The sequence below is a fragment of the Vidua chalybeata genome, chromosome 2 (genome assembly GCF_026979565.1).
Source record: "Vidua chalybeata isolate OUT-0048 chromosome 2, bVidCha1 merged haplotype, whole genome shotgun sequence".
In the NCBI taxonomy this organism is placed as follows: Eukaryota; Metazoa; Chordata; class Aves; order Passeriformes; family Viduidae; genus Vidua; species Vidua chalybeata.
In genome coordinates this window covers 71177546-71301169 of record NC_071531.1, presented here as the reverse complement: position 1 = coordinate 71301169, position 123624 = coordinate 71177546, and the positions used below count along the sequence as shown (strand labels likewise).

The 123624-nt window shown below is 42.6% G+C and overlaps 6 protein-coding genes across 10 annotated transcripts in view; 5 read left to right on the top strand and 1 right to left on the bottom strand.

Moving 5' to 3' along the window:
- TRIM45 (tripartite motif containing 45) overlaps positions 1–700 on the top strand; it is a 7999-nt gene extending 7299 nt beyond the window's left edge. Inside the window, exon 6 of the mRNA XM_053935898.1 lies at positions 373–700. Within this exon, the coding sequence (XP_053791873.1) occupies positions 373–524 (152 nt within the window). The 3' untranslated portion in view covers positions 525–700. The remainder of the gene's footprint in view (positions 1–372) is intronic.
- Positions 701–10254: 9554 nt separating this feature from the next.
- Positions 10255–16244, top strand: VTCN1 (V-set domain containing T cell activation inhibitor 1). 3 transcript variants are annotated; one of them, XM_053935900.1, is made up of 5 exons: positions 10255–10378; positions 11316–11663; positions 13251–13529; positions 14211–14372; positions 16171–16244. In XM_053935900.1, exons 1-4 carry the CDS (start codon positions 10255–10257, stop codon positions 14330–14332), a joined length of 873 nt encoding a protein of 290 aa, XP_053791875.1. In that variant the 3' UTR covers positions 14333–14372; positions 16171–16244. The 3 variants fall into 3 exon arrangements, with proteins under 3 accessions (XP_053791875.1, XP_053791876.1, XP_053791874.1); XM_053935901.1 differs by lacking the exon at positions 16171–16244 and adding an exon at positions 15251–15768; XM_053935899.1 differs by lacking the exon at positions 16171–16244 and having other exon boundaries at positions 14211–15768.
- Positions 16245–16565: 321 nt separating this feature from the next.
- On the bottom strand, positions 16566–32021 carry CTC1 (CST telomere replication complex component 1). 3 transcript variants are annotated; one of them, XM_053936027.1, is made up of 24 exons: positions 31987–32021; positions 31767–31906; positions 30107–30356; positions 29039–29235; positions 27255–27399; positions 26579–26881; positions 26302–26430; positions 25748–25974; positions 24089–24260; positions 23803–24003; positions 23443–23569; positions 23128–23242; positions 22328–22793; positions 21895–21984; positions 21454–21597; positions 21099–21169; positions 20183–20283; positions 19685–19850; positions 19373–19459; positions 19129–19288; positions 18613–18677; positions 18209–18371; positions 17941–18067; positions 16566–17032 (listed from the first exon to the last, which is right to left on the bottom strand). In XM_053936027.1, the coding sequence occupies exons 1-24, from the start codon at positions 32005–32007 to the stop codon at positions 16872–16874; spliced, it is 3828 nt and encodes a 1275-aa protein (XP_053792002.1). In that variant the 5' UTR covers positions 32008–32021; the 3' UTR covers positions 16566–16871. The 3 variants fall into 3 exon arrangements, with proteins under 3 accessions (XP_053792002.1, XP_053792003.1, XP_053792004.1); XM_053936028.1 differs by having other exon boundaries at positions 19685–19796; XM_053936029.1 differs by lacking the exons at positions 31767–31906; positions 31987–32021 and adding an exon at positions 31561–31738.
- Positions 32022–34631: 2610 nt separating this feature from the next.
- TNFRSF1A (TNF receptor superfamily member 1A) lies at positions 34632–51212 on the top strand. Its single transcript, XM_053935264.1, has 10 exons — positions 34632–34730; positions 43976–44177; positions 44500–44628; positions 44929–45075; positions 46946–47027; positions 47356–47423; positions 47637–47759; positions 48094–48131; positions 48905–49064; positions 49636–51212. Exons 1-10 carry the CDS (start codon positions 34692–34694, stop codon positions 49935–49937), a joined length of 1290 nt encoding a protein of 429 aa, XP_053791239.1. The 5' UTR covers positions 34632–34691; the 3' UTR covers positions 49938–51212.
- Positions 51213–52997: 1785 nt separating this feature from the next.
- On the top strand, positions 52998–63169 carry METTL16 (methyltransferase 16, N6-methyladenosine). Its single transcript, XM_053933587.1, has 9 exons — positions 52998–53193; positions 53280–53479; positions 55754–55894; positions 56912–57027; positions 57782–57924; positions 59255–59324; positions 60163–60252; positions 61158–61331; positions 61422–63169. The coding sequence occupies exons 1-9, from the start codon at positions 53066–53068 to the stop codon at positions 62037–62039; spliced, it is 1680 nt and encodes a 559-aa protein (XP_053789562.1). The 5' UTR covers positions 52998–53065; the 3' UTR covers positions 62040–63169.
- A 371-nt stretch (positions 63170–63540) lies between these two features.
- POLQ (DNA polymerase theta) lies at positions 63541–116938 on the top strand. The gene is made up of 30 exons (XM_053933591.1): positions 63541–63822; positions 67467–67649; positions 68382–68512; positions 69919–70075; positions 73987–74095; positions 76732–76951; positions 78851–78995; positions 79093–79239; positions 80283–80495; positions 84989–85131; positions 86393–86597; positions 87141–87283; positions 89635–89828; positions 90147–90271; positions 91755–91998; positions 92807–95847; positions 96808–96951; positions 97551–97747; positions 99191–99431; positions 100506–100699; positions 102458–102595; positions 103912–104086; positions 104530–104665; positions 107112–107230; positions 107818–108002; positions 108349–108460; positions 110021–110145; positions 111614–111767; positions 113517–113632; positions 116465–116938. The coding sequence occupies exons 1-30, from the start codon at positions 63627–63629 to the stop codon at positions 116576–116578; spliced, it is 7746 nt and encodes a 2581-aa protein (XP_053789566.1). The 5' UTR covers positions 63541–63626; the 3' UTR covers positions 116579–116938.
- The last annotated feature ends 6686 nt before the right edge of the window (positions 116939–123624 follow it).

The following is a 123624-nucleotide window of genomic DNA, read 5'->3' as shown; positions in this document are numbered from 1 at the left end:
ACTTGTTTAATCCAAACATCTTCCCTGTCCCTCACCTGCAGGTGTCATCATGTGTTTTTTGTGTTTTTAGGATAGAGCTGACCTCTTCTTTTTTCTGTGCTTGATCTGTATCTTTGGCCACAGACACAAGCAACTGGCATGGGGTTCTGGATGCCTATGTATTGATTTATTCAACAGGCAAGGGGACGGAAATCATCAGCTTTCACCAGCTATTGAGATGAGTTGTTCTTTATGGAGCCCTGGCAATTTTAGCTTTGAATATGCTGTGTTCTCATCAGCACATTTTAGAGAAGTCCTGGGGCCAAAGCCTGTAGCACACTGGGATTTTCTGGCTCACTTTGGGTTGAGCTGCTAGTGCCTCTTCTCTTGCAGGTGGGTACCAAGGCTGTGGCCACGGACACAAAGGTCACCCTGGCTGCCACCACTGGTCATGCTGTGGACAAGTGAAGGAGAGCTCAGAGTGTTTGTGTGGGCCACCCAGCGACACCTCACAGAGGAGTTTGCTCAGGACAGTGGCACTCTGAGCAACCAGGTGAGCTCCTGGGAGTCCAGGGTGCTGCTGGCTGCTCCAGGAGCATAAATGATCCATGAGGATCCATATGATCAATCCTTGCTCAGCCTTGCTGCCAGCAAACAGCTTGATGGGTGTGAGTTGAGAGATGGGGGATGAGGGAAAATAAAAACTGTGCCTTATGTTCCATCCAGGGGTGTGTATGCAAAATTATTTTGTGCTCACACAAGAGCAAATTCTGGGAATTGTACTGCTGCCTACACTTCTGAGGACTTGAGGCCTATGGGGACATGCTCTAAGGGGAAACTAAGTCTGAGCAGTTACCTCACGGGAGGGTCAAGAGATGTCCTATTCTGCAGGGTCAACAGCCTCTGCTGTCCTTCTTGATGAGGTTAAAACTGCTCATTGAGGCCCATTTCAAAGGGTTTGTGATCATGCCTTGGAAAGGCTTGGCAACCTGAATATGGCTTCTGGCTCCCTATTGAATATGCATCTGGATTCCAGGCTTGGATGTGTGCATATAGCACAGTCATGCTTTTGGGAACTGCTCTTTGTTTGTAACTCCTACACTTCCTCGAGGTAAACTGTAGTCTCATTGTACTCTGCCTGCAAAGTAGGGGCAATGAGAGATAGTAATGTATCTGCAGGAAGGCCCAGAAAACCTCCTGGCACTGATAGGAGCAGGAATCGGAGTATCATTCACCTGGTCTTTTTGTTCTCCATGGAGATGATGTGGGACACAGTGCTGCTGGGGATGATAGGGGAGCCAGGGCAGTGCCCAGCTCACCAAGGGAACATCTGGGGGCATTTTGAGCATCAGTAGGAGTCACAGACACAAGTTTGCAATTGTCTGTCCAGAACTGGAGCACAGGAGATGGAACACAGCAAAACTCCTGGATTTGGTTTGTGCAATCTTGGCAAGGCATTTACCAACCCATAGTTGGGGAAATGGCATCTGTGATGAGGAAGAAGAGGCACTTCCCTGGAAGGGCAATTGCCACCCATCTTGCCTGCTTGCCTGGGTGAAGCAGACACCCCAAATACCTTCCTTTACAAAACACATTTCTGTCATTGAGGCTGGGAACACCACTGCCTTGAGGGTAACCTTGCCAGTAGGTGTGTGTGGCTAGGGGCTCCTAATTCTGCCTGAGGAGCTGGGCAGTAAGGTCCCACTGTTGGTCACTCAGGGAGAGGAATGCTGCTCCACTGTCAACAGCAAGGACTGGGTCTTGCTTTCTGCATTATGGCAGCTGGCTTGGAAACAGTAGAAACCTGCACTGTCTGTGTGCTTGCTCAGCCTTAGAAGTCTCTCATTTGTTGTTTGTTCCTCTTAAAAAGCTAGTTTTGGAACTTCTTCCCAGCAAAGGAGATAGGTAACCATATGCAAATGCTGTTTATAGCTTTCCATGAATCATCCAGAATGCTTCTCTGTCAAGCAATCAGGGAAGGCTAGGCAGTTTAAATCTCCAAGTTAGGCAATTTAAATCTCCAAGTTGCTGAGTCTGAAATTTCAAAATAAAAGTTTAGTTTGAGTTAGCCATTAATGGAACAAATAGTAACTCATTCTCATCCTTGCTATGTACAGAGTCAATGCTCAGTGTAGAATGTGATGTAAACCAAAATGCCTATTTTTTTGTGTCTTTCTAATTCTTTTCCCCCCACCCCTTAGGTGTGTTGTTTTTTCTCAGAGCCTCCATGCTGTCTTGCAGAGGGAACACATAAGGACAGTACTACCTTCTAGGCACATAATTTCTGACTAAAAACATCTTAGTCCTCTCAGGCAGAGGAATGTATTTTCTCTTTGTGTTAGGTAACTCTTACACACCCTGTCACTGATGTTTTCCAAGAAGCTGTTTGTCAGAGTTACACCAATGAAATTTAAACTTTTCATGGAACTGCAGCACTCCATTTGACACGGGCAGAGGAGTTTTTGGACAGCTTGGGTCAGGCCCTGGTATTGATTTTTTTCTTTTTGTTAGACTTGAAGGCCCACTTGGTCCCAGGTATTAGGAAGTATTAGCCAACTACCACTGTGTGCTTGGTGTTGGTTGTGCATGAGGATATATTGAAGAACCATCTTGATAAAAGACATTTAATGACCTTTGTCACTTTGAGGGGGGGAGGCTAAGTCAGAGTGTTCTTCCATTATTTGACAGCAGCCTTTGCCCTCAGTCTTTATAATTCACAGTACTTTGCAAATGAATACATCCTTCTGATCTGCTGGAGTCTGACATTGGACCCCAACATTCATTCCCAAGATAGGCTTCCAGTGCTGTATTGGTAAACCATCTGGGTCAGGGGGTGCATTAGGGAATGTAGTTAGTCTGCTGGGCTATGTGATGTTATATCTGTCCAGCTGGTCCTTGAGATAATAAAGGTATTTTCAAGACAGACATAAATGCAGTGCTGACAGGACAGTATCTACTGCACTGGTAGATACTGATATTTTTCTTTTCCCAGGACAAAAGTTCTTGATAAAATTGCCTGTCTCCAAAATTCATGAAAAAAATGAACATGAGGCAGGGCTTTCAGAGTCAAGAGAAGAGAATTTACTCCCTTAATGGGGAAAATAGTGTAGCTGGAAGAAAAACCATGAAGAACAAGAGACTGTGGTAAACCTGGAAGGATGCCTGGAGCCTGAAAGCCTCCATCTAGGGTGCTTCCAGAGTCAGGGCCAGGTTAAGGTAGCTCTCCTTTGAGAGGCAAAGCACACTGGTGACACGGCTGCGCTTGTGCCTCTCTTTCACAAGTGTCTATTTTGTCCCAGAAGCATGGAGCAGAGCAGATTCTGGCTCAGATGGGCTTCTTCTTTTTCCCACAGCAGAAGGTGGTTCACAGGGGTGCACCACCTAATGGGAATGCCATATCAGGACAGATCCACATGTAGTATGGAGGACTTTGTGTGTTTGCAGCCCAGGGTGGCTCAGCATGTTCCTCTTTTGAGAGGTGAGAGCTTGTTCTGAGTGCTGCTGCTTTCAGCTTCCCTTCACAGGCAGGTGAGGCTGAGGACAGATATTGCCAATAAGGCAGTGTCAAGTTCTCCTCCTTCCAGATTGCTTGCATTCTCATTTGTGGTGCTTCTCAAGCACCTCTTGACATCATTGTTACAAATATGGGATCATAAGGGTGGAAAGATGTCCTACATTTTGGGTCAAAACCCAAGAAAAGCTTTCATCCCTTTCAGCTTACTGGCTGCCTACACCTCTGTGGAATGCTCTGTCAAACTTGGCTGCTGGACAACTTGCCACAACTCCATCTTCTCCTTCACTGGTAGTTCCTGCAGCATTCCAGTGACACTGAAATAAGGTGCGAACGTCCCATAAGCGAGGGAACTCTTCTGTAGGGTACTACCAGCTGCTGGACCCAGAAAAGCTGGTAGCACTTCGTGCTTGCTGTTGCCTTCTCCTCAGTGAAGGCAGCTGATGTGTCCCAGATGTGCACCAGCTCTCACAGACCATGTGGGACCAGATTCTGCTGTCACATTTCGTTGGATTTGCTAATAAATTCAAGATTGGTAAGAGCTGGGCAGATCATGTAGTCACAGACCCTTGGTTTCTTTGGGAAGTATCCTGACCACGTCATGGGGTTTTTTTTGCAGTATGAGGATACAGACAGGAGTAGGCTCCAGCATGAGCTGCTCAGAAACGAATGTGGTGTTGCCCTGGGGAATAGGACTTGCTCTGGTCCTGCTGGGGCTGCCTGTGCCAGAGAAGCAGACGTGTTTTCCCAACGTGGAAGTAACCTGATGACTATGCAATGGGTTGTGCTGTGGCTGACCTGGAGTTAACTGGAGCAGAAAGGGGACACCTTCTCTGCCCACTGCACACGCAGCTGTAAATCAGGTGTCACCACAGCCATTAATCAAGTGTCACTGAGGGCAACAGGATATTTCTTAATGTGCATTTCCCACCGGGCCACTGTGGCCTAGAACTATTCTTAGCTTCTCGTACTGCACTGCTAAATTATGAGAGGCTTAATAATCAGCAGAATTCTGACAAATAATGATGATTTTTTTTTTCTCATTATCACCACTGATATTATTGGTCTTGATTTTAATTGGTATTAATTGGTCTTGATTTTAACCTCTGGTTATTGCAGAGAAAGTAGTTTGGTTTTTTTAGGTGCTGGACTGTTCCCAGTTCCTCTGGGCATCCTCAGCTCTGCATAGGAAAGCTGTTCACTCCCACTAATCATCCAAACTTGCTGGAGATAGCTACAGACTGTCAAAAATCCCGTTTTTCCCATCCTCCCCAGAACACAGTACAGATGTAGACGTCAGGATACGCAGGTTCCCTTTCAGGAAACTGAACATGGTGGTGCAAGCTGCCTTCCCTTTTCTACTCTTTCGCAACCTCTCTGCCCTTCTCAACCTGTTATGCCCAAGAGCTGCTCCTGCCCCCAGCCTCATCTGAGACCAAGCCCAGAGGGAAAGGCCTGCAAGGCCTTGCAGGTGCCAGTTTCTTTCCTTTGCATGCTCCAAAGTGCACCACCCTGGCAGACCTAAGAGCAGCAGGAGCTTGCCTTGGGGGAGGGTGAGAGGTGGTTTGGCCTGAAGGAGTTCAGTGGGATTAAACAGCAGTCAGAATAGGGGCTGCTGCCAAACTCGTCTGGCTCTGAGAGCACTGCTGAGCTCGTAGGAGCCTCTTAGCACAGCACAGAGAGGCAGGGGAGACTCACAGTGCAAATGGAGCCAGGAGGAGGACCTGCAGGTGGGACCTCTCTGCCCAGTGCCAAGAAAGTGGTTGGAGGTTTTTGTAGGGAACCTGAGCTAGTCCAGGTTTTGACACAACCCCTCAGTGATGGGTAAGCTGCAGATCTCCTGGGACACTTGTGCACTCTAACCCCAGGATTAGCTGGCTACCAACCACAAGCTGTAATGTTTTTTGTCTTAAATAAGACATGTTTCATAAATGGATGTGTAGGAGGTCTCTCCTATTGCCCCAGTGTCTAGCCAGGCCTCCCTGCTTATGACTGCCCTGGGGGAAGGGAGGTGGGGGGAGTTGAGATGCTCAGAGTTTCCTCATTCCTGAGAGTTCGTGCTTGGGCTCACCACTCCTTAGCTGCATTCACTTATTTAAGCAGGACAGCTTGGGAGGATATATCTTGCAACAGACAGGGACTGTGCTGAACAGTGTCGGACCTTCAGGCACCTGGTGTTTGACTTGTCTCCTTAGATGCTGTGAGCATGGCATCCCAAGGCCAGGTCATTTTCTGGAGGTATGGTACTATCTGCACTTGCCTTGGCAGAGGGGAGGGAGGGAATTACATTTGGGAATTGCATTGGGATGTATCACCCTGCTGCCAGGAGCTCTCAAGAGAGCAGTTCTTTGCAGCTTGACTGTCCTGCACTCATTCAAGCTACTTAAATACCAGTAAAGCTTGTTTTATACAATTTGTGAGGCTATGTATGTATCAGACACCCATGTGCAGTCATCAGCTGTAGTCAAGATGGAGATACATATCCTACAACTCTGCATTTGCTAGAAGTTGCTATCCTAGGGTTGAATGTTGTGGTAGATTGGGGTAGCAATGTTTGAGGAAGGGTGTATTCCTGCTGTTGTATTTTGGGGGTTCAATGGCTTGAGGAAGGCACCCCTCTTCTGCTGGGGCTCAGACAGTTGCTTGTGTTTCCATCACATCAGCTTGCTGTGGGGAGAAAGAAACTGTCCTCCAGAAGTTTCTGTGCAGGAGTAAGAGCTGGGAGGACATTCTCAAAGTGTTTTCTGCCTCTCATTTCAATTACCCCATTTCCTTTGGAGCTATTGACCGAGTGCTGGTGAACTACAGTTGGAAAAAGAAGTCATGAAAATATCTACCTCAAATCCTTATCTTCTGATTAGTTGAAAATTACCCCCACCAGATGGATAAAAGGACAAATTTTTTGTCCTTTAGTGAATGTGGACTGAGCTTTCATCTAAACCTTACTGCTTGAACAGAGACAGCAACAAGCTGTGTCTTTCCATCCCAGGTGTGGACTTTCCAGACTGGATGGAGACAGAGGTTCCAGTGGTGTGTAAGACAGTCCTGCTGGCATTTATTCTGTGAAAATATTTCAGCTGTTACCAGTATCTATCCCACTTGAGTGGAGGAGCAGTGGGGAGAAGTGGGCTCTTCTGTGTGAACAAAAGAGACCTCACACATGAGCCCTGCCACGCGGAGCATCAAGGAAGAGCTAAATAGCAATGCTATCTGTGCCTTTTCACTGACAGAAGTGAGGTTGCCTGTAGACACAATGTCAGAGTGTAAATATTCCCTGGGCACTGTGTTCCTCATGTGTCTGGAATGCACACAGTAACCAGCTTTGTTATTCTCAAGAGGCAGCTCAGCCAGCCTTTGTCAGGGAAATGAAATAACTGATGGGTGTGAAAAAATGCTCATCTATCCCTTGCTTCTCTGAAAACTTTCCCTCTGCTCTGCCAGTGTCTCTGCCTGCCCTGCCAAGCAGCAGCAGTTTACTGGGAGAACAGGCTTCCTTCAGGGACATTTGCTCTTGAGGTTAATCCTGAAATGCAGGAACAGACCAGAGAGAGGGGTGAATTTTCCAGGAAGTTTCAGAGAAGCAGTGGGAGGTTTCTGCTGATTTCAGGAAAAAAACAAAACCAACCAAGAAAACAAAACTGAAACAAAAAATTCCCAACAAAAACAACAACAAAACCCCCTGAAGTGCTGAAGAAAGTTGGGTTCTGCAATCACCAGCTGCATATGGGAATAGAAACCCTTTTGTTTTGGGTTATCACTGCAATTTCTTTTCCACAGTAAACTTTGCCATAAACAGGAAGGCAAGGGACCTTCAATATCCTAATCTTCCAGTTCTTTTGACCCTCTAGGCCCATTCCTGAGGGAAGGCTTAGTCCAAGTGGAGCTAGAGATCTGGAGAATTAGGACTGTTGCCTATCACAGCCAGGCTGTGAGCCTCTCCCTGTCCCTGGGCTGTTATCAGCACCATTCAGGCAGGGAATGAATGGATGAATTTAATGCCAGATTTGATTCCAAGTTTGGCTGATGAGGAACAAAACTGTGGAAAATAGGGTAGGAGGCACAGAGCAGCATCCCACAGGCTGCCAAATCAGCACTGGGAGCTGAGGGTGGTGTCAGGGCTCTGACTGGTGCAGCCTCAGGCACCCACATCAGTCTGTTTCTATGTCTTTAAAACACTGGAGGTACCAGGGGTGCTGATGCACAGAAAATTGCTTTTTGCTTGAAGTGCTTGAACTGGACTGCTGCAAGACACAGCTCCCACCAGCATGTGGCTAGGATGCCAGGTTCCTCTCATTCACTCCGTACACCAGACCTACTTGTTACACACGGTGGGCACACAGCAAATGTTTGTAAGGGTCTTGTGATTCCTGGACCTTACAGTTTCTGCAGAGGAAACTTCAGAGGGACTAATTTCTCCTTGTCCCTCACAAGGGATGTTGAAGTGGGCAGAGGCATCTGTATAACCAAAATTGCCTTTCCCCCTGTGACAGATGAGCAGTTTTTTCAATCGGCCCTGCTGGTGCTCTGGAGCAGTGTGGGTAGCCGCTGTCCGGGTGCAAAGCCAGCAATGCTTTGCAGCCATGGGGGCAGGTGGTACCTGCACAGAACAAAAGCATTGGTGTGGCCTGTTTGTGCTTATTTGTGTTTGTCTGTGAGTAAGCTGAGGATGGTTTTGGACAGACAAGTGTGAGGGCAGAGGTGGTGTTCAGGCCAGAGGGTCCTTTCAAGGACCAGAGGCAAGTGTGGTGGCACTTGAAACATTCAGGGACTGCACAGGAGGACATCCTGGCTGCTTGTCCCACTGCCATACCTCCTAGCATTTACTGTAACTCTCTGTCAGCATCCCTTGACTCTCAGCAATTTCTTCCCTGCCTGTCCTTGGGAAGAGGGATTGTAAGATATGGGGATAAAGATGAGTCACAACTGTTATGTCTCAGCACAGTGTGGCTGCTGCTTGCTTTGTGCTTCCCAGGTGTGAGAGCTAAGGCTTGTCATAACAACGTTGGCTGAGTTTATAGCAGCTATCTCGCTCTGGGATCAACTCCCAGAGTGGAAATTGGTAGAGCTCCTCAAGAGGATGGATGTTATTTACTGTACATGAAAGACTTGGCATCATCCCCAGAACAGGAAAGCACAGGCTGTCCCACGGTGAGCCTGGCTGGGACCTTGAGTGACTCAGGATTGAGCCCTGTGGGACATGGCAAGGCTTTGCTGAAAGCTGTCATCCGCAGGAGCCATCAAAGTCCCCATCCCGCAGGCCCCGGGAGAGGCAGTGCCTGGGTCCCCAGCTGCCTGGTACCTATGGCTGGATGAAATCCATGGCTTTTCTCCCGTTAGGGCCAGCTGTGAATCCACCATGAGGGATTAGGTGGGGAACTGTTCATTCCAGCCGTGACTGAAAGCTGGTGACAACGGGGAAGAAGCCAAATGTGACATCTCCCAGCTCTGAGGGCATCTAGGCAGAGCTTGGTATGGATGTGAATGTGTAAATGGATTTATGTGGACCCATATCTGAGGGCACGACATATTTTGGTGAAATAGAGTTCTGATCCCTTCTGAGCATGTGCAAACAGGGCTTCCTCAGACAACTTTCCACTGGCTTTAAGGATGAGGATGCAAGGGAGACAGTGGGAGGTCCAAGAAGTCTGCAATATCTCCCTTTTTCACTATTCTCTCTTTCAGCCCACCTTCCCTTTCTCTCTTCCCTGCTGTTCCTTGTGGGAGAGGCTTGTTCACATGGTACGATTCTCTGGAGTTCCGTATCAGCCGTGTGATCCTGGCATCTGTGGAAATTGAGCAGGTCAAAGATGCGGGCACACATCAGTGGTGGGAGAAGTCCATGGTTGTAGGGACACTGATGGACTGTCCTGCAGGAGACTGCCCATCAACTTTGTGTTGGCAAAGTGTGCTGCAAACCAGTAAATGCTGCTGAAGCAGAGCAGCTGGTTTTTGTGGGCAGAAGGGCCATGACCTCTCACAGCCTGCAGCTCTCTGGGCTTCTCCTCTGTGAGGAGTCTCTGTAAGACTGCTAGGCACGAGCCCCGGGATGTACCTGTGGGTTGTACCTGTGTGGGAGCTGCTTCAGGGCTTGCTCTGGCTGGGAGCTGAGTTTGCTGCCACAACCCCTGAGTCCACAGGAATATGTGCCTGTGACCACATGACAGCTCCACTGGCTGTGCTGGGAGCCCATAGCCAGCCGTGCTTCTGGGTCTGTCCAAGCTGGCCTGTGCCGGAGAGGTTGGGCTTGGCAAGGCTGGAGCTGTGCTGGTCCATGACATGCTGCCTTTCTTCCCCTCTGGCACGACTGCTTCACCTGTGTGGCTTGGCAAGTGGTCCTCTCCTCTTCAGTCTCTCATTCAACAGCTCATTACCCATCCCCACATGGAGCATCCCAAATCCAACCAGCTGAAAAAAATGGCCCTGTTTCCAGACCCCTCCTGCACATTCCCTGCCTTGTACCTGGTGTCTCCTGGGCTCAGGGGCTTTGCTCACTCCTTGGTCACTTACAAGCACCAGCAGGGACTGCCTGACATGCACCAAGGAATGCAGAGAGAAGCATCCTGTACTGGGCCCAGCTGCCTGCTCTCAAAAGCAAAGCCTGGGTCTCCTGCCACATGGTCCCCCACTGTTGATGACAAGGGCTGCTCACCTGAATGTTCATCACTGCTGTGGTCATGTGCTTCATCCATGCCTCATTCTGGGTCTGTGGCTCACCTGCTTCCACCTCCTTCCTGCAGACAGCTCTGCAGATGGAGGGTACAGGCATGGGCTGTGAAGGAGGTGGGCTCTGCACTAATGCTGTCCTTTCCTTTTTCCCCAATAGCATGACTACAGTCATTGTCATCCTGGCTGCAGTGATTGCCCTGATCATTGGTTTTGGTGTCTCAGGTATGTGGCTGCTCAGATTTCTTGCAGTTACTGGTGGGATGATGAACTTCTGCCCTACCTCTACCTCTGTGTATCCATCCCATGCACAGGCTGAGGTGTGATCATGTGTGGAAGTGCCACCCACCACCCTTTAACAAAGGCTAGGTAGGTGTAGTGCAGCCTGTGCTGCTGGAAGTGAAATTTCCTTGGGCTTGGAGCCCCAAACCTACACATAAAGTCTTGCACATACTCTGCTCCTTCTTCTGGATAAGACGAGATGATAGGATGGTGTTTATTGTGAAATTAGAGAGCATCTGCCGGGATGGGGCACCCTTCCCAGGTCCCTCAGAGAAAACAAAAATGTGTTGCTTTGGTGTTGGCCAACATGCAGCTTCCTTGAAATGTGCTGAGTGAGGACGGGTAGGGAAGGGCTGCATGGGGAAGAGGGCCTGGCTCTGGGAATTCTCAGGCTTGCAGCTTAGGATTTCAGATGCTCACTTTTCTTAAATGAAATAAAACTATTTGGATTTCAGTAAGGGGGAAAGAGCTGCTATTTCTCTTCCAGCATTATGCCTTCCAATTACATTTATCTTGCATAAAGGGAGGTCCTGACTAAGAAAAGACGTAAAAATCATGCTTTTCTGGCAGCTGCAAAGAGAAAAATCCCTGATGCATATAAGTAAGCAAGAAAATACCATGTGAACTCTTCTCAAACAAGTAAGAAGAGCTACTTTTTGAAGCACTCTTTTGCTACAGAAATAGTCCTGTGCTGTATCATGGCATACAATCCACTGGAGCTGACCTCTACTAGCAGCACTGCTAGCTGCCACTGGAGGCTTTGCTATGTACCAGTGACTGTTCAGCCTCAGGCTTGGTCCATGACAACCATAGGGCAGTCTGGCCTTTCTCCAGGCTTGCTGCCTCACCTTTCTCCAGCCTCCTTGCTCTCTCCTTGCAGGAAAGCACTCCATCAGTGTGACGGCGCTGACGTCTCCAGGGAACATTGGCCAGCGCAGTGTCCTGGGCTGCTCTTTCGAGCCCGACATCCAGATGGACAGCATAGCAATCCAGTGGGCCAAGAAGGGGGTAGCTGGGCTGGTTCACGAGTTTAAGGGTGGGAAGGACCACCTGCAAGAGCAAGATCCATCATTTCAGGGCCGCACGGCCGTGTTTGTGGACCAAGTGATTGGCGGGAATGCTTCCCTGGAGCTGAGGGATGTGCAGCTCTCTGATGCTGGCACCTACCAGTGCTCTGTCACCACAGCCAGAGGAAGTGGAGCAGCAGTGCTGCAGTACAGGACAGGAGGTGAGAGCTACAAGGAGCAAAATCCTGCTGCAAAACACATGCTAGTGTGGCTTGGTTGAACCTACCTGTGCTTATGATGCTGCTACACCCCTGAGTAGGGTGTATTTCTGGCTTTTACAGGGATATTTATGGCCTTAACCCCTCTTTTGATATCCTTCTTCCAGAAAAGGTTATAATCTTGATAACATGGTAGCTTTTTCTCTCTAGAATTAGGATATATCTCCAGCCAGAAGTGCTGCATAATAAAAATGGTTGTGTATTTAATATATTTTTCACAGTTTTTCTGAAGTATTCGGTTTTTTAAAATTACTACCAAAGCAACAAACCTCTGATATCATAGTTACCTGAAACATTACATATTTACAAGAGTTGGTCCTCCAGGAGAGATCTGGAAACCACCAGGTCTTCAGCCTCTTCCAGTGAGATGAATTTAGCTGTAATAACAAGTCTCCTCCCAAGCGGTTACCTCATGTTGAGACTGATGGATGAACCCCTTGAGGGTCTCCTCCAGACTGCAGTCTTTGCACCCTCCCTCTCATCTCTGTGGCCAGAATTGCTGCCCTACAGGTCAAATTGGGTGAGGAAAAGCCCTCAGACCTCTCCAAGTGAAAGAGGGTTTTGGTTCAAGCCTGAGGGTTGCAAATGTTCCACAGGGACTTTGTCCCCTATCCCTCCTTGAAACCTTGTGGCTCTGCCTACTTTTGTGTTGCTTGATCGGATGTTTAGAGTAATCCACACAGAGAAGGCATTAGAAAGACCATGTGAAATGCTGTAATGTGTTTTATTTCCAACACAGATGTAATACCTGTTCTGTGTGGAAAGACAGACATATTCCTTTTACCTGATATACTTTAACCCATCCTTGCATCAGTTCGCTTCTAGGTCCTACCAACCAAAGCCAAAGCTGATGAATACTAAAGGTAGCTGTCCTGTGCTTTGGCTGTGCAAGCCCTCCTTATTCCAGGTCTGCAGGAGATTGCTCAGGAGAGAAAATGGCCTCAAGTTGCGCTAGGGGAAGTTTAGATTTAATATTAAGAAAAAATTTGCTCATGGAAAGGGTTATCAAGCCCTGGAACAGGCTGCCCAGGGAAGTAATGGAGTCACCTACTATCCCTAGAGATTTAAAATACTTGCATTTATGGTTATGGTGTAGTGGTGGACTTAATGCTAGGTTAACAGTTGGACTTGATCTTAGAGGTCTCTTCCAACCTTAATTATTCTGCAACTCTGTGAAGCTGTAGGTGTTGGTCAGGCCTCCTTCTCAGTGAGTGGAGAGGGTGAATCATCTTTCCCCCATTATTAAGAATAGCTAAAAGACACTAAATCTGTGTCACAACCTCAGCAGATCCTGTCAAGCTAGACTGCCATGTCCTAGGAGTCCTTAGATCCTTTGTAGTCATCCTCCCACGGCCCAATCTGTACAGAGCTCTGTCTGAGCCTGGTTTTGGCTTGGCTCCAGGCAGTGCTGTGCTGCTAAGCAGCAAGCAGCCTAGAAGTACCTGGGATTGGTAGATACAGTTGGGTATTTCATGTCCAGTTCCTATCACTTGCCTTGTTTTGACTTTCTCCCTGTTTTCCCTCCCAAAGCCTTCAGCATCCCCGTGGTGCAGGTGGAGAACAGCAGCCATGGGGACATGCTGCAGTGCGAAGCCCCACGCTGGTTCCCTCGCCCTGCCATGCGCTGGACGGCCTACGGTGACACTGGGGAGCACCTGCCCCACACTGCCAACACCAGCTACAAGCTGAACCCCGAAAACATCACTGTGAAGGTGGTTTCCCTCCTGCACAACATCACTGCCAATGCCACCTACACCTGTGTGATTGAAAACAGTATTGCCAAGGCTATGGTCAACATCAAAGTGACAGGTAGGGTTCAGCAGCACCGCAAGACCACAGGCACGGGGGAGAGGAGAGTTTCAGCAGTGTTCCTGGTGCACAGGGGGTTCCTGCAGCAGCTGTGTCAGGCAAGGAAGGGACTGAAAGCATGGCTAATCCAACCACTTCTCTGTGTCTGGGATGAATGAAAGGGTCTGTGTTTGCTCCTGCTATCTCATGTACGTCTCATGGTATTGATTATCACCTTGGCTTGGGGACAGAGCTGCCAGTGGACCAGAAAGAGAGGACACACTTCAAAGGCGTGTATTGCTTGGAATGTTAACCAAAACCAGACCAACCAACCAAGCCCCACATCTTTTGACACCTTCTTTAGCCAGTTCATCTTAGATCCCATTTGTGTACCAAAGCAATAGGCCTCTTTAGCAGTTATTGATGACAATACTTCTGACTCCAGCCCAATCCTTTTATTTAAAAGGCTATTTTACTCACAGAAAATCAAGCTTTACAAAGGTTCTGAATATCTTCTCCTGTTCTACATGAGAAGGTCCATAATTCTTCTACAGCCAGGACTTCATTGCAATTGGTCTCTAGTACAAGAGGCACGGTCTATCTTCATCCATATTCAGAAAAATGGGAAGGAATAAATACACTTTTTTTGCCTTCCCTGCTGCGTTCCTGTTCTGGTAGCCTCTCACAATTCTTCTGCTACAGATTTCAGCACTACAAAGGTGACCAACTTGCAGCTGGTGAACGTGAATGCAGAGTCAGTGTCATCCTCCTTTCCAGCCTGTCACTGGATGCTTCTGCTTCCCTTGTACCTGCTGTCAATATAAAGCCTCTATAAAGCATTTGGAAACTCTGCTGGACCTGCAGGTAAGCTTGGAAAGAGAAACTCATATACATACAATATATGGAGGTCCTCTTAGGGAGTTTGGCTACAGCAGCAGACCTATCTCAAGCCTGCCAAAATGGGTGTGTGTGTGTCTTTCCCCTCTGCTCATTCTTTCCCCATCCCTTCCTTTAGGTGGGACACATGGCTTGTTCTCTCACAGGCTTCTCCCATCACTTTCTGCAACCACAGGCATCCTTCTCTTGCACCATCAACTGTCAGCTCTTACTTGTCCCCTCATCTTCTTTCCTGTGCACCCTCTGGACCTGGGCCGCAGTTCATGGCTGCAAGGCAGCACAGGCTTTTTCCTCTCCCTCCCTGCTCACAAGACCTGCTACAGTACAAGCCTTGCTAACTCCCACTTCACTCACACAACTCCACAGTACAGTGTGGTGTCTCCAGTAAATACTGTAGACACTTTGAATATGGCTAGAAGGAGCTGCCAGCCTGACCAGTTCCCTGCAGACCTGGAATAAGGAGGGCTTACACAGCCAAAGCACAGGACAGCTGCCTTTAGTATTTGTTGGTTTTGGCTTTGGGTGGTAGGACCTGGAGGTGAACTGGTGAAAGGGCGAGCTAAAGTATATCAACTAAAAGGAACATGTCTGTCTTCCCACACAGAACAGGTATTACAGCTACATCGATGGCAGGACTCACTTCAGGCTTTCCTCCCTATGGGGCTGAGGGCTTTAGGAGTTCCTGCTGGTTCCAGAGTATACTGTAGTACAAACATGAAATTAGCTGATTTTTCCTGTGTTATTATTTCTTACCCACACCAACAACAGGATACTTTGTTTAGCTTCACAAAGAGAACAAGGAATGTGATAAGGAGAATTGCATAAAGAAAAAGTTCTGATTGTAGGACAAGATATGTTCCCTTGTCTGAGCTAACACAGTGACCAGAACTCTGATCATGGGCAGGAGTTCAGACACAAACAGGAAAAGGGTTTCCCGCAATACAGCTGAGAAGAGCTCCTTCAGAGTACTAAAAGCAAGCAAATCTTAACTCCTCCCAAACAGATTTGTTTCACCCATCTCGTCTTGTGATTCTCTGACTGTACTAATAAAACTGTAAATAAGAGAGGCAGTTAATCTCCTTCATCTTGTTAGAATGCTAAAATGAAACTCACCTGCTGAAAAAGATATGAGTGGTAGAACAGTGATGGGTTGGAAAACTGCCAGCAGGCTTGGAATATCCTGGCAAAGACAAACCACATCTAAAGTCCTGTATGAGGAGTGATGATTGCAGTTGTAATGCAAAATAAGAGAGGAACAGATAAGCAGACAGCAGACAGAAAACTAACATACAGCATGAGGAGGAAAAGGAGAGTAGTAAGATACTACTGGAAGCTTCAAATTCAGAAGCAAAGTTATTAAACCCAGATATAACAATAGAGCTGAAGTTTGCTTTTTTGTTTTTTTAAATAAGCGTTATCAGGTACTTCCTATCTGTTTCTGTCTGCTACTGTGTTATTCATATTACAGGACTACTTTCAGTTGCACTTTTTAACCAGATTTTATCTTTGTCTTATCACTTATGGTCAACATTTTCCTCAGGCTGAGATAGTTTATTTTGGGGTTTTTTTTGTTTGTTTGTTTGTTTTTCGTTTTTTGTTTGGGTTTTTTTTTTTTTTTTTTTGGGTTTTTTTGTTGGTTTTTTTTTTGTTTGTTTTCTTTCTGGAAGGTGGAGAGAAGCTTTTTGCAAAGACTTCTGCTTTAAGCTATTTTGGCAACCTTTTAGGATAGAGTCTCACAACATTATTGAATGGTGACATCTTTCAGGTCTTGTGCACTCACACTTTGGTCTCAGAAGTGGACAGGAGGCCTTGAGAGGGAAGATACTTCACTCATGCTCAATAAACCCACTGCCTGTATCACAGCTCAGTGCCTGCCTCTTCTTAACAGCCCCACCTAATGTTCAGGCTGCTGCTGATAAATTGCAGAACAATGCCCTAATAATCTTGTCATTTAGCACCGTGATTTAGTCTCCAAACAGCAGCTTACTCACTTCCCTTCTTTTCTTGAAGGAGATGCTTTGAAGGTGTAATTTTAATAATTTCAATTAGGTTAAGAAGACTATACCCTGTGGGAACTGTATAATTTTGATAATAGTCACCATATAGCAAGTAAACCTGAATACTAAAATAGATACTAAAACAGATTCAGTGTTCTTTAAGTAATATTTTCATAGCTTTATTTAGTAGATACTACCACAGAAAACGCACACACTGTGTGTTCTAGGCCCAAGGCAAGAGCTGTCACATAGGAAGCATTAAACATCTCTCTTCCAAAATGTAGCCCAGTGCCACTGGTTGACAATGGCCCAGGAATTCCACACTCACAGCAGCTGCTTGACTGCACACTTCACCCTGTGCTCACAGGCTTGTGCTCCCACTGAAAGGAGATTAAAAAAGCTCCTGATTGCAGTAGGTATTTCCATAATTCCTTTCCCACTGGGAGAGGTATTAAGCAGTGGCTCCCACTCAGCAGGAACTGGATGTCCTGCTCATCCTCTGGCTGTTCAGGTAGCATAAGGCATCTTGTCCCACTTCCTCCACCTTCAGGCACAGCAGGCTCAGACGAGGCCCCACTCGTGACACGAACTCCACTTCACCACAGCGAAAATTCCGCAGCTGCAGGGGAGCTGCAGGGGAAGGATACAAGGGGCAACAACTCAGTACGGGGCTCTGGCTCTGCTCTAGCCCACAGCTGCACAAGCTGCTGGGGGAGGGAAGGCCTTGCAGCAGCTGCTTGGCATCTGCTAAATCTCAAAGGACAGCATGATGAATGACTCCAGGATGTAGGCAGAGGAATGCATTTTGCCAGCATCCCTCCAACCTGTAAGAAACAGACATTCTATACTGTGAAATGCTGTGAACTATGTGCTCACAGAGCTGATGCACTGAGCTTTGTATCCTCTATCAGTATCAGCAACCTGCCTTTACAGACAGTGTACATGACAGCCAGAAAGTCTCCACTGCAGAGCATCCTCTGGTGAGCTTAGCAAATCAACCCCTGCAGCATCTGCACTCAAACTTAAGCTATAGGTATGTGTGCAGTGTGAAGAACTGGTGTCAAGAATGTCCCCTTAATACAGCAACTGCACAGTTGTAGCAGCATGAGCTCAGACCTCAGCACTCATGAATTCAAAACACTTCAGTGCTGATTTCCAGGTGAGGATTTCCAGACATGCTATTGACCCTACATGCTGTCCTATCTAATGTCAAAACCCACTTGATTTGAGAGGTCTGCCCAGTAACTCTGGCTGATCAAATTCCTGTCCCAGACAAAGACTGGGAATCTTTATGTTTCTGTGTGAAGTAGAAAAATTTATCCTATGCTGTTTTAGGAATTTCCATAATATTATTTCTCCACTTTTATAGCTAAGACACAGCTTAGTTCTACACTACAGAATACAAAATTCCAGGAAAATCCTTCAAAGATCTTGCTTTGATGGACAGTGAAGGCATCTCTCCTTCCCCAGCCTGGTGAGATGCCCTCCTCCCTTCCTTCCCACACTAAGTATTAGAAAAGCCAGCAGTATTTGCTTACCAGGCTGCAGGATCTTGGAGGGCTTCCTGTCTATGCTGAAATCCAACAGGATAGGGCGACATATGAGAGGACTTTTGCACAGACTCCTTAGGTAACAAGCAACAAGATCCTCAGGTTCTTCTAGACACTGAGGAAGGAAAGAGTGTGTTGCCAGGGAGTATTCAGTGGGAGGCAGGGAGGCTCTGGAACACCCAGAGCAAAGGGAAATCCTGTCCAGCCAAGACTTGAGCCCAGCAGGCTGCAATTGCTGCTGGAATAACCCACTCACCCCTGTTCCAGGAGCTTCCCCGTGCTGAATGAACACACTGCCCCTGCTCTGCACACAGTTCTGCACTGCTTCCCACTCGAGAAGGCTCAGGCCCAGCACTGCTGCCACATGTTCATTCCTGCACAGCACCACAGCTTCACCTGTTCCATCCTCCACCACCACCCTGTGCAGAGAGCAGGCAGGCTGGGATCAGGAGGGCAGGACAATACCTGCTCCCTCACAAGGGTCACACCCCAGACAACAGATCTCAGTAAAGAGTTTATGCACATCCCAGAAGATGTGATAACTCCATCTTTGCTGTTCTGTCCACATCCCATCCTTGATATTATTTTCCCCCTCCTGTTTGTGGTGTAATTTGTTCCCTCCTCCCCCCTCTTCACACACCCAATCCCTACAGCTCTTACCGTGCACTGGCTTGCCTCACTCCTGTTTGTGATGGACATGGAGGATTATGTCGGGTGCACCTCCCCTGAAGGAAGAACAAAGCTACAGCTATGTATGGGTATAAGTGAGAAGGGGAAGGGTCACTACTCATTTTAATCCTTCTCTAATTAAGTATGCAAAAGTGTAAGGAATTTCACTGCATTTCCAATGAGTGCCCTGGGAGAAAAATCACTTTGCTGCAAGGTGCTGATCCCCAATAGCAGTGAACGTGGGAAGAACAGAGCATTAACAGAGTAGGATTGTCCTCTTCAGTGTCCTCACTTCACCCCCAGTCCTAGCTGCCAGCCTGCCTGGCATCAAATACATACTTCTCATCACTTAGGTCCCTTTCTAATATGCAAGTCCTTCTCAGACACTGGAAGAGGGCTTGCAATTGAGATAGGAACCCTCATTTCTTATACATGGTAGCAAAGGATGTATGAAAGTAAAAAATCTGCAAGACCTTTCACAAATTATGTTTGTGGAAGCTTGAATACCTCTTTGAAGATGCAGCTGCAAAGTGAGCAAATCCATTGCAGGCACACAGTCAGTACACAGGACAAGTGGCATAAAATCCGGGCCTGGGCCAGATTTTGCAGCTGAGGTCTCAAGCTGGATAGAAACACTAGTGAGGGGGATGAGGCTTCTCCTGCAGGACTAGAAGAAATAGGAATTTGAGAAGCTTGGAACATAGAAGCCTTTCTTTGGACACTGTAACATGAGAACAGACCCAACACTTACCTAGAAGGAAAAGGTAGGTGAGAAACTGGCAGAGATACGATGCTCATAGAGCTGGAGGCAATGTATGTGCAATAAACATTATGGAATCTGCAATATGAAAGAGCAGATGTCAGAAAGAGCTCACAGAAACCAAACACTCAAGTTTTCTTGGGATGGCTGGGCTGATCTTCCTTTGTAACATGGTAGGAAAATAATTTATGGTAAGGGATTGGGAGACATGAAGGTTTGAACAAGGGATGAGGAAAGTCCACATGGGAGGTCAGATTAAGAGATGATTTCGAAGACAGTAAGAGAGGTCAGGGCTCTAAAGACCTTGAGATCTTGCGTTCCAAGTTCTGGAAGAGGATCTTGGCTCCAGGTAGCAAACCCCTGAGATGCTGCAGGTAGGTGGCAGTAATGTAAATGTCCATCACAACAGGGGAGCCTAGAGCAGCAGAGACGCTGAGCTTTACGCTGTGATCCGTGGACAGCAGAGTCCCTGAGGAGGCACAGAACCACACAGACCATGAGCTCACTGACACAGGCAGCATGGCCTGTCACTGAGCTGGGCCTGCTAGAGGGGCTCTTCCTCCCGTCACGATGAGACTGTCACTGTTCCACCTCTCAGGCTTACTGGATACTGCATTCCCATTCCCATCTCCACATACACAGTGTGCAGTTTCCAAGCCCTTTGACATGCAACAGGATGCAACATCCTGGCATACTTCCACTATTCCCGGACACAGCAGCACACTTAGCCAAGTATACTGGCTCTCTGAAACAGAAAGAAGAACCAATGTGTTGCTTCTCAACAGGCTGCCACAATCTTACCTATCTGCTTTGGATGGCCAGGTGGCTTCTCATTCTTGGGAGAGGCACACAAGGTCCTCTCCACAATCTCACCACAGAAAGAAACAAGGGAACCTGTGAAACTGAGAGCAGACCAGAATTTTTGTCCTGCCTGAAGACAAAGGGAGTGGAAGAAGGCCTGACTTCAAGATTGCCACAAAGTGGAGCACTGTTGGTTAAGCCCAGTTTCTGGGGAACCTGCCCTTGAGCCCCTGAGCTACTGGACTGAGGGCAGCTTGCTGCAGCCTACCCTCCCCTTCCCAGGGACAAGAGGTCCCTTTACTTTGCTTTCTGCTGCTTCAGGCTCAGCAGTGAAGATGAAGGGTAAGGCATTACAGCCTTCCTATCTGCTACACTCCTAATTGTTTTTCTGAATTAGAGGAAGCCAAGCAAAGAAAACACAGTTTTTCATAAAGCACTGGTGAAAACTCAAGTGTACATGCATATCACCCCAGATTAAGCATGCTTTGAACAGAAAAGCTTCTAACCGTTTAACCTTCTAACCTTTCTAACCTTATATTACTTAATATTTATTTGAGCAAGGTATGCTAAAAAAATCTAAACCAAAAAAAAAACCCAAAAATATACATTCAGTCTGATTTTCCCTGCTGTGCTTGTTTCCACTTCTGACAGGAATTTGGCAGACACTTTTGGGACTTAGTCCACACCAGCAGTAGCCGAACCATTTTCTAGACACCACTTTGCAGTTTTGTCACCTACAATCCCTTTAGCTTCAATAACCAGGATGGGAAAAGTCTGGATTACTTGCACACAGGTTTCCCAAACCATATTCCTAGGGTGGATATTTCATTGCAGTTTAATATAGCACTTCCCAATAAAAATTGCCACAGAGCCATTCCCTAAGACACAATCGCTTATATGGGTCAGACCAACATACCTGCTGCTAAGCACTTCTGGAATGGAGGCAATTCTCTGGTCCATGCCTGTCAGCACTGACAGGGCTGTCAGCTAGAAGTGAGGGAGACGCAGACTCAGATAAGTTGCAGTTTACAGGCATCCACAGCCAGAGCAGAAAAGACAAGCTCTGTGTGCTCAGATCTAAGTCAAGCAATTCATGCTTTCTCTCCAGATGAATTCTGGAGCAGGAAAATGTGAAGCCCAGCAGCAGCCTCTGATGGAATTTAGAGCAGAACAGTCTCACCAGAAGATACTCTGTATTGATAATTTCTAGCTAGTTCTGGAGAGACCTACAAGTAGGCTGTGAAAGCCCTGTGCAATATGGCACTGCATACCTGGTGCTCAGGCAGACAGGAGATCCAGGTCTCATGCTCTAAGTGCCAGCCATCTTGGACAAGCAGGCACAGGGGGCAGGATGGCCTGCTCAGGAATGTTGCTGGCACATGTGGAGAACAGAGCTTGTAGAACACTTCCAAGTCCTGAGGTAAGAGTGATAAGGCAAGACAGAAGACTATTAGAAGGAAGGAGATTAAAGTTCAATAGGGAAAAAGTGAAGAACAATGGTTTACAAAAGAAAATAAAAATCCACTGAATTCAGAGCTCTGAGAATTTTAATCAGATACAGAATGAAAGCATGCTTCCTTTTCTTGGAAAGACAGAAGGAAATTCCAAACCTTGAAAACAGCTTAACTCTGACTTAGCTCTGACTCCTCGACTCCCACATGCAGTTCAGCAAAAGTCTCCAAGAGAGAACAGCATGACAACTTCTCTCTTACCGAGCAGCAGGGCACAGTGATGCGATACAGCCCATCCACGTGCAGGAATGGAAACCATCGCAGAGACTTCCCCATAAAGAGCAGTAGTGCCTGGTGGGGGAAGAGACGAGAGAGAGAGAAAGAGAAGGTGATGAGAACTGTTAGGTATGGAATGAAAAATACAGTAAAAAGAGAGCAAGCCCAGCCCAGAGGATGTCTTGACTGAGAAGTAAGGTTAGCACCACCAAGAGTAAGAGAAGGCAGATGCATTTACAGGAAGGTGACAGAGAGGAGATGGAACTTGCTTGGAGTGCAAGAAGGAATTTGCTGGCACAAACACACAAAGGTACCCAACAGAAAAATCACTTTCCCATTGACACTAAATTACCACACAGGCTCACTTGAGAGGAGCCAGCTCCCAGACTTAACAAACCACACGCCAAAGCTGCCTCACTTCTTGCTGCGTCACACCCTCTTTTCCATCACAGCCAGTCTCTTCCAGCTCCGATAGATTCCCAATTTCTCTGTGGTGGCTCCAGAGCTGTGGTCTGCCCAGCCACAGCACTGTGGCTTGGAAACTGCACTGCAGCTCATGTTCTTCTTTATGTTCTTCTGCAGGCAGTTGGTAATTGCGTGACATGAGACCCTCTTTCTGGGTAACCAAAAACAGGTGAGATACACAGCTCGTTGTTCTGGTCCCCCTGCTCTGGCCCCCCTGACAGTTCTCATCTCTGCCAGCATCTGCCTTCGGATCCTCCAATTTCAGCATTTTTGCCTCTGGGGTTTCCAGCTCAGATGTTGTGCTGCCATCTTTCTTATTCCTCAAAGAGGAGCTGCTTCCACTCCTAAGGTATTTCTGGATTTGTCCTTCAGCAGCATGGAGAACCTGAACATCCTCCAAGTAGAACTGCACATAGACACTGAAATGACAAATGGTAACAGTGAAACTCCCTATTTCTGACTCGTGGCTGTCCTAAACACTTATCTGGGAAAAACACACCTGCTGAGTGCCCCACAGGTACTCAGCAGGAGCAGGGGGAAAGAGTGAAGTGGAGGGCTGCTCCCAGGCTGCAAGTCTGAGCAAAAGGGAGACGGTGGCTTTGTTGCTGAGAAAGAGCTCATTTTATGCAAATAGCAAAGAACAAGTGCTTTGGCACTGAAATGCTGTGTTGGTAAGAAGGCTTACCATAGTCCAAAATACTCATGGAACTGGAAAATGATGATTTTACCTGCACACTGAATAAAGGGACTCACCTAGTTTTTTTCTCTCTCACATGCTCCAGATTTTCCAGGTGTTCCCAGGAGGGAAAATCAGTCTTAAGGAATCTTTCCACTACGAGCTGGTAATTTTCCACCTGCAAGAGTGATCCTGAAAACACATCAGAGGAAAGAGCTGAGCTAAATAAAAAGAGAACATAAAATCAGTGAGGTCAATATCCTCATTTTAAAGTCACAAGGTCAGGCAGTGACAGTTCAGCATCTCCACACAAAGTCTCTTCTTCCTTGTTTTGGAGGTGGAAGGCAGAAGAGCAAAAGGTCAGCACTCAAATACAGTTTAGTGGGACATACCTATGAGAGCAGTCTGGGCAAAGGGGCTACCATCCTTATGGGAGATCACACAGCGAAGTGCGCTGCTCTTGTCCTGCAGCTGGAGGGAACTGCTCCTGGAGGAGACCCTCAGCACACCCAGGAGTATCTACAACAGAAAGGAAGCTGCAAAGAGCATCAAACAATTCCTATCCTTGAAAGTCATAAATCAAAGTGTGTGTAGCAGCAGCTCAAATTCAGTCTGTTTTCAACATGCCACAGTGAGAAAAGCAGTGTCATTCCTAACAGGAGGAAGAGGCGTGCCCTGGACAAGGTGCTGGAAGGCATGGTGAGAAACAGGAGCTCTAAAGGCACAGACATGAAAGAGAAGGAGGCACATACCAGTTGGGGCTGGAAAGTTTCTGCTGAGAGTGTGCAGTAGGACCAGGCCAGTCTGCGATTCAGCTCCTGGGTGCCCATATGCTGTGCCTCCAAGGGGGAAAGCAACTGTGATGGACTGAAGCCTTCCCAGCTCTTCTGTTCTGCCACACGGCAAACTGCAGACAGAGATGGGGCCTGGCATGGAGGGTTCAGAGTCAAATACTGTGAAAAAATGAGAGAAAGAACGAATCAGCTGAGTTTCTTCCCATCAGACAAACAGGAAACAGCTCAAAGAACATTTACTCACTTTCTGCAGGGGACACTGGTGTATTTTTGATAGAATTTCATTATAAATATCTCTTGCTTCTTCTCTGTCTGGCACCATAGCTTGCAGAAGGGGGACAAGGAACTTTTCAGCAGCTCCAGGGTTTTGGTGCGTAGAGCTAAGCAGTCGACGGCGCCCAAAGAAACAAGAAAATCTGAAAAAAAGTTATGACCATTAAGAGCACAAGCAGTCCTTGCATTTTATTGAGTCTTGCATCCAAGTCAGGTACTCCTTCTGCTTGTTTTGAGTGAATATGTTTTATAGGACAAGATCTAAAGAGATCACAAAACCCATTAAATTATTAAAAATAGAGCATTTAAGGCCAATGCAAATTATGTTGGGCAAACAAGGAATAGGAAAATATACAGAAATGGACAGACTGGCAAAATCTCAAAACTCCAATGGCCAGAGAAACAAATCACATAAAGATAATCTCCCTCTAAGCCACACAAATGGATCTTCATGCCTTTTGGCTGGGCATGATACGATTACTCATGTTGGGTACACTTGGATTTCTTTCACAGAATGCAAAAAACACAAGACAGAAACAACCACAGATTATTCTTATTCCAATATTTCCCTCATGTACAATTAAGTTCATAAATTTAGCTTACTGCTTTTGAGTGGCTGGAAGTGATCACACTGCCAACCAAAATATGACAGAAAATGAACTCAAATGAAAAGAAACAGCACTCACTGGAACAATTTTTAAGCTGTATCAGGACTGAGCAATCACATTTAAAAAAAGTGGAAAAGATAATAAAACCTGAAATTTATAGGCAGCATAATTCCCAAGGCAAAACTGAAGCTGTTTTATTGGTAGCATGTCAAAATTCCACAGTGTCAGTAAAGCACAGGAACATTGAGCATTCTATAAACTGCTACTTGACTGAGAGTAAAATGTATATACTTTAAAGTGCAAGGCAGCAGTCACAGTGATCAACCAAAACTGCTTCAGAACAAACACAAATATTTTCAGTAACAGAAGCCGGAAGTAAACCCAGAAACTGGCCCACAGCTGTCCTGCAAAGAGAGTGCAGCATCAGGGAGAGCAGAAAGCCATCTGGAAGACTTGGAGATAAGCATGGGTGGGAAAATCTGCCAAGACAGAGACTCTAAAACAAATTATCACACTCCTGGCAACACTTAGAATATCTCAAAGTGATATGCTGAGCAGCTGCTGCTTCTTCTGTGCACAGTCAGTGCACAGAATATCAGTGCACTGATATATCAGTTATGATCTAGTTGTAGCACCAGTTTCCAGCTTCAGCCTCAGTGCCCACCTTGATCTGCCAAACAAACCACACTGGCAAGTAGACACCCTGATGGTGCTTCTGTATTTTGGGACAAAGCATTCCAGGCAGGATTATGTGAGTGCAATGCTCCAAAGCACTGCAGCTTCCCAAGAGCTTTACCTAACCTGCACTTGAAAAATGCACTGGCTTTTCTCGTAAGAGCAACTGCAAGGTAACAAGCAACTGGACACGATGTGAAGTCTGGATAAATGGCTTACTTAGGCCAATAAACCAGAAGCAATTGCTGCTTGTAGTATCCAAGCACAGTAATTTTGTGAGCCTTTGGTCTAGAAGACTCCCAGGTAACCTACAATGCACATTCTGACTTCAGAAGAATTGTCCTCACCTCTCCTCAAACGTCTCCAGGAGGCTCACCAGCCAGAGGTACAGTGGCATTCCCAGATTGAAGCGGAAGAGCAGCTGTAAGCAGAGATTTCCTGAAGAGGCCAGGGGCTGGTAGGGGGTGCTGAGCCTTGAGAAACTCTTCAGCACAACCATGCTGTGCAGGCAAGCACTGAGTACAGTGAAAGGGAAAGACACCAGAGGCTTCTGCAGGAGGTGGACGTCGATGAGCTGGGATACACAGAGTGTAAGAGAAGACACAGCCAGTCTGCCACCACTTCCCAAAACTGTTACTTCACCTTAAATCCTTTCTCATTCTACTGGATTGCCTATAATCAGGCCTGAGGCACTGAACACAGTTTAGGGAGGAATCAGATAATAATCATATCAACTCTCATGACTGAGTCTAGGCAGTAAGATCTCCAGTTTTGTTCCAGATACTTGCTGAAGAATTCCCATGTTCCCGCAGCCTTCTGTTGACCCACACACTCACAAGCCATCCCCAGGACCTCAGTCTTTTCCACTGAATACTTCATGACCTTGCAAATCTTAACTTACCTCCACACAGGCTCCTGGTCGGAGTCCCCGTGCAGAGTTCAGCAGTGGCTGGTAAGCAAGGCACAAGCAGACTTGGTTATCCAGTAAAAAGAGACCAGCTTGGACATTGAGTATTTTGGTGACAAATCCCTAAATAGAAAGCAAACAGAAAGTAAGAGGACTGTAGAGAGTCACAAAATGTAAGAGACTCACAGGCCTGAGCAATAAGAAAATAAACTCATTATGAAAATAATGGTCCTTGCATGAGTGGGTGAAGGCTAAGCCTATGAATCCTTACCACATAGGAGATGATCTTGGACTCTTTGGTTGGTCTTGGCCTCTCCTCTTCAGCCCCCAGCTGCAAGGAGCAACTGAGCTGCTCAGCAGTCTCAAGGAAAGAATACTGAGTGGATTCTCCTTGTGAAGCACTGTTCAGTGGCTGCTCCCTCACCTGCTCTGCACAGCAGGGCAGAAGGCAGGAAGAAACACTAGTGACAAACATTTTTTGTCCAGATTTCTTCAGGCTGGACATACTCAGGCCAGTGATTGTGTACCTCTGACCCAGCTGGAAGACACGATGCCACAGCAGCTGGCTGGGTTTCTAGAGCAGAGAAACAAAAAGCAACATCAGCATCAACTCCAGTGAAAAAAATTCTTCCCGACCTAAATAATCCCACCCAAAAAACCCTTTTCCTCCCAGAGGATTGCCTCACACTCTTAGCAAAAGGACTGTCTCTGTAAGACATTCAGGGACACTGCAACTCTATGAGGGAGAAGGACTGTATTTCTGCAGGGCACAGAACTAGACTTCTTACATACCAAGACTATTGTACATTGGATGCAATTAAAAAGATATCACTAGTAAAAGGAAGAATAAATCAAACTGGGAAATCAATGGCAAGCTTCAAAGAATTAATCAGCTAGCACATACACAGATCCAGACTGAATTTGTGAGCAAAATTCCTAGGACTTACTTGCACCAGCACAGGGACACAAACAGCAGAGGCAAAGCACTTCAGAAACAGAAAGAAGAATGTCTTGTGGTGAATACAAAGTAGAGGCCCGAGTCTGGTCAATTCCCCTGCTACAGTAAGCTTTGATCTTTTCTCATATGGAATCCTAGAGGGCAATTGAAATCAGAGATGAAAGAAAGCTCAAAAGTATCCCAAAAGCAAAATAAACACATATGCACCATGTACTTTCTGGGAATAACAGATCCAACAAAGCAATATGGTCAATCTCTCAGAAGGTTTTCAAAACAATATTTGGTTACAAAATTTGTACTTTAACTTTTCTATACTAAATCCTTTTGACATTTTACTACTTGAAGACAGAAGGAACAGAATAACAAATTCACACACTCCATGACAACAGCCAGGTTATAAAAGGCTTTACCACAAACAAGAAACTAATTGTTGGTCTAAAGGAGAAGAAAAAAGTCACAAGTAATTCTTCTGCAGAAAACAGAACTCGGATTTGTATGTCTATGGAACATGACACTGTGGAAGCTGTAAGCCTATAAACAAGAGCCTGAAAGCAACAATGGACTCTAACAAACTTGACACAGAGTGAAAGAGCAGGAAAACTGAAAGCAGATGAGAGGCAAGAGAGATTATATGTCTTGAATCAATTCTGTTTGCTGTTTCAAACCGATGTTTCAAAAGATTAAAAAAAAGTAATTTCAAAAAAGTTATGCTTGAAATTTTCATTTCAACTCCAACTGGACCTGAATATAACCATCCCACTTACTCTGAACAAAACCAGTCTTCATTCCAAAACATCTAAACAATTATCTAACTTTATGACTTTAAAAAAACCCCAACCAGTAGTAGACATACAGTAGTACCAGCATCTCACTGTAACATTTTAACTGTAACATGGAAAATTGGTCACATATCAGTCAATAACAAAGGAGCTTTATGTTAAAAGCCTGAGAACATATACTGAAATATGGAAATAGTTTTCTTGTTTAGAAAGGTCCCTTGAGCTAAATCAAACACTTAAGCTTAAAATTACTTTCTTAGAAGCAGATAAACCAAATAAAACCAAAAGATAACTAAAAAGAAATGAAAGCAGCACGATTAGTGACATATTATTGTAATTAAATTACACCAAGAATTCTCTACTCAAGAAGATAAAACATGATCTTATCAACTAAGTTGAAATTATCAACTTAGTAAGATTTGCAATTCCATTGGCTCATTTTCACATTCTGTAAACTAAAGGACAGGTACTTCTATCAGTTGACATTTCACTAGCACTTTTATCTCAGTAATCAGATAAGAATTTGACTAGTGGCACATATTAACATTGTAGGATTACAGGATTACTTTCAAGTATACTTTTGGCACTGGAGGATCAAAAACAAAACCAAAAACAAACAAACAAACCCCAAAAAAACCCAAAACCAACCAAACAACAAAAAAAGTTGTGCTAATCAAAAGAATTAATTTTAGCCTCAAATGCAGTTGAATCAACACTGTTTTAATATTCTTTCTATAATTTGAAATTACATCTAGAAATACTTAAAATTCATCCAATTTTTTCAAATTACAGAATAAAAACTTAATAAACTCCTGGGAAACAGATGATTAAAGAAAAGTGGTTTTGTTGTACAACTTTTAATTCCATCACTCACTGCTAGGCTTCCACATGTGGCAGAAATAGAATTTGTCTCTTTCTAAGCCAAGTGCTCTTCTTGTTACTTGCCAAGCCAGAACAACACTGCTCTGAGAAGTTTGGCATGGTAGGTGTTTACCTGGAGGTAAGCAGTGGCTCAGCTGACACTGGGGAGGTGACTGGAATGCTGTGAAGTACTTCCTTGGGGGCATTTACTGGCACTGGATCCACCAGGATTTCCAAGTACCCTGCTGCACTCTGGTCTGTCTGTGGTATATATGACCAGCTTGGGAAGACAAACAGTGACTCCAGCCACTCCAGTTCAAAGTGCAAGAGCTAAATCAAAATATAATGAGATTGAAGCTTGAGATGAGTTTCAGTTTGTTTTCTCAGCACTACTTACAGTGTTCATTACTAATACACCCTTGCATGTGCATCATAAACTCTTCTCCTACTGCCAGGCTTCATCACTAAATGAGAGCAGTGTTTACTGCCCACTCTCTTACCTTGCATGGAGAACTTCTGTCCTTCCAGATGCAAATCTGCCACAGACTTGCTGAACTCTATGGCTAGAACTTCCTGTTTACAGTCACAACCTCACAGAAAGGTGATAATTAATCCACTGCAAGGCTTAGTTATTTTCAGACTATTTTCCTAAAATTTTTGCCTGCTTTCTTTTTCCCCTGTGTTTTCAGTTAGAAGTTCTTACCAATACAACTTTTTCCTAGACTTCATCTCATTGGAAAGCATAACTTCAGTGCTCTGTCATCACCACTCTAGGGGTTATTTGTTATCTTGACTCTACTTGCAATTACCTTCAGGAGGCTTTTAAGTCAACTGTCATGCAAGCTATTATCTCCTGAAAGCATGTCACCAATGCATCACTGAAGTACAACTCTCCAGAAAGTTATTTCTGCTCCACTAATTGGAATTCAGCCACCTTGTACTGCGGTGAACAGAACAGAACTGTACTGGTTGTCTCTTTTTTCCATGCCAGTACATTCAGCATTTCTTCTCCTAGCAAAGGCACATTTCACATGTTCTATCCTCTGCCCAGGATGTGAGCTTGCTATTTTCCTGCCTGTTACAGAGATGTGTTATTTCCTGCACTAGACTCTGGCAGAACAGCTGAAGCCCCTAGTGGTTTGTGACACTGCCCCAGCAGTGGGAATAAACACAGAACCCCTCAGTATGACCGAGGACATACCTCACATGGAATTATCCCAGTATTGTCCTTCACATATAGGCAACCATCTACCACCTCTTCTTTGTTTTCTTGCCTTCCATCTGCTAAGTAGCCAACCAGGATCAGGTAAGTCCTTGGCAAAGTGCGCTGCATGGGTAAAGAACCTTGTCGTCCTTGATGAGACCATTCCTTAAATTCATTAGTGCTCCAGCTCAGGTGGCTGCAGCACGGTATGTGCTGCTGATGCTGCAGGTCAGAGATGGAGATGAAACTGGAAAAAAGAAAGAAAGAAAGAAAGAAGCAAGAATATAGCAGGATGTACGAAGAACTCAGTTTGCAAAGTACCCTAATATCCACACTGAAAGAGCCAACACAAACTGTTCTCCAGCCTGTGATTTTGGTACTGGTTTCCAGTGAGCTTCACTGACAATTTTAGGTTGTGAAACTGGAGCTCTATTCACAACACCCACTTGCTCAGTAGAAGGACATAATCAAAATCAACGGGTGTGAATTTGAAGAGTTTCAGTCAGGGATCAAAAGTTCAAAACAAGAAACTAGTCCAGATGAGTGATGGGTCTCAATCAGCAATGAATAGTAATTAGATATAGAAAAATTAATCAGAAGACATAAATTTACACAGGTACTTATGCTGTGCATTTTGCAGGAAAATGAACAGGGGATTAGTTGAAAATTCCATTAGCTGAAACTGCTCCATCTTCAGAGACAGAGCACCACCAGGAGTAATACTGGTACCTATGATCCACAGAAGCACAGTGCTGCTCATGTTTTTGTCAAATGTGCTGAGTGCTTTTTGGGAGAAACCAGAACTACAGCAGGACACTGGCTCATGGTGATCACATACAGAAGCAGACTCCCTCCTCATGCTCTAGAGCTTGGTGGTTAACTGTGGATGTAGCACACTGCACACAAACAGACCACTGGCCTCACAGAAGATAAGCACCTTCAACTCTTCTTTGAGCCAAAGATTCTCCTGAATATGAACCAAAGTCTGGTTTAAATGTCATAAATATACAGGAAAAAATATAGCTTAAATGAGCTACATTTATTAACTATTAGTTAAAGGTCACAAATCCCTAATCAATTCCAGTTGACTTTTTCTCCCAAAACTGGTTGTACCAGAGATTTTAAATTCTTCCACAAGTTGGAACAAGAAACAGATCCAGGCAAGCCAAACTTTCCAGTATAGATATCTCTCAACGAGCTGCCTGTTTTTCATTATGATGAGCACCCAAAAGCCTTTTATCAACTAAAATATGGACCATGTTATCCTAGATTCCCCATTTTTAAGAGCGCACACTCGAACACTGAGCTCAGCTGGCAAAGAGGTTCGGAGACCAGGAACATCTTCCCGTGCGGGCCCGCAGGATCCAACCGGGGAGCTGCCGTGCAAACGCCGTTCGGTGCGGCAGCCCGCCTCGGCGAGATGCCCCGCTTTGGTTACACGTTCCACCTACCGCAGACAGGCGGAGACGGTGCTTAATCACACGGCAAGGGCGGCCGGGGCCGCGCCAAGGCCAAAGAAACGCGCGCGGTTACGCCCGTCCGACAGCATCCCTCCCACAGCCGGCATCCGGGGCGGGCATCGCGCAGGAACGAGCCGTGCCGAGCTCCCGGGAGGGCCGCGCGTGGGCACCGGAGCCCCCCCCCGCCCCGCTGTCACCTGTAGCCGAGCGGCAGCGTCCCGCCGCCCGCGCTCCGCAGGCACCGCAGCACCGCCTCCAGCGCTGCTGGCTCCTGCCCGTCCGGCCCCGGGAGCGCCCGGCGAACGAAGTCCCGAGCCGCCTGTAGCCAGCGCTGCTCCTGCGGGGGAAAAGGAGGGAAGCGGGGTCTCAGCGCTGGGCGGCGGGGAGGGCGCGGAGCCGCCCGGGTCCCTCACTCACCGCCGCGCCGGGCGCCGCCATGACAGCCCGCGCGGGCCGCACCGTTGCCTTGGCGACGGGAAGCGCGCGGGAGCCGCCGGGAGCGCCGCGCGCGCGTCGGGCTCCATCCCCTCCCCGCCCTCCGTCCAATCGCCGCCGCCGCCGCCCCCCGGCTGTTCCCGCCCCTTCCGTGCGGGCCGGCGAGGAACGGGACCGGCACCGTGTGTGGGATGGGCCGGGGCCGTGCCGGGCGCCCAGCGCCGCTCTGTCGCTCCCTTCTGCAAGTGGGCACGGGAGGGAGAATAAAACGAAAGTTTCACGGGTTGAGACAGGGACCGGGGGAGATCACAAATCGATTGCCGTCACCGGCAAAGCAGGCTCAACTTGGGGATAGTAATTGAATTTACTACGAACAAAATCAGAGCAGGATAATGAGAAGTAAAATAAATCTTAAAAACACCTGTCCCGACCCTCCTGCCCCACAGCGGCGCAGGAGAGAGCGAATGGAGATTACGGTCAGCTCGTCACACGTTGTTTCTGCCACTGCTCAGGGAGAGAGAGGGGTCCTTCCCCTGCTCCTCCGGCAGCTCCCTCTCACGGGCTTCGCCAATGTGAGCCTTTACCACGGGCAACAGAGCCGCTCCAACATGACCTGCTCTTCCACGGGGTGCACTCCTGCAGGAACAGGCTGCTCCAGCGAGAGTGCCCACAGGATCACAAGTCCTACCAGGAAACCTGCTCCAGTGTGGGCTCCTCACTCCAGGGGTCTGCTCCAGCACAGACTTCCCAGGGAGTCAAAGCCTTCTTTCAGGCATCCACCTGTTCCAGCATGGGGCCCCTTCATGGTTACAAGTGGATCTCTGCATCCCTATGGACCTCCATGGGTTGCAGGGGCATTCCCTGCTTCACCATGGTCTTCATCATGACTGCAGGGGAATCTCAGCTTTGGTGCCTGGAGTACCTTCACCTCCTCCATCTCCACTGACCTTGGTGTCTGCGAAGTTGTTCCTCTCACATGTTTTCACTCTGCTCTTCTCTGGCCACAACTACATCTGTGCAATAACTTTTTCTTCCTTCTTAAATAGGTTATCACAGAGGCATTGCCACTATTTCTCATGGGCTTGGCCTTGACCAGCAGTGCATCCATCTCGGAGCCAGCTGGCTGTGGCTCTGCCAGACATAGGAGATGTTTCTGGCAGCTTCTCCCAGAAGCCACCCAGTTGTCCCCCTGCTACCAAAACCTGGTTGCGCAAACCCAATGCAGGAGGGAGACCTGGACCTGGAGTTCTGGTGAAAGCTGGGAAAGTGGATGTGCATTGGTGTAAATGTCAAACGTGCAGTGGGCTGTGAGATGTCCCTCCCCGAACTTGGGAGGAGTCAAATGTGAAGATTCACAGGGATTTTTCTGACATTTATGTAGTTCTAGAGAAATGGGGCTGGTTGATTTTCTTTTTTTTTTTTTTTTTTTTTTTGAAGGCTGAAGCTCCAGGAAGATTGAAGGATTTGCCTCATCCGCTCACATGCCAGCAAGTGCTAAACCTGAAACAGCCCATTAAAAACATTATTTCCTCCTTCACAGAACGTATGCCAGAATTTTCCCTTTAGGGGCTAAGTTTGTGTTGTCCTCATTCGAGGCAAGGAAATGAATGGGAAAAAAATCTTTTCCACCTCTATCCCCGCAGATGGCTGCAGTCTGATAACAGGTTATTCTGCTATTTCCTTCCCTCCTGAGACTTGCAGCTGGGAAGTCACAACTGTTCCAAGCCCAAGTGTGGAAAAGTGCCCTCATTGTTTTCTCCTGTGCACGCGCCGTCGTTGGCTTCCACACAGCAGATAAGCAAGTCCATTGTAGGATCAGTCTGTGGAGGTGTTTGGGTTTCTCCGCAGTAATTCAGGCAGTCCATGGAGTGAATTGTACCCAGTTTGTACTGAAATAGGCAAATTCTTCCAAAACAATGTTTAGTAGCTTGATTAATGTCTTTTACTGGAGTATAGAGACAATTCCAGAAAGCAAGGGGAAGTCTAAATGGGCAACAAATGAAGGAGAGTTCTTTATCATTTAGCCACTTATTCCTAGTGTATTTTTGTTTTTCCAACATGCTAAGAGGATATATTAAATGAAGCAGGGCTTACACAGAATGTCATGTTGGTTTTGCTTATATTTGCACCATCTCTACAGCTGGGTCATTGGAGCATGCAAGAAAACGTGTGCTTTAAATTTAAAACTACAGGATGGTCATAAAGACTCTAAAAACACAGATCGTGGCTGAAAATGCCTTTCTTTAAAATTAAGGCAGTTAAGATGCAAAAAGTCTTTTTCTTACAAGTACATGGTTAATTTTCACGTGGAAAGTACAGCTGAAGCGTAAAATACTCCTGCGTCAAGAACTTTTCAGATTTGAGCAGACCTCCTCTGACTCCTTTCTCGTGTGTTTTCTAGCAGCTTTAGCCACTTGATGCACCATCCGTTGCTTTTCTTCAGCTTGTCCATCTGGGTTTTTAAGGAATACTGCCGACGCCGGTCCTCGCGCGGCGGAGGGCGGGCGGGGCTCGGCGCGGCTCCGGGCCGCCTCCCGCTCGCCGCTCTCTTTCCTGCTGCCGCTGCCAGGAAGTTGGAGACGGGGTAGTCACTCTCCGCGCTGCTCCGGCCGGCGCTGGGTAGGGCTGGGGCGGCTTCCTCTGGGCGTGAGGGACGCTGCCACGGGGATGTAGCGGGCCGCGGAGCCATGCGCGGCCCGGCGCTGCCCCGCAACTCGCTGGGGACGGTAAGTCACGGCGGGGACTTCGTCGCTCCCGACGGAGCGGGAACGTGCGCCGGCGGGATACCGCCTCGCCCGGCGACAACTCCGGTCCCGCGGATCCGCAGCTCGCTGCGGGTCCGCAGAGCGGTGTCCGCCGTCGAGCTTTCGGGCCCGGGCGCTCTTCGACTCTCCTGGCCGCCGTCGGGCTCCCCATCGCTGCCGGGCTGCGCACAGCCCGCTTTCTGCTCGCCCTCTCCGGGACGCTGGGGCTCCTCTCTCGGCAGCCCCACGCCGGGGCGGGCAGCGGTGGGGCAGGGCTCGGGGAGTCTGCGGGAGGGCGAGGCGGGCGGTCGTCGTCGCAAGGGAGGCTGGTGCCGGCGCCGGGGCGGCAGGAGCGGCGGTAGCGGGTCGGGCAGCCGAGCCGCGCCATCCGCCGGGTGCCCGCGGGGCAGCGGCACCGTGCTCGCCGCCTCCCTCCCTCCGCTCCCCGCCCTCCGCTGGGCACCGAGTTCTCTGGCGCCGTTCCCGGGATTTATCCCTGACTCAGTGAAAAGGCGTCTGGGCTTACAGGAACGGCGGTGGATTCCCTGAAGCCCGCGGCGCGGCCGTTAACGCGCGGGGCGGTCCGGGCAGCGCGGCTCGCCGGGGCACCGAGCCGCCCGGGCCGGGATCGGAGCCGCCCCGCTCCCTCCGCCGCTGTGCGGGGGCCGGGGATGAGCCGCCCCCGCTTTGCTGTGCAGCCGGGCGCACACAAATGCCACTCTGCGGGCGTTTGAACAAAGATCAGAGGGTTGTAACTACGCCCCAAACCACGGGATTTGTATAAAAGCAAGTTCAGTTTTGCCGGTAGATCTTCTTTAGCCTTCCCGGGCTTCGTAGGGCAAGACTTTTAAGCTGCCCGCTGTGATTTCGTGGGCGAAAAAGTTGTAAAAGATATCGGAGAGTTTTATGAATAACCTGATTGCCAGATGTGAATGGCAAGTCACGTATCCAGTATCAGCAGAATGTGTGCTAAAGGTGGGACAGTGGAGTGGTGTCACTCAGTATCATGACATGGCTATAAATTCTTCTGTAGAGGTTATGAGGTCAAACTGTTTATCCTTAAATACCTGAGCATCCTAGTAATGCACACTTGCACTTGGCTGCACTGGACTTGTAGAGCTGGCGTAGTTGTTAATTTGTGGCCAGAAAGTTGCAATGTGTGCAAAGTTACCTTCCAGAAGGGTTAGGATTTGGTCTTGGGGTTTTTTTTACCACTTGAAAGGTTTGAAACCCTGGTAGTAGACTTAAAGCTAGCAGTTATAGGACAACACACCTAAAACTGAGGAGAAAGAGTTCCTTGACTATAGCTGTGGATCACTTACCATCTTGGTACCTAGACAGGACATGTAAACTGTTGACTTATGGACAGATTTCAAAGCAGATAGCAAACCTGAAAAGTGTATTTCTGGGTTAAGAATAGAGGTGCACACATTTTGGTGTAAATCAGATACTATATGTGATATTATTCATTCAATTGGCAAAAAAAAAAAAAAAAAAAAAAAAAAAAAAAAAAAAAAAAAGACCTATTGGATTCCCCAAATTCATTATATTCAGTTAAATAAGATACTGGATGAAGTGTCCTTCAGTGGGATTTTTTTTGGAAGATGTTTTCCCCTTCCTATTTGCATGTCATTACAAGTTGTCAATAACACTCTACTCTCTATAGATAATGTTTATATTTTCAATAAAATCATGTTATTTTTTTCCCCCCAGAATTACAGGTCTCACTCTAACTCTGTTGCTTGCTCATCCATCTGTCATTTACGTTGCATATCATCCTGTTTGCCCTCATAGCCTTTCTTGGCCCCCTGATGCCTCCCTTCTACTCTTCTGATACTTGTATGTTTCCTGTGATTCTTCAAAATTTCCCGTAACCTGTTTCCATGCATTCACTCTTTCTGCCTGTCCTTAAACTCATTTTCAGGGGCTCTGTGTTTTCCCCATGCACTTCAAACTTTTACAGTGGACAAAATTGCATCTGTCTTCACTGAGGCCAGGGTGTTTTTTGTCTCATTAAAAGAAAAAAAATATTGTATATATAATGGAAGTTTCATTTATTAAAGAAAATTCTGTTTTATGAAGAAAAAAGACAAAATAGCCATAAGGGTACTTCTGGCACTGATTTCTTTTCAAAGTAAAGGGAGAAACTATAATTTTGAAGTTAAAAGCCACATTATATAAAAATTGAAAACCAGGCCACCAAGTGCATTGTAAGAAAGAGCTGTTGGGCCACCAGCCTGTTTCCAGTAGTGACCAGTCACAGGTGTCTGCCAAGGGTTTTGGAGCAGGGCAAGTGTACAGCAATGAAAAATAATACTTTCCTGGCTTCCAGTGGTCTGGGACTGTAGGAATTTCCAAGCTGAAATGGCGTCTTCATATTTTGGATCCGTGACTATGTTTTTTTTTTTTTTTTTCCTTCTGCTATGGGTGTGGTGATCAGTTTTGGAACCAGGACAGGTTTCTGGCAGAGTCAGCACTCTCTCATGGAGTCCCACACCTCAACTACATGTTGGCTTTAAAAGTACCTCCCTGTGTTTGTTTTGAACCACTCTGCTGCTTGTCTTATGTGATGTCTCTTAGTTCTTGTATTGGAGGAGACAGAGAACACTCATCCCAGTTCATCTTCTCTTTGGCATTCATGGCTTTGAGCCTGCTACAGTATCCTTGGCTCAGGTTTCTCTTTTATAGACTGGTATATTTTATCATTCCCTTTGTGGTAGTGAGTCTGTACCAATGATGATCCTTTTTACTTTTCTTTGTATTATATCTGAGTTAATTTATATAGTTAAGATTGGGGACCAGAACTAGATTCAATCCTTTATATACTGTCATAACAACACTCTTGGTTTTGCTCTCAAATCCTTTCCTAATAATTCATAGCATTTTATTGCATTTCTGATTGTTTTCTCCAATAAGATTAATTGAACTTTTACTGCTTATTAATCTAGTTTTAATATCTATTTTTAGGACTAACTACTTCTAGCCAAATGAAACGCTTATATTAGAGTCTGTGCTAAGTACATTTACGTGGCAATTTTTGTTCTCACAAATAACCAGTCCTGTCAGTCTGGATGCCTTTCCCTTTTCATTAAATAATCAATTGTCTGCATTAGCAGTATTTTTTGTGTTAAACTCACTGTTGTCATTTTGCTCTTTCTTACCCATTTTCTTTAGTCATCACAAAGAAGCTTTGTTTGTATTTGGGGCAGATGCCTTGTGTTCTCTTCCGTAATCCTTGGATAGCTGAGTGCTTCCTTTGCTAAAACATATCCTTTGCTAAAACATTATTTTGTGTTATGCTCTTAGGAACCTGACAGTGGAAAGCACATCTCAAAGCAATGTCACTACATTTTCCTATTAAACCAAACAGGAATATATCTGAGTAGGACTTGGCATTTGACAGTTACCTGACTTAAAAATTCACCTAGTGAGTCACTGACAAGGGGCACAAGCTGGGGCTGAGGGCTCATGCCCAGCTGAAAATCATTTCAGGATGGAAAAGTAAGGACCCCCTGAGCCTTCCCATGGCTCCTGCTCCATCAGTGCTCTGATGTGAGGCTGTACAGCAGCACAGTGGAACTCAGCTCTGAACACAGGCAGGCAAAGTGCTGGGATGTTGAGGGTGAGTGAACGTGGCATTCTGACCCATTGTCCACCACAGTGTCCTTGGAGGGAAAGCTTCTAAAGAAATTTTCTTATGGTTATTATCACCTGCTGACTTCTCCATTATTTTCTTAATCTTTACTAACATGAAATAAAGCCTTTTAGCTTATTATATACTTTATGATATTTTATGATATGAAGTCCACAATCTTTATAGATAATCACTATTTTCTTTCAGTTTCTAAGTTAAGATTTCTAAGGCCTTTCTTCATTTGATCAAAGCTATTACTAGTCTCCTGAATTTAGACAAGGCCTGAAATACAGCATTCTTTCATCTGACCTTCATAAAATGAAGGATTATTTATTATAGTAGTTCTTGTAGCCTTCTTTTGTCCTTTCCAGATTTTAGTGAGCAATGACAAAAGCTTCCTGTAAATGTTGCTTTAATGCACATTTCTCAATGTGTAAAGCAGAAGTTCTGGTTTCCCTTTCATCTTTGTATTGCAAACTAAAACAAATGTGAACCTCAAAGAGCTTTTGGAAATGGCTGAACCAGACAAAGAACGTAAGAGTAAGTCCTGTACTCTGATTTCTTTGGTAGCTTATTAGTCTGTGCAAGATACTGGTTTTCATCCAAGCCTCCAAGCTGACTAATTAAAATGGCTGACAGATGATTTATATGTAAAATACTTGTGCATGGGGCATGTATCATGCTGGATTCTTAAGCCAGGGTAACTTGCTGTTACAAAATACTTTGAAACACTTGAATGACTCATAATGCCTCTTATTTGCACGTAGTTGATAGTTAATTAGTTTAAAAATGGAATTTGCAAAATGGACGCCTTTTATGAGAGAAGCGGTTGATTAAGTTATTACAATGGAATTTTTGTGCAACTTGGTCCATGAGGATTAAGGATGACAAACTAAATATATTTATATGAATAAGATACTGATTTAATTGATGATGATAATGCTGAGAGTAAAAGACTTAATTCATAATTATTTACAACACAATATAGACAGTTATAACTACTAGTATGGTGTACTGTTTTCTCAAGAAATATTGAAGCAACAGTATTAAAGATAGCAAAATGGCCTGTGTTCATGCTGAGTAATTTGATATTTCCCAGCCTCCTGAGGTGATACTATGGAGCAGCCCTGACATGCTGCACTCCCTATGCAGTCCTTCTGTTTCAGGTACTGTGCTTTATGTCCCCTCATCCTGAGAACATGGCTCTCAAGCGTCCCTTATTTCTACCCTCTCATCTGTCTTTCTGGCATCTTGCTCTGTTCCTCACTTTCATCTTTGCCCTTCCTTTCTTCCTTTGCCTTACTCTGGTGGGACATCACCTCACTTGCAGTTCTCTGTGCATGGCCTGGTGAGGCAGAAGCAGGAACAAGGGTGTAAATTGTAGTGGTGGCAGTAATTCAAGAATATTTGAGTGTGAAAATTGTTGAAAGGCTCCTAACTCCTGTCTCAGCTGTCAAAACGTTGCATAAAAGAGCTTTTGGGATTGTGCTGTGTCTTTTTTCATTGTAGGTAAAGTGCTGGGCAGTAAGTGTTGGCATGAGGCATGGGAAGGAACTAGGGTTGCCTTACGTGTGAGGAGAATGTGCAGGGAACACAGCTGTCACCCAACGGGGTGGAATGTTTTAAGGAAGCAGCATTCTGCCATATTTTGTTTATTCCAGCAGCAGTTTCATAAGTAAACCCTCGAGTTTCTGCTGACTCTGTTTTCCTTGGGTAGTCCCTGCTGACTGAAATGACTGAGTAGGTGTGAATCAGTTGTGTGCATCGCACATGGTTTGAGTTATCACTTGGCTTAGGTAATGCACATTGTGAAGTTGCTTAGTGGGTACTGTTTTTTTTTATCTTGGCAAGTGGAGTGTGCTGTACATCTAACAATGGAAATTCAGCTTATTTCACTTGCAGAAGACCTCTAAAGTTTGCCTTGGCAAACACTTATCAATGACTTGAGGCTTCAGTGCTTGGTAAACGGAGCTAAATCTGGCTGGCGACTGATCACCAGCTGTGTTCCTCAGGGCTCAATTCCAGGGCCAGTTCTGTTCAATGTATTTATTCTAGATAAATTGGAGCATTGAGCAATGACTAGAATGAAATTGAGCAAGTCCAAATGCTGGATCCTGAATCTGGGGACAGAGTTACTTCCAGGCACAAATCTAAACTGCATGGAGTACCCTGGGGGTGCAGGTGGGCAGGTGTGCCCCGGCAGCCCAGAGGGCAGGAGCCGTGTCCTGGGGGCATCAAACACAGAGCACAGAGGGCACGGGGGATCATCCACTGTGCTTGGCGCTGGTGCGACCTCACCTGGAATGCTGGCAGCAGTTCAGAGCCTCACAATTTAAGGATTTGAAGGCCCTTGAATGTGTCCGGAGGAGGGAGACTGCTCTGAATTTTTTTGAATCAGGCTCTCATCTCCATCAGACAGATTTGTTGGTACAAATCAGCTGTGTTACATGGTAGCTTAAGATAGGTGCCTCAAAAGAGAGATCCCCAGCAAAGAAATCCCTTATGATCTGAACTCCCTATCCCTCCAGCAACAGTCTGGATCAAAAAGCACTATTATATGGAGTCTCTTCACTCTTCATTGGGTCACTCCTTAACTACCAAGTGGTTGCCATGTGGTCACCATCATATTCTCTTAGGCTAGTTTTGCTGAAGATTTTGATCAGTTCTGTAGTCCGTGTTGTAATACGGTTGTTACAGTTCATATACCATGAGTTACGTGCCTTCCAACTGAAACAGAACAGACTGTTCTAATTTCATGTATTGCCTGAATTTGATGAAGCTGTTCATTGGTATAAATCAGTGTATTGCTGAATGGCTTGGGGAGCTGCTTAAGATGGTGGTGTTTTGGGTTTTTTTCCATCATGTGAGTGATTTTGCTGGATGGCCTAGTCACTGGGGTGTGAGTCACTCATGGTGTGTGACTCTCTGTTCTTCAGATTGTGGTCCATAACTCCGTAATGTGTTAACTCCGCTTTGATGACATTTACAGACATGGTTTCACTTAATCTGAAAAATTAAAAACACTTCTGTTTTCTTTTGGCTTTGAAGGTGTATCTGACCAATTTTCTCTGTATTTTTGGCTTAATCTTTGATGTTTTTATATTCTTTCTATTGCTGACTTGTGTGACTTACAGGCTGACTATGTTTTTATATCAGGGGATTAATCACTAGCTAGTGAATTGTCGCACTACGACACAAAATAACTTGTGTATTTACTCAAGATGTAAAAGAGTAAAAGGAAGCAAGTTTTATTTCTAACTTCGCAATATATAGAATTTTAAAAGTGACAGTGTATTGGAGGATGAAATTGCTACCTCTCCAACCACACTGTCTAAACTAACAGTCTATGAATTTTCTCTTCCCACAAAGAAGAATGTAAATTATTATTTACATGACAGTGCGTGAGAAACTCTAGTAGAAATATGTAAACATCAGGAGGCATAGAAAACTTTTAAAAGAACTTTAAAACTTTTAAAAGAACAGGGCAACAGTGAATCAGAATGTTTTTATTGTTACTGTGTGTCAGACCATCTATGTGAAAGATTTTTTTATCCATTTTCCTGCAAGCAATAAATCTTGTAGTGTCAGCTGCTGAAACTATTTTTAGTTCCACCGAGCAGTTGTTGGAGTGCTTACAATTATTCTGTGGTCAACTTAATGAAGTCTGAAATGATATCTATTTAAATATGTGGTTCTTTTTTTTCCTGTTCACCCTTTTAGCATCTGGTCTATTGAATAGGTCAGAGCTCTCTGAAAAACATTTTAATTTTGTCAGAGTTGTGAACTCCATCCTTCTTGAGGTTTTAAGTTGCTTTTAGGTATGTACCTTTCTCCCCCAAGGCTTTAACTCTGAAAGAGAAACAGGATAGTGTAGGGCTGTCATAATCATTTCATTCTACATATCTTTTGGTAAGCTTGATACCACAAAATTGGTATCAAGACTGTGGTTTACCTTTATTGGTTTACTTTGTTTTTGCTATAACTCTCCTAAGCTGAAAAAGCAAAAAAAGGAAAAAAAAACCAACTCTGAAGCTGTACTTGTACTTCTGGGCATCTTCAAAAAAAAAAAAAACACTTTCAGAAAAACAAGCTGGGAAAACATTACAATTAGAGGGAAGGTAGTGCAGTAAAACTTTATGTGAGATTATATTGGCAGGGCAGTGTTCGTTTGCAAAAAAAATTAGTTGATTTTCATCATTCATATGATCTGATGCATCGAGTTCATTGATACATCTGTAACATACTCAGAAGCATTAAGACATGGATGTCCAGACAGTGTCATTTGTGTGCAAAGAGGATGACAAGGGATGCAGGTTGTCAAGTCTTCATCATGCTGCTGGACTTCTTCATGGTACTATAAAGTGGTTTTTCAACAAATCTTTCATATTCTTCAGGAGTCACTGGTTGATATGGGATGGGTCTTTGCTGTAGAAACTTGCTGACTTCAAGTTTCATAAATCTTGGACCAAGTTTTGACCTGGTTTTGTTTTGTTGGGGTTTTTTAACCTTTTTGTTGTTGTTTGTTTTTTCTCTATCTGAATGTTTGAAATGCAGGCCTGAGGCCCAACAGGCAAAGGAGTTGTGTTTGTGATATGCTGCAATCTTGTTACCATCCTTCTGGTACAGGATCTTTTGCTGATGAATCATTTCTGCTGTCCTCTTACCAGAGTAGAGACCTTTTGGCCATTACATAAACAGTATATTTCTCAATTTCAGTGCTGGGAATAGTGTCCTGAAAACAGTGTCCAGGGAACGGCATCCTTCATTATTGGTACAGGCTGTGCTTTTAACCTTTGGTTCATGTGTGTGTGGGTGTACAAAGTCACCCTCTCTTACAGTCATATGGCAGTCATGCCAATCCTAATATTACTGTTAAGACTGGCATGATAACAGTAACTTTCAAGGGGAAGAATAGAAATCAAATCTCAATGGTGTTAACAAAAGAAGAAACTGCTCATTTTTGTGTTGAACTGTATGGGCTGATTGCTAACAGCTGCAGTTTAAGAGGAAGAATGTACATTTGATACGGGGAGAAATAAAAAACCTAACTTTCCCATGTTTCTAGGTCTGGCTTGCTCAGGAGGCGTTTTGGAAGATTTCCTGTACTTAGCAGGCAGTGAGATCCTCTTTTGCCATCTTATTCCAAACTTCCCATCTTGTGTATTTATTCAGTGGAACTACAAGTACTGGATGCATTCTTCTCTGTGAACGGTTTCTACATGGACAGCCTTACTGCCTTCCTTAATAAAAACATTTCTTTGCTCTTGTGTAACTTTTATGCAAGCTACAGCATTTTCAAGGCATTCCATGTATAAAATATTTGTTTTATATACAACCAGTTTGCTGTAGAGGTCATTGAATGGTATATTAATATCACAGATGGCAGGCATTGGTTTTTTGGGGTTTATTTTTGTAAATCATCTCCCCAGACACATTTGCCAGTGGAGGGTCCCATTACCAGAATTAGCCAAGTAAACTGAACTCATGATGTGATGTTATTCTAAGTGCTGAAATCAGGGGTGCAGTCTGCAGTAGGATATAATGTTTTCTCGCCTTGTTTCTCTCCTCTCCCTCCCTCCCTCTCTATTTACAGGTTATTCTAATATTTGTCTGTGTGTTGACAAAGGAATCTGTAGAAATTACTCCAGTGCCATATAGACTGCAAGTCCGTCAGGTAGCTTTGGATGGAAGAGACCCCTCTAATCCTTTGAGGAGAGAAAAGAAACAGATGCACTGTCAACTTGGACAATACCTACACCCCAGAAAGACCCATTGCTGCATGAGGTGTCATGCAGGTACACAAAATAAATACAGTAGCAGTGACTTTCACCTGGGAGGCATTTCCCAGTCCTGCACTCTCCAACTGTCTCTCTCATACAGTTAATCAGCTCTCCCTTTGCTTGGTACCTATCCCTACCCAGATGAATTCTTACTCCTTTTATTTATTCTTATTCCTTTTCTCCTCTTACGGGCTTCCTCTCACACTGGTGAGAGGAAGCGTACTTGGTCTTTATGGCATCAGCTCCAGGGTTTCTTTGAGGAACCAGTGACTCCTGTCCTCCCTACGCCAATGCATTTGCCTTCCTGTCAGAGCTCTGTTAAGAGATTTTCTTGCAGGTACCTACAAGGCAAAAGACTGTGATGGGCCTGACCAGGCAACTGTCTGTCTTCCGTGCGCCAATGGCACATTCACAGCTATTGATAACACCATGTCTAAATGCTTCCAGTGCAAACGCTGCCGTACAGGTGAGTTACTGTGAGGTCTGCAGGATCTGAGGAAAATGGGGGTGGATGAAAGCTGGAGGGAATGGCAAGGTGAGCAAAGGAGCTTGGAAAACGAAGCAGTTGAATGGGTAAGACAGTGTATGGGGATGGACTGGGGACAGCAGGAATAAGGGTTACCAAACTGGAACAGTCTGAGATACAGTTTGCAGGCCTTTCTGGCCTTTTTCTGTGAAAATTAGGGGATAACAATACCTATAACAGTGCTCTCAGTTGAAGGTGAAAGAAGAGGCTGGAGTAATAATATCTCCTTTCTTTCCTCAGCACTCCAGCAGATAGTAGAGACCCCCTGCACCCCAAAGCAAGATACTGTTTGTGGCTGTCAGAAGAATCAGTATCGGATTGATTCTGATTCTGAATACTTCCGGTGTAGGAACTGCAGCTCATGTGCCGATGGGATTATTGCCAGCTGTGAGTATGGCATGGATATGGCTCCAGTGCAGATGTACTGTAGTAGGGTAGACTTTCTGATACGCTGCAGTGCCTTGCACTGAAAGGATGGTAGTTTTGGAACAGCTCTGGTGTTTGTCTGCCCTTTTTCCCCAGAAAGACTGCTATATTTTACCTGCTCTGGCATCAATCCCTGTTTCATGTCATAGCTGCTTTCTTTTGTTCTTGAACTGTTTCTTGGTTTTGGCTGTTGAGAGGAGCTGCTTTCTACTTAATTTTGGGGCCTCTGCCTTGCCTGTCCTGAAGCAAGGTCTTTATGTTCTAGAGTGGGTTTCCCCTTGCCTTCCTTGTTTGTCTTTCTCCTGATGCTCACTGCATTTCCCCTACCAACTGCTGGAAACACTTTGAGTATGATGGATGAAAGCACCTCTGGCCCTTGTGCTTAGCTGAACTGCTTGTCAGTCAATTGCTGAGCAACCACAGTGTTCTGTGAAGTGTTCTAAAGTAAAGAGCTGCTAGTAATGCTGAATTATACCCAGTGGCATTAGGCATTACCTTGGGATGATGCTGCTGTCTGGGAAAAGTACTCGTGTTAGCTGTCCCAAGGTCAGGAATCAGAGACCTTAAACAAACACTGCTGTCTGTAGTCTAATTCTTTCCATGTCCCTTAAATGTCTTCCTTTGATGTGCCGACTGAGAAGTGACGAGTCAGTATTGGATGCAACACGAACTGGCTTTATTTCCTTGATTAGCTGTTTTATAAGGTTGCACCGGTGGATCCGACTGTGCGGCCGAACAAGACATCACACATCCGTGCCCATTCACACACCGACTGGTCTTCCAAATCTGCACTTACATATATTCCTTCGTAGCTGTCTTCCAACCCAAGGACACACACTCTCCTCTCAACATCTTATTCAGCTGGTCATGATCTGTATCAAAGACACAATTATAAGTAATTTAGTCATTGTTCTTTAATTATCCAGCTGGACCATGCTTCCAGTCCAGCTGCTCCCACATCTTACCTTGTCTTAAAGCTGTCCTCTCTTCTTTGCAAACTGCGCTGCTCCTGATCCCTTTCCCATCTCTTACCCTGCCCAGTGTGAGGTTTGCTGTCTCACTGGTGAATGTGTTCCCTCTAGTGCTCAATCGTCTTGTCACAGTTTCCACGCTTAAGCCTCTCCTCAAGGGTCATGATTGCACACTGTCCTTGAGCAGTTTCCTTCCCTCTTGGCTGATGTAGAACTGTTTCATTCCCATCCCTCACTTGTCACAGAATGCATGCTCCTTGTTATAGTACATTTTCTCCTCCTCTCATGCAATTTAATGTCCTTCCATCACTGTTCTTCCCTGCTCCTCCCCACACCTGTTTTACTCAGGCTCTCTCCTGTGACTTGCTTAGAAGTGATAGTTCTTTCATTTCTTACCCCTTCCACTCATGACATCAGAAGACTGCTTATGTGTCCCATGACTTGAAGTGATTTCTCCCTGCCCCGAACTGACTTCCTCACCAGTCCCAGCTGCTCAGGGACCACTTCTCCCTCATCTTGGCCTGACTAATGTGGTTTCCCCTTCCTGTCATGCTTGAACTTGAGTGACTTTTACTGCTTTTTGCACATACACTAATTCCAGCTGCTCTGTAATTATAGTCCCTTTCCAAGCCTCTCCAGAGGTGCCCACCTTCAGGACAGTGGCACTCTTATTTTTATTACTTTTATCCTCCCCCAGCTCTGTTTTTATACGTAGATCAAATCCTTTATCTCTTCTGCAGTAGCAGTTTTCCAGGCTTAAAAAAGGATAATCTCTCATCCATCTTGGAGTGGATTTTTTTCCCTTTGTTTTTGTCTTTGTCGAGATTATGGCAACAGTTTCTGTTTTTTTTCCTCTACAGGTTCAAAGAACAAAGATGCCATTTGTAGGTGTAAGCCTCAATTCTTCCTGTCACGTAGTAATATTTGCAAGCCTTGCAACAGGTGAGCTTTTTTACTCTGTATGCCCCACAACTAAGTAGGAGAGACAGCAGGAGCTCCACAGCGGGAGGAAATTCTTCACATGACTCTTTCTATCTAGACATAACTTTACAATATTCTAATTGCCTTTCTGGGGCAAGTAGGTCTTCACCTCTGCCACCCCGAGTCTCCTCCATCAGCCCACTAAGAGCCCACTAAGAGCCCAAGGTCACTAGTCACACTGCATTGCTCTGCTTTGCAGGCTCACCTTGACTTGTCTGTTAATTAGGGTGGTTGGAAATGGCTAGAGTTTCATTGCACGTGTGCTCACCTCTCTGATTCGCCCTTTCAGCTGCACTGGAGAAGACTGCTTGCTGTGTCCTAGCCCAGTCACTACCTCACCGACTTCATCTGGGCTGAGTGAGTGCTCAGGGGATTGAAGGGCAGTGGAATCTTTTCATTGTGGGGTGTTGTTCCCTTAATGCCTTTTGTAAAGGGTTATATTTTCCACTTTGTCAAACCATTATCCTTTTTCTCCCTACCATTTGCAAATCTTCACTTGCTGTTCTTCCTCTAGCACTTACCTCCTCTTTTCTTAGTCACTCATGCATTGGCTCTCTTCCTTTTGTCCAGATGGAAACCTTGTACTTGGCACCCTTGTTGCAATATTTGGAGTTATCTTCCTCCTCTGCCTTGCACGTAAAGTAGGGAAGCTGGTCCAGAAAGATAAGATAGTGTCATCTTTCTACTCCTGTGGTGAGTACAGTGGCATGTGCAGTCATATGGATTGGGATAGACACTGATTTCTGTGTGGTTTTGTGTGTGTGAGGGACAAAGTAGGATCCCCTTACTCTGCTCTGCTGCAAGGCCAGAGTAGCACAAGAAATAAATAGCCAAGGCTCTTGTTGCAGTTCCACATCCAGGCCCGTAGCTGTGACTGGGTGTGCACGTGAGCTTATTTCTGGGATGTGTATTTTGCTATAAAACATTTTTGAGGGTAGGATTATGAGTAGCTGCTTTCCTGTTTTCTCTGGGATAAGAGGAAGTGAAAATAATTTCTGCTTTTTTTTTTTTTTTTCTTTCTTTGAAGTTTCTTTGCCACAGACACCCAAGGAGACGGTATCAGAGGTGAGCAAGATGATAGGTATTAGAGCTTACCTTCCACTTTCAGATATGTTATCCTGGGATCTGGAGTAATATTTCTCCCCATGAGCTGTTTTCAGGCCCTGTATTTTCAAGTGAGCTGAGTAATAGGGTTGTTTAACTCAGAAGTCATTTCCTGTAGAGGGTGGAGCCAGTAACACCTTACTTTCCCTCTTCTAGAGGATGCTTTTCAAACTCCTGGCTTTTTTTTCCCCTCCTTTTTTTTCTGGATGCATTTTGTTCAGATAGTTGGTTCTTAATCCCCTTTTCTTTCTGTGTACCTCAAGCTTGGAGGATTTAATTAATTTCACTTCAGATCTCGACTCCACAAGCCTCTCAGTGCTGCTTCACAGTATTCTCTCAGGTCCAAGGTAACTCTGCAAATAAGAGGGCCCAGGCAGCAGCTGAGGTGGGGTTTCCACAGCCTTACAGAGGAGGCTGATGGGAAAGGTGGCATGTGGAGCTTCTAGAATGGTGGTGATTTTGGGTACCAGCCTTACTTGATTTTGTAAGGAAATACTTTTTTCTGGACTACTGTTTTGTGGTGCCAAAAGAAAGTTAAAACACTTTGGGTTCTGCTGGAAAGAAATGTTTGGTGTACTCTGTTGAAACAAGGCATGTAGGAAGAATTAAAATCTCAACACCCACTCCCCACCTAGCTTGGATAAATTTTAGCATATAAAGCTAGTGGTTACTTGCAGGAGACAGATGTATTGTGCTGCTGTGGGTGATTCTGGACTATGTAATGTGTCTTTCAGGTTGAGGAAGAAAGAAATAAAATTTCCACCCTTCTTCCTGAGTTCCAGAAGGAAACAGAATTGCCATTAAATGCAGCCCTATCACCTACGCCTCCGCCACAGAGTTCACATGAATTACCAGACTGTGTCAGACCTGCCAGGAAGACACAGCTTCCAGACAGTAAGTGAAACTCCTCCGTCCTTCTCTCCTTCCCCAGTCAAACAGGAACCTAATTATGCAGATGCATCTAGAAGAATGCTGGACAGACCTTACCCAGTGTACGTGACCTGGATGTATACCCATGCACGGCACAGTAGAAAGGCAGAAGCATGCCCAGAGCCTGTCAGTCTGTATATGCTAAATATCTGTTGTCCCTTTTCCCTCCCAGCAAAATGGATTGTCATATGTGTTGACATGCTGTCAGTCTTAATGCCTCTGGGGTAGGGGCCCAGAATAATTTCAATAATTCATTCTTTTTCAAGAATGTATGGCAGAAAGGCCCTAAGCAAATGCGCTTGACTCTGCTCATAACCTTATACAAGAGCATATGGAAACATTTCCATTACATTTTGAGGGATAAGAGCAAGTCTGGACATCACACGAGTCTGTGTGATTAATCTGGAGAACTGGAGAAGACTTGAACAAGAGGGGGCAATGCAAGATTCCAAGGCAACCTCCAGCCCTGGATTACTGACATTCTCCTTGAGGTCAAAGAATCTTGCTGCTCAGGGTTTCCCCTCTGTATTCACAGACCCTGCTGTTCTGTACACTGTGGTGGATCACGTGCCGCCGTCGCGGTGGAAGGAGTTTGTGCGGCGCCTGGGCCTGAGTGACTACGACCTGGAGCGGATTGAGCTGGAGCACCGGCGCCTGCGAGATGCCCAGTATGAAATGCTCCGACTGTGGAAACTGCAGATGGGCCGTGCTGCCACTGTGGAGCACATCAGCCGTGTTCTCAACCAGATGGAGCTCAGTGGCTGCAGTGACGCTGTTCAAGAAACTTTGCTAAACCAGAACTCTCCTCAACCTTGCAGCCTCCACAACCATCTTTAATCTATTTCTGCTTTAGCTGCCTTTGACTATTAAGAGGGGATCATAGCTCTCTTTCTTTCCCCGTATCTCCCCATCTTTGTAACACTTGTCAGCTGGTTTTGTTGGAGACAGCAGCAGGTTATGCTGGAGGAAAGCTGAGGTTTGCTTCTTAACCACCATGTAGTTCAAACTTTAAGCCACAGCAGACCTCTGCAACACCTCCTTTCCCAAGGAGGGGAAGCACCGCATAAAGGAAGTGGTGTGTGAACTCTGACCAAGATGCAAATAGGAGCTCTGAGTGACTTGATCATAGATCAGCTTCTATGGACAAGTTGTTGCTGAAACAGGTGCTCCACACATCGTGTGGTAGGTAAACTTGTAGGGTGCTTTCGTTAAGCTTATTGTTCAGATGTTAAAGTCTGAACACTCACTTCTTGCAGATCTATTTTTCTGTGAGATCAACCAGTTGAAGTGGCTCATATTGCAGCCTTTTGATTGCTAAATCTGACTCAGAGGAAGTGGTGGGAGGATGTGCCTTATTTCTGGGAGTAGGAGAGGATTGCCCTCTCTCGGTGTCAACCGGTAGCAACTAGTAGCTATCACTGTAGCAAAAGACTCCTGGAGATTGAGAACTGGCTCTCTCTGCAAGAAACAGGAGGACATTATCCTTTCCACACCATGTTCCTCAGGTTCCAGAGGAGTAAGGATTCCAAGCCAGTGAGTCAGATGAGAGGGTTGGGGCTTTTTTCCTCAAGATTTTTTTTTATTTTTTTTTTTCCCTGTATCTAGAAACCATGTAAGTTAGCATTAACAAAACACCTGCCTTTGTGTTTGTCCAAGTGCAGGGTGGCAAGTAGTGTGTGCATCTGCCTGGGTGAGGTGGTACCTATGCGTGAGCACAGGTAGCCTGAGCACCTCTGTAAATCTGTGCTTGCACACAGGCTGGTAGGCTTGTGTCTACCTACTTATCTACATATGGAAGATTCGATGAATCTAATTGCAAATGGGGCTGTGTACATGTCTGTATAGATATTTTAGCAACTGTTGAATAACTTCACACTACTTCCTGGACTGTGTTCTGTGGGAGCCATTTGGTACCATCTCCAGGCTCTCCCCATCACTTTCTTACTAGAATTATCCTGGGAGAACTAGATGTAGAAAAATTCAATTAGCCTGCACCAGGTGCAGGTTGTCCACATGTTTGTAAATGTTTTTTTCAGTCTCTAATCCCTTGACCAGAGAGGAACTTTCTATTGTAAATACACTAAATGTTCTGAATTAAAGTGAATATTTTTACCTCTGTTGTGGTGTTGCTCATATCAGCTCTTTTCTGTGACTGTGGCTGGGGGCAGAGAAAGGGGAATAACTTACAGAAGTGTTCAGAGTGGGTGGCTTGGTGGTCTTTTGTATTTTTTTTTAAAACCCAAGTTTTATGTATTTTGGTATGCAAAACTTAGCTGACGTCACATCACAAGAAGTTAGCTGTGGGCAGGAAGTAAGACTTCAATGAAATCCACTTGCAAGTCTTCTCAGATATTCAAGAACATGAATGCCAGCATATTTAGAGTGAATTTTTAAGCAATGTACAATGAGTCATTTGGATTTGTATCTGACTTTTTAAACAGGAAAATATCTTTAAATAAAATAATAATAGGTTATACTTTAATGTTAATCTTCTATGTTTTTGTCTGAGGAACCAGAGCACCATGTTAAATAAGGAAGGACTACTCCTATTCTATTTGAAAGTTTCCTACTTGAAACATGGAAGTTCCTGACCATCAGTGACAAAGCCAAGAACTGACGTCAGTTTTAATTCCCAGTTTGAGGCTTTGTTTTGCTATGCCTACATCCTATTTTAATTGAGGATGACGTTGTTGTTGTTGTTGTTGTTTTTTAATCAGAGGCAGTACAAAGCTCACTGTAATACACATTTTCTTTCATAATTTATGTTCAACAAACACAACAGTATGATAATTATTATTAATAATACATGCTGTATATTGAAAGTGCTTGAAGTGGGGAAATTCTCAGAAATCTTTTCCAGGTGTGATGTCTAAGCCTTGGGTTTTTTCCCCCATCTCAAACTGTTCAATACATTATTTGAAATCCATGTGTTGCAAAGCCTGTGGCACAAGATAAGCCACAAGCAGCAGGCCCCAGGCCACTGCTTGGTTGCCCGTGGCTTCATGTAGGCATTTTACAGAAATCCATGGCTATGAGGTGTTTCAGAGAATGCTGAAGACTCCAAGGTAACAAAGGTGACTTGGGTAGGGAATGTATGTGACGATGGGAGTGGAGGCTCCTCATGCTGCTGCATGGACAGAGCAGCCACCAGAAAAACACAACTGTTTATGTAATTTCATTTCTTTGTCTTCATTACTCATTGAGTATCTAACGCTGAAGTGATGATGCCTGCATATAGAACATTTTAACTCTGTGGGGTCCAGCTCCCGTCCTGCGGCAGGGGGAGGACATGGAACAGTTGGAGCAAGTCCAGAGGAGGCCATGACGTTGATGAGAGGACTGGGGCACCTCCCGTACGAAGACAGGCTGAGGAAATCGGGTCTGTTCATCCTGGACAAGCTTCTGTGGAGACCTCCCAGCAAACTTCCAGGATCTGAAGGGGCTGCTGGGACGCTGGAGAGGGACTCGTCGTCACTGTTGTGATAGGGCAAGAAGTAAATCGAAAGAGGAAAATTTAGGGTGGATACTAGGAAGGAATTATTTATCGTGAGGGTGGTGAGGCACTGGCACAAGTTGCCAGGGCGGCTGTGGGTGCAATCCTGGCCACGTTCAAGGCCAGGCTGGATGGGGCTTTGAGCAACCCGGTCCAGTGGGAGGTATCCCTGCCCTTGGCAGCGGGGTTGGGACTAGATAACCTTTAAAGTCCCCTCTAACCCGTGACATTCCAGGATCCTATGGAACCGCGGTGGTCACTTCTCCGCCTCAGCAGTGGCACCTCCCTTCCCGCGGCGGCGGGCGCGGCTGCGATCCGGTCGGCGCCCGGCTGCCCCCCCCGCGGCCCGCCGCTCCTTGGTACGGCCCGCGGGGCCGCGGTGCGCGCCGGGAGCGGGCCCGGCCGGCGCGCGGGGGTGCGGCCGTGATCCCGCGCCGCGCTCCCGGCACATCCCGGCGCATCCCGGCCCGGCATGGCCCTCAACAAGTCCATGCACGCCCGCAACCGCTACAAGGACAAGCCCCCCGACTTTGCCTACCTGGCTGGCAAGTATCCCGAGTTCCAGCAGCACGTGCAGACCACCCTGGCGGGCAGGGTGAGGTACGACCGCGGCGGGATGGGGCGGGTGGGTGCCCCTTGCGTGTCCGCCCCCGGGCACCCGTGAAAGCTCCGCTTGTGCCTTTCAGCCTGAATTTCAAGGATCCCGAGGCCGTGAGGGCTCTGACGTGCACGCTCCTGAAGGAGGATTTCGGGCTGACGATCGACATCCCCGTGGAAAGGCTCATTCCCACCGTCCCTTTGAGGCTGAACTACATCCACTGGGTGGAGGATCTCATCGGCCACCGGGATGCTGAGAAGCAAACCCTGAGACGAGGCATTGACATAGGTACTTGGCGAAGCTAATGTTTAAATCCTTATTTACCATCATCAGCGACAGTAGCAGGTACAATTTGTTGCACAGGCACGGGAAAACGTCAGGTTTGAGGAACAAAGAAATCTGATGTGTGCTCGCTGTGGTGGGAGGCACTCTGAGCTCCACAGGTGTTTCATGTGCCTTCTGGTTGGGCAGGATTTCTCTGCACAAACACAGGAACAGTCGTGGCACGCAATTATGTGGCTTTTCAGGGCCTTGAACTCACTCGAGTGCAGCTTTGTGTGGTATACAAAAACTGTGCTTCTAGAAATGCAGGCAAAAATGTCATTCTAAAGGATCTAAAAAGTGTTTCTTCTTAATGTTCTAATTAGCGAATTGTGTTTTGCTGCTAATTAATTAATTTTGTTTTTGGATGTCTGCACCAGAGAGTTTGTGAGTTGCATAGCATTTTTTTTGGTGTTCCACTTAGTAACATTTTTTCCTGTTGTTATAGGTGTATTTGACAAGTGAGTGATCTGTCCTTTTTATATTTCAATTTTTATTTTAATTTATTTCAATGTGGTTATATATGTGAGCTGAATTGTAAAAGAGACTAAATAAGAAACCAGGGTAAATATATTTTGGTTGTATATGGTCAAATATTTCTTGTTTATTGTTGAGAACAAAATGTCTTTTAAGTTGGACCAAGCATCAGCAGATGGATGATACTGTCCACTTTCAGTCTGGATTTTTGGGTAATATCAGGATGATATCTAGATTAGGCAGCAGATAACTATAAACAGCAGAGGTGTGAGTTTATAAGATGTACACTGATAGCCATAATTTGGTTTTCATTGGAAATAAAAGAAAGGCAAGCTCCATAAGAGCTTCCACATGCAGATAATAAAATTGGCATTTGGATTCCCAATTTTTGGTTATTCTGTATGAATTATTTAAAAGGCACTAGTGATAGTACATTTGAATTTAGTTCACATCTTTTATTTTGTCAATAGAATCTTCCTTTACAGTTTCAGAGGCTTGATTAAAAAGACTGTTTTGTGCTGAAGAAAACTTAGAATGAAATTGAGAGAAGTAGGAATTTCCTTTGTAACCTGTTTTAAGAGGTTCAAAACTTCAAAGTTACTGAATTCCTCAAAGCTGAGGTTCAGTAATCTCTGTTACTGTGCCGGATTTTATGTTTCTTGGCATCTGCTAGCATGACTTTTTATAATGGCATTTTTTGTTCTCCTGAAATTTACTGACTTGTATTTTTAGCTGGAGTTGTGCTGGATACCAGGTTTGCATCATCACATGTGTGTCCACAGCAGCTTTCTTCTAGTAACTTTGAAATTTTTTAGACAGCTTCTGTGCATTTGATATTAGTTTTAATTTTTGAAAATGATTTCTATGAACTTCATCATGGTAGGTGGCTAGGTAGAAGAGACGGATCCTCTAAGTCCTCCATATACTGCAAAACCTTCAGTTTGAGTTTGCATGAGCTTTGATGTTTCAGCTTTGGAAAAGCAGGAAGTCAGCCAAGAGGGACTTGAGAGAAGTGCTAGAAGTAACCCCTTGCTGTTGTGTACTGACAGATGAAGTTACTGATGGTTCAATAAGGCAGTGTAACAGATTCTAAATATATGTCTAAACTCTAGTTTGGTGGTGGTGGGATATCTTTCCCTTTTCTTGTATCCGTTCCCTTTAATCCTAAATTTGGTTGTCATTGATAATTTGATCACCTAGGTATGCCATGATTATTTTGTGCTAGCATCTCTCTCTTTTTTACCAAGTTTTTATCTGTCTGTCTCTCTTTTTGAATATCTTAATTGACACTTGGGTTTCTTTGATAGTTTTGGACATTAGAGAAGGACAGTCTTGTGGAACACATTTTTTTTTGTGGTTGTTGTATGCATCAAAGTAAATTATTTGTGATAGATGATAGAAAAATGAAGAAGAGAAATTTATTTGTGGTAGGGTTTTTGTTTTAGTAAAGCCAGAATGTATTTGGCTTTCTTTATATAAATTAACCATTGACATATAGAAGAAAAATAGCTTAAACCAAAGCTGATAGTTTACTAGAAAATTTATTACAGATTATTAAATTCTTTTATTAAAAGTGCATATTTGACAGTGCTATTTTTCAAATTGCAAAAATTAAGTTCACTAAATAATTGAGTAGTAGATGATCAATAATCACCATTTTCTTGAAGTTAGTTCTTTTTGGTGTATTAAGTACATAGTTAACAGCCACACTGCATATAACACCAGTACTTATTTTGCCTTTTTCATGGATTTTCACTTCTGCAGGGACAGGGGCATCCTGTATATACCCATTACTTGGAGCAACTTTGAATGGCTGGTATTTCCTTGCAACAGAAGTGGATGACATGTGCTTCAATTATGCCAAGAAGAATGTGGAACAGAATAACTTGTCTGATCTGATAAAAGGTACAATGTAATAAGGTATTTAGTAGCATACGAATGTTGGGGCATATTTTTGACATGTTCAGTGGCATATCAGAATGTGTATTCCTTCCAAATACATGCTCAATTACTTTTACTGGAGCAGAATATTTACTGAAGTCAGTGTATGCTTAAGCCAAAAAGCTGCCTTGTCTAGCATGGGATGTGTGGATAGAGAAATACTCTTCCTTACAAAATCCGGAAGTTAAACTTCACCCCGGGGTGTTTTTATCTCTGTATTCCTTGTCTGTTACTGAAGTATTTCTTAGTGTTTGGGCTATTTCTGCTGGTAGGAGAGCTGGAATGCTCCCCTTGGATAATTGCATGACACTGCCTGCCACAGACATGTATCTTGTACAGGGAGTTCTTCATCCTCACTTCTTGAATGAAGTCCTGACACTGCCTGTGGTAGCAGAGGCAGCATGCCAGACTTTGTCTGGGAATGAGCTTGGAAAATTCTCTGAAAGAACTCAGTGTAGTAAAAATTAGGTCCATTTATGAGCTCTGAATAAAAACTTCTGGAAGCATCCATTTGAACAACATGTCTTAATCTGTCGTCCATGTCAGTATTGAAGATGCAGAACTTGATGTGGAGAACAATGAGAGTTTTCTGTCACTGCTGCCACTGGTTTTTAGTGGTGTGGTGGTGTTTCAATATACTGGACAAGTAGCTGGCAAAGGAACAGGCTTCATGTGAAGCTTTAGTGCCTGTAGCTGTAAGGGCTTAAAGCACATTTGTGGTTGTGTTGGAGAACTTGGTATAACTCAGGTAGTCCTTGTTGTTTTAAACAGGTTCATGTGGTTCTGCTGCTGTGTATAAACATACAGGCTGTTTGTATGTTAATCCTTGACCTGAAATCTTTATTTGCGTGGTGATATTTGTTGCATCTCTTTTGTAGAAAGCATTGTTTAGAAATTACAGGTTTTATGCAATGTATAATGTATATAGCATGTTAAATAAAATATGAAGTTCCTTACTACCAAATTCACTTTTTCTAACAGTGGTTAAGGTACCACAGAAGACTCTTCTAATGGATGCACTGAAAGAAGAATCTGAGATAATTTATGATTTCTGCATGTGCAACCCTCCCTTTTTTGCCAACCAGTTGGAGGCTAAGGTAAGGTAACAAACTGGGTGTTATACATACTTCAGTAGTCAGTGAAAAGGTAGCAACAATTTAACCTCTTGGCTTGGGCAAGGTTGAGTGAAAAATCCCAAATCATCATTAATAGCATTTAAGTCTTCTCCCTCCTCAGCCCTATATGGAGTTCTGAAAACTTAACTGTTACCCCTCCTAAAGTAGAGGATGAGCTGTAGCATTCTTTCACAAGTTCTTAGTGTCTTAGAAAATGAGTTTGGAAAGTAGACAACTAGTAAATCTGAAATCAGGTGCCTGTTGCATAACAGGCACCTCTGTAGTACAGAAGAATTAGTTCTGGAATTTTGCTTAACTATATTTTTCATTTCCTTAGTCATGTAGACAGTATCATACAGGTTGTGCAATACCCACTGAATATAGTCAGAAATGTATAATGCAGGGCAGTAGAAAAGAAGGTTTAAGATGTAAATAAGGACTATAAATTGTAATTGCATAGATGCACTTAGCATGTCTTATATGTATTGGAACCACATATTTCATATTAGCAGAATCCTGATGTGACAGGTACCTTACCTAGGTTTGAGATGGTGGGGAATTCACTCAGGCATGTTTATTTTGAATGGATCTTTGTTATCCATGGTTCTGATGGGGGTAGGATAAGTAGATATGATGGTGCTTCCTGCCCCCTAAAGATTAAGATAGGAAGCAGTGTACAAAGCAGCATAACATTTCATTAAATGCTCATGTCAAATGTTTTTGTTTTTTAATCCAGGGAGTTAATTCTCGAAATCCACGGCGTCCCCCTCCCAGCTCTGTAAATACAGGAGGAATCACAGAAATCATGGCTGAGGGAGGGGAACTAGAATTTGTCAAAAGAATTATTCATGATAGTCTCCAGCTTAAAAAGAGGTTACGGTAAGTGTTTTGTTCCAGTCAAAAAACCCCAAACTAACACCTTTTATCTTCATCTTTGGCAGAAGTCATGCAACAGTGTTATTTTTAGTACCTATGGTCCAGTGATATCTGCTCAGTTTGTTTGATGATACTTCCACATCCAATTGTTCCTGAGCAGCAATTAGAAGTTATTGCTGGAGGTATTAAAGGCAGAAGACAAAAAAAGCCTGTACAAGTGACATTTATAGCTTGCAGCAAAATTAGCACATGTACCTGATAAGAGACCAATCAGGATTCATTCTTGAGGAATTTTGGATGGAAGAGGCTTTATGATATTGCTTAGTTATCTGTTGATTACCTAAAAATTTCTATCCTTTCCTGGCTGAGTTTTGGTAACTTGCAGTTTTGCCTGCTAAAGGACACTGTTGTACTGAATGCTGTCTTGGATGAACATAAGCTGCAATAAAAACCATAGTGAGACCTTGTTTTGACCTTATTTTTAAACAGATGGCAGATCTTCAGTTTTCTGACTATATCATCAGGCTTTCACTCCCCTATTGTTGGACAAAACTGTCCCTTGATAACTGGGAAATCATAAGTTTTGTACTTCAATACGTTATATTTCTGAATAAGCTTTTTTGGATTAAGTCATCAAAAAGTGTGGAAGATGAGGTTGTAAAGCTCGAATAATAATTTAGATGACGAACAGAGCTTCATCTAAAATAATATTTGGGAGATTCTGAAGATGTGGAGATGGGTGGAATGATAAGCTTCACTAGAAGTGGGAAAATAACTTCTTTTTCCCTTTTTTCCCTGATTTTTTCCTCATGAAATATGGGTTACGTGATGGAAACCTAGATAAGTGAGCACAAGTGATAGTCAGTATGTCTGCTTTTGAGCACGATTACTTACCAATAGTTATTCTTCTTTGTTCTGATTCATTCTCCAAAGGAAGTGGAGAAGTTGAAACAAATTCTTGTAAGGTGTAACATCTTCCCCATAACTGAAGTCACTCTTTGAAACAAGATTGCTCATTGTTCATGTGTTGTTTCTAAAATTCTCCCAATGTATTTCTTAAAAGCTCAAAAAGATTTCCCTGTCCAGTCTGTCTTTGGACCTTCTGTTCTGAATTTTATTGTACTATGTCCTAGTCACTCTGTTTAAGTGTGATTTTTTTTTTTTTTTTTTTTTTTTTTTTTTTTTTTTTTTGTTTTTTTTTTTTGTTTTTTTTGTTTTGGTTTTAATCTCATATTGTTTTTTCAGCTTTCTGATCCAAGTAGTTCTTATTAATAGCTGCCATTCTCAGTTGATCTCTATTTGTAAAAAACTTTTTTTAATGTGTGCTTTGCAGATGGTACAGTTGCATGTTGGGGAAGAAATGCAGTTTAGCACCACTGAAAGAAGAACTTCGAATCCAGGGGGTGAGTATGCATAGAGTCCCTATATATCCTGCCTGTGTTCTATACAGAATATAGTATGCTTCAATGTGTGTGGGTAATTATTGTTGAATTATTTCACAGAGTTTTTGTTACCAAAAGGAACAGCAATTTCTTGTTAGGGAAACAACTGAGGTTTAACTATTGTAGATTCAAAACTGACACATAAGTAGGAAATATTATCTCCAAAGTTTTGTCTTTAGCACATGTTGGAACATGTCTTCATTCTAGAAGATTCAGGGTTTCTGCTTTAAAATAGCCTTAACAAGGCTGTAGCAAAAAAAGAAAAAAAGAACAACAACAACAAAAAAAATCTAGCTTTCTAGCAATTTGGTTGATAAAAGAAATAGTAACATTATTTAAGTGTCAGTGTTGTTTTGTTTGTGTTCAATTCTGGCAACAGGTAAAATGGAACCTTGTGCTACTATTCCCATTAAAGAGGGCTGTGCAAAGAACTTTTGGATGGCTTCTTGGAGGAAGCATACTCTTCACTAATTCCCATACAAAGAGAATAATTGTGAGATCTGTCCGTGTATATAGTGGAAGGAAAGAGAATGCATGGTGAAATAAATTTCCAGAAAGATGAATTACCAAAAGCAGATGCTGAGCTAGATACAAAATATCTGATTTTCCTTCTCTGTCATTGAATTGTTGCACCTCAGTCTCAGTAAAGGGAGAGAAATGAGAGAGGGCCCTGACACCTCTGAGCCATGTCCAAAAGAATCTCTATTTGTGTAATGAGAAAATATGCTTTGTTTGAAAATGTATGCAGTAAAACAATGTTGTTTATTAATCTGAAATAATGTATTGCTTCTTTGCATAGGTTCCTAAAGTCACTCACACTGAATTCTGCCAGGGACGCACCATGAGATGGGCACTGGCCTGGAGTTTCTATGATGATGTGCAAGTACCTGTAAGTAGCTTAATTCTGGTTTGCTTGTGATTTTCTGTGCCTCTTACTTGAGGAAGGGGCTAATGAGCTATAACTACTGTGATACAAACTGTTCTTCTTCAGACTGGAATATTGGATGTGCTGGGCTGTATGGACAGTGGAATTTCTTAGATGGCTGCCAGTCTGTTAGCAGTTGTCATGTGATTCATGAATGACCCTTGTTGAGGGTGGAAAAAGGAAGCTGTTGTAGGAACTTCCTGTGGGTTTCAGTGAAAATAAGGATCATTTGTAACATACCTCAAATAGCAGTTTAGTAGTAATAAAAATATTCTAAGTTTGGGGCTGGATTTGAATTTAAACTTCCCTCTGAGAACTCAGTTTTAATTTAACATGTGGATTCTGTTACCAAATAGGTATGACCACGTCTAACTCAGACTTGCCTACATGAATGTAAGTGGAGCTTGTTCACCTTAAATGTGAGCCAGTTGCTTTTTTGGATCTGGATGTTTGTATATTTGAATATAGGTATAGACGATAACCAATCTTAAGGAAGATGCAAGTAAACCTTCAATGCAGCTGGATCAAAACATGGATATTGGCAGTTGGCTTATATTCCCAAGAGCAGCCACACTTTTTCAGCTCATGGAGAGCTCACAGTTTAAAGGAACCAATGAAGCTTTTTGCCTAATACCTGAACATAAACTCCCTCTGTCCATCAGGCTAGCATAAAGTGCATGATCCTGTTAGCTGCTTTGAGTCTAAAACTCTGGGGGTGAAGTGGAGCATGGGCCATATGAATGACTGCTTAGTGCCTTATATTACACTCTTAATCCTCGTGTCTTATGGAATCACAGTCTTCTGAGTGCAAAAGTCACCCCACTAATACTGCAAAGCCTTGTAATTATTTTCTTTCTTTCTTTTTCTAGTCACCTCCCTCTAAAAGAAGAAAATTAGAAAAACCACGAAAACCAATTACCTTCATGGTTTTGGCTTCTACAGTCAAAGAGTTATCTGTCAAAGCTTCAGCTATGGGCTGGGATGCTGTAGAAGCTATTGCTGTGGTTAGAGCCTGGGTAGAGAAGATTCTCACTGATCTGAAGGTACAGTATGAAGTATTAGATGTTAAAACTATATCCTAATTGAAAGCATAACTGTGACAGGATGCTATGAAATTCTGTTTTCTGCAATAGGTTCAACATAAACGTGTTCCATGTGGAAAAGATGAAATTAGCCTCTTTGTGACTGCCATTGAAAACTCCTGGATTCATTTGAGGAGAAAGAAACGAGAGAGAGTAAGGCAATTACGAGAACTTCCTCGAGCTTCTGAAGATATTCTGCAAGCAAAGGAGGAAGAAAAGAACAGCCAGAAGAGTGTGAGCAACAACTCGGACTGTGAAAACCCCAAGGCTGAAGACTCTGAAATGGGGTTTATGGCACCTGATGAGGATGTCCAGATGACAGCAGGTGATGAGCAACCAGAGGAATCTGCTGCCAGAGAAGAACGCAGTGATCCTGTGAAGGAAGAGGAGATGGAAGCAAAGCAGGGAGAAACGTCACTTGGGAAAGGTTCTGGTGATGTGAAGGAGGAACCTTGCTCTTCAGAGGAATCTAGCAATCTGACAGTGGAAAAAGAGCCAGGCCCTAAAGAAACTAGTGGGGGTTTTCTTTTCAAGTGTTTAATGAATGTGAAGAAAGAAGGAAATGATGTAGTAGTAGAAATGCACTGGGTTGAAGGACAGAACAGAGACTTGATGAACCAGCTGTGCACATACTTACGGAACCAAATTCTTCGACTGGTTGCTAGTTAGCTCTTTTTCCTACTTTGGTAAAGTAGGTCTGTCCTCAAATTTTGTAAACTATTTTTAATCAATTAAAATTTTCAGATAGCAAAACCTGTCTTTTCCCCCTTAAAAAAAAGGTGTAGAATGAAGATAGATGTCTCCTTTAATATTTTAAATAGCTTTTTCAAAAATATAAGGAGGACATGAAGTGATGAGGAAGTGATAGATTTCATACTGCAGTTGTAAAACTACATGTTGAAGTGAAACATGTTTATGCTGTGAACATTTTAAATATCAGCAGTGCTTATTCTGTTCTTTTTCTGGCACAATAGAAATATATATTGTTACTAAGTAGAAATCTTTACTGAGTTATTTTCTTCAATATTTTTTCAGTACTAATAGAGGAAACGGTTAGTCTGCAGTGGCAATTGTTTCCTGCAGTGAGGAGTCTTTAGCAGAGGATTTCTGTGCGCCTCTCCTCCCTTTAATGTATCTATCTTTTGGTCAACCGAGTAGCAGCGTGGATACATTCTCCAAGTGTCAATTCATTAAAATAATTGCTTTTGGGAAAAAGTGTGTGTTGTTTTTATCTGATGCTTGGGCTTTGAAACACAGAAGAGCATACTGTTAGCCTACCGTTTATCTGGTTTTGTAAACTTGAACAATGAAAGAAGCTTTTTGAGCTGCTTGATTTAAAGACTATTAAAATACATTGACTCTTCCATTAGACCATCCTTTACACTTACTCAGATATAATTATCTGAAATGACAGCAGTATTCTTAAAGAATTTTGCTTCCATTTAATTTGAAGATTTAATGACGGGAATGAGAGCACATGCTCTTCTTCAAGGGCCAGAAGTTTCTGAGTGTATGTGTTTTGAGATGATGATCACCAGTCCTGCTTCATGTGAAGTCAGCCTCCTAAGCTGTGATCCATTTCTCTGAATAGATACGGAACATGAAGAACTTTTCTGAGTGGGGTGAATGTGTGTGTGGGTGTGTGTGTGCGCGTTACCCAAAACAAAGCAGTGGTGTCCAGAAGGAAATTACTGCGTGTGTTCATTCTCCTTTCAATGTTCACCCTTTGCTGTCTTTATTTTTGGAAAGATCAGTATGCTTTCTTCAGCTGAAATAAAAAGCAACTTAGAAAAACCTTATTTTTTGATGTAATGCTTCTTAACACTTCTGTGGGTGATGGACAAAGACATGCATTTTTCGGGTACTGCAGAATATTCATAGAACTGCTCCTCACATTCACGTTGCTGAGGAGAGGTAAAACCAGTCCTGGTCTTTTAGAATCTGAAACAGCTATTTTGGCGTCAGAGACATTAGAAACAGCAAACGAGGCTGTTTGTCCTATGGGCCCTCTCCTCCTTGTTTTGTTGAAGCAGACCCTTCAATAAATGATCTCAGCCTTTCACCGGTACAGCGCGCCTTGCCTCACGCGTACCGCACGCTCGGAGCGCTGCCTCAGCAAGGACCGGTGTTTTTCCACAGACAACCTCTGCGGCGGCCGCACTCCTCGGGCCTGCCGTGCTGCCCTCTTGCTGCCCGGTTCCCTGCCCCCGCCCGTTCCCTTCTCCCTCCCGCCGGTCGGGGCGGGCCTGGGTTTGAATGGCGTGGCGGGAAGATGGCGGCGGCACCATTATCTCTCCGAGCGGTGCCGCTGCAGCCTCGGCCGCGGGGTTCGGCGGCGGCAGATCCCACAAGCCGGGGCGGGCCGTGCCGCCCGGCGCCGCCGCTCCCCGCCGCGTTGTGCTGAGCCCCCCGCCCGGCCTCGACCTCTCCCTGCGCCGCAGCGGCTCGGCAGGTACCGGCGTGGAGAGCGCAGCCCTTCTCTCCCATTCCCCTTCTTTCCCTTCCCGCCCTTCCCTCGGTCGTGTAGCGCGGCGGGTCGGGACGTGCTGGTTCGAGGGGGAGCGGGGCTGCGCTGCTGGAAGGGACCGGGACCCTCTCGCGGCGCGGGGCCCTGGCCCCGGGGGCGGCGCTGCTCGGGCCGCGCTTCGCCCCTTCCTTTCCCCTTGGAGAGCAGCGGCTGCAGCCGAGGTACATGCTTGTGTTAGCAGGGTGGCGCTTGAAGGATTTCCTGCCCCCCTCGCTGTGTAGTCGAGGAAGAAAATAAGAAAATGTGTATTCTGCGCACAGGTCTGCGATGGGGGCATGCTGTGTGTCGTGTAGCAGTGGGCCTTATTCTTGGCTTGGCCTCTAGGTGCTGCCATAATACAACAGTCGGTATAGACCGTTCTCCTTGTTATACCGAACAAGGTTTGTTTACCTACGTTGAGAAATTGATCAAAGAGTACATATAGAATACAGAAGAAGTATACACAGTATATTTCTGTATGCAATATACAAGACTTTGTATAAACATCTTGTGGCAAGGTGTCATATCAAGTGCTCCTGCTGCCAGAGACACTTAAAGTGATGCTTCTAGATGCCATTCATACATTTTACCAGCTTATTGTGCTCTTGAATCAAGAGAGAAATCAAGATGTATACAGCATCGAGACTGATATACATCTTACATCAAGATATTTACAAAGCATCTTGCAGTTTCATCTCTTGTGATTTTTCTGTAACTTTTTAAAGCATTTACATCTCTCAGTCTCTTCTCCAGTCATGTCATATCTTCTCAGTGATGTGATTATGCTCTGCAATATACAATTTTGTCAGTTTCTGTAAATGGAACAGAACAAGGAAATATACACATTTCCACATTCAGCTCCACAAAGACAATTCAGTAAGCAAGCACTCTTGTGTTTAACTGACCACACACTCTGGAACAGTTTTTCTTCTGAGAAATCAAATACCTGATGCTTTTAACCAACAATTTATATCTTCCTAATTTTGACTGTTTCTTAGCATTGTTTTAGTAAATAAATAAAAAAAAAAAGGTTAGTAGCACAGGTATACTTCTCTACATAGATCTCTAAGCCACAAGTTTCCAAACACATCTTCAGTCCTAAAGATATTCTTCAAACAGCCGAATCACCTGATCCTTTACTCATTTCATCTTTTACATGAAATTTGTTGGTTTTAACACTAGGGAAAAAGCTTGAGGTCCCATCATGTGGGTTTTTTTTTTGTTTCTGAATCCTAATTCTGCCATATTAATCACTGTATTAGATTTGCATGGCAAGAGGGGGGACTATAAGCTTCTGGTGGCTTCTGTGAGCAGCCACCAGAAGTTTCCCCTATGTTGGACAGAGCCAATGCAGCCAGATCTAAGAGGGACCTGTCACTGGCCTAAGGCCATCAGTAGCCCCTCTGGGATAATGTATTTAAGAGGGGGGAAAAAAAGCCTTTGCAATAGCACCTGCAGCTGGAGGAGTGAGACTATGTGATGGAAACAGCCTGCAGACACCTATGTCAGTGAAGACGGAGTGGGAGGAGGTCCTTCAGGTGCCGGGGCAGAGATTTGGTGGTACTGCCTGTGGTAAAGACCACAGGCCTGTGGTGCACCTGCAGCCTGTGGTGAAGGCTATGGTGAGGCAGGCTGTCATTCACCTGTAGCCCATGGAGGTCCATGGTGGAGCAGAGATCCACCTGCAGCTCGTGGAGAACCCCATGCTGGAGTGAGTGGTTGCCTGAAGGAGGCTGTGGCCCTGTGGGAAGCCCACATTGAAGAATGCTCCTGGCAGGACCTGTGGAGAGAGGAGCCCACGCTGGAGCAGGTTTGCTGGCAGGACTTGTGACTCCGTGGGGGACATGAACTGGAGCAGTTTGTGAAGAACTGCGGCTTGCAGGAAAGACTCATGTTGGAGAAGTTCGTGGAGGACTGTCTCCTGTGAGAGGGACCCCACACTGGAGCTGGGGAGGGGTGTGAGGAGCTCCTCTCTGAGGAGGAAGGAGTGGCAGAGAAAATGTGTGGTGAGCTGACTGCATCTCCCTTTCCCTGTCCCCTTGTGCTGCTGGGGGGAAGGAAGTAAAGAAAATTGGGAGTACAGTTGAGCCTGAAAAGAAGGGAGGAGTAGGTGTTTTTAAGATTTTGCTTTATTTCTCATTATCCTACTCTGATTTGATTAGTTATAAATTAATTCTCCCCAAGTCAAGTGTTTTGCCTGTGATGGTAATTGGTGGGTTGTCTTTCCCTGTCCTTTTCTTCCCTCATGAACCTTTCATTGTATTTTGTCTCTCCTGTCCTGTTGAGGAGGGGAATGACTTTGGGTAGCTTTGGGTAGCACCTGGTGTCCAGCTAGGGTCAACCCACCAGAATTACAGTTTAGGATGGATAATTCTGGTCTCCTCTGAATTCCTCTTGGGAAGTCTGTCCTGCTTTGTAGCATATTTCTGTTCTCTCCCAATGGTGCGTAAATTTTTGTTTAGCATTTTATGGCACTTCGATTACACAAAGTGAAGCAAAGCTGTGTAGAGGCGACTGATCATGCAGCAGTGACAGCCTAGGTTGGGGTTAACCTCAAGGCAGCAGTTGAAATTTTTAGTGTGATGAGAGAAGATATGCTGTCTGCTTATGCAGGCTGGTAATATTAATCTAGCCTGCCCTTATGCTGTCAACAATGGTGGGAAATTTCTTTTAGAATTTTTTGAATGTACCAGTAGAAGAACAGGCATAGTAGAAGCAGTACACACGATTACTTGGTTTTCATCTCAATTTTACAAGGTCTTTCAAATACTGTTTCAAATACAAGGTCTTTCAAATACTTTCAAAATACTGTTACAGGAACTATATATTTATGGGTGATAGGGGAGGCATTCTTGTGGATCAGAAACCTGAATGGGATAAAAAGCTTGAGTTTTCTTAATGACTAGGAAAAACAGAGGCGAAGGAGAGGGAGGAGGCAGTGCCTGTAGTCAGCACAAAGTTGTTTAGCGTTACTAAGACAAGAAATAATCAGCAAGGAACTTAATTAAGCTAGAGGAACTGGCAGTGTTGTGAAGATATTAATCAGTATTAATAAACTGAAATGTGACACACTGTACATAGTAGCTTGAGCTGCTTGTTTACTTTAGGTTGTGGTTTTCATTCATCTGTAAAAGAAAACACTGGGCAGTTTGGTAATCAGTGAGAATTAATGAAATCTCAGTAGCAGTAACTTCTTAAAAGGGAAAAGGTGTGGGTGAGGACAAGATGGCAAATTAATGTAACAATGCTGTTACATTAATCAGTGATGAAGCTCTCTTTGACTGTGTATTTGGTAATGGCTGCTCGGTCTCAAAAGCAAATACCAGGGCAACAGTTTGGTGAAGAGATTAATTGAATGTGGAAAATCTTACAGGAGGAAAAATTGAAAAAAAAAAGATGTCAGAAGAATTGAAGAATGGTGAACCATCCACACAAAATATTGAAAAGTATAGGGCAGCTGGTTTATTGCCTTTTCTTGTAATACAGGAGTTTGCAGAGAAGTTTGACATTGGGTGTATAACCTAAGTGACCTCAGATGCAAAGATGATACTTGACTTTTTAAATTTTATTTTTATTTTCTCATTCAAAAGGGCAATATCAGCAGGTAAATGTTCCTGAAGACCAAGCAGACAAGTTGCTCCTTGCAAGCTGGGGTCTTCCCAAAGCAGTTCTGGAGAAATACCACAGCCTGGGAGTAGTGCAGATGTTTGAATGGCAAGCAGAATGCCTGATGCTTGGACAAGTTCTGGAGGGGAAGAATCTCGTTTACTCAGGTATGCAAACATCTGACAAAACCACCCCCCCCCTAACTTTTCCACTGCCATTTACAAGGACTTACTGGTGCTGAGACATTTGGATCTGGCAGGTAGGAAGGTCAAGATCCTCTTCTGGAGACATCTTAGGATCTGTCCCATTTCTGTACCTCCAACTTGACTTAATGATCTCCTTTTCAGATGGGAAGAGAGACTTTTTGCCCCATTTTCTCTGTTCAAATTCCTTTAGAAGTTGATAATTAGGAGTCAGCTAATGGGGACTCTTTTTTATTACAGACTGTCAACTAGGAACTGAATGATAACACAATTGAAGATATACATACTTCTGAGAATGTTATTTGCTATTAGTTTGTTTTCAGTCCATTTATCGTTTTTAATTGTGTGTGGAGTGTGTGTGCAGAAGGGGAGGTAGTACAAAAGGAGAAGGAGGCAAAATCTAGAAATCTAGAAATCTGTAGGAAATGACAATTCATTTTCTAGCCTTCATGGGAAAAAGGTTCTAGAGCAGCACTGAGAGGATGAAGAACTTGGAAGAGAGGCAGGTGATTTTTAACCTTTTGACTCTACAGGGGTGACTGCAAATGTGGTTGTGGGTGAGAGACATTAACTGAAGAGTCCCACCCCAAGTTCTCCAGTAACTGCTTTCTGTGCCAGATTTGTGATGCTTTTGGATTTATTTTTTAAACTTTAAAAATTAATTAGCCACCCTGCCTTTTTTTTTTTTTTTTCAAGCTCCTACCAGTGCTGGAAAGACTCTGGTTGCAGAATTGCTTATTTTGAAGCGAGTCCTGGAGACTCATAAAAAAGCTCTTCTCATCCTTCCCTTTGTCTCTGTGGCCAAGGAGAAGAAATGTTACCTGCAGGTAAGTAGCATTCAAGGAAGGTAAATTTATGGGTACTAGTTACTGGGTCACATTTTTTAAACAGAAATGCAAAAGCATGGATTTTGGGGGAAAAGAAATTGCTGAGTTTTTTTCAAAAAGAAGTTGTAGATAATTTAAAATTTGCTCTAAGCTGGAGATAAAAAAATAAAACTTTTAGCCAAAAAGATAAACTTAGAAAAATTTTACAGAGCTGATTAAAACATTTTATTTCAGCTTTGACTTTTAAAGCATTGTTACTTGCATTTATTCACTGATTTGATAATATACAAAATTTAAATGAACTTTCTAATGGAAGATCATGTTAGGAAAAGTACAAAGGGAAGGCGTAAATGCCATCTTAAGGATAAAAGTATATTTTAGCTTTCCTTGGGGTATTCCACCACAATTTTGTACATTTGATTTCAAATCTGCATTTGATTTTGCTATTTTTTTTCTTGTGCCAGAATACGGCTATGTCTTGGCTTCCTTGCTGCAGCTATTTAAAAAATAAAATTACAGTGGGAACACTCTTCAAGACATAAACATTTTTTCTTGAAAGACTTCCATATCAAACATTGTTGCCATTAGGTAATGACAATGACTAAAACCAAATCCAAACCCAGCAGGCATTTTTGTTATAGCTTCTAGCAGTTAAGACAGTTTGTTTTTTTCATTAACTGAGATAGTATCTTAACTTTACAAATTGCTAGGATTTCCTACAAACTAAGTGCAAAAGCTACTTTGAAGTGCTTGATAATGGAGACATGTTTTTGCTTTAATCTTGCAAAACTGGAGGACTATCAGTGCTCTGTTCTGCTACTCCTGGCGTGAGGTTTGGCCATAGCTGCACATGCTTGAACTCAAAGGGTGACCTACCTGTGAGGTGCAAATATTTGTATCTTTTGTTAAAGCTGTGTGGGATATGTCAAAGCTTTGGCACTGCAGTGAGGAGACCTGGAAGAGAAGAAGTTACTGTTTCTTGGCTTTCAGTGTGAGATGTGTCATCACTGTGTTTGGAGTTCCATTTTGGCTTTTGCCCAGGATTTCTCAAGAAGAAGGTGTCTTTTTACATAAGCCACTGATATTATAAACTGTTGCACTATGTGTTCCCTAACGTTTTTAATATTAGATCTTTTTATACATAGCAGGGGTCCTCGTCTTTTACTCAGTTATGTACACTGTCTTGCAACATGTACTCTGTGGCTTCTGCTTTGGAAATAAAAAATGACAGTGGGGAAAAGAAGTGTCACTAACTGGCTGAGATATGGCTTTAATCAGATTATTTGGCATTAAAAGTACTAGAAAATGTAGATGTGGAGTCCAGGCTTTTTTGTGATTCCAGCAGGCATTGGTCAGAAGTTCAGAGTTGTAACCTTGGCATAATGTTCTTCATCCTTGGAAAACAGGCCCTGTTTCAGGAGGTGGATGTGAGAGTTGAAGGCTACATGGGAAGCATGGCTCCTGCTGGACGTTTCTCTGCTCTGGATGTTGCTGTCTGCACCATTGAGAAAGCCAATGGACTAATCAATAGGCTCATAGAAGAAAACAAAATGGACTCACTGGGTAAAATACTACAGCTTGACATATTCTGAGTGCATGTGAAATCATGGGATACTTCAAATTTTCTGAGTTCTGTATGTGACAGACATACCATATAGGAATATGCAGCAATTTTCTTCTTCCAGAGAACCTCTTATTTGGATTTAGGAGGACAGTCAGCACTGTTCCATGTAGCTCAGCAACTGGGATGAGTAGGTAGAAGCTGCAGGCTTTAGGTGGTCTCAAATGGATGGCAAGCTGCATTTAACAATGATTCCCATTGCTGGGAACTGTTCTCTAATTAATAAAACTGAAGTAAAGTTCTGAGATATGTTTGAGTTCAGGAGTGTATTATGTTCATTTGTTTTAGACAGAGATTGTGGAATCTAAGCTCTATCTTCATTAACTTGAGGAAGAGAAGAAATTACATTCTGTGCTCATCTGGATCCAGATAAGCAGAATGAATACATAGTGCTTCTCTGGGTAGGCATGGGAGGAATGGCTGTGCCATTCCTTTCTGTCTTGTTTGCTGAAAAACCCTCTGTCCTTGTAACATTAGCTTCTGGGTCACTGTGGCCCTGATGGCCACTAGATAATGAAAATATTCATTAAGTGTTGGGGATGAGATAAAAGCTGAAGAAGCCCAATGTTTCCATGTACACCTGAGAGAGACGTGCTTTCCTAGTCCAATCAGAAGTTTGTTTTTCTCTTTTTCCTCTGCTCAAGAAAGCTATACCCAATTATGTTTTATACATAATAATCAGTAATCCTTCCCATCTTCACTTTGTCCTGTAACATAGCTGGTTGCTAATTTAAGAATATAAAAATAGATGAGGATCGAGCTGCTCTGAGACCTCCACCTTTGAAACTGCTGTTCTGTGTGCATCTGGTATCATAATATTCTGCTGCATTGTGTACCAGAAGAGGTTTTTAGAGAGAAAATGGGAAATAAAACCTTGTAGGCTTTTTTCAGAGTGTGAGATCATGGGATAACACATTCACACCTGGATCTATAGGGGCTGAATCACCATGAATGCTTTAGAGACTGCCAGTGGGTTGGAAGATGAGTGGGTGATTGTTGTGCAGCATTTTAAACTCATTCAAATGAAGGCTCCTGCAGTCCAGCTCGATTTTTGAATGTATATCTTCATCTCTTCACTTGGAAGAGAACCTTTTATTTATTTCAATATATGGCTACTTTGTTTAAGGTTTTTTTTTTTACTTGTTTAAACTAGGGTTAGTTTGATCCTATGTCACCACACTGCACAAGCTGTACTGCAAGCACAAGGCAGACAGTGGGGTCAGGATAAGCAACTTTCTGTTGGCTTGTGTGCCTTGGAAGCATACTCAGAATATGAAAATATTATTGTTTATGAAATATTACTGTTTAATGATACCATCTTTCAGAAGCTAGAGATACACCAAATCCCTCTGGTTGGAACCTCCATTTCATCCCTACATATTGTTGTGCTTTCAAAGATTAATGTATTTGAAAGGAGTCATTTAAATATAAGCAGCCAAGTGACTAGAAGATTTGAGTTTGAAGATGTGTTCTCAATTCTAATTCCTCCTTAAAGCACCATGTTTTTCTTTCAGCATTTGCAAATACCTCTGCTGCAAACCTCCATTTCCCTTATGCCCCAATATGGCTGTGTAGCAGAAATAAGACTAAAATGCCTTTTCTTTTTTTCTTTATATGCTTCTCTGGAATTAATTTTAAAATTAAATTTGATTTAAAAAGTCATCTTTATATAAGAAATGGATAAGTTTTCTGATTGGAGGTAAATTTTCATAGAAACTGTAAAATATGGGTATGAACTGAAAATGCCAGTTTAGCTGTCACCTAAAGGATGCTTGTCTGAAACTGCAAGATTGTACCTTGTCTTCTAATTAATTCTAAATTTAGACCAGTTTGTAACAAGGGTGTTTTATCTTTTGAGATGAGTTGCTGGGAGGTGACTGCAATCCTGGCTGGATTCCATCTCAAGCTTGAGCTGTTCCTTTCGTTGATGTCAACCCCATGCTGATAGCTCACACTGCCTTTGGAAAATTGTTGAGAGAAACTCAAATCCTCTGCCTGCCAGAGCTCTCTTTGCTATATGGAGCAGTTAAAGCAATGTTGTGTTGCTAATTATTATATAACGTGTCAGTTTAGAACATCCAGGTACGGGATGATGATATTCCTCTTGTTCAGCCTCTTGACACTGATGCTAAAGAAATTTTTAGGAAAATTATTAGAGAAGAATCTGCTGCTTTGTCAGTGTGTCAGCTGGGAATAGATTTGTAATGTGCTGTTGTGATATTTGTTTCTTAATTTAAACTTGAAATAAAATGTTACTAGATGAATTATATTAAAAAAAATCAAGGCCTTCCTGCTTTTCATTCAGAACTTTTTAGTTTTAAGCATGATGGGCAATTAAAACAACCTAGTTATTCTACAATAAACATGTCTGGTAGCTCTCAGGTACTTTTTAGTAGTTTTTTTTCCAGCTGTCTTCTAGGGATACGCCTAATTTGCAGACAGAAATAGCAGATTGACTCTAGTCTCATTTTCAGTACCTATGTGGTATGAGAAAGGTTTGAAGTGACTTGCATGGATCTTACTTTGGTAGGTATCTGATTAAACTGTCCTTTCTCAGCTCTGGAAGAATTCAGGCAGACTGTTGTTTGGGGAAGCAGGAGGAAGCTTTTTCTGGTAGCTGAATATGTATTTGGTGACCAATGAATTGCCATTATATACAAGCAAGCCAGAATAGAGGAAGTACAGGAAGACAGAGGAACTGGATGGGTGGGAGTTTGTAAAAGAGGCTGATGAAGCAGTGCAGCACTCTTTTCTAACTTAAGTGGCTTGAAAGAGAACGAGGGAGAAAACAGACGGAGAGAGAAGGAACATATGTAGGAAGGAGAGAAAAAAAAAAAGAGAAGGAAAAATAGCATTGAGACAGATAATGTAAGGTCACATTTGCCCTTAAGCTCCTGCTATTTTAGCCATATCAGAAAGATATTACATAGCTGCACCAAAGAGGAAAAAAAATTCCACAGCAGCAGAGCTAATGAAGTGTGGTGTCCTCTGTGACCTGCTTTTTTTTGTTTAACCTTCCTTTATCCTACTCCATATACCTGGGACCCTGTGAGCTGGCCAGAAAGGGTATTTTCTGCTGCTGGGATGCGTGCAGGAGGTGCACTGGTGCCTGAGTAGTAGTGGCTCTGTGTTTTCTCCTAGTCTGGTCTGTTGTCTCCAGCTGCTGATATTCAGAAGCCTTTTTTAGACATTATTCTTTTAGAAATTTCTACACACCTTAAAAATTTGATGGAGGTGGTTAATAGATTAAAATGTCACTTGCAGGAGGTAGGAGGGCAACAAAGCTGTCACGTAAGGATTTTTTTTTTCATTAGAAAGCCAAAGTTAAATAGTAGAGCTTGTTCAGGTTTGCTTAATGAAGAGCAATTTAATAGGAAGCAGACTGCCAGTGTAATTACACCTGCTCTTGGTTTTTTTCTGACATGACTGCATTAGTAAAAAATGATGTTTTTAACTAAGACAGTGATGTCAACAAAATTTTTTACTAGCTCATTTGGGTGCTGGAATTTTCCTTTCCAGATACTCTGAAGCCTGAGGGTTTTTACTTGCAATGAGGTTACAGTACTGATGCTGCAATACTGTTTTGTGTGGTGTCTAGACTAACAACTCAAGCTATTTATTTTTATTTTTTAAAAGCTGATTTTGTGTGTGTATGTGTGGTTGTGGTGGGTGTGAAATGTCATTACATTGGTCATGATTTGTCTCTTTCAGCGACAGAAGGAAGCCATCGTGCTGTTGATAAGATGAATTTGTGAATTTAAATTTCAGTTCATGTGGAATGTGAATGGATTGAGGCTATTTGCTCTTAGTTTGGAGGTTTGTCAGATATGACCTGAATGCTTTTCTTTATCAGGAGTGGTGGTTGTGGATGAGTTGCATATGCTGGGAGACTCTCATCGAGGATATCTACTGGAACTCCTCCTGACCAAAGTGAGATATGTTACAGAAAAGGTAGCAAAAAGGTGAGTAGACTGAGATGTTTGTTTTTTAATCCTAAATAATTGATGACACTAAATATTTGTTCTCTGTGTGAATGCAGACTTGGGTTAGCTCCAAAGTTTTTATGAGAGCGATGACCTAGACTATTTTGTTTATTAAGATCTCATCATAGCACTTCTCAGGAGCCTGCCATTGTAGTTAAACCCTCTTTTCTACACGGTTTTCCATTTGTGTGCTGCCATGGGATTTATCCTCTCAGGAAAAAAAGGAAGGCTGAAGCTTTCATTTACTTCTTTAGCATATTTTTTTTTAACTTTGGGTTTTTTAAAAACAGTTTTGCTAGCAGATTTGCCCTGCCTAATTTTTCAGTGCTTCATGGAGAGGTGCAATTATCCTACTGGAATGCTCTGGTGTGATGGAAGAGTGGGCAGGCTGTTAACTTGTGCATGGTGAATTGATCAGAAGGCTTAGAGGATATGTCAGCAGTCTGCTTAGTTATCACTGCTCAGGGTGAGCTCTGCTTTTGCTCATAACATGTGGTATGAGCCTAGTGGTTGCATGTTTTCTTGCCTTTTGCGGAATTGATTTGACTCTGGGGAATAGCTAAGATGTTTGAGAAGACCTTTAGAAGTTTTTAAGAATTCAGTGTCTAGATCCCCAGCACCAAACTGTCCAGCTGCGCCATGGTGCCCAAACACAGAAAAAAGGAAATGGAGGAGGTGGTGTAACTGTCTTAATCTTTATTGGTGGTGCTGAGAGAAGAGTCAAAATCAACTGTTTCCTTAGAACAGAAAGTCAGATTTTGTCGGTTTTCTCTGCTGCTTCTTGTCTTGTGAGTTGTACCAGTGCTGAGTTAAGCAGAGACCATCTATTTAGTTCTGGGGGAGCTGTCATTTCTACACTGTCTCTCCATTGGAAATTTCACCCAGTATTGCCCATCATGATTTCCAGGAGCCAGCAGTGTTCTTGATCTAATCACATCTGACTTCTCATATTCTCCCCATAAATCCTGGAAGCAGTACACTTTGGAGCAGTGTGAGTGACTTTGCCACTCCTTTTCTCTCAGTTTATCGGGTAGCTGCAGCACAGCTGCAGGCTCATCCTCTCCTTTACTCCCTTGCATTGAGGAAGCAGGAAGGAGAAAACACTTGCCAGGGGAAAAAAGTACAGGTGCAACAAGGCGTGTTCCTGGGAAGACACAGTGTTTCATCCTTTACCATGCAGGCATGCTAGGGCCCAGATTCTCTATCTCTCTGTCAGGATCAAGGTGACAGTGGTACCCTGTACCACTTCCTGACATGAAGGAAGTGGCTGCTAATTTTATTTTGGAATCCACTGGATTCCTGGAGCTGAAGACCACATTTTCTCTCAAATGTCCTTCTAAATGTGTGTTTTGGGGTTTTTTTTCTCTCTGTTATTTAATGAGCTTATATAAAGTCTTTAAACACTGTCCAGTCTGGCCAGTTATCAGAATGATCAGTGCCTGTCCCACTGAAGTACAAACTGTGCCTTCACAGCACGAAAATGTTCTCAGATGGTCATTGCCTGTGTGGGTGTCCATGCTTCTGCACGAGACTTTTCCAAACTCACCCAAAATTCTGCAGCAGATTTTTCTCTTCCTTAGTCACACAGTGTGCTGTAGAGCTAGAACTTTTTAAATCTTTGGAGGACAATAGTTGCCTTAGGGAGGAAAAAGTCCAAAGTTCCTGTAGGGACAAAAATCTGTAACCTTGATGGTGAAGCTGTACTAGCAAATGCATAAGAGCTTGGATAACAGAGAGTCTGCCTCTCCTCAGCTTCCTTATTTCTGTCTCATCAGTGACTGGCCTTTTATACTACAGCTTCTATGTAATCTTGTTTTCTCTGTCTTGTCTTTGCCAGGATTACCAGGGTCTTCTAAGAAGATTCAGATTATTTCTGAGCTCACAGTGATTTGTCAGATCTTTTTATTTTTTAAAGTCTTGATTTGTGGCTCAGTGCAATGCAAATGAGTACTTTTCAAACACAAGCTTAGAAGCATTAAAAAAACCCTATTATGCCCTATTCAGGCAAAAGCCCAAATTAGAATCTAAATTTGGGTATCTAAATTAACAGTTTGTGTTGTCAGGTTTGTTAGGAGTCCATTACTTCTCACTGTCTTTAGTGAAAGCTGCTGTTCAGCATTTTAGGGACAGAAGCTACTTGCTTCTTTGCTGTGCTTAGGGCTTTGGTTCCCAGATCTGGGAAGGCATTAGTCTAATATTATTTGTCCTGAAATGGAGACAAATAGAAGTGTTTTAATTAAGGTGTTTAAGCTTAGAAAGATTGCAGTGGAGATTCCTTTATTTCCATGATTTTGTTAGTGGCAAGGAACTAGTTATCTTTGTATTTGTTTTCAGTCTCTCCAAATATGCAGTCAATTTATAGCTGTTGGCTCCCTAAAGAAGGTAAAGGTTTAGGTTCAAATTGATTAAAAACTGATTTATCTTGTTATCAGTGCATAACCTGTCATATTTTCTAAGGGTAGAATACGGCTTATTTCTTTGTCAAGAAGTTGAAAAATTAGCTTTGCACTTGAGAGGTTGGAAGTAATTAGATCGAACTGTTTTTTCTGAATTCCGTTTTCCACAACAGTAGCCTGCGTTGTCACTAACTTTCATTTTCTTTTTACCACTTCCAGACACACAGAGAGCACCAGTCCTGGATTTGGTGGGATACAGATAGTAGGCATGAGTGCTACCCTCCCCAACCTGGGGCTCCTGGCCTCATGGTTAGATGCAGAGCTCTACTGTACAGATTTCCGCCCTGTGCCCCTCAAGGAGTGGGTGAAAATTGGCAGCAACATATATGACTCCTCCATGAATTTAGTGCGAGAATTCCAGCCCAAGCTGCAACTGAAGGTAACAAAACTCTGAGCAGTGGCTTTGGGATAATGTCTTTGGCAGTGCTAAAGTTAAAAAGACGGCTCCTGGTACGGTTTTTGTTAACTTTTAAATAGATGACATTCATAACTTCATTGTTTACTTCATAGATTCATGCTCAAATTGAGAATAAAATTGGTATTTTTGTCTTCTCCTGACTTAAATAAAAAAACCTCCAAAATACTGACTCATTAAGGTATTGAAGATTTTTGAATCTGACTTGAAGACAAAGTTGACTTTGTAGTTATGTTGTTTCTGAGTACTTGACAGGTATAAAGAGTTTGATTCTCCCCTTACCCACCACTCTGTCTTGTGTCTGGAAATCTGCTTCCCTTTCATAAATGCAGGTAAGTATTTCCTGCATAGGCCAAGGAATTTGCATTCATAACTGGGAGAAAGTATTTGTATTAAAATCTGGTGTTGAACTTGCTTATATCAAACTGCTAAATGATCTAATTTTGACACTGATTAGAAGGCAGATGTCCCTTCCAATTCTTCTGAATCTGTTATCAGTAGTTAGTCCTTTTGCAAAGGATCCTTTTGAAAAAGTATCCTTTTGAAAAGGATATGGAAAGTTAGGAGTAACATACTATAATGATTTCAAAGAACCAAAAGGGTACAAGTGGGAAATTTGAGCTCTCTACTTGTAGGTCCTTTCCTGTGGAGTCTTTGAAGGGTGAATTCTCTCTCCAGTTGTTTCAACTGCTCTGTATAATACTGGTGTAGTAGTTGGGCAGTATGGGCTAAATAGCAGCAATATTTTGGAATGTTTTGCACTCCATTCTTGCTGTGCACAGATGTTCTCTTGTCAGTAACATGGTGGCACAACAAAGAAAACGTATCCTGGAAACAAAAGGAAGTGTTTTTCCACTAGAACATTTGGAAGTTAGTTTTTATGTGGTCATATTGAGAAGGTGCATTTGGGTATTTTTGAGACAGTTGCTTTGGATAGTTACTAAATTAAGCAAGAGAAAGAACTAAACTAGGCTTATGACTCAATGGTTTAAAGGAGTTGGCTTATTTTATAAGACTGGGGGATCTTGAGCTTGAAATCTATCACTAGACCTTCAGACTTCTGTGCCTCAGACTGAACCAATAAAAGGGAACTTGATGATTTCACCACTTCAGCTGAATTTGGCTGATTCCTTGTGGAGAAGTTCCTGCCATTGCTCCCCTGTTTTCTTTGCATTTTAGTGCTTTTTATTTTTTGCTGTACGCCTACATTTTTATCGTCCTCCTTTGGCCTGCTTGCTACAATAGAATCTTGCATAGCCAAGCATAACAGATCAATTGCAGGGACTATCTTAAGATCTTAAAAACAAAAAAGCAAGCTGTAAACAGCAGGTTTTTGCATGAACATCTATGTAAGTATCCCTAAAAGCTTTCCACTGTGCTCTGAACACCTGCAGTCTTTGGTCAGCAGCACTTGCTGAGTGCCTCTTACTGGGGATGCTTAGATTGCTACATGCCACGCTTTTAGTTCAGACATCCAAGTTAACAAATGTTCCCTGGTTAAAGTAGAGGGGTTTTCCTTTGGGGATCTTCCTAATTCTTCCCCACTGCTGTTAGCTGTGATGTGGAGGTTGCAGCGATCTATTTGTGCACTGTGTGGCCTTCATTCAGAAAAAGATTTCTGAAAGCAAGATGTAAAACATTACAGGTATTCATGGGTAGGTCTAGAACTGCCCTCAACAACGTGGTCATACTGTGCTTGGACTTCATAAAGCAAGACAGAAACTAAGATAACAGTCCTCCATGTTCTGTGTTTGCTTCTCTTTCTGACTGGAAGTAGAAGATTTCTACTGGGATACAGAAAGACAGCATTTACAGACCTCATTCAATCTGAGAATGCACTGAAAATGTTTTATCTCAATGCAGGGAGACGAAGACCATATTGTGAGCCTGTGTTATGAGACTGTTTGTGGTGGCCATTCAGTCCTGCTCTTCTGTCCATCCAAGAACTGGTGTGAAAAGCTGGCAGACATCATTGCCAGGGAGTTCTACAGTTTGCAACAAACTGAGAGTAAGAGAAAAGTACTTAATAGAAGATTACAGTATGCACAGTGCCTTTAATGAAAATTAATTTTAGTAGGAACTATAAAAATATTTTCTTTCTCAAGGTTCTGCAAAAAACTCAGGCCTTGCCCCAGTTGTTGTGGACAGAGAAGGGATTGATGAGGTCCTGGATCAGTTAAAGCGTTCGATTTCAGGCCTGGACTCTGTGCTCCAGCGTACTTTGCCATGGGGAGTGGCATTTCATCATGCAGGTATTCCTGAATATCTTGGTCTTCAATTCAGTAATGGTTAAGTCATATGGGTTCTTTTTACTGCAGGTATCAGCAATTTACCAGTTGCTTTTTTAAGCGTTTTGTAGATTATGACTAAATAAGCTTTGAGAATCCCACAGTTACAGGCAAACTTGAAATTCCTTTTTTGTGTTTGAAGACTTTAATTTACAAGTTGTTTTGCTAAATCTTCTCTCTGTTATGTTGGATAACAGCAACTTCTGGAATACAACTTACCTGGTCTTTTCTTTGTGAAATACCTGAAAACTTAACTGATTTATAGCTCCAGCATTTTCAAGTTGTTCCTAAAGCTGACAGAGTATTTCAGAGCAATTTTCCTCAGCTTAATATTGAAATAAATGAGTAAATAGAGGCAGTATAACAATAAAAATAAAAATTAAAGGAGTATGTGTTGTGAACACTTCTGCTTGGAGTTTTTATTTCTTACTTAGGTAGGTAATAGAGTATGTCACCTGCGATTCCCTGAGAGAAAAGACTGACTGAGAGAGACAACAGTAGCCATGGCATTGGTTATGTACGAGGAATAATTCCAAATGCTTGTAGAATCTGTATTTCTTATAAAATTGGCCTGAAGTCTTGAAGGTAATGTAGAAAGATACATACTAGACCTGTAATGGGAATACTGAAGAAGGAGTCCAGGGTTAGGATGGCAGATGAGTAAGTCCTAGTTCCCTACTGTTTTCTCATTTTTTATTTTATTTCTTTATGTATTTACTTGCAGTGCTTGTAAATATGCAGTAAGTAGCTCATCTTGCTGCAATGTGTACAAGCACCTTAGAAAAGCTAGTATATCACTGTCAGCTGAATAATAAAAACTTAGTGGTGAAATTTTGCTTCACTTACCAGTCAGAAGAAGTTAACTAAGGTAGTGTTGCAAGTCTGGTTCCTAACACTGACTGGTGAATGTTCATTAAGTTTGTTCTTCCCTTGCTGGACAGCAATATTTTCAGCTCTTACATTCAGTCTCACCATCACAAGGGTCACTAAAAGCCATGTCTCCTCAGGTCTGACTTTTGACGAGCGGGACATCATTGAGGGAGCCTTTCGGCAGGGCCTGATCCGAGTGCTGGCAGCGACCTCCACGCTCTCGTCGGGAGTGAACCTGCCCGCACGCCGCGTCATCATCCGCACGCCCACCTTCGGTGGCAGACTGCTGGACATCCTCACCTACAAGCAGATGGCTGGAAGGGCTGGCAGGAAAGGGGTAGACACAGAGGGTAAGCAGAGTCTTTATTGACATTCTGTCGGAGCGGTGTTAACCTGATTAAATCCAGGGTAGCACTTTGCAATTAGGGACTAATCATGATGAATTCCTTTGGTTTGCTGTATGATTAGGTTAATCAAGATGAATTTGTTTGGTATTAATTTGTTTGGTATTAATGGAGTAAGAGTTGTAATTCCCAGGGGATTGTTTTCACTGCCTGAGACTGACTTTGGTATTTATATATCAGTTACTTCAGGAGCAGGCTATTTTTGCCTTTGAATTCTTGTTAGCTTCTAAGGCTGTGTTGTTCATTTGCCTTAATTCTGTGATCCATGGTCAGTTGACTAAAGTGTCTAGAGTTTCAGTGAGAAAATTTGCAGTAAACTCTCATGAGATGGGCCTAAAATGTAAGAAATGCATGCAAAGTCTACAACCCTAATTTGACAAACTTCTGAAATGTCTGAAATTATGATTTAGATTTATTAAACTTAACCATCAATTTTATGGATCTTGAAATGAGACAGAGACAGGGAAATATGAAGAGTAGTTCACAGATAATGTGGCATCTTCTTGCATACAGAGGCACTGATTGATGTTCGACAAAATAATCCTGCCTGTTATTTTAATTTGCAATGGAAATTAATCTTTGTGGATGATGTTTGCAAAAAGCTGCATTACACAAGTATAAACACAGGAGAAAAGAAGAAGTTCCACAGATGCAGGAAGTGAGATTTGCCCTCCTGATTGTTTGATTGGTGCTTGCTGGAGCCCTATGTAAGCAGACTGTTCTTACATTTAGCTTTCTATTTTTGCCTGAGTAGCATAGCAACAGAGCATTTTGCGACCTATATCTCTGCGAGCTCTCCCTGTGCGTTCAATGAAAGGGCAGCTGCAGGCTGTATTTTGAAATTTTCCAGACTTTCTCATTTGACTGTAGCAGGCAGGTGTAAAATTACATTATTCCTTGAAGTTTCTTCTTTTCCTCCTTCAAGTTTAATAATTAGTACCCTTTTTGACAGTTCTGATGTGACAGTTCTGATATGTAAGCAGTTGATTTTATGCTGATGAGCTTCATGAATGTACCATTTTTTTCCACTTCACAGAGTCTTTTGGATGAGAACATAAAGCTATGTTGCCAGCTGCTACTCTGTCACAGAGTGGGGAGACTGGAGGACAGCAACTTCAGCTGGAAAAAGTTAATCATAATGTGGATATGAAATTTAGCTGACAGACAGAAGATAGATGCTGTTGGGTTGAATTCCTCCTCCTCTCCCAACAATGTAGTTTTGTATTGTCTTACATTTTGGTTCTTTAATTTGTTTTTCTTGATTTGATGGAAATTTAAAAATATTATTTTGGAGAGTGAAATGTGGTTTTTTTTTTGCATTCATCAAAATGACCATTTTCCCAAGGAGAAATAGGTAAAGCTGAACAAAACCTAGAATTTAGTAGGGCCTTTTTTGGTTTGAATGGAATTTTTTGCCTAGATATCCAGAGTCTTCTGGTGTTTGTCTAGTCTGATGCTAACCTGGACCTCCTCTGGTAACTGAAATGTTCAATAATGGTTATTGGAACAGCTCAATTCCTTTTTTTTATTTATTGTTTACTAGATTGCAATTATTAGCTTTGAATTATCAGTGGCATCTTGGGAAAGAATATCCCCCAAGTCTTGTAAAACTGTCAGATAATGAAGAGCTAAGTGGATACCCATTTCTTTTAGATATATCTCTCTGAAAGAGTGTCCTAGGGTGCCGTTATGATGCTTATGTCCCCAGTCATCTGTCCTGCTTATGCTGGATATTATGTTCTGTGCCTTCAAGACTGGCTCTGAAAAGCGAAGTTTTGTTTTGTTTTCAGCCTTCTCACTCCCCCACGGTCTGCTGGACACAGACGGTGGTATATAGTGCTGCTTTTGCTTTTGCTCTTGCTCCTGCTTTTGCTTTTGCTCCTGCTTTTTCTTTTGCTTTTGCTCTTGCTTTTGCTTGTTAGTTAGTTTAGCTGGGCAATCCGAATTTTCCCTGGGCTGTCTTTCTTTCCTTTTTCTTGGAACCATTTGAACCTGCTCCGGACTGGGACCTGGAAAACACTGAGAGTTTGCACTTTGTGGCCTGCAGCAGCCATTCCCAGCACCAGAGGGACTGATAACAGAGCGACCACTCCCAGGAGAGACTTTCTGAATCTGTCATCTCTTCAGAGCGGTGAAAGAGTTTTGTCATCTGGTGGTGTTCATTTTTTTTTTGTGCTGGGGAGTGCTTTGCCTGTTAAATAAACAGGTTTTTTTCCACTTCTCTCCAAGGAAATTCTTCCTGAACCAGGTAGGGGGAGGGGCTGTGGGGATCTGCTTTCTGGGGGGCTGCTTCTGGAGGTTTGCTCCCAAATTTGCCCTAAACCAGGACAAAGAGTCAAAGTGAAGTTTTCAGAGGAAATTTCAGGTCACATCAGAACCCAAATACAAAATGAATAGAAGTTCTTTATTGCTAAAATAAAAATAAGCTTTTCTTTCACAAAACAAGGCTTTACAGGCAATTTATCTTACCTACTCCCCAATTCTGTCAAAAGTATGTGATCAACTGATATCAAAATTTTCACCTGGCAGGATTAAATAAATTGAAGAGACATCCTCTGAACATCATTTCATTCTGTAGTTAACTTACGTAATTATGTTTAAGCTGTATTTCGTTACTCGCCTACACTGCATTTATTTATTCTGTTTATTAAATTTAAGTGCAGTTGTGTTTTCATTACCTCTGGATTTGCTAATTACTGTAGCATTTCCACAGCTACAGTTTTATCCTAAGTTAACATTCCTAGGATCATACTAAGGTATCCACTACCAAAATTACCTTGTGTCCAGACTACATTGTATTTAAACCTTACAAGGTATTTAAACCTTAACAAGTTATCATAAATCTATCATGATATTTAATGTACAGCTAATCCAAACCTAGTGTTCCTCTTAGTCAAAGGCAAATGTCTCCTACCCATAATTCATTTATCCTGTGCCAGCTGGCAAAGCTTGCAACTAGCTAAGGTCTTCCAGTGATCTAATTTCTCTCTAATAGCTTTGTGGAAAAAATATCCTTTACATGACCACTGCGTTTTCCATGGTTAAGCTGTACTGATACACGGAAAAAACTCCACAGCTCGTAAAAGTTGCAAAGTAGGTGTGTGTTTATTCAGCGCTGAGGCGCGTGGGAGATAACTCCTCCAAAGTCACACGTGCTTTCTGAAGAACTTAATCCTCTCTTTATTCCCTGAAATGTTACATGTGCATAAAGTTTCGAAATATATCCATGCCTATTCATTTCCTAGCCCCGCCCAGCCCTGGTTTGTGTTATGATTGGCTTGTCAGTCCTTCTGCACTTGTGCAGTGCTCTGGCGGTCACACGGGAGGAAGCAAACGAGCTTTCCAACATCTTCCTCAGGGTGAACTTCTCACCTTGTCTCCTTGCGCATGCTCCCTAGTCTCTTGGTCGCAGTTCAAACTGCAAGGCTGGTCTAGGCTTTTTTGGGTGTCCAAGGAGTCTTTCTTATCTCAACAGCCTTGCAAGTCTGGCACTTTTCCCCTCCTGCTTTGGGAAGCAGTTCCTTCTTTATGAAAATATCCTTGCATTCTCTTATCCTGTCCTCACAAGCATCCTGTCTTCGCAAGCCCTGCAAATGTTAAACAATATAGATGATTAAACAGCTATCCTTAGTCAATCACCTTTTAATTTCTAATCCCCTTGCCTCAGTATTATGATCTCATTAAAGGAATTTACCCACTATTTTCATTTTTCTTTTGTGGCTCTGGGACCTTTTTTGTCTCCCACAGAGTTTCAGTAGTTAGAGATTAACTGAACAATGTCTGTCAGAGAATTTTTTCTGTAGGATATATTGAGATGTACTTTCAGTGGAAACCATGCAGGATAGTTACATGTATGTATATATAAATGCATATATAAAAGTTCAGAGGATGCCTAGTTACTTAGATCAGTCATTTTGGATTTCTGAATTAGTTATTTCTGGTGTGAAAGCTGGTTGACTTAATACAAACTGTCAAAATACTGTGCAGCTTTTATGTTTTCTTCTTACTTTTGAGAATTTTTTCAGTTTATTAATGTAATGAAAAAGTCAAATTGTTGCCACTGTATATTATAGTTCCAGTCAATTTCAGAACAAGAAGCAAGAGTGGTTCGGCAGCAAAGCAGATGCATGGAGAGGCTATGGAATCTCCTTAGATGACTTGGCAAGACTCGGACTACCTAATGTAACTTTGAAGCTGGCTCTGCCTTAGTTCTGGTGTACTATGCATCTGTGCTGTTCTTACATAGCAATTCATTTGCACTGTTTAAGGTTGCACATTTTTTTCTTTTCTTTTGTTACTCAGCTTTTTGAAAAATATTTATTGTTTCCCATTCCAATAGTATGTCCTTGATGAACTGTGTGCAGCTGTTACAGTGCTAAAATGCAGTACTAAAGTAATTGTTTCTGTATTTGTTTTGTTTTTCTTTTCTTCTCCAATAGGTGAGAGCATTTTAGTCTGCAAGCCCTCAGAGAGATCAAAAGGTGCTGCTCTACTTCAGGGATCTCTCAAGCCTGTTTGCAGCTGTTTGCTGAGAAGAGAAGGGGAAGGTGTTGCTTCTAGCATGAAAAGAGCAATACTTGAGGTATGGGACCCTCAGGGATTAGAATTGTCCTTGGACCCTTAGGATGGTTTCTTCTGTGACACCACCAAATATTTTCTGTGCACTTTTTTTTCATGTGTTTCCTCCTTTGTCAACCCAGTTTATTTGGCTCTGCCAGCTTGCTTCAGTATTCAGCATTTTGTCTAGGCCGTTTCTCTGCTTGCTGCAGATTGGGATGTGAGCACACTAAAAGAAGCTTTGCTATTGCGTTTAGATGTACTCAAGCAGCAGGCAGAACTAAGTGCAGTTCTTAAACTTTATGTGTGACCTGACATTCTTAGCTGGAGGATGCTTGTAAATTACTGATCCTAGAGGCTTTGTAGGCTGAATTGGGCCATAATGACTTTTTTGGAACCTTGTAGGCTCTCTTATTTACCCCCTCAACTTACCTACCTCTTATGCATAGGAATGATTGCAATTTTGTGAATACATTTTTGGTAAGCAAACAGGAGTGGTATCCAATTTGCTCCTTCCTCTGTAGGGTTCCTATAGGAGTAAAAAGGACCAAAAGGATTTTATTTCACCTAGGTGAGCTTATGTCCTTTTCCAAAGCTACTTTTGGGCTTGAACTTGGATTAGATACAGGACTCTTTATATAGAATTTGTTTGTTATACTTTACTGTCCTTTGAAAACTTTTGTGATGCTTAGAACTTGGTTGTACTTCCACAGATTTTGAATTTTAGCAGACCAATGGAATTTCTAAATGTATTTTTCTACATAAGAGCTATCTAAAAGAAGGGAGTTCCTTTAAAGCAAAACCAAAATTCAAGGTGAACAAAATCACTCTCATTCAGGAAAACAGTGGTGGGGTATAGAAATAATATTTATTAAGAGAAACCTTCAGTATGCTGAATAGCCTTACAAGAACTCCACTTTCATGGTTTGCTTTGTGTATGCACAAAATTGCGGTTTGTATTCTAACAGACTTTAATATTTCACAGTGTTGGCTAAGAAAAATGCCTCAGGCTAGTCTCAAATCTAAATTGCTGCTATGTGTATGTTCCCTTTCAAAATAAGGTTTTGTTAATCATTCTATAGCTTAGTCCTCTTACTTCTACCCAAGATGACTGACTTCTTGCCAAGAAAGTCTTTAAAAGTTGGCTGTTGCTTTGCCTCATATTCCCCTCTCTGGGAGAATGGTTCTTTAAAACTGAGATGATGGATCACTCTCTTTGATTCTCTGATCTGATGTTCTGTCCTACTGCATCTCTGGCAATATGAACAGGTAGTTCTCTTCAACAGATCATAGTGGGGGGAGTAGCCAACACTCCAGAGAATGTGCAGACCTATGCCTCTTGCACTCTGCTCGCATCCAGCTTGAAAGAAAGCAAGTGGGAAAATGGGAAAGAGCAAGATAACACACAGGTTGGACCTATCGAAGCTTGTGTGGCATGGCTGCTGGAAAATGAATTCATTCAGGTTGTGGACTCTGGCAATGATGTGAAAGGTAAAGTTGATGTTTCTCCCAGTGATTGCAGTTTTGATTTGATAACTAAGTAGGTGTTCTATGTAAATTAAGAGTAAGGACTTCTCTGCATTTTTTAAAATTTTATTGCAAAGAATTGTGTATCAAGAATATTCTAGCTTTCTGGAAGGTATCTTTACACCTGTTTTAACATATTTTGCATGCACGTGTTCTTGGAAGGCGCATCACATCACTTGCACATCACCTCTAAGACTGATGCGTCATAGTCTAAAAATTCCGAAAATATCTTTAAAGAAAGCAAACTTTAACCATAGGATTGGCGCATATTAACTGCAGATGGTAAATTTTGTCTTTCTAAAGAGAAAAAGGCTAGTTTAGACATAAGTAAGGCTAAGCCTGTTATTGTTTCCATTTTTGTGTCTTCAGAATGGAGACATACACTATTTCTTATTGAAAAAGCAGCTGTGAAAAGTTAGAAATCTCTCAAATGCAGCACAACCTGAAAATGATTATAAGCTTACACTTAAAGGTTTCTCTATGTAATATATATATTTTTTTTAACAGCAAAGGTTTATCACCCAACACATCTTGGCTCAGCTACTCTTTCCTCTTCTCTTTCACCAACTGAAGCCCTGGAAATCTTTGCTGACCTGCAGCGAGCAATGAAAAGCTTTGTTCTGGAGAATGATCTCCATATTGTCTATTTGGTAGGTTCCTCATTCTGTGTCTTGTATTTTCTACTACCAAAACTAAGGGGAGACAGCACAATGCAAAGTTCTTGATGGCTCCATGGACATAGGTTTGGGTTTTTCTGTGCTTTGCTTAGTTTATCCTTCATGAAGAAAAGTTTCTAAATTGCAGGTTCTTCAGAATGAATGTATTACCATAGTGTCTGTTGTGTAGGCAGGTGCTGCGTGCGATTTAACCCCATTGTTGTCACTCATGACTTACTAAAATTTCAGAGCTTAATAAGTTTTGAGCATAAAATAATGGTAGTTTTTCTGACACACTTGAAGTTGATGAAACAAATTGATTTTTGTATGTGTGTTTGGGATCAGCAGGCTTAATTTCATATTACTTTTGGAGGCATAGAAAAAATGTTGGGCTTTTAGTATCTATTTTGCTTCCAAAAAGCCTCAGAGAACCACACTACTTTCTTTCTATGGGTGGGCCTTTCTTTGATTCAGTTACAGTGAAATTCATCCCTGATTTAGTTTACTTGCCTGGTGAGGCCACCAGGGCTAAAGGAAGGAGTGTGATAAATCTCGTAAAGGAAAATTGTCCCAGAGCGTGTCAAGATTTATGAGCACATACACTTGAAAAGCTAAGCACTGCTATTTAAGACCTTGGGAGAGGAAGCCATGAACTTGTGAAGCTTAGTGAGGAAACCAGATGGAGTTGCACTGAACAACTTGGGATTCATGGCTGCCAGAGGCCCATCATGCAATCATCAGCTGAAATCTGACAGTCAGCTTTAGCCTTCTTTAAGGCTTCTCTTTACCAGGATGATAAATCAAAGGCAGAATTTGGGAGTCTTGTCTGAAAAGAAAGTTTACTTCAAGAGGAATGTGCTTGCAGTTACAAAGTTTGTTGAGCTGGGAGAGAGGGGCAGACACGAGTCTGAAGGTACCTGTCTCTGCTTGGTGAATTCAATAACCCAGTTATGGCCTAACACTGATAGATTTTTTTCTGGATCTACTGCTGTCCCATATGTACTCATATCTCTGTTTTAGAGGACCACATTATATTTTGTTCTATTTCTGCCAGGTAAATGAACTCCTTTGTGTTATGCACCAGTTTGCATGTTCAAAACAGAAAAAAAAGGATGGATGAAATTTGTTCCTGTTCTGGAGTAGAGGCAGTGATGGCATAATGTTTTTTATGCTGTACTTTTTAATTGTAGCAGCTTGTCTAAGGTTATTTTAAATCATACACTGTTGAACAAAATGTTCTTGAGATTCTCTTCTGTTAAGCTACTCTAAAACAGTGTCTTGCAAGTCTGTTCATTTTCAAGGCCAAAGTTTTATTTCATTCTGTTGCTTTTTTAGTTTTTTTAAGTATTGTTCTTCATGTGTTCCTTGTGGGCTACAGGGATTTTATCTGTTAAAATGCTTTTTAATTCTTTTAAGCTTGCATCTTTTACTTGTACAAATATGAGACTGAGTTCCAAGCCCTTCTATTCTAGGGAAGTTGATTAAAACAAATAAGGATTTGCTAGACTAGGAAAACAGTTTTCTTTAAAGAAAAAAACCAAATCACAACAAAAGCCCAACAAACAACAAAAGATAAACCACCATCTTAATAACTTTTGTTCTTCTCAGCAAAAGAAGAGGCATGGATGATTTACAACCACACAGACATCTAGTATTCTGTGCCATTTAACATTTGTGCCAAGCAAATCTTAGTTCTTTCAAAATAATTAGTCTTGCTTTATATCGATAAAGGTATGAAGACATTTTGTCTCCTCATAGAGGAACTGACTCTGAGCTGACTAAACATTAACAGAATTAGTTTTATGTCTAAAAAACATTTTAAAAAAGTTCTGGTGGGATTTTTGTTAATGTTAATAAAAGTTGAGATTTTTTTGTATTCCAGGTAAATGAAAGCTTCCGCAAGTTCTGGCAAAATCTGTGTCCTTCCTGCTTTATCAGATGCTGTGGCAGTGGTTAGTGTGGTTACTCATGGTTTTAAAAAGTTGATAGATGTCTGTAAATTATGTTAACAAAAGAATAAAATTTTGTTTTCTTAAAGGACATTGAAGATACAGCTTAAAAATCGTTCAGTGGCTTGGATTTAAAGAATAATCTGACAAAGATTCTAAGTGGTTTAATCATTGGAGTACCCATATGAGTGAGATCTCATCAGTACAAGTATTAAAGAAACTCAATTAGAAGAGCTTTTATTTTCTTCATGGTACACGCCTGTGACTCAGTGCCTTTACGTAGTGCGTAGGATGCTCTAACCACATTCTCTAGGCTGTAGTTTTGTTTACCCAAAACTCTGTTTAGTTCTGTTTATTTCTCTGAAACAGTTTTTTGCATTGTGTTATTTTCTTTAGGTCACCCCAGTGTATGAGGAGTGGACCACAATTGATTGGTACCAGTTTTTCTGCTTATGGGAGAAGCTGCCTGCCTCAATGAAACGTGTGGCTGAGCTGGTGGGGATTGAAGAAGGCTTTCTAGCTCGCTCTGTAAAGGGCAAAATCACAGCTAAAACAGAGAAACAGCACAGACAAATGGCCATCCACAAAAGGTACCCACAAATGTGGATGTGAAAGTGCAGAGATTAGAGGCTATAACATTTGTAATGCATAGGCTCTGTGTCTGTTTTCAGGAACTGGCTCTTTTTCTGAGTGAGATGATAGGTCAGAGAACCTGGACCAGTCTGCTCTGGTCTGAGAACACTGGAGGCACAAGATGTTTGTGCTGATGTTTTTGGAAGCCATCCTGTCTGTTTCTTTTGTGTGCTGTAGTGTAGTACTGTTCTGTCCTATGTATCATGGCACATTTTGCCATGTACAGTAATGTACCCCGGATGACAATTTTGTTTCTTCACGTACTTCATCAATAGGTTTTTCACCAGCCTTGCCCTTCTGGATTTAATCAGCGAGGTTCCTTTACAAGATATGACCAAGAAATATGGCTGTAGTCGTGGTCAGGTTCAATCCTTGCAGCAAGCTGCTGCCACTTACGCAGGTGAGTTGTCTGAGCAAAATACCCCAGGAGTCTTAGGCTAGTCTGGTTTTTTTTGTCCTTCTAGATTTGGGGCTAAAATAGCCACAGTGTGGTACTAACAGCAAATAGCCTTGTGAAACCACTTTTGGATTTATAGCTTAACCTGTGGTTGCCCCTGCTGTGGAACCTCAGAGTGTGCAGTGGGAAGGGGACCAGCTGAGGGGAATCAAGCAGTGTGCAGCTGCTGAGGTCTGTGGAAATCAGCTGTGTACTGTGCAGGAATGTAGCTCATTCAATACTAAGTATGGAAAATAGTGCAAGTCCCTTCTAAAGCTTTGCTCTATGAGGAAAGAATACCTTTCAGCATTGAGTAAAGTTTGGAGCCTCTAAGATGGGACATGGCTTTCTTCTGAATGCAAAATTAATTGGCCAAAAGGTATAAGGTTACAGTTTTCAAAACAGAGTGAGTGGCTTCTGGGTCATTTATCACCAGATCACAGGAGGTCAGACAGCTGCTACCTTTAACTTCCCTAAGAAGGCTGTGTGGGAGTAGAAGTAACAGCCCACCAGTGACTGAGATATTTTTTTTCTGTTGCCTAAATCCTTCATTACTCCATAAGTGGGTTTTCAGTTTTGAAGACAGTTTTAGCTCAACTTGCGAAACCCTCTGTGTGGGCTGCAGCATGAGTCAAAGCCCCAAAATGAAAAGGTCACGCCAACTGATGCAGAGTAGTTTAATTTAATTCTGGTAGTATAAATAACCTTTTTTTTTTAACTTTTTAGTATAAATAACTTTGTAGCAGTTTCATAATTCTGTATTTCCAGTGTTAATAGTTGTCACAGGAGTAATCTGGGAAGTAAAATGAACTATAGATATGACAAAGAGTTAAGGTACCTGATAAAAGTTGTATTCTATAATCACTGTAAAATTAGTGAGGGATGCCATGTCTTTCAGTGGTTTTCATAGTCTGTAGATGCAATCTGTGAGTAAGAAACTGTGCTCTTTTCCTTCTCCCATGCACTGAGGACTGCAGTTGTAACCTTTATCATAGGATTTGCTACCTCCTATAATGCTCTCAGCAACTGAAATCCTGCAGGCTGAGGTCTACTTTTATGGATGTCAGCGTTGGATTTCCGCAAAGATCTGTGGCTTCCCTTAATGACTCTCATAGCTACTTTTCCTTTGCCTTTTTTTTCAGGATGATTGTTTCATAGGACTCTTGTTTCAGGATATGCATGTGCTTCAAACTTTCAGTATTAGCATCTTTGAAAAAAACAGTGTCATCCAGAATTTCTGCCTCACTGATTAACTAGTTAATTGAAGACTGAGTTCTGCAAGACTAGCTCCTACTCATAGTTGTGATAAACATGAGTTAGTTTCTGTAAATAATCGGAAGTGAGAAATGTAAAGTGAGTGCTGATTCAGATTGGGGGGTGGGGAGTGAATCCAGCTTAGTAGAAGTGGAGCTGAAGTTCAGACATTAATGTAACTTTTGTGTTCCAGGCATGGTAACAGTTTTCTGTAATCGACTGGGCTGGCACAACATGGAGTTGTTGCTCTCTCAGTTCCAGAGCCGCCTCACTTTTGGGGTGCACAGGGAGCTCTGTGACCTGGTGCGAGTGTCTCTGCTGAATGCCCAGCGTGCCAGGACACTTTACAACGCTGGCTTTGTCACCGTGGCTGATCTTGCTAAAGCCAGTCCTGATGACGTGGCAACTGCTTTGAAGAACTCAGTACCATTTAAAAGGTGAGAAACCAGTAAGTCCAGAAGTCAAGTAAAGGAGTTTGTAAGGTGAAGGGCTACAGGATGAAACCTGCAATAAAATGTGGCAACCCTTTGGAACTTTGTGTCAAATATTAATTAGACATTACTTGTAGGTCTCTCTGACTGATCACAGTTGTTCCATGATTATTCTGAAATTAATAGAAGCGCTTTGTATTTACAGAATAAGTTTTTGACACCTAAATTTTCTTCTTATTCCTCTTTTCAATGCACTGTTTAGTCCTGGGTAAATTGTCAGTGCTTTGTGGGGAGTTTTTGCTGCCTCTAAAAGTCAGGTTCACCATATGTTCAACGTAGTTGATGATTTATTACTGATTATCTTTTGGAATTCTCTTGTGATTTGTATGTTAGTGTAGTAACAAGTTTCCTTGATCAAGTACCTGTTCGACTGTGCCATGATACTTGTCTGGTTCATGCTCTTGAAATCTCCTTACTTTGGAAAACAGTGCATGGAGGATGATTCATTGAGACCTGCATCTTGCCCTAGTAGGGAATTGGGACTTATCTGGGGTACATTTGAACACAGAAATCTGGAAATGCTTTTGGGGTATGCGGCCAGTAATATCTTTCATCAACATCTATTCATATTTAGAAATAGTTATTTCCAATTAAGTTATTTCCCATCAAGTGCATTATATTTTAGGAAGAGTGCTTTTGTAAAGGAAGCTGTGAAGGCAGTTGACATAGGAACAGAAGATAATAGTGTCAGCTCCTTGTGTTGTTTGTTATGTTCTGCATGAATGTTTACATATGTCTGTTACCTGCCCCACAGTGTTCGTAGGGCTGTGGATGAGGATGAGGAGGCAGCAGAGGAGCGTCGGGCCGTGCGCAGCATCTGGATGGCTGGAATTAAGGGCTTCACTGAAAGAGAAGCAGCCTCTGTCATTGTGGAGGAGGCCAGGAGGCTTCTGCAGCAGGATTTGGCACTGATGGGAGTGCAGTGGAACCCAAATTCTTTTCTTGAGACTGATACATCCTCTGTGATCAGCAGTGAGTCAGAACTGGAAGACAGACTGCATAGACCAGATGGAGAGGAGTCTGCTGAGTCTTCAAGGGTGTTAAACAAAAAAGGGTGCAGAGTTCAACACTGTAATGGCCTTGGTTCTCAGATTGAAAACTTATCAAATATTAAAAAGGGATGTAAAAGGCGACTGAGCAGTAGCACAGAAAGCTCTGTATTTGAGAGTGAAGTCCTGGGCAGGAAACAGGCTCGAGCAGAGGAAGGCAAGGGTGATCTTGTGTACAGTGCTAGAAAAAGGCCAAATATGTGCAGAGGAAATGAAAACGTAGAAGAAATTTCTCTCGTCAAAACCAAGATGAATTCCAGAACAGCAATCCAAGAGCACCTTATGGAACAAGAAAAAACACCAACATTGAGAACAGAGTCTTCAGCCTCTAGATTGATTAAAAGCAAAGATACACATTTAAATTGGACTAGGAACAAAAATACCGCTTCAAAATTGCAGGGGTCATTTCTTGAAGATTCAAATAAGCTTAGCATAGACATACAAAAGCTGCCTCTTTCCTGCACCACCATCTCTACAGATAATTCTGTTTCAAACCAAAATAATAAGGAATTTATGGAAACAGATTCTGTAACTCATAAAGTCTCAAGTTCTGTACAGATGGGAGAAGTTAAGATTGGGAAGAAAGATGAAATGGAAGGATTATTTACAGAGCCTTCCACCACTAATGAAGGCATGCCTAAGGGGAGAGCAGGTTTTCAGGCACCTGTTATGCTGAAGGGTACTCCACACACCAGTATGGAGACACACAGTATTGTAGGAAGTAGAGGAATACCTGGTAGTGCTAGGACACAGAGAACTGACAAAACTGATGTCAAGCAGAAGAAAAGGAATAAAACTCAAACAGATGTGAGCTGTGCTGAGGCGACGTTTGATGAGCACTTTTGTCCTGGTGAAGAGAAAACCTGCAATATTCAGATTCAGAATGCTGGCAAAAATGGGAGTGAAAAGCCCAATGGAATATTGTTACAAGCTGGAACAATGCAGAATGGCAACAGTCATCCTAAAGATTTTCTGAAAAGGTCTTTAGTAAAATCCAGAGGTATTTGCAATGCAGATGGTGTTCAGAATGATCCAGCCTCTCATCTGTTTTCTGGCTCTAGAGACTTTGAAGACAGCATCCAGTTGGATACTCAAACTGAGATGATAATAAAACAGGAGGGAGCAGCTGGAATCACAGGACAGCAGGGGATACAAGGTTCAGAGCTGGCAGCAATACCACAGCAGGAAATATCAGAAAAACAAAGCAGTTTATGGACTGAGAACGATACTGATAAAAGGCTGGCTGCAACAGTTAGGAAACTGAGCTTCCCAAGTCTTATCACAACAAATGACATTACAAAAACCACAACTCAGCACTGTAGTAATAAAATTTTGGAGTCTGGAGGCCTTAATTTACAGCCTGTAGTGAAGAAAATAGAACCTGCACCTTGCCTTAAAGAAAGCGATTTCTCAATGACTGACTCACAGCTACACAGTTTTCTACAAGATTACCAGACCCAAAATTCAGTGAAAGGGGAAAGTGTGTCTAAAGACCTCAATAAAGCAGCCTCCCATTTTGGTAGGGAACACATTGTACAAGTAGAATGCCACCCTGTCCCTGAAACAAGCCTAAATATGAGCAATAGCTTGCTGTTTGATGAGAGCTTCAGTAATGTCAGTGACCTTTCAGCTATTCACATCATGGAAGCTGATGGAAAGGACCCTGTAGCTTTGCTTCCTCCAGATGGTGTTTTGCAGAATCCAAGGCCTGCTGAGAATAAATTTGATGCCAGTGACAATCAGAAAGAACATGAGAATCCTGCACAGTGTAACAATGTGTCTTTAGCATCCTCAGATGTAATAGCAGAAGTTTTAGACCATGGAAACTCCCCATCTTTTCTGAAAGACATTCCTTCTACATTTCAAGGTCAGTCAGGATTGAGAAACTCAGTCATTTGTAACAATGACCCCAGACCAAAAGACTTAGTAGGAGATCAAGGTGAAAAGCTCCAGAGAAGCCACCAAGCTTTTGAGAAGAACCTCCATCCAGTGGTGTGGACTGAATGCTCGTTTGAACTAAGCCCAGGATTGCAGGATGTGTTGGACAAATGGCCTAGCCTCTCAGGCATTGAAACAGCTTCAGCAAGTTATGGTTTGAAAAAAGAATTAGTTGCTCCTGTTAGTCAAGAGTCAGATCCAGTTTTTGAATTGGACTGTTGTGAGCCAGAGCCTTTGCCCTCTTGCCACGATTTGAAGAGCTCTTTCAAGGTTAAAGAAAACTTGGATCTTCAGAAAACAGATGGTATAACACTTCAGCTCAAGGGAAGCAACAGAACATCCTGTCCTGCACCAGATAGTAATAATGGGTTTATTCCTCCAACACCTCCCAAAGAACTTTTTCCAAAAAGTTCTGTTTCTCTCTCATCTGCAAGAAAGGGAAAAGTCACCTGCAAGAAGGAAGGGAAGACGATTCAGCTACAGTGGAATAGTGAGGGCAATGCAGAGCAGCAGGTAAAAACATTCCAGGACAAACTTGAGTGTCTAAACCCAACTGAGGCAGATGAGATAAAAGATGATTCCACTGTAGACCAAGGCTTTTCACTGCAGCTATCTCAGGATGTTTTTCCCTTTGTTCCCTTAAGTGCTGAAAGTTTCACTATTATTGATGTAGCAAGTGACAAAGCACTTTTCCAGACTTTTGTTGCAGAATGGAAGGAGAAAAGCAGATTCTCCATCTCAGTGGCATGTGAAAGAACAAAGTGCCTTTTGTCTCCCAAATCAACGATTGGTGGCAAATTCAAAAAAGGTCAGTTTCCTGTTCCAGTGCATTATTTTGTGAACAGCATGTGGTATGTTCAACTTAAAGCAGGCCTAGAGAAGGAAAAGATATGCAAAAAAAAGAGGAAAATATAATATAAAATATGATATAACAGAGTCATGGAATGTTTGGGGTTGGAAGGGTCCTCTGGAGATTATCTAGTCTAACTCTCCTGCTAAAGCTGGTTCACATAGAGCAGGGTGCACAGGGGCATGTGCAGGCAGCTTTTGAATATCTCTAGGGAAGGAGATTCCACAACCTCTGGGCAATCTGCTCCAGTGTTCTGTCGTCCTCAAAGTAAATAAGATTTTCCTCCTGTTCAGATTAAGCTACCCATAAAGCATCCCTTCCAAATTCTGGCCTTTTCTAGCAACCTCTTCAAGAGTTGAGATAGAAGTGTATTTCTTCCTTATACTCTAAAAAGCATTTCACATTTGCCTGTCAAAAATCTATTTTGATAGTTAAGAAATGTTGCTGTTGTTGTTATGGCGATATGACAGCAAAGAATCTAACTGCTTAATCTTGTCATTTTAAAGGAAGAATATGTTTAAAAAGCAGCAGCAAACTGCAGCATATGAGTACATCTGTGGGGGAAAGAAAGAAGCAATATTGCAACAACCCAGAGACAGAGCTGAATTTCACACCAAGTTTACATTTTGAAAATGTTTAAAAATATGTAACCTTGGTTCAGAGGCAGTCACAGAAGAATATTCAGATGCTCTCACATACCAAAAAGCTGCTAACACTTCATTACCATCACCAAAGACCTATCAAGGAATGCTTGATACCAACTCTCCATCCTCTGTGAACACACAGCTCCTTTGCTGTACTGAGACTCGATAATATTAAATTTTAGGCTCAACTGTATGTATTTGCATTTTCAGGATCCCAAATCTTCTGTATTTATGGATGCCATTTTATAATAGTAACTTAAAATTATTTCTTTAGTGAGTTCTCCTCAGCGGTTGCAAGTTAAAGATGACGGATTTCCTGTCCAAGGATGCGAAGATATCTTGGTAGTTGGACTGGCGGTGTGTTGGGGTGGAAAAGATGCCTACTATATCTCTTTGCAGCAGACCCAAGACCAGACTGGTAAGTGAGCAGACAGGCTCTGCTGGGTTATTTGATACTGCATCTCAAAAAAGTTCCTGCAGTAGATAAGTTTCTTGGAAGTGCTGTGATTGTCCCAACCCCAGCTCAGTTGTGTAATTTAGCAGTCTTAGGTGTTAAACAGCCTTGGACAGGTTGCTGTGGATACATGTATAGTACTGTGTAATAAAGGCAGGTAATTGGCTCAGACACTGGACTGTGAGCATGCATATGGCTAAAACATTTGCTCACTCCCAAGTTCTCTTTATCTAACTTGTTCTTCCCTTTCAATCTCTTCCAATTTTTGCTCTCCAGAACAAATCTAGCACTCAGATGCTGAACATAGCCCAGTCTGTGCTAAGTGACCTTGTGACTAGGGTTTGATTGCTGGCTATCTTTTGTTTGTTAGTACAGACACAGTGTATTGCTTTTGGGAGCCTAGTCTGGTTTGATAAAATATGTAATAGTGCTATAGATGCATTGTTTGTTCATAGTTCAACTGTAGCTTTTGTGCTTTAGGTAGTTACATTCAAGATTTTTCTCTTGCATTTTTTACCATTTAATGGCATAAAAGATTATTTTTGCTTGTATTTCCGCCTTAGAAATCAGTCTGAGTTTGGCACCCCCACCTCTGGACCAAAGCCTACCTGTGACAGAGAGACTGAACCATCTGCAGCTGTACCTGCAGAAGAAGACCAAGGAGGAGCGCTCACTTATCATGTATGACTTCATCCAGCACTACAAAACTCTGCTGATGGCTTGTGGCATCTCCTTGGAAGGAAGTTTTGAGGATCCAAAGGTTTGCAGGATTAAGAAATTTTTCTTGGGTGAAACTACTAGTTTAAACACAACAGTGGAAAGACGGGAGTACCTTCTGGTACTTCTGTTATTTCAGTATGAATCTGTCAGGAAGTTTAGTGAAATTTTCTTTCAGTGGGCAATCTAGAAAAGTATTCTGAGGACATTTGCTTTGCTATGGATGTTCATGGTGCTTGCAAGAGAAACAAAGAGTTTCAGGGGTTAGCACATTATTATTTCATACCTTACTTGGAAGGGGAAATGAAGATAAATCTCTCCCCAGTCCCAGTGGACAGGACTTAAATTCTGTTTTGTTGCAGTAAGAAACCTGGGACTGTAATGTCACAAGTGCTTCTGGTCAGGTTATTTCTTCTGAGAGCAGAAGACTTTATAAGCAAAAGATTTACCCACTATGCATACAGACCACTTTGCTACCCTTTTCTCAAAACAAAACAAAGTTTACATGGAATTTCAAGAGGTTTGGGTACCAGTTGTAACTCACATGAAATACTAGCTTGAGGTAAAAGCACCTTGTTGCTCATGTTACAAAAAGCTCTGGGTGCACAGAAAATCCTGTTGATTTTTAAAGCTTGCTTTGCATGTGGGCTGAACAGCTTCATGACAATACTCAGCTCTGCAGGAAAGTAGCTGAGGTGTTCAATGCAAGGATAAACATTTTTTTTTTCATACCAAGACATAGTTTTAGGATGAAATTGAAGAGCAGTAAAAGCATCTTGCCCTTCACTTTTCCATGTAATAGTCATACTCATGTTGGCTCATTTTAGTGACACAATGAATACACCCTCCCCAACCCCATATATATACATATGAGTTTTTACTTCTGCTTGCATGGCAGGGGTAATGTAGAAATCTGTGCTTCATCCTGTTTTGACACAAGAAATTGAAATGTACATATAAATGAATTTGCTTTGAAGACAGGGGTTTAAGCTTTACCAGGAGTAAAATAGTAAAATATCCCATGTAGAAATCTTGGCATTAGTCCTGTTCTGCAAAAGATAGGAGAGCTCAGCTTGGCTAATATTCTAGATCAATAGCAAGTTCTGATCTCTACAAAGTCATTTTTCAGATTAAACATGTTTTGATCCTGATTTTTGTATTTATTCCTTTTGAGTTAAGTTTTAATAAGTGAAAAGACACTTCAAGATGTGTTTATTTGACAGAGGATAAAGTTTTCAAACATACAGAAATAACTTTTCTTTTAGAAAGAAATAACTCTTTATTCTCACTCAAGAATTAAGCTCTTCAGTGACTTAGGCCTTCCTGAAGGTTTTTTGCTGAAATTATGTAACAAATTATTGCAGTTTACCTGCCAAATGAAGAAAAATAATATCCACTATAACCTTGAATTAACCCCTGGCTAAATATTTACATTTAATTATGTCTAAAAGGTAAAAATAGTCTCATAGAGGTCTCTCTTTTTAAGGTTGCATGTTGGCTGCTGGATTCTGGCTCCAAGGAACATACCCTTCACAGCATGGTGACCAACTTTCTCCCCAGTGAGCTGCCCCTCCTGGAAGGAGTGGGCACGGGCCAAGGGGTGCAGAGCCTGGGGCTGAGTGCCAGCAGAGACCAGTCTGGGCGGTACAGAGCAGCCATAGAGTCTGTGCTTGTCTTCAATGCCATGGACCAACTCCACAAGGAATTACAGAAGGAAAATCTGTCAGGTAAAGAGACATCCTCCACTTGGGGGCAAAGATGGAGGGTAAATACAGCTGTGCTGCCACAGGCTGAATGATCTGTGCAGAAGAGAGGCAGTTTGGAAGTTCTTATCTAAATATATTCTGTCAAAATGTTCATTTGTTAAAAGAAAAGAGGGAAATTCCCTTGAAAGCATATATATTCTGAAAAAAAATATTAAAATATAATTCTTATGTCCCAAATCTCCACCAGTTGCAGTGGTTAAGGCTGTAGCAGAGTCAATTCTCTAAATCAAGCAGATTTGTACCTCCCAGGTGACTGCCCTGGCCATTCTGAGGGACTTGTAGGTCTGTCTATGATTTCTAATGAGCATTTTCAAAAGTTTTTGGATTTTCTTGTCAGAATTAATTCCTAAAATCCTCAAATATTTTCTGAAGGAGATTTCTTGCTTTTTGGCCTGTCCATAGCGCATGATTTGTCATGTGTTTGTCATGGCATTGTGTCCATGGAACCCTTGTGATTCCATAGTGAATGAACCTATATGTTTGCACTAATAACTGCTGAGTGCTTGTGCTGTTTTAAAACAAGCCATCAAAAAAACCCCCAAAATATACTATTTGTGGTCATTATGATAGTTTCCCCTAAATTATATCCAGAGCCGAGGATTGTGGTCCAATCTCACTGAAGCATTTTATTACAAGTTTACCACATCATTTATGATTGTTACAGTTGAACCTTAGAACATTTTAAAAAGATGTGGGTGGTAGAATTAATGTGTATCAAGTTAGAAAGCCTTACGTTAAATATGTCTGCATTTTATAAGATGTTGATATACAGAAAGATATATTTTTTAGAAAAAAAAGAAGCTGCTTTCTTAAATACCTTCGTGATAAGAAGTGTTCCAGAACATCGTATTATGAAATATTTCTTATTCCAGAAACAAAAGTATTTAAATGAAATCTACAGTAAAAGATTTCAGTGTGTCAGAACATTTCAGTATTTTCAAAACTGAGGATTCTTTTTTTTTTTTTTTAATGAATGTGTTTATCTGCAGTTGATCTGTTTTATAAAAGATTTTCTTTGGTTTGTACTTACTACAGATGTATTTTCTAAAGTGGAGATGCCCACCCATTATTGCTTGGCTCTGCTGGAGCTGAATGGCATTGGTTTCAGCACAACAGCCTATGAAACCCAGAAACAGGTCATGCAGGCTAAACTGAGCCAGATTGAGACCAAGGCATATCAGCTGGCAGGGCACAGCTTCTCCTTGACCAGCCCTGATGACATTGCAGAGGTACATGAGGGTTGGAGTGGGAGGGGGGGAACTTCCCCAGAAGTTATCATCAAGAGCCTTTGGCTAAAATAAAATAAAAAAAAAATCTTAATGGGAAGAAGAAAAGTTCTTCACGGCATGAAGAAAATCCAAAATGCAAACCCAACTCTGCTTGAGAGTTCATTTATCCTCACTCTCATTGTGAGCTTGCTGCCCTGCAAGAGGCTGTGTCTCTCTTTCTTGTTACTGATCATTATGGTTTCTGCCAACTTTAGTAGAGATAAAGAAGGTAGAAGTGGAAATATGTATGTTGGAAATAAAAACCAAGTGAAAGTAAGCATGTGGTTTGTAAAGGACCATGGCCTCTCAGGGTGCATGAGATGATCTGCCAATTAAATGTTTTTTTGAGTATTTTGGATTAGTGGTACGGGACTGGAGAAGCTTTTTTGCAATGCCAGTGTCCCACACGTGAGATGTGATTTGGTGTCACGTAGTCTTGAGTCTAAGAAGAGTTGTACTGAAAAGTTGCATTGTTACCCTTACCCCTGTACAGGCATGAGCAAGGAGGAAAAACTGCTTTAAAAGTTTTGAATCAACTGCTGTCTGCTTTTAAGAACCTTTTAAGAACTGATATTTTTTAAAGTCTAAGAAACATATTTCTATGTAAAATAGCAATCCTTTCATTCCTGAAGAATTTCACTTATATTTTTTAATGTACATTATATGGAATAATTGAAATATATTAAAATTGCTGTGCATGGTTTTCTCCCTCTTCTCTTTTTTTTTTTTCTCCATATACTCTTTTCTTGCTGAGGGGCTGTACTTTAATATAAAGTAGTCAAAATCTGCAAGCAGCTATCAGTAATAGAAATTCTACAGAAATATTCCTTCTTTGTTGCAAATGTAGAAGTCTTGCTCAGTAACAGTAGTCTAAGTTAGAACTCCTGAAATAATGCTCGACTTCAGTTTCACTCTGCTTCATGGAAAAGGGGAAGTAAAGTTTTGTCTGAAATGCTGTTTTCTGAACTGCAGAAGCTTGTACCTCATGTGGAAATTTATTACCAATCATGCAAAGTACCTTGTATAATAGGTATAATAGAACTTTACCCTTCTAGTTTTGTGTCAAGTAAAGTTTTACAGAAGTAAAACTTCTGTGCCGTAAATGGGCAGGAGAAAAGCTATCTGTTCCCTTCTGCCAGCTGTGAAATCAAAGACAATAGCTGCTAAGTAGTGTATCATCCTACATGGAAACATAAAGTGAAAAATTAAGAGCTGTATTCTGTCTGTCACCAAATGAGCATATACTTATTTTTCTGGTTTTTGGCAATTTGTTAGAAAAACGAATATTCTAGCTATTCTGTAAAAGGTATTTTTGATCACCTCCTTCTGTGCATTCATATTGTTCTGAAGCCTGCTCCCTGCTAACTCTTTTTTTTCACCAATGTTCTTCCCACTTTCAGTCATCTGAACATTACATTTTATTACAGCTGACTGTCAGTAATAACCTCACTTATTGGATGGAGTTAATTACCTTTTCTAAAAACATACCTCTGAACTTAAACTTAGAGTGTTCAGAAAATGAGATTTTAAATTGCATTTCGTACTTAATTAAAATGAGGAGGAATGACTTTGATAGTTGGGATCTTTAATCAGCTTTTTAATTACCTGAAGCATTTGTACTATCCTTTGGCTGGAGCAAGCTGTTTAAGTGCTCAGTTGCTTTTGTTTTCTTCTGGGAGCAGTGTGCAGAAACTGATTTGAAATGCTGGCCTCTTTCAGGTGTTGTTCCTGGAGCTGAAGTTGCCACAAAATGGAGATGTGAAAGTCCAAGGGAACAAGAAAACCCTGGGTTACACCAGAAGAGCAACTGTTAAAGGAAACAGGGTCAGGTTAAGCAAGCAGTTCAGTACAACCAAGGTACAAGAAAATCTGTTTCTAGTCTGAAAGTAAATTTTAATTGCCTTTTGCTCCTCCAATTATCACTGGAAATTCAAACTGGGTTCTACCTTCTCTGTTAGCAGAGTTAGTGACTCCTACTCTCCTAAAGCTTGAGTGCAGTGAGGACATGCCTGTAAATAGCAGGCTTCAATAAGAGTAAATCAGGCCAGAATCTGATTTCCCAAATCACGTGTAAGACCAAAATAGCACAATAATTTTGTAAAGCCAGTAGCAGAAGAATTTTTCCACGTCAGCTTGAAAGATACTTAAATACCATGTTGACTAAATACAATACTTTCTCTTCCTGCTACTATCAAATCTGTATTTTTTGCTTCAGAGAATTTGTCTTCAGAATGGCTAATCTGATGGCTTATCAAATTTAGTATATCAGAAACTTGTATAATGTGAAGGCTATTGACATTCTTGCCAGTTGATAAATATTGTGGACCTGCATTAATACCAACTGCTGCAGGATAATGGGTGTTCTTGCCAGACAAGTGAAATTAACAGATATATATGTTCCTGTTTTCAGGACTCATTAATCTGTGCTGTTTTCTTAGTTTCCCCTTGTTCAGTGTAGTCTGTACTTGGAAGACAAGTATTGATTTCTGGAACTCAGGTGGCAGTGAAGCCATTGGGTGCAGTGGTGGTGGCAGAGCAGGGAGCAAGAAGCAAAGGGAGGATTTCCTCCTTTTGTGATGTGGAGGGAGGAGGCTGCAGCTGCCTGTGGCACACACAAAAAAATGTTATTTTGAGAAATGCCACTGTCTTTTGAAATTCTTGTTAGTTCCTTTATATTTCTGATTAAACTGAAAGGATTTGATTGCTAGTGATCAGCTTTGTCTTTCAAGGAACGTGGTTAAGGGCTTCACTTGGTGTTCCTAGTGAACACCAGATAGGAGAGAGCAGGGAGGAAAATATGCAAGAAGATGGAGGAGAAGCATTAAACCCGGACAAGAGGAGACAATGTAGGGGACCTATGGCAAGTGATGCTTTATTTCATCACTTCAGGTGGTTTATTGGTTGGTGCAGATTAACAGTGATGATGAGGGTGCAGAAGTCCAAAGAGAAGCGATTGTCTTCTCGTGGGTAATAAAACTGCAGCTGTGTCAGGTGGTGCTTTGATTACCCAGGTGTAGGTGGTATAAGTGGAGAGGATATTGATTTAATTTTAAGGCAGTGACACTGGAAGCTCACTGTTGGTGAAGGAGTCACTTTTTCCTGCAGAACAGTGAAAACTTTATTTATAAAATTTTAAAGGCCGTTGATTAGTTGTGCCCTTTTCTTCCCACAAGGATGTTTTGGAGAAATTAAAGACACTTCACCCATTGCCAGGGCTGATACTGGAATGGAGGAGGATCAACAACGCCATTACTAAAGTGGTGTTTCCACTACAGAGGGAGAAGCGATTGAATTCTGCACTGGGAATGGAAAGGATATATCCAGTTTCACAGACTCACACAGCTACAGGTGAACAAATGTGTGCAAATGCCTCAGTTCTTACTGGCTTTTTGTCTTTTTGTATGTGTGTGCAGCTTTTCTAAGATGAAAAGATAGGAAATCAAGCCCGTGCTCTGCTTCAACCAAAGATACTGGTACATCTATTTGACATATATCTGCATTAAAAAAACAGATGTGTTTAATATAGCTTTTGTGTTCACTGAGCAGTATTACTCATTTCTTGCACATATTACCATGTAAATCTCTGACTCCAGAACAGGTTATTAATGATACAGAAATGGGGAACCATCACAAGCCCATTAAACACAAATTACTTTTTAAAAATTTTCTCAGTGGTTATGTCCTCTCACTCTCCTGCCCATTGTATTTTGGAGATGCAGTGTGTGCAGCTGTATTGAATTAGAGAGACTCCTTTTGGACCCTTCCTTAGTTCTGCCCTATCTTGGTTTCAGGTCGAGTAAGCTTCACAGAGCCAAATATCCAGAATGTGCCAAGAGATTTTGAGATTGAAATGCCAACTGTGGTTGAAGAAAGCCCCCCCTCCCAAGCCCATGGAAATGTTAATTCTTGTGCTGCATTGGGGGGCAGGTAGGAGGATCTTGACAAAGCTTCTGTCTAATCTTAATGTGGTCGGGTTGTCAAATTTCTCTTTTCTGACTTCACCTGTGACTGCTGACGTGTCAGCGTGATTTGTTATTCAGTGTTTCTCTTACAGGGGAATAAATGCCTAAAAATCAGTGATACATGAAAGACATAATAATACTAACAGCATGTGGTTTCATGTAGCTATTTGCTTTCTTTTTGACGTTCCTTATGAAGCCCTTCAGTGAGATTAGCGTTACGTTCCCAGCTGTTCAATGGAAAGCCTGAGTGTGAAAATAACCAAACTGAAGTTAGGATCTGGTTTGACTTGCTAAGAACTACTCTGAAAGAGAATAGAATATTGTTGAAGAAGCAGAAGAAAATTCATTTGTTTTATGCTGTGTAGCTCCCTTTTTAAGGGAACAGGGTTGAACATATTTTTCATTCTTTGTTAATAATTTCATTTGTCATAGTGACCTACAGTAACTAGCAGGAAGCAGAGGAAGATTTCTAAATTTGGTTTCTCTTAACCAAATACCCTGTTTTCTATGATTCTACAATTCTACTTTGACAGCATTACATGCCAATGCCTGAACAGTTGTGTGGAAATCTAGTGAAACACCAACACTTTTGGCATCTACCTTGTGAGCTTTGAGGCTTCCTACTTGGTGGTGCTTTTCTGCCCTTTCAGTTTCTCTTTCCATTCAGGTTCTTGTCCCAGTTGTGTCACCTGAGTGACTTTTCTAAGCCTTTTTTCCCACAGCAAGATGTGAGAAATTTGAGAAGGTTTTTGCTTCTTCTCTCTGGCGCCTCCTACTATCATGTGTTTAACACCCTTGTGCCTTGGGAAAGTAATGAGAAGAGAACTTGGGAGTAGAAGCATCTTGTTCATCTCCATCTCAGAAGAACCAGGCATAGCCATGGAGGCAGGAATGTCATTCTGATATAAAGCTGTGGCAGTGCTCAGGCTTGCAGCAGCTTTTCAGGATGGTTGGGGAGTGTGCTGGTTTCTTGAGAGTCTTCCCTGTAGAGAAGAGCCCCTCAAAGGACTGGAGTGCCTGCCAGACTCTGAGAGGGCTGTTTCTCAGGCTGACTTTTCCTACATTTTCCTATATCCTTTAGTTAAGCAGCCCTGTGTTAGGAAGATGGGCAATCCTAAAGGCACAGAAATTACTGCTGGCACAAAAGAAATTGACATCCAGCCAAGTCTGATTGGCCTTCCAGACTTTGGTCCAAACTGTCTATTATCTTACAAACTACTATTGCTATTCTTTCCTCCTGTTGTAAGAAGCTTCTGACCAAAGGAGAGTTGCTAAATTAGGTCATAGTATAAAGCCCTTATACATTTAACTAAACCGAGAACCTATGCTGAACAATGTGATTTTCTGCAGTAGCCAGACATGCAATTGTTCCTCACCTTTATTTCTTTTGAAAATTTATTTCTGTGATTTTTGTGCATTCATCTTATTGATCCCTACCATGCCTGAAGAGCCAACATTTAAGAAGAAAAGGAAGTGCACAAGGGAGAGTTTGATGTTTTTTTCTGTGCTCTGCTGAAACTAGTCTTGATCTTAGAGATACCTTTTCATTTTGATAAAGAATTTGCTCAGATCCCTGATCCAGACATCAAGGACTTAAAAAGGCTTTTTGCCTTCCAGTGAAGAGCCCATTGGACTGTCTGGTAGACTGGTGCTGGTGGGAGAATGTGATGTGAATGGTGTCAGAGCTGTGCACTGTTCAGTGGATGTGCTCATGGATACAATTCCATCTGCAGCTACAAATGACTTGGTGAGACAGGAAACCTAAGCAGCCCTGAGAGGATGCAGAGCACATGGGTGACACTGTAAAGTTTTGGCCTCTCAGAAAGGAAAATTGAGCAGCTTTGGGGCACCTTTTCCCCTCAGTCTTTAGGGAGGAAACGTGCAGTGTGTTACGAGCACCTCTTCTGCGACTTCTGCTCTGTTTTTACAGGCTTACTTGTGAATGTGTGTGCATGTGCCTGAGGGTGATATTGGGGGGGATTTTTCTGCCTCTGGGCTGGTGTATGCATTCTGCAGAGTAGAATGATGTGGAGGGACTTGGCACTCAAGGTGAAGTGTTGAATTTTTAGGATTCATATGACTCCATTGTCTTTCTGGAATAAGCTCATCACAGATCTGGGGCCATTCATCTTACCGGTTTTAAAGCAGAACTATCCAATTTCTGAACTGAATCCTGAATGTACTAGGAAGATTTATCCCTAAATCTTTTTGGAATCAATAAATCCTTTTCAGGTATTTATGTGGTCTTTGTCCAGCTCCTCCATGGTCAAATTTGGGTATGGATTGTCCAGAAAAATGGAATAGAGGCCAGTGTCTCACTTGTTTTCACTAATTCATTGTGGTAAAATTGATTATGCATCTCTTAGTATTTTAGAAATTGGTGAAGGGCAGTCATTCCTTTTTTTCCACAGATGCAGAAAGCGTTCCAGTATTTTGCCTAATGGGCTAAAGGTTCAAGCTGCAAACAGATCCAGAGAAAGAGGAATACCATTTTCTGTTAGCATGAGGCATGCTTTTGTTCCTTTCCCAGGTAATACCCAGGTCCTGCTCTGGAATTGTTAAGTATATGGTTAGCAAAAAAATCCCAGATATGATGAAGGTTTAAGGATTGATAACAGTATATATGTGTCTAAGCAGTCTACTTGGAAAACTAGTGCAGTAGTTAGCATGCCTTCAAAATTATTCACATGACTGTAAAAGAGAGAGTTTCAGTTGGACAAAGTATTTAAATGATATCATTCACATGTTCAGACTTTCATTTCCTCTTTAAGAATACCTGTTTTTAAAAGAGGTAGCTAAGACAGCTCTTAATACACAAATTGCACTCTACCTAGTGTTCTTTCTATTCAAATGTCAGTTCCCACATTGCCTGCTCTATCTTATACACATGGACAGATACTTGTTTACATGGTTTTGATGGATTCTAAATGTGCTAGATGTAAAGCATGCAGGCCTGAGCACTGGGGAAACAGACAAGAATTTGTCTTGATAGAAATTGCTGTGAAAAACTCTCAGAGCAGAAGATAAAGGACGGGTTCAATCCTTCTTGCTGGGAAGTTGGATGGAATATTGGAGTAATTTATGAAATAATGCTTTCTGATAACTTTTTGAATTCAGGTGGCTTAATCTTGGCTGCTGATTACTCTCAGCTGGAACTGAGGATCCTCGCTCATTTGTCTTGTGACTGTCGCCTCATTCAAGCCTTGAATGGTGGTATCGATGTCTTTAAAAGCATTGCAGCAGAATGGAAAATGATCGATCCCGAAACTGTTGGAGAAAGGACAAGGCAACAAGCTAAGCAGGTAATTTTAGGCAAAAGATCACAGCAGCTTTCTGGGCAGGAAGATTCAGTGTTCAACACGTAGCAGTATGTTTTTCTGTTTGAGTTAGGCCATGATTGTTCAGTAATTGCTTCGTCCGTCCTCCCACTCTCAGTACGTTGCAACTGAAGCTGTCGGAGATTTTTTGGGGGGGATGAGGGTGGAGAAAAGCAGCATGAATGGTTTGGACTTAGAGGGGCTCTCCCATCTTGAATACTTGCCCTTGTTTCCATATACTTGTCTTCCAGTGGATCACATTTTGTTTTGGCTCTGCTTTCTCTGCGTGGCTGACCAAACGGTTGCGATTCTTCACCCTTTCCTCTGGCAGATCTGCTATGGAATCATCTATGGAATAGGAGCAAAATCTTTAGGCGAGCAGATGGGGATTGATGAAAATGAAGCTGCCAATTACATTGAATCCTTCAAATCGAGATACACAGGTTTGGATATGGCTGTGTGGTGGTGGTGGTTGTTGTTTTTAATCCCTTCTCTCCATGTCTTTCCAAATCCTAAATTTGTCTCAACCTACTACTTGTATCCCTTGAAAATGCTTTTCATTTTGAAAATGTCCAGTGCATGAATGCAGCAGTTTGATACTCTGTAAAGTTTTACTCTACTCTGGTTTTATTCACCTTTATGACTTTGTTCTTTACTTATTACAACAATTTTTTTTGTTGTTTTAATTAATTAATAAGCCCTGAGGAGTAATTTCAAAGCTCTTCAGTTTCTGAATGAGAAACATGCTTTTCCTTATAAAAACACAGCTTCAAATGATATGCTGTGACAACTTTAGACCTTGCTTCTTATCATTTTTAAATATAACCATTTCTTTCTTCTGCTTTTGTCTTCTGCTTTCATGGAGTTTTAAACTGTTTTACATATTACCATTTAATTTTTATCCAGCTGCTCAGAGTAGCTCTCCCATGTTTTGTAAAAAGACATGGCTGTGTTTCTAATAAGCATGTTAATTTTTAGGGAAGATGTAGAGAGAATAGAGCTGCAGTCAGAAAAAGAATGGAGGGCAAATGGGACAAGAGGCAGCTAGCTCTAGTCATAGGACTTGAAAATGAGCTGGAAAATTATGTTCTGAAGATTTAGGGTTTGTTTCTTTAGAAGACATATGCAGAAAAATGGTTTCCTGTTAAGATTCTCTTTAGTCTCCATTAATTTCTGAATAGTCTCTCCTTTGTGACCGCTAGGAATGAATTCCTGCCTCCTCTCTCTCGGCACGTATGTGTGCATACAAACTGAAGTGTACCTTATATTGTAACTTCACTTCTCGAGGGTTTTCACTTGCTAGGTGTTGCCAGGCTGACTACTAAATTACATACCTCATGAATTGACTTATGCTGTCAGTCTTGATTTTGAATAGGTCCTTTTACATTTTATATTTTGTAAACATGGAAAGAAACTGTCTGAAGTTAACTTTTCCCACTTTAGTACAGTTGTTACCTGAACTTGCAGTGCAAGTTCCTCTTCCCTCTCTCACCATTCTTTGACCTAAGTTTCTTTTTAACACTCTTGGTGGATTTGCTCCTTCCCTTGCAAAGTGCAGGTGGGTGATTTTATTTCATCCTAGAATCTGAAGGGACAAAGCCTGAAGTCAGGCAGCTTGAGGCATCAAGGGCTCTGGCTTCTGCTTTCAATTTACTCCCTCCCTACTACTTGTCTTTCCAGTGTTGGTCCAGGTTCTGACCTCTCCATTATCAATAATACACATTTGACCCTATGTGCCTGGGCACTGTGCAGGATGGACTTCCCACCTCCTTGTGCACAGCCAGATATCCTGACACTGTGCACTCTCTTCCACCTCAAAAGTCTTAATAGGTTTTGCAGCAGAGCTGAATGAGTGATCGTATGCCTTTGTCCACTGATGGGGTCTGGGAAATTTAAAGGATTTCCTTTGTGCTGTTTGGCTGCCCCAGACTGCTTTCAGTGACCCCACTGAGAAGTCAGTACAGAACATCAGCTGTATTACAGACAACTTTCTCCTTTCACAGGGGTTCAGAAATTCTTGAGGGAGACAGTGCGGAGCTGCAGGAGGGATGGGTTTGTGCAGACCATCCTGGGGAGACGGCGCTACCTGCCAGCTATCAAAGATCCAAATCCCTACAGTAAAGCTCATGTATGTTGAGTGCTGTGCCTTTTTTAAATTCTTTTTTAGTTTTATTTTTAAAATGCCAGTTTTCTTTGTGTAGCCATGTCTGCAGTTTTACAAGGTTTGCAAGCCATCTTAGTCATGACCTTCCACTTCTTGCTTAGTTCATTGTTCCCTCAGTCATTCTCTGAGTAACAGAGCTTTTGTCATGGCCTGTTTGACATAACTCTTCTGTGACTGGGTGTGCAGTTGTCATCACTGTGCTAACCTCACTTCAGAACTCCCACGTTGGAGCTGGAGTGAGTAATTTATTGAAATTGATGGACATGATTTTAAAAAGCCTCCACACAGGGGTACACTTTAACTCTTCAGGATGAGTTGCTCCCACTCAGTAGTCTTTGTATATTACATGCTGTCAGCACTTGAACAAGAAAGGGCATTTAAGACCTATATTTTTGGGTATTTGTTACTTTTCTTATTTTCCCTGAAAGGAAAGTTGCTTAGATAAATATTTACTTAGTATACACCTTCGCATTAGCATAATTTTTTTTCCAGGTAATTTTGGACACTTCTCCCATAGACTCTACTTCCGTAAGAGTAAATTGACTCCCTAGGGAGATGTTTCTGTGGGGAGGAAGCATTATACTTCTCAGTAGGAAGCTGGATCAAGTTGTGTGGAATTAAAGACTAAAGTAGAAGAGGAAGTGGGGGAGTTTGTACTCCAAAGAGTTGACAGGAAAACAAGGAGGCTTTCAAAACACTTTTGAAAATAAAGGACAATTTGATCTGAAAAATACTTCAGCAGGAAGCTTTCTAGATGCATCTTCTGTCCAAATTTGATTTGGTTTTTAAAATCATATTAAAGACCAGTTAATGAATTATCTTCACTTTCATTTCAGCATCCTCGTAGTTCTTTGCACGTTTCAGCTCTAAGCAAAGAAAGAAGAAACTTTGTATACAGCTTTCTTGTCTGAGCAGGGGATTAGTAGAGAAGTTGCTTGTGTTGAAAAAAAATGGTGGTCTGGTGTGTTTTTGTACAGCTGTAATGCTCTGGCAGTCAGGATTTAGTGTGGCAGACCATATTGTTAGTCCATGAAGTCCAGTTTCTTGCCTTCAGTTGTCCATCCCTTATGGCTTTGAAGATAGGCAGAAATGTCTTGTGATGCTTGGATTAACTGAGATTTTTCCTCTCTCCTTGAACCTGTTACCATGGGTATAGGCTTCTCCTTCTTGTGGATTGTGACTCTTGCAGATTATTACTCTTGATATTCATTAATTTTAAATTTGTGGAATTTTGTCAGGTGCCTGTAGAAATTTTGTGTCTGAAGCTAGCCTATAATGTTTCTTTTTCTCAGGTAGATAGAACAAGCTCTTTATTTGGAATTTTTACTCTGTGTATATCTGGCCATGTATTTATTATTTTTAATTAAGTACATGTGACATGTTGGATTTGATTTTTTGGGGGTGAGTTTTGAGAACAACTATCTCTCTTCAGGCAGAACGCCAGGCTGTGAATACAACTGTTCAGGGATCTGCTGCAGATATTGTCAAAACAGCCACTGTGAACATTCAGAGACGCCTGGAAGCTTTCTCCTCTGTGTTCAAGTCCCATGGACATCTGGAAAGCTCCTTCCAGAGAGATAAAACTGGTATGGTTGCCTTCTTTGCACACTGGAGCAAGATTTTCAGTGTTACTAATGTTAAATTAAAAAAAAAAAAAAAAGCCTGAAAAAAGAATTAGTGCTTTTGGGCCTAGAGGTGGGAGAAGTTTTATTTTCTGACAGTGTTCAGTCTGTGTTTAAGAGGCAAAAAAGTCATCAGGAAGGAGAAAAAATGTCTGCTCAACAAACTAAAAGAAATGTGACCAGAACAGAGACTCCAATTACCTCAGAGCAGATCTTGCAAAGGTTGGCAGGGAGAGTTCATGTGTGATGTGGTCTGTGATGCCACTACAGAATTGTTTAGAAGTAGGAAGAAGGAGCTGAGCAGACACTCTGGCTTCAGAGGCAGTGAAAAAATTGAGTAGGGTGACTCCTGGTTCCAAAAATACATTTTTTGGTTAGAATTAAGTTTGGAATTTGTTGGCTGGAATTTGATGTACAGAGACTTCACAAGAGTATTATATGAAGCACTTATCAGCATAAGTTTTTTTTCTGGCTGCAGATAGCAAAGCTGTGCTGGGGTGCTCATTCCCAGAGGAATGCCACAAAGACTTTTTTTAGCTTAATGTAGATGGTGTTTTGCTCATCAGGTGTATTTTAGGAAGACTACTTAAGAAATGGAGAGCTGTATTTCTTTGATAGTTCTTATGCTTCAATTGAAACATGAAGCTATCTTAATATGAAGAGTCTGATTTGGAAAATAAATAATTAATTGCCAAACCTCTAAAAATGTGTCAGGGAGTTTATTTTGGAGAGACCAGATTCAGAGGTCAGCTAGGAGTAGAAGGCACGAGCTTGGCAGAGCTTCCCACCTCTCCTAGGAGCAGAAGCTACTGACTTTTGGCCAGTGTAATTGTAGGGAGGTGAGTAGATGCATTTGTGACAGTTTTCCCCTGCTCTGATACTGTTTCAAGAACGGGAAGGAATTCTTTTTCAGCAAGTTAGAGATGCCTGTGCCATCAGAGGAGCGTCCTGCATCATGTGGCTGCTTCAACATTGCTGCTCAGTGTGAGGCTTGTGTGAGCAACTGATGATGGCTTGAAACCCTCCCTGTGAACTGAAGTCCTCCTGTTAGTTAACCTGAGAAATAAATAACTTTTGAGTCTCTGTGTGTGAGGTGGTGTTTGTTTATTTTAAAACACCAACAGCTCTTACCATTGAAGGGTTTGTTTTATTTTTTGTCAGGGAAGGCCCACCAGGATCTTGGCTTTGTCAGCAGCTTACTTGTTTATTCAATAACTGCTCTTTTCTTCCTTCCTCAGTTATACTCAGGAGCTACAGTTTCAGAAATTGCATTTTGCAGGGGGCTGACTGCTTTCTTAAACTAGCCATTAAAATGTTTGTGGAAGAAAAGCAGAATCCTAACTCATTGGCAGAGAGAATGTTGTAAACCAGCTTCTGATTAAACTTTGCACGATTTCGTTTAAAATTTACTTTCAAAACAGATGGTTCAGGAGACACAACTGTCTATTGCTTCTGTTCTGATTCATGTCTTTATAATGTAAGGCTGAAATGTATATGTCTAAAATACTTTTCATTAACATTTTTTTCCTCAGTAGCTGTGCAAATATTGATAGAATAGCCATGATTTGTGGTTTTGTCTGTAGGCACAAGCTTTTTAATTTTCAAGGTCCTCACATTCTTTTTCTCAGCATTAGGAATTTGCAAAGGTTTTTGATACAAGAAACACACTTTTGTATGATGGTGCCTAACAAACTCTGCTCTTCACCTGTGTAGGAAGGCTGTCGAGGAGGAGAAACACAGGGATGTTACATCCCATCAGAGGAGGCTTCTTTATCCTCCAGCTGCACGATGAGCTCCTCTATGAAGTTGCAGAGGATGATATCATCCAGGTACAGTCCTGCAGTTCCTCTTTCAGCTCTGCTGTGTTACTCTATTTCAAACAAGCCTTCCTTCTAGGAGCTCACATTCTCTTCCCTGGATCTCCCCTCCCTGGGTGCAGGAAGGGCTGTGAAAACAAAGTTCAGTTGGATGAAAAAAACATGTTTGCATGCTTGATCCCTTGATTTTTGGGTTCAAGCCATCCCCATGGCTGAAGTTCATGTGTGCTTTGTTGCTTGTAACAGCAATTCATGCAACTTCTCTGTGAGGCTTGATGAGTGAAGTGGCTTAGTATTGTTGACAGGTGTAGGGGGAAGTGTTTCCTCATCTGGAGGTATTTTTGCCTTCCTGTTTGTGCTCTGGTGCCTAACTCAGAACATGCATTGTAACAGCTGTGGTTTGTACTCTGTGCAGGGAAAGGAGGATTCTCTCCTTTTGGTACTTGTTTCCTAACTCCCTACCTACTTATCTTCTTGGCAGGAGCATTGTGGTGCTGGTTGGCAGCGGGGTAGGTACAAGGAATGTGCTCTGTGGTTTTTAAGTGCCCTTAATGTCTGTGTGTGTGCTTCTCCCCCTGAAGGCACTCCTGGGCTTGGGCACAGGGGAGTCTCTCAGGGGCAGGTGTTTGAGCTGGATGTTGGCAGCTCAGTGTTTCCTAAGTCCTGAGCACGAACACAGGGAGGCTCCCAGGCTGTGCTTCCATATCTTGGAGTACCTTTCTTCCACTTCTGCACAGGCACATCTCTGATGACAAAAGGCCATGTCCTGATGGCAAGCAGTAACTCCTAGTCTGACAAAGCTTTCAGCAGTGCTGACTGGCCTGAGCATGCATGTATATAGTAATAAATATGTGCTAATAAAAATATGAAGAACATAAGTGAGTATATTTATTAATAATATTGATGTGTTCATGTAAGTAAAAACAAAAGGTTTGATATTTTTGTCTTGAATCTCAGCTCAAGCTTTTTCTCATTTTGCCAGCTTTGTTCAGACATCTGCTGCTTCAATCTAGGCAGGCTGTTTTTGAGACAAAAAGGCTCATAATATTCTTCCTGTAGAAGACTGAAATCGCCTGAGTATAGGCTTTAACACCTTTAGATACTGACTCCTGTTGATCATGGTGTTCCCAGGAGAACTGGGGACAAGTGAATGGATTTGTTTTTTATTTATTGTATTCTATTTATTTCATTAACTATCTCAACTTCAAGAGTAATTATTACCAGCTTTTCTAACTCCCTTCAGATGTATTTCTCCATAGATTTTTTTGGGCAGTTGCTTAAACCAGCAGGTTTTCCTGTCTGCCCTGCAGCACAGCTGCTGTCCCTGGTTCTGGGTGCAGCAGCCCTAATCAGATGTTCTTTGCTGGTGCCATGTACTGGACTTGTGACCATGCTCAGAGAATCTCCTGTATGGTTCATGTTTCTTTTGATCTGCTGGGCCCCAAACTTGATCAAGGCTGGAGTGGTTTGAATAGAATGGAAAATTGATTTGTGTGTCATGCAAGTGACATTTTCTATGTTCCAGCCTTTCATTTCCTTGTTTTCTCACAGCAACGTGCCTTGCTTAGGCCCTGTTCAGTTTTGAATCTCTGATAACCCCGATTTTTTCCTACCCAGGCAGTTATTTTTCATTCTATTTTTGAACAGTAGATTATTTCTGTCCTAATTCTCTACCCTGCTTCTTTCTATTCTGTACTTGTCTGTGCTGAATTACATCCTATTTCAAAGCACTTTTCTAGGTTATCAAGATCATTTTGAAATGCAGTATGTGGGGGCTTAGGGGTTTGGAAGACAGATCTTCCCCTAGTTCTTCATGCTGTTGTAAAGTCTTGTGCTCTGATCTCCTTAAGTCCCCTCCTCCATTCCCCAGAAAAAAACTATGGAGGAATTTCTATGGTGGCTACCTGTCAGGAAATTAGGAAAAAACATGGAAGAGTCAGACAGCTTGAATAGTTTCTCTGCTGCCAGGGTGGCTTCTAGCTGAGCTGAGGAATCACCATAACTTCAAAGCCTCTTTTCACTCTGCTGTGGAAAGGTTCGTGGGATGGGTGTGGATTGAAAGATTCATTCAAATAAGCAATCCAGGACAGGCTGGATTCTGCATAGGTCTTGGGGGAGGAAAGGGGGTACCTTTGTCCAGGGCAGGCTTTTATAGTCAGGAGAAAAAAAATCCAGTCTCTTGTAATCCAAACTGCTGTAGAAAGAAATAATTTCTGGTTTCCTAACTGTGTATAGAAATGAGTGTTTTCTTAGGAATACTTTTGGAGTGCAGAGAACAGTTACCTCATCTATTTACTAGAGGGCAGGAGTTGCCTTAACTAAATAGTGAGGGAGAACCTGGGCAGTATTTGTAGCACCCACATGGAATGTGACCTGCTTTCCCAGAGGTTTATAATTTGTGTTTTACGGAGTGCTTTTCAAGCTGGCACAACATGGAGGAGCCACCGTTCTTTGCTCCTGGCAAATTTGTTTTGTGTCTTGCCTTCAGTACCTTGAAGTTTTCAGAACACACTCCAGGAGACACTTAAGAGTTGTGCAGCTGAGTGAAAGATGAGACTCTTCAGGATCTCAGGTGTTTAACAGAAAGTTAATCTTGGCCCCTTTTTTGAGGAGTCTTAAACACTGCAGAACCAGTCACAGCTCTGTGCTGCATAAAATCTCACTGGCTTTATACAGTTTCTCCATTCATAAGCACTAATCAGGATTTGGTTGCATTCCCATCAGTGGTAAATCAGTGCAAATAAATGCAGGATAGGATTCCAGGTGCTTGTCTGCCCCAGCTATTGACAGAAACCCAGAGCACTGAAGCTATCTGTGTGTCTGACGCCTGATGTTTTCTTTTAGGTTGCTCAGATTGTGAAACATGAGATGGAAAACGCCATCAAACTCTCAGTGAAACTGAATGTTAAAGTGAAAATTGGCCCCAGCTGGGGAGACCTGCAGGACCTGGACCAGTGAGAGTGCTGTGTGACTTTCCAATTGTGGGAGGCAGCAGGCACCATGGACTGGGCAGGGTGAAGGCCTGGGATCACCTGCTGGCGGTGTGATCCTCCTGTGCTGTGTTTCTACTGGCAGGGTACCAAGCTGCCTTCTGAAAAGTGTGGTGGAAGTTGGTATGAACTCACCAAGCCAAACCATCCAGAGCTCAGTCAGAGCACTGAAGCGTGTTTAAACAGTGAAATTATTAATTGTTAAAAAAAGGATATTTAAATTGATTCTGTCAAGGGTGCTTGATCTTGTATAAACCCCCAAAGCCTAATGAATTTATTACATATGACATGAGCTGGATTGCGTTATTAAAACAAGGTGCAAACATAATTTGGCAGTGCCTGTGTATAATTGTCTAGGGCAAAAAAAGTCATTGTGATTGCACTTGATAGAGAATTTTGCAGGCCTTTGCCAGGATTATCTTGTACTGGATTCTGCTGATGACACTCAGGCGCTGAAGTGGCTTTACAGTTGGCTGGATTTCTCACTGAGCAGCTGTACAGCGTTCACAGTGAGTGGAATCTATGCTTGGTTGGCCTCTGGCTTTTAAGAAAGCATTTTGGTGACTGACTGATGTCATTCATCCTACTGCTGCCTTGCAAACTGGCCTCGAGAGGAATATTGTTTGGAATCTCTTAGAGTTAATACAAAATCACCAGCAGAAACATTTTAAAGAATGAAGCTCAATGAATTGGTTAAAAACTTCATGGCAATGCATATTTTTGTGAAGAAGAAAACTATCTCAGTCTGGCCAGCTGACATGGGCAGCCTTGTTGGTGTTTGAGGTCTGGTGTGCTTGAGAGGAATCATTACATTGTAGTGGGTGACCTGTGGTTCTTCCTTCAGAGACCATTCTTCTAAGGAAGCCTCACACCTGCCTGCTGGCAGCCCCACTAAAACCTGCTCAGATTTCCCCCATTCTTTGCCTCAGTGTCTTTGGCTCTGACCCTACGATCACTCAGAAAGTTTTCCTGGGAGTTTGGGCTTGTCAAGCTGAGCCAGGATCAGATCCTTCAAAAGAAGGGGCAAGGAAGGAGCTTGCAGGGAATTAATCTGCCACTATTTGGCATCACTCTCCCCACTAATACCTTCTGGTTTGGCTAAATCTCACATCACAAGTTTTCATTTCCCTTCCAGACAGCTGTGATGGCTACACAAGTTCAGCTGCTTTTGTTAACTTCACACAATGCCTGACCTTGAATTCTGTAATTTTCATCGCCTAGCCCTTGTATCTTATAAGAAAGGGAGGACAAGTGCCTCCTGTCATCTTCCTTATGCCTCTAATTATTGTATCATGTCTTTTTCTGCAGTTCCTCCCTAATGTAATCAATCTCCATCTTTCCATTATTGCCTCCTGTGAGAAGTTTTCAAGCCCCTAATTATCCTTTCATTTCTGAACTTCTCCTGGGTCCTTTTTAAGCAGTGTACTTTTGAAGTTGCTTTTTCAGCCTGATCTGAGAGGATGCACACTTGGCTTTCAGCAGCCTGAGAGGGGGCTCGGGATCGTTAACTTCAGATGTGGTGCTTTTGGCAGGGCTGTTATCCTGACATCAGAAGTAGCCAGCACTGAGGGCTGGAGAACACAGGGAGCATTCAAAGATGTTAATGGGGCCTCCTCACAAAGGGCTGCATCCCAAACTCTGATCCACCACCTGCCTCTTGTGCAGCAGAACAGACACGTGGCACTGAGCCAGAGCCCCAGATGAGGCTTCCTTGACTGCCCTTCTCAGCACTGTCTTGGCCTTTTTTCCTCTTCTGTATTCCATCTTACACTGAGATATTTTTGTTTTCTTCCTGCCTGTTCTATGCCATTACTTTCTTCGACACCTGTCACCTGATGGCTGAGCTCTTTATCCACAGCATTGTCTTTTTTCTTACTTTATTAAAGCTTTTGTTATTAACATATCCAAGCCTCGGCACCCTGGTGCCCGACCATTTGTGTGCTCTGCCTGTGAAGATGCTGGCTTGGACTCATTATCAATTCACATGGCCTAATGATTTCCTGGCCTGGGTGTCCTGCAGTGACATACCTGTGCTGTATTCTAGGCCTCACTGGGGCTGCTGTCATTTGGGCTGCTTGTTCTTTGGTACATTACAATATTTCCCTCCCACACACTGTCTTCAGAATTTCTAAAGGATGGATCTCACACGTATTTCTCAGCAAGCTCTCTAGAAGGGGGTGATGCTAATCAGTAAAGGGATTAACATGTACCCAAACTTATTTTGACTAACAAACTCGATGGGCTCATTTTAATTAAGCAGTAATTTGGAGCAAATGAGAAGATAAGAGGTAGCCACTGTGGCATTTGAGTCGTGTTACTAGGACTGGCTCTGAGCTGTTTTCTGATTGCTGCTATTTACATTCCTCAATTTTGATTAGAATTTAACTCTTAGTGAGACTGAGCAGTGGAAGCAGAAGAGGGCTAAGTCAGGTAGCAGAGGCACTGTCCAGAACTGCAGAAAAGGGTTTATGTGGTTTTCTGAAGGTGGTAAGAAGGAGCCTGGCTGCTCACATTACTTACCTGGTTTTGCCTGTGGGCTCCTTTCCCCTCACCTCTGATTGACTGAGGACATTTTATTAATTCAGGACCTGATAACCCGAGTGCCGGTTAGTCTCAGTCTCTATAGTCAGGATGGGATGCATCTGGTAGTGTTTGTTCCTCAGCTTGTTTGTGTGTTTCTCCCTTCAGCCCATGCCAGCCTCCTGTCAGCTGGCACAAGGACAGATGAATGCTGCGGAAGGGGTAAGAGTTCTGTTTGTTACAACTGTTGATAGCCTTGTCCCTTGGTGCACACAGAATTCCTACTGCAGCCCAGCCCTGCAGTGCCCTTGCCTGGCTCCTGCACCAGCAGGGATGTGTCTGCCTTCCAAAAGTAATCCAGTTGGGATGCAGTCCTGGCAAACAGCTGTAGTCACTGGGAGTGCCTTTTGTGCACATGATGGGGACCTGTGGGACCCAGCTCCTCACAGGGAGAATCTATCCCCTGGGGCTGCTGAGCAGCCTGGTCTGGTTGGTTCCCATCTGCTTTCTGCTCAAAATGACTCAAATGTACATTCAGCTGGCTACTGGTACGGGGCAGAACTTGCCCAGTATTGGTAGCAGGAACTCACACCCTTGATGTTTGTTGCAGCCTCTTGGTCCTTTTCCTCACAGGCAGACCACAAGCTTGTTTTGCCTTGGTTTTCTGCTGCAGCTTTCCTTTTCTCCTTGGCTACTGGAAGCAGTGACAGGCAGGTGACAAATAATGACAGTGGTAATCTGATCTGCTTTGGTCCTTTTGCTTTTCTCCCGTGCTGCTTGCATTTCATGGAGAGAGTTGTACATAGCTGACAAGAGGGAGAGGAGAGCTCAGCACCTTTGCCTGACATTTGGAGCTTCTCCTGGCAGAGCAATTCAGACGTGCTGCAGGGAAGAGCCCTTACACAGCGCTCGCTCCTGCCCTTCCCAGAGCTCCATCTGTGGGTAGCTGCGTTCACCCTGAAGTGGGAGTGATGGGAAGGGCTCTTGGTTGGCTGGTAGCCCTGGTCCAAGGCTGGTAATGTTCCCGGGGCTGGTATGGCAGTTAGGAGCCCCATGTGAGCTCCCTGCAAGTTCCCCGGCATGGAGCATGGGAACATCAGCTGGGCATGGGTTCTGTCCTGGCAGGAGCTGCTGGAGGAAGGGAGGCGACCATCCCCACCCCAGCAACAACCACGACTGCAATTTTTGTATTCCTGAATGAGAAGGGTAAACTCCAAACAAAGGCTTTACACAAACCATGCACCTTTGAAATACTATAAAGAATGTAGGGATAGAAGTTGGAAAAAAAAAAGAGATTACACCAACTAGTATCAATTCTTTCCTTTATTTTCTTTCCCTCTGTTGTGTTTTTTTTTTTTTTTTTTTAACTTTATTTTTTGGTTGTTAATGGGGGCTTGAGACAGCCTCACTTTAAGATGCCTTAGCTTTGTGATACTGATTTAGGAGACCTGTGGAAACAGGACTTGGTTAGCACAGGAGTGTGTGCTTCACCCCAGCCCAGCCTTCGTTCTGAGAGACAGGTAATGACTCGTCAACAAACCACACACATACTCAGCCCACATTTCCTTGACACTGAATCTGAATATTTGTTGCTATTTAAAAAAAGTACAATGTTTGATTTGTTGATTTAATCACAAAACAAAACACATGAATGGAAACACTCATTTACGTGGCTATTGCTTATACACCTAAGAGGAAGAGTTGACTACAGATGTCCACACACAGTTCCTTCATGAGAGAGAGTGTGCTCTTACCAGAGCCTTCCAAGGCAAAAAACCATTCAAGACTGAAATAAGCTGTGCTTGAATTCACCTTTGGGCTATGGGGAAGGATGGATGGGGCAGGGCCCAGGCTATTTGAGGGGCATAATTAACCAAAAACTGGGGCTTTGCCTGTGCTGCAACACACACAGTTTATATATGAAGGAGGCCTGAGGATGGAAGCAGCTCTGAAGTGATTTCTATTGGAAAAAAGAGAAGCTTTCTATGCCCACCTGCATTATGCATGCACTGTGGTGTGAAAGGGATTCTGGAAAAGGAGTATAAACTGATTTAGAGGAGGGTTTATGTGATAATTTTATATAATACATGTAGTAAATAGAGTATTTTTGTTACACATTTTTGTAACAATCCTGGCTTGTACTGTGGGGAATGACTAATTGATGTAGATAGTGGAACTGTAGAACTGTAAAAAAACTTAAACCCCCTCCCCCCCAGGTAATTATAGAAAACAAAACCTGATTCTCAAAATTTCAATTGTCATGTCTTTTAATTCAAGGTTTGCAACTGAAGTTAAAGCTCTAGGAATGGATTTAATTTTTTTATTAATAAATAAAGTAGCTTGTACTTCATTGAAGACTTGCCAACTCTGCAGACTTATAAATAATCTAATTTAATGCATTTTTTTCTGTCTATCTACAGCACTAGACATAAAATTACAAACATCTAGTCAAACCCAAAGATGTGTGTGCTGTTGGAAGTTCTGTGTAACTGGTTTTGGATGTGACTGTGACAGAGCTCCTGGAGAGAAGAATGTGAGAGAACAAAGTATCTAAATGAACAACGACCATTTTGAATGGAACCAATATGTCCAGCCAATCTGGCCTGGTGTAGCTGAGGATTGCGAGGCTGAACAGACATCTAAGCTTGGGATTTTGCTTGAGGTGGTGCTGTCTGAGTGGGAAAGGTAAAAGCACAGAAAGATTTCAACATTCAGTGACAGCCAATGTCCTTGATTTTCCTCCAGCCAGTCACAGTCCTCCAGTCTTTCTCAGAGTCAGGTGCTGTGCTCCTCGCTGGGAGTGCTGCAGCTTCATGCCTGTCACTGACAGCCCTGAGCAGCATTCAGGGCAAGCCTTGCAAAAATCCCACACTCCCCCTCATTTCACAATAAATCACCCAGGCAAGAGTTTTTCCTCCCTCACTGAACTTTTTAAGTGATGGTAAATCTTGATAGAAAGCATTTAACAGTGTGCACTAACAAACTTATACAACATATACATTACATATATATATTATATATATAGAATGTTCTATATACAAACATATACAACTTTTTAGATCTCTACAGACTACAAGAAAATTGATAATTATAGTCACAAGTGGTGAACTTAATAGAAATTGTAATTGGTAACTGTCTGGAAATATGTAAAACATGTAAGAGTGGAAAGCTGTGACCTGAAGGGGAGTACTAAAGAAAAGTTGCTTAAAAGTTTAGTATTAAAAATTGTAAGTTTGAGGGCTGCTAAATTCTCATTTCTCTGTTGCATAAAAATGCAAATGGAAGTCTAATGGCAGGTTTTTTTTTTCATCCTGGTATTAAAGTAGAGACTGTTGGCAGCCAGAGTCAGTTTGGCCTTGTGTACAAGACTTGTTGAGGACACTTTGGGTGAGCTGCAGTGATCGGCAGTCAGAAGTTGCTCTTAAATTTTCTTCAAAGAGCCCATGATTCCAATTAGCCTCTGGGGTTGCTTCTGACTGCCACACACCAGGGCAGAATGGAAAATAAGCTGGCTGCTGGACATTTTGAATGCTGCCCCAAATGATTTTGTTGCCCAGAGACCAGCAGGTTTGGATTACAGGCCAGAGCACAGGCCCAGTGAATACAGGTTTGAATTGAAGATCAAATTGCTATAATGGTCTCCTTTATTTCTCATCCTCGATGCCTGGTTAGAGCAGTGCTTCCTCACAGGCACAAGTGGCTACTTCTGTGACCCAGCCCTGGAAGGAATTCCCCAACCCAGTTCCTGTTGGCATCAGATTGGCAAGTTTGGCTTATCCTTACACACATACACACAGAGAAATCCTCTTGGGTGCTGGACAACTCCAATTCCTTAGGTCTCAGTAGAAGCCCAGGCACTGCTCAGGCTTTGACCTTTTTCCATGTAAGTTTCTACAGTTCTGACACCATAGAGCAGTTTCTCCTATGCCAGAGAAACTTGTGGAGTCTCATTCCAAGTTGAGCTAGACCTGTCAGGGCCATCATTTTGATTTTGGCTACAGCAAAATGTAAAAATCCTGTAAATCATGCAATTCTGTTCTGCTACAATAGGAATTTAAATTTAAATAGGAATTTAAAACTTAACACCTCAAATCTCTTCCAACCCTTTTACTTGTGCAGAGGACCAATTGTGAGGCCAGACTTGTGGATGGTAAAACTTCCTGGGCTATATTTTATGGTAGGTAAAGGAAGGAGAAGGAAAAGATGTCTTTGAGAGGGATCATCTGAACACTGATGATATAAACACCAGTGAAATTAAGGTCTAGGTGGGAGTGGGATGGTGCCTGTCTCCATCAGTGTCCATCAGGAGTCCTTGAAGAGACAGGAGATGTTACACTTCTTCAAAAGAAAAATTTTAAAGGCTGTTTTCCCAGCTTTTCCTCACTTTCTTTTTTTTCTAATTTGAAACTATGTCCAGACACATGAAAACAAGCCTTCAGTGCCTTGTTTCCAAGCCAATCTTGGAAAAATTTCTAACCTAAGAGTTGACCTGTG

Bases quoted from the DNA above. Each gene is read 5' to 3' on its own strand.
- VTCN1 (XM_053935900.1), top strand. From the start codon at position 10,255: ATGGGCTGTGAAGGAGGTGGGCTCTGCACTAATGCTGTCCTTTCCTTT. The intron at 10,379-11,315 runs GTATGTGGCTGC...CTCTCCTTGCAG, and splicing joins CATTGGTTTTGGTGTCTCAG to GAAAGCACTCCATCAGTGTG. The intron at 13,530-14,210 runs GTAGGGTTCAGC...CTTCTGCTACAG, and splicing joins GGTCAACATCAAAGTGACAG to ATTTCAGCACTACAAAGGTG.
- CTC1 (XM_053936027.1), bottom strand. From the start codon at position 32,007: ATGGCGGCGCCCGGCGCGGCG. The intron at 26,431-26,578 runs GTAAGGATTCAT...CTTTCTATTTAG, and splicing joins CCAAGATCATCTCCTATGTG to GGATTTGTCACCAAAATACT. The intron at 19,289-19,372 runs GTAAGTGTTGGG...TATTTCTTCTAG, and splicing joins CACCTACCTTTTCCTTCTAG to TCCTGCAGGAGAAGCCTCAT.
- TNFRSF1A (XM_053935264.1), top strand. From the start codon at position 34,692: ATGCGCGGCCCGGCGCTGCCCCGCAACTCGCTGGGGACG. The intron at 44,629-44,928 runs GTGAGTTACTGT...TTCTTTCCTCAG, and splicing joins GTGCAAACGCTGCCGTACAG to CACTCCAGCAGATAGTAGAG. The intron at 47,424-47,636 runs GTGAGTGCTCAG...CCTTTTGTCCAG, and splicing joins ACCGACTTCATCTGGGCTGA to ATGGAAACCTTGTACTTGGC.
- METTL16 (XM_053933587.1), top strand. From the start codon at position 53,066: ATGGCCCTCAACAAGTCCATGCACGCCCGCAACCGCTACAAGGACAAG. The intron at 53,194-53,279 runs GTACGACCGCGG...TGTGCCTTTCAG, and splicing joins ACCCTGGCGGGCAGGGTGAG to CCTGAATTTCAAGGATCCCG. The intron at 59,325-60,162 runs GTGAGTATGCAT...TTCTTTGCATAG, and splicing joins AAGAACTTCGAATCCAGGGG to GTTCCTAAAGTCACTCACAC.
- POLQ (XM_053933591.1), top strand. From the start codon at position 63,627: ATGGCGTGGCGGGAAGATGGCGGCGGCACCATTATCTCTCCGAGCGGT. The intron at 63,823-67,466 runs GTACCGGCGTGG...CTCATTCAAAAG, and splicing joins GCGCCGCAGCGGCTCGGCAG to GGCAATATCAGCAGGTAAAT. The intron at 76,952-78,850 runs GTAACAAAACTC...ATCTCAATGCAG, and splicing joins AGCCCAAGCTGCAACTGAAG to GGAGACGAAGACCATATTGT.